The 144,179-nt window shown below is 46.2% G+C and overlaps 2 protein-coding genes and 1 long non-coding RNA gene across 3 annotated transcripts; 2 read left to right on the top strand and 1 right to left on the bottom strand.

The window, feature by feature from the left end:
* Positions 1–17,420: 17,420 nt before the first annotated feature.
* Positions 17,421–17,917, top strand: LOC132386056 (NADH dehydrogenase [ubiquinone] 1 alpha subcomplex subunit 5-like). The gene has a single exon (XM_059958345.1). It carries the CDS (start codon positions 17,421–17,423, stop codon positions 17,862–17,864), a length of 444 nt encoding a protein of 147 aa, XP_059814328.1. The 3' UTR covers positions 17,865–17,917.
* Positions 17,918–62,315: 44,398 nt separating this feature from the next.
* Positions 62,316–142,870, top strand: LOC132386059 (ras-related protein Rab-4B). The gene is made up of 8 exons (XM_059958348.1): positions 62,316–62,448; positions 111,510–111,590; positions 113,434–113,548; positions 118,380–118,442; positions 128,297–128,451; positions 129,381–129,476; positions 131,415–131,575; positions 135,505–142,870. Exons 1-7 carry the CDS (start codon positions 62,433–62,435, stop codon positions 131,528–131,530), a joined length of 642 nt encoding a protein of 213 aa, XP_059814331.1. The 5' UTR covers positions 62,316–62,432; the 3' UTR covers positions 131,531–131,575; positions 135,505–142,870.
* LOC132386060 (uncharacterized) lies at positions 80,148–99,797 on the bottom strand. Its single transcript, XR_009509399.1, has 3 exons — positions 99,573–99,797; positions 92,169–92,394; positions 80,148–87,572 (listed from the first exon to the last, which is right to left on the bottom strand). It is a non-coding gene; the product is annotated as an uncharacterized LOC132386060 (long non-coding RNA).
* Positions 142,871–144,179: the final 1,309 nt, after the last annotated feature.

Below are 144,179 nucleotides of genomic sequence, written 5' to 3'. Positions count from 1 at the left end.
CCCCACCCACGTGAAAAAAACACAAATTCACGCAAAGAGTAACAAGAAAACAGAATATGAAACATAAAATCAAAAAAGAGTCCAATCGAACTACAGTCCAAGCCATGGACCACAGACTGAGAACTTTGGTGTGTTACTGTGATCCCTTCTGTCCAGGTGGATCATAAAAACATTGAGCTGGAGGAAAGATAACAGACTGCAGAATATATTAGCACAAGCACAGGGGAGGTGCAGTGCAGGTAGACAAGAAGCTGTAAGGGCCGTGACAAGGTAGATGTTTGAGATCGAGGGTTCGTATTTATTGTGCAGGGGACCTGCTCGGGGGTCTCACTTCGGCCGGATGCAAGCCCTCCGCGAGTCTGGTAGCCTCGGCTCTCAAGCTTTGGTACCTGCTGCCTGATGGAAGGGGGAGAGGAGAGAATTCTTCATCCCTGTGATGCCTAGGCCTGACTGCGATGTAGGGGTCTTCGCACTGACTCTCGGAGTGTGATGATTCTGGAAGCAGAGGGAAGCTTTGGGCTCTATTGCTTGGCATCCATCAGCCGGACTGGCGGCAGGGAAAGACAATGGGGTTTTGGTAGTGGGCCGGGGAGCGGGACGTTACGGTGTCCCAGCTGCTAAGTTTGTCCTGAGGTATGTGGGCAGGTCGTCAGCTTAGCTGGATGTTCCTGACCTCTGACCTCTCCAGGAGGAAGGGGGCACACCGGGAGCTTCAGTTCTACTGGGATACGAGGGTACCTGGGGCCTCCAAGGACAAGTAAAGGACATTGGTTGCCATGGTCTTGCCTCCCAAGTCAGTGGTTGCCATGGGAACTGAGCAGTCCCTCATTTACTTTGGGGGAAGGAGAGGGGCATTCACGTGGCCAGTTGCAACTGGGACACCCTGTGGATGGCATCCAAAAGGAGCCAAAGTGGCTCCCACCAAGCCAGACGCCACAGTGCAGATCCCATCAAACCACTGGGGTGCTTTGGATAGCAGTTGCATTTGCCCATCGTCTGAACAGTGCTCTGGGTCTGTGACGTTGCTGCAACGTAGCGTCAGTCTTCGGGTTTGGCTTATTATTGTCACACACATTGAGAATACGTCTCTACCAAAGGAAGTGAGAAGCGCTCCTTCCCTCCGCTAGCCAGCAGGTCACCCTCGGGCAAGGGGTAGCACCTGCTTAGCCCCCGACCAGGGTCATGTAAAGCCATGGGAGCAGGTGGTGGATGGTCGTATGAGCAGCCGGTGCTGATCACAAGTCCTGGTTTTGTGACCACTGACACCAGGCAGACAATCTCTGAAGAGTATTGATAATGACTGGGGTCACCCGTCTTGTAAAGACACTGCCCAGAAGAAGGCGATGGCAAACCACTTCTGTAAAATAATTTGCCGAGATCGATCATGGTCATGGAAAGAGAAAAGAGTAAGAACTTCCAGTAATGGCAAACCCCACTCCCCACTCCACCATTCCCCATCCTCTTTTCCCTCTCTCACCTCATCTCCTGCCCTGCCCATCGCCTCCCTCTGGTGCTCCTCCCTCTTTTCTTTCTTCCATGGCCTTCTGTCCTCTCCTATCAGACTCCCCCTTCTCCAGCCCCGTATCTCTTTCACCAATCAACTGTCCAGCTCTTTATTTCATCCCTCCTTCCACCGGGTATCACCTCTCACCCCGTGTTTCTCCCTCCCCCCCCCCAACCTTCTAGCTCTGACTCCTCATTGTCTTTTCTACCGTCCTGAGGAAATGCCTCGGCCCCGAAACATCGGCTGTGCTCCTTCCCATAGAAGCTGCCTGGCCTGCCGAGCTCCTCCGGCGGTTTGTGTGCGTTGTTCGGATTTCCAGCACCTGCGGATTTTCCCTTGTCTGTGGTTGAAGAACAACAGCGTGCGGGGAGGGGTCTTCCCCGCAGCGAGGTGGAGGACCACGGTCAGCCACGTCGTATGACGCAGCACATAACGATGATGTCGTATGACGCGGCTCATAATGATGACATCATATGACGCGGCACGTAACGATGATGAAGGTGAGTGAGATACGGTGAAACGTTTTCCATACTGTTCATTCAGATCAACTCATTCCACCATGCATTGAGGCAAAACAATGACAGAATGCAGAATAAAGTGTAATATTTACTGACAATAAAGTGTAATATTTACTGACAATAAACGACAAAGTGGAAGATCCCAGTGCCATGTTCAAGGTGACGCCATTACAGCTCGGGGCGTCGCGGAGGTCAGAGTTCAAAACCAGGGCCTTCTAGAGGAGCCTCTGTACATCCTCGCTGTAGAGTATGTGGGCTTTGCCCGGGTCCTCCGGTTTCCTCCCACCTGCCAGCTAGATTAACGGGTCATTGCAAATCTCTACGTGATTAGGTTAGGATCAGTTGGGTTTGTCGGGGGTTGCTAAGCCACACGGCTCAACGGGTTGGAAGGGCCAACTCCTCGCGATATCGCTAAATAATTAATTGAATTGAATGATCTTTATTGTCATTATACAATGAAACTCTGTTTGGCTTCCTCTCAGGCAATCAAACAAAGCGGTAGATAAAAACAAGACAGTAATAGAAAAACAGTATTAAATAGATAAGTAGCAGAAAATAAGTTGCAGCAGCACCAGAATATCACAGTAATGCACAAAGTGACGTTAGTGCAAGTATTTGAGTCCTTGTGTGTGCTCACAGTTTCAGTCATTGTTCTGTGGGAGTGGTGCGATGGAGGCCACGGCTCTGGGGTAGAAGCTGTTCCTCAGTCTGTTTGTTCTGGCTTTTAGTGTCCGGAACCTATTGCTGGACGGCAGCGGGTCAAACAGGGAGCGGTCGGGGTGTGTGGTGTCTCTGGTTATGCTGATTGCTTTCCTCCTGAGTCTGCTGGAATAGATGGTGTCCAGTCCTGGGAGCTCCATCCTGACAATTAAATAAATATAACAAAGTAGATTTTGGGGCCAAACGTCCATCTCATCTCACAAGAAGTCCTTTCAAGAGTGGTATAGGGGCTGCCCTCTAGCCTGGTGGTATGTGCTTTCAGGCTTTTGAATATTCTACCGGATGGGGGAGAGGAGGAGGGAGAATGTCCGGGGTGAATGGAGTCTTTGATTATGCTGGCTGCTTGACTCAGGCATTGAGAACTATGGACAGGTTCCATGGAGAGAAGCTGGCTCCTGTGATATGCTGAGACATGTCCACAACCCTCTGAAGCTTCTCAGAGCAGCTGCCACAACAGGCCGTTGAGCAAAGGACAGTATCCTCCTCTTTGACCTTGACTTTGGGAATGTGTCATAACCTCAGACACCCTGCTTTCGATCGTGACCTCGGGTACTGGAGTCTGCACGCTCACTCCATCACCCCTGGTGCACTGCCTTGCCTCAACATCCAGACAAAGCCAAGTATGGGTTGGGCGTTCCATCGCCCACAGTCAATTATCCCCAGAGTGAGGGAGAGTGATGGAAACTGGGAGAGTCGGTGAGAAGATGGGGAGAATGAAATGGAAGGTTTAATGAGGGATTAGTGTCAATAAGGTGTTGATATTCTGCACAGAGTCAATGGGCTGAATGGCCTGTTTCCATGTCCTGAATGAATGGCTTCAAATGGACAATTAGTGCCTTTAAAAAGGAATTATTTACTTCCTTACTCACTGGCGTTTAGGGCAGCAGTGAAGGTCTTCCATCTCTGTCTGTCCTTCTCCATCATCTCTATTGTTCCTCAAGTGTAGTTCAGCGTCCTCGTTTCTGCCCCGACAGTATGGCGCCAAGTCGTCTTTGTTCTCTCGTGTTTCCTCCGCCCTTCAGGGGTCCGATGAAGTGCTGTCTTGACAATGGAGTTGGCCTCTATCCTCATCATGTGTCCAAACCATCTCCAACGTTTCCTCGCGATGATTGTGGCCGTGTCCCCTTGGCAACACTGAAGGGGCAGGGCATGCATGGAGATCTTTCCTGGCCAAAAGATACAGTGGATCTTCTGGAGGCTTGTGTGATGTGGAATGAAGATAAGGCGAGGTCACGTGCCGGCATTCCGCCCCGCAGGAGACCGTGGACTAGAAAGGAATGAAGAGGTGGAATAATGTAGCTCAGGGCCGTCAAAGGATTCCGTTTTGAAGGACTGAAGGGCATAATTGAGTGCAGTTTTGGTCACCCGATTACAGGAATGATATTAATAAGGTTGAAATAGTGCAGAGAAGGTTTACAAGGATGTTGCCGGGTCTTGAGAAACTGAGTTACCGAGAAAGGTTGAATAGGTTAGGACTTTATTCCCTGGAGCGTAGAAGAATGAGGGGTGATTTGATAGAGGTGTATAAAATGATGATGGGTATAGATAGAGTGAATGCAAGCAGGCTTTTTCCACTGAGGCTAGGGGAGAAAAAAACCAGAGGACATGGGTTAAGGGTGAAGGGGGAAAAGTTTAAAGGGAACATTAGGGGAGGCTTCTTCACACAGAGAGTGGTGAGAGTGTGGAATGAGCGGCCAGATGAAGTGGTGAATGCGGGCTCACTTTTAACATTTAAGAAAAACTTGGACAGGTACATGGATGAGAGGTGTATGGAGGGATATGGGCCGGGTGCAGGTCAGTGGGACTAGGCAGAAAAATGGTTTGGCACAGCCAAGAAAGGCCAAAAGGCCTGTTTCTGTGCTGTAACATTCTATGGTTCTATGGTTCTATGGCTCTGGCTTCCTGGGGCCTACATCCGTGGCTCAACCAGCAACAAATGGAGAGAACCTTACCCCTTTCTTAGCTATGGTTTACCTGTCCCGTTTCCACAGCGACCACTGTTCAGAGGGCACATTGAAGGCTGATAAGGCCCTGAGGAGGTCCTGTTGTGGAAAATATGGTGTAACTGCATTCCCTGGTTGTCATGGGAACTCGGACACCACACCATGCTACACACTCATTCCCCGCCCTCTGCTCCTGCAAGAAAATACACTGATAATTCTTACTAAACCTTCCAGCAAGAAAGTATCGTGCAAAAAGTAACTTAAAGGAGGTCGTTGTTAAGGAAGTGGTGGTTTGAGGGCCTGTGATTACTCTATTGCAGAGGTTTGTGGTTCCCAAACTTCCTCATGTCATGGACCACTAACCGAGGGGTACGTGGGCCCCAGCTTGGGAACCCCGCTCTGTTGGACTGAATTTAAGATCAGGGAGGTAACGCTGCAACTGTATTGGGCAGTGGTGAGGCCGCACCTGGAGTACCGCGTGCAGTTTTGGTCTCCCTACTTGAGGAGGTTCACCAGGCTGATTCCAAAGATGAGGATGAAAGCCCATGAGAAGAGATTGAGTTGCCTGGGGCTAGACTCCCTGGAATTCAGCAAAATGAGAGGGAACCTTACAGAAACAAATAACATTTTGAAAGGTGTGGATAAGACAGTGAACAGGAAAGGTGTTTCCACTACTAAGTGGGAGCAGGATGAGGGGAATCTCCTCACGATTCAGGGGAACAGATCTAGGATGGAGATGAGGGGAAACTGCTTGTCCAAAAGATTAGTGAATCCATGGAATTCTCTGCCCAGGGAAGCAGGAGAGGCCACCTCATTAAATATATTAAGGACATAGTAGAGTAATTAAGGATTTTGGGGGAAAGGCAGGTAGATGGAACCGAGCACAGTCAGATCAGACATGATCTTACAGAATGTTAGAGCAGGCTCGGCAGCCGAAATGGCCGACTTCTGCTCCTGTCTTTTGTGTTCTCATGTTCTGCCTGAGTTTGTAAGTTGGCCAATAAGTTAGTTTATGGGTCACACACAGATACACACACCTCACACACACACTCACAGTTCATACCCATAGGGACAGATCACACTGAACAGCTGCCATTTTGGACGTGGGTGCAGTGTTGAGGAAGGGAGGGAGAGCGAAGTTACTGTTCCAGCATCGGGGGCGGGGGGGCGGGGTATCGCTGGAATGCGTCTCGTTTGGAGAGGAAAGTGTGTGTGTGAGTGTGTGTGTGTGTGTGTGTGTGTGGTCTGTGTGTGTGTGTGTGTGTGTGTGTGTGAGTGTGGTGTGTGTGTGTGTGTGAGTGTGTGTGTGTGGTGTGTGTGTGTGTGTGTGTGTGTGTGTATGGGGTGTGTGTGTGTGAGTGTGTGTGTGTGTGTGTGTGTGAGTGTGTGTGTGTGGTGTGTGTGTGTGTGTGTGTGTGTGTGTGTGTGTTTATGGGGTGTGTGTGTGTGTGTGTGTGTGTGAGTCTGTGACTGTGTGTGTGTGTGTGTGTGTGTGTGAGTGTGTGTGTGGTGTGTGAGTGTGTGTGTGTGTGTGTGAGTGTGAGTGTGTGTGTGTGTGTGTGAGTGTGTGTGTGTGTGAGTGTGTGTGTGGTGTGTGAGTGTGTGTGTGTATGTGTGTGTGTGTGTGTGTGTGAGTGTGTGTGTGGTGTGTGAGTGTGTGTGTGTGTATGTGTGTGTGTGTGTGTGTGAGTGTGTGTGTGTGTGTGTGTGGTGTCTGTCTGTCGATGATTGTGTGTGTGTATATATCTATGACAGTGTGTTTATTTAAACGTGTACGTGTAGCCTCTCAGGACACCTGATTCCCCTGTCGCTCGCCTTTGAAGCTGCCCCGGGGCCTCAGCATCGGCAGCTGGAACTCTTCAGCCACTGACCCCCACGGCCAGCAGGGTCAGACTGCACACCACGATCTGGCAAGCAACAACGAGCCCCAGTGAACTCGGCTGTAGGGGTCCCCCTCGCAGGAGGGTCTTCACACCCCCCACCCCCCGCACTTACATCCTCCCATCGCCAATCCACTCGCCTCCGAGAGACAGCGACAACCCTCTTCAAGAAGAGACATTCTCTCACGTTTTCCCTTTTCCCTTCATTCTCACTTTCTTTATCAGTTTTTTAAAATTCCCCTCCACCTTCTAATTTCATTTTTAACTTCATTCTCCGTTTTTAATACTTCCCCTCTGTTGTGGACTTGAGATCCCAGACCCTGAGATTGTTTTCACAGCCACAGGCCTCACCTACCAAGCAGAGTGACCTCCCTTGTCAGGAAAGAGAGATCCTCCTCAGCAATTAAATCTTCGGGCCTGAATGGGACGATTTAAAATTTGCTGTGCTAAGGACAGTAATTGTATTAAATAGTAAATACTGTGTACATAGTTCATTCATTCGATATTGAGTAGGAGTTTATAGCTCGGCAGGGAGGAGTGTTGTCATAGAAAAGTTCGGCACAGAAACAGGCCCTTCGGCCCATCTACTCCATGCCAGAACCAGTTAAGCTGCCTATCCAAGCTTCTCTTAAACGTTGAAACGGAGCTTGCACGCACCAGTCGTTCTGGCAGCTCGTTGAAAGTGAAGAGCTTTCTCCTCATGTTCCCCTTAAACTTTTCTCCTTTCGCCCAACCACAGTGGGAAAAGCCTGTGGTGCATTTACCCGATCCATACCCCTCATAATTGTGTATGCCTCTATCAAATCTCCTCTTAGTTGTACTCAGTGATCAATTCAGTGTTGGGGTGAGTGAAGTTATCCACACTGGTTCAGGAGCCTGATGTGTGGAATCAGTTCAGAGTTGGGGTGAGTGAAGTTATCCACACTGGTTCAGGAGCCTGATGTGTGGAATCAGTTCAGAGTTGGGGTGAGTGAAGTTATCCACACTGGTTCAGGAGCCTGATGTGTGGAATCAGTTCAGTGTTGGGGTGAGTGAAGTTATCCACACTGGTTCAGGAGCCTGATGTGTGGAATCAGTTCAGTGTTGGGGTGAGTGAAGTTATCCACACTGGTTCAGGAGCCTGATGTGTTGTATCAGTTCAGAGTTGGGGTGAGTGAAGTTATCCACACTGGTTCAGGAGCCTGATGTGTGGAATCAGTTCAGTGTTGGGGTGAGTGAAGTTATCCACACTGGGTCAGTCTATCCCTTGTTTCCTTTCAAATCCCTGCCTCTTTCTGTCTATCCCTTCCTTATCACCCTTGCCTCCTTCTACCAATCTATTTCTGTCTTTTATATTCTTGCCTCTTCACTTTCATTCTTACCCACCAACATTTTTTTATCATTACTTTATTTGTTTATATATTCCTTCCTTTTTCCTTCCTCTCATAAATTATCAATCCAGTTCTCTTTTCTCTTGCTCTATCATTCCCTTTTTTCTCTTTTTCCCCAGGGATGACTTGTCCTACCTGTGTGTAAAACCCATCAATCCCGTCTCTTCTTTCCCTGCCCAAAACACAGATCTATTCATATAACACAAAATGCTGAGAAGCACTGTCGACGTTTTGGGCCGAGACCCTTCGTTAGGACTAACTGTGCTTCTTGACAGTGCTTCTTCCTATAGATGCTGCCTAGCCTGCTGTGCTCCACCAGCATTTTGTGTGTGTTGTTTGTATTTCCAGCATCTGCAGATTTCCTCGTGTTTGATCTAGTCATATAACCAACTTTTCCATAAGATGTGGGAGCCTTTTGACCCATCGAGTCTGCTCCACCATTTCATTATGGCTGATCCATTTTCCCTCTCAGCCCCAATCTCCTGCCGTCTTCGTGCCCAGACTAATCAAGTATCGATCAACACACAGAAAAAGCTGGGGGAACTCAGCAGGCACCTATGGAAAAAAGTACAGTCGACGTTTCGGGCCAAGACCCTTCAGCAGGATGTAGGATGTCCTCAGCCCGAAACGTCGGCTGTTCACTCTTTTCCACAGATGCTGCCCGAGCTGCTGAGTTCCTCCAGCATTTTGTGTGTGTCGCTTGGATTTCCAGCATCTGTAGGTTTTCTCTTCTTTGTGAAAGAATCTATCACCTTCTGCTTTAACTACACACAGTGACTTGGCCTCTCTTATCCACCTGTGGCAACGAGTTCCTCAGATTCACCACTCTGTGGCTGAAGAAATTCCTCCTCGTCTCCATTCTCAAAGGACACCCCTCCATTCTGAGGCTGTGCCCTCTGGTCGTCGACTCCCCCAGCATAGGAAACAGCCTCTCCATATCCTCTCAATGAAGGCCTTTCAACATCCGATAGGTTTCAATGAGGTTTGATTTCTTTTAACAGTGCCAGGCCACCGTGACTTCCAAAGGGGAGGCCCAGAGCCCTCCCACAGTGTCGGAATTCCCGCTGGTTTCACCGGGATTATCTTTCACACTCACTGGTCTTAGTGGTGTATTGAACTCTGCCCTGCCAGGTTCTTGTCACAATGAGTTTATCCTCTCAAGGGGGACTCTGGAAAGAGGAGGAACCGGGGGTGGGGGGGGGGGCGGTTGGTCAGTGTGGTCCTTAATAAAGGAGCCACAATTAGCAGTGACTCGGAGTCGGGGTTAACCCCTTCAGTGCTGGGTGGCGGGCATCCCCACCCCACCCCACGGCGAGAGGAAACTGAACAAAGCGGAGGAGTGACAGGAAAAAAAGACTTAATCTCCACTACCCACCCTGTCTTTAAAGATTCTGCATTATCAGACCACAAGCAGAGCAGCAAGCTTCTGTAAAGACTGAGACAGAGGCTGCATACACTCACTGGCCGCTTTATTAAGTACACCTGTACACCTGTCCGTTAGCGCAAGTATCTAATTGGCCAATCACGTGATACGGCAACTCAATACATAAAAGCAGGCAGACACGGTCAGGAGGTTCAGTTGTTGTTCAGACCAAACCTCAGAACGGTGGGGGAGGGGGGAAGAAATGTGACCTCAGTGGAATGCTCGTCGGTGCCAGACCAGGTGGTCTGTTTATCTCGGAAAATGCTGCCCTCCTGAGATTTTCCCGTGCAACAGTCTCTGGAGTTTGCAGAGAGCGGTGTGGAATTAAACATCCAGTGAGCCGCAGTTCTGTGGGTGGTTGTTAATGAGAGAGGTCCAAGGAGACTAATCCACGTTATAACAGTGGTGTGGGGAGTTGTTTCTCCGAGCGCACAAGACGTGGGACAGGCCGGTTCAGCCAGGTGAGGGTAGCCGGCAGCCTCGTACCCTGCTGGGGTGGGGACGTACACAAAGTCAGCTCTGGCGCACTGAGCGGATGAGATCCTAACGGCCAGGAGGGTGGCACTGCCAAGCTCGTGGACAGCGAAGGGCATGAGAAGCCACCAAAGTCGTCACAGTCATTCACTGCAACCAAGGGAGACCCCAGTCTGTGTCGCTCGCTCCCACCACTGGACCCGGAATTCTGAGACGGAGCGAGTGGAATGCCCTAGTGCAATGGCTTTTCCACTTTTAAACCCCTCCCGCACAGGTCCCCGTCACCAACGGACACGATGGTCCACCACCAATAAAGTCCTGGAATGTTGTATTACTGTGATTTTATAATCACGTGAATAAACTTTTGTTAAAAAAGAGGAAAATGCCAGCCAGTGGCGTATTGGCATCGGCTTCGGACTTCTTAGGTGAGGGTTCGAATCCAGCCCCCATTGCACGCTTTCCACACGGCCTGGGTTGAGCATCGAATTGGCAACTCGCCCTCTTAAAAGAAATGCAAAGAAAAAGGGAAAAGAAAAAGGAAGTTGCTTCAGTCAGTTCCCTCAGACTCTGGCATCATCGGGCAGCTTGGAAGAGGAAACTAGTTTTTATTATGGTTATTGGATTTATTGGGTATGCCCGCAAGAAAATGAAGCTGGGGGGGGCTTGAAATAGTGACATATATGTATTTTGATAATAAATTTACTTTGAACTTTAGTTTTCTAAAAACCATTTAAACAATTTTGCCATGATAAGTCTGTAATCACGGTTTCCTAGGTGATGTTTATATACCGATAACCATCACTAAAACAGAACCATACCCCTTTCACCAAGCCTCGGGTCACTTGCCCCTAACGAGCAAAGCTGGAAATCACAAACTCGAGAGATGCTGGAAATGCAGAGTAACGCACACAAAATGCCGGAGGAACTCAGCAGGACTGAAGAAAGGTCTCGGCACGAAATGTCAACTGTTTATTCATCTCCATAGACGCTGCCTGAACTGCTGAGTTCCTCCAGCATTTTGTGTGTGTGTGTGTGTCTGAGTGTGTATGTGTGTGTGTTTCTGTGTCTGTGTGTCTGTGTGTGTGTTTCTGTGTGTGTGTTTGTGTTTCTGTGTCTGAGTGTGTATTTGTCTGTGTGTGTGTTTCTGTGTCTGTGTGTCTGTCTGTGTGTGTGTGTCTGAGTATGTGTGTGTGTGTGTGTTTCTGTGTCTGTGTGTCTGTCTGTGTGTGTGTTTCTGTGTCTGTGTGTCTGTCTGTGTGTGTGTGTCTGAGTATGTGTGTGTGTGTGTGTTTCTGTGTCTGTGTGTCTGTCTGTGTGTGTGTTTCTGTGTGTGTGTTTGTGTTTCTGTGTCTGAGTGTGTATTTGTCTGTGTGTGTGTTTCTGTGTCTGTGTGTCTGAGTGTGTATTTGTGTGTGTGTGTTTCTGTGTCTGTGTGTCTGTCTGTCTGTGTGTGTGTTTGTGTTTCTGTGTCTGAGTGTGTATTTGTCTGTGTGTGTGTATCTGTGTCTGTGTGTCTGAGTGTGTATTTGTGTGTGTGTGTTTCTGTGTCTGTCTGTCTGTGTGTGTGTTTCTGTGTGTGTGTTTGTGTTTCTGTGTCTGAGTGTGTATTTGTGTGTGTGTTTCTGTGTCTGTGTGTCTGAGTGTGTATTTGTGTGTGTGTGTGTGTTTCTGTGTCTGAGTGTGTATTTGTGTGTGTGTGTGTGTGTGTGTGTGTGTGTTTCTGTGTCTGTGAGTGTGTGTGTGGCTCGTAAGGGTTGTAAATGCACCTCAGCCTTTCTCTCGCGTCTGTAACTCAAGTCGGTCCTCGTCTCCGGAGCACAGGAACATTCCCGAGGGGACAAGGGGTCAACAACCTGGATTTCAATCAACTTCCTCGCGCCGGTCAATTAGGAAGATTCGGAACCACTCATTCTGAAGAGGCTCTTTAGACTCCAGTCAGCCAGAACCCTTTTCTTTCCAGACCCGTCTCAGGTCCTCGCACACAGCAGCGACATTTCACACGGGGTGAGGGGAGCGCTTTCCTGGGAAAGTTTATCCACGACCATTCCCTGTCGGGGAGGTCGCAGCGGTGGGGGCGGACCGCTGGTTTCGGGAACAATACCGGCCGCTGCGAGTTAACCCCCTCACGTCCTCCGAATCTCACGGGAGGGGGCTGCTTAACCCAATCGTTGCCGGTGTGTATTTCCGTGTATGTGTGACAAATAAAATCATTATTTTAGCTCCTCCACAGAGCCCTGAAGTTCATTCCAAACCCCCTCCCCCCCCCCGCCTGTTCTCAGTACACTTACCTGGAGTCTGACCGCACGGTGGAAAGGCCATTCGGCCCCTCTGTTCCATGCCAACCAAGATGGCCAACTCAGTTAGTCTCATTTACCAGTCAATAACATAATCTCTCCCTGCCGTCTTTTAAAAGTTGTGATTGTACCTGCCTCAACCACTTCCTCTGGCAGCTCGTTCTCAACGCCCTTTGTGCGAGAAAAAGATTTCCCTCAATTCCATCAGGTCGTTAGGTCTGAGGAGGTTTGTTGTGTCACCACGCAAATGTCTACAGAGGTGCCCTGGAGAGCATCCTAACTGGCTGATGCACAGTTGCTGAACAAGCTGCAGAAAGTTGTAAACTCAGTCAGCTCCATCCCCAGCATCCAGGCCTCCAAAAGGCGGCACCCATCATTAAGGGCCCCCCCCCCCCCCCCCCCCCCCCCCCCGTCACCCAGGGCATGGAGGGGGTACAGGAGCCTGAAGACACACACTCAGCGATTCAGGAACAGCTTCTTCCCCTCTGCCATCCAATTTCTGAACGGACATTGAACTTTTTTTCACTGTTCATGCACTTCTTATTTAATTTAACATTTTTAATGCATTTATATTTACCACAGAGCACGGTCTTTATTATTTATTGCAAAGTTCTGCCACCACGAAATGGCAAATTTCACAACATACGCCAGTGATATTCAAAGGATTCAAAATACATTTATTATCAAAGAATGTATAAATTATACAACGGTTGAGATGTGTTTGCCTATGGGCAGCCACAAAGCAAGAAACCCGAAAGAACCCAATTTAAAAAAAATAAAAGACCAACACCCGATGCGCCAGAGGAAGAAAAAAAAACAACAAATCAGGCAAACGATTGAAGCGAACGACTTTCTGAGCCAAATTGTGTCCTCAGACCCCAACCCCAGGGCAGCCCCAGGTAGGCCCAAGGCCTTGCTGATCAAAGCTGATTCTAACTGCCCTTGGATCAGGCTTTGCTGAGTGGTGCCCGTCCACGACGTAAAGATCTGGCGAAACCCTGAGGCGCAGGATTGCCGAGAGGGCACCTTAACCCTGTGTCCTCCACTTCATGATTCTCCATCCCTGGGTTGAAAAAAACCTTGTGCACTCACCCTATCCGCGCCCCTCAGGATTTTGTACCCCCCCCCCCCCCCGTGAGACCACTCACTTTGACCCATTCCAGCACTTGTCAGAAGACATACGACCTTAAGACATAGGAGCTGAATTTTGCCCATGAGTCTGCTCTGCCATTCGATCATGGCTGACTTTTTACCCCTCCTCAGCCCCACTCCCTGGCCTTCTCCCCTAAACTCTGATGCCATGGCCAATCAAAAACCTATTAATTTTTGCCTTATATGCACCCAACAACCTACCTCCACAGTTGCCTGTGGTAACAGATTCCACGACCTCTCCGACTGAAGAAATTTCTCCGTATCTCTGTATTAAATGGACACCCCTCTATACTGTCCTCTTGTCCTAGACTCCCCTGCCATGGGAAACATCTCTTCCACATCTACTCTGCCTGGGCATTTCAACATTCGAAAGGTTTCAATAAGATTCCCCCTCATCCTTCTGAATTCCAGAGTCCTCAAACATTCCTCTTACATTAACCCTTTCATTCCTGGCATCACCCTTGTGAACCTCCTCTGGACCCTCTCCAACACCAGCACATCTTTTCTAAGATGAGGAGCCCAAAACTGTTCACAATACTGAAGGTGAGGCCTCACCAGTGCCTTATAAAGCCTCAGCATCACATCCCTGCTCCTGTATCCTAGACCTCTTGAAATGAATGCTAACATTGCATTTGCCTTCCTCACCACCGACTCAACCTGCAAGTTAATCTTCAGGGTGTTCTGCACAAGGACTCCCAAGTGCCTTTGCATCGCAGATTTTTGGATTTTCTCCCTGTTTAGAAAATAGCCTGTATATTTATTTCTTCTACCAAAGTGTATGACCATGCATTTTCCAACACAGCATTTCATTTGCCACTCTCTTGTCCATTCTCCGAGTCTGTCCAAGTCCTTCTGCATCCTACCTGTTTCCTCAACACTACCTGCCCCTCCACCAATCTTCATATCATCTGCAAACTTGGCAACAAGGCCATCTACTCCATCATTTGAATCATTGATATATAGCATAAAAAGAAGTGGTCCCAACACCGACCCCTGCAGAACACCGCTAGTCACTGGCAGAAAACCAGACAAGGATTCTTTGATTCCCACTTGCTGCCTCCTACCAACCAGCCAATGCTCTAACCATGTCAGTAACTTTCCTGTAATACCATGGGCTCTTAACTTGGTAAGCAACCTCATGTGTGGCACCTTGTCAAAGGCCTTCTGAAAGTCCAAATATACAACATCCACTTTATCCCCTTTATCTATCCTACCTGTAATCTCCTCAAAGGATTTATGTTCGGCAATCTAAGAGTTTCTTAAATGTCTCTAATGTATCTGCCTCTACCACTGATCCCCTGGTCCCCTCTTGCATTAGCATTTCCCTGGCTATCCACTCTATCTATGTCTCTGATCAGTTTCTACACCTCTATCAAGTCACCTCTCATCCTCTTTCACTCCACGGAGAAAAGCCATAGCTTTCTCAACCTATCTCAGCTCTGTGGTTAAGAAGGCATACAGACCATTGTCCTTCATCAACCATGGGATTGAGTTTAAGAGCCGAGAGGTAACTTTGCAGCTATATAGGACCCTGGTCAGACCCCACTTGGAGCACTGTGCTCAGTTCTGGTCGCCTCAGTACAGGAAGGATGTGGAAACCATAGAAAGGGCGCAGAGGAGATTTACAAGGGTGTTGCCTGGATTGGGGAGCATACCTTATGAGAATAGGTTGAGTGTACTCGGCCTTTTCTCCTTGGAGCGACAGAGGATGAGAGGTGACCTGATAGACGTGTATAAGATGATGAGAGGCATTGATTTTGTGGATAGTCGGAGTGTTTTTCCCAGGGCTGAAATGGCTAGCATGAGAGGGAATAGCTTTAAGGTTCTTGGAAGTAGGTACAGAGGAGATGTTAGGAGTAATTTTTTTACGCAGAGAGTGGTGAGTGTGTGGAGTGGGCTGCCAGTGGTGGTGGTGGATATGATAGGGTCTTTTAAGAGATTCCTGGATGGATACATGGAGCGTAGAGAAACAGAGGGCTCTGTAAGCCTAGGTCGTTCTAAGGTAAGGACATGTTTGTCACAGCTTTGTGGGCCGAAGGGCCTGTATTGTGCTGTAGGGTTTCCATGTTTCTAATTCCAACAGGTTCGTCAGGCAGGATTTTCCCTGAAGGAAACCACGCTGACTTTGTCCTATCTTGTCCTGTGTCACCAAGTACTCCATAACCTCATCCTTAACAATTGACTCCAACATCTTCCCAACCACTGAGGTCAGGATAACTGGTCTATAATTTCCTTTCTGCTTCCTCCTTCCCTTCTTAAAGAGTGGAGTGACATTTGCAATTTTCCAGTCCTCTGGAACCATGCCAGAGTCCAGTAATTCTTGAAAAGTCATTACTAATGCATCCACAAACTTTTGGAACCCTAGGGTGCAGTTCATCAGGCCCAGGTGACTTGTGTACCTTTAGGTCTTTCAGCTTTTTGAGCACCTCCTCTCTTGTTATAGTAACTGCACTCACTTCTCTTCCCTCACACACTGCAACATCTGGCACACTGCTGGTGTCTTCCACAGTGAAGACTGATGCAAAATACTCATTTAGTTCATCAGCCATCTCCTTATAACCATATAACCATATAACAATCACAGCACGGAAACAGGCCATCTCGGCCCTCCTAGTCCGTGCCGAACTCTTAATCTCACCTAGTCCCACCTACCTGCACTCAGCCCATAACCCTCCACTCCTTTCCTGTCCATATACCTATCCAATTTTACCTTGTCCGCCATTATTATTTCCCCAGCCTCATTTTCTAGCCACCCTATATCCACTGCTTCATATTTTATATACTTGAAAATGCTTCCACCTTGATATTCTTTGCTAGCTTGCTTTCATATTCCATCCTTTCCGTCCTAATGATCCTGTTAGTTGCACTGCACTCATATTGTCCTCTCCGTAGCGCCAAAGCTGCGAACTGATCTGGCTGCTGTGCGTTTCTGCCCCCTGGTGTGATGAACTGAGGACCGCGGCTTGGGCCTGGGGACCCTGTCTGGTTCGTGATGCTGTAGGGTTGCTTCTATGGTTTGCTTGATGTCTGTGTGTGTTTTTCTCTCTCTTTCCCAGCGCAGAGGTCTCAGGTCTTTTTGAAATCAGGTTATTTGGGTTTCCTGCTTCGTGGCTGCCCGTAAGCAGACAAACCTCAAAATATATATTTTACACACTCTTTGATAATTACTTTGAATCTTGTATCTTGTTGGTCCCACCTTGAAGGGTCCAGGGAGGGGTAGCACCTCAGGGGAAGGGGGCTTGTCGTGTCCATACTGGGGCAGATCACTCACCTCTGGTCCCCACCGGATACTCAGCTCCCACCTGTCTGCCTGCGACAGTGGGCACACCCCGGAACACTGCTTCCGGGAGGTCTGTGAACCCCAGCCACCTTGAGAAGGAGAGAAAGACAAGAGGGAAGTGAAATAAACTGCTTCGTGGATGAACTGGAGGAAGTCGCCAGGGTCTACAAACTCCGTTGCCACCACCTTTCCTCGCTCCTCCCATTTCGCCAGGTGAATTTGTGGAACTTGTTGCCACAGGAGGCTCAGTCATTGGGTATATTTAAGGCAGAGGTTGATAGATTCTTGATTGGTCAGGGCATGAAGTGACATGGGGAGAAGGCAGGAGATTGGAGCTGATGGGAAAATGGATCAGTCTTGATGAAATAACTTTGTTTTGAACTTTGAACTTTGAACCTTTCAGGAACTTCATCCAAACATCTCTGTCCTTCCCTCCCTCCCACTGAGTCTCTGGCATTTCTATGTTCAAAAGAAAGGAGTATATTCAATTATGTTTAATTATACCTTTGCTTGTCGTTCCCTTCCTGTTGTTTTGTGTCATAATTCACACTGAGCTGTTCCTCTTACAGCCCAGTCAAGACAAGCCTATTGATGTGTGCACAGGTACAAAGAGCAACAGGTACAATGAAACACCTTGATATTCCTTTCGCTTGCAGATGTGAAGGGTTGAACTCTTGTTTCTTAAGCCAGGGAGTCTGGCGAGGAATGATCACAGGAATGACTGTGAATGACTGACCGAAACTGAGCCACACGGAGTCTGAAACCAGGAAATATAAAGGTCCCTATTTGCACATGAATTGACTTTAGTTATTACGTCCTTCACATACATGAGTTAAATTCTTTACCTTACGTCTCTGTCTAAATGTGGAATATGCAATTTACAGAAATTTGTAATAAACAGGTTGTAGAACAGGACAGTCAGTATAACATAGAAATACAATCCACCGCTGCAGCAAAGGCCGGAGTCCTTAAGAAAACCACTGGACTGGTGGGTCTTGCTGTGGCCCAGAATCCTCTTGAGCAATTGAAAATTTTGTACACAAGAGTCCTCACAGTACTTGAGTCAATCCCTCCAGAAGCAGCTTATAGGAAATACACTGAGCAGATCATCAATGAAAGATTTAACATGATCAAAACAGAGAATAATATTCAAAAAATAGAAGACAAAATCAACTGTGGCCAGATAGAAGAAATTATTTCACAGGCTGAGAGTGAACTTTCTCTTGCAAAGAAAATGGCCAAGTGGAAACCTTGGGAGCCATTAATAGAAGAAGCCCCTCACAACCAATGGAAATGGCCAATTTAAACTCTATATATTTTTTTTGGCTCTGTAAACTATACTACTTGTTAATTTTGTGCTGTATAAATGTCATTAAAATGGTTCCCTGCAAACACTGAAAAAAAAAGAAATACAGTTGTATCAGCATGAATTAATCAGTCTAATGGCCTGGTGGAAGAAGCTGTCCCCAGAGCCTGTCGGTCCTGGCTTTTATGCTGCGGTACCGTTTCCCGGATGGTAGCAGCTGGAACAGTTTGTGGTTGGGGTGACTCGGGTCCCCAATGATCCTTCAGGCCCTTTTTTCACACCTGTCTTTGTAAATGTCCTGAATAGTGGGAAGTTCACATCTACAGATGCGCTGGGCTGTCCGCACCACTCTCTGCAGAGTCCTGCGATTGAGGGAGGTACAGTAATCTTTCAGAGGATACAGACCAGGATGATCCAAAGTCAAAGTAAATTTATTTTCAAATTACATCTATTTCATCGCATACTAATCTGAGGTACATTTTCTGGCAGGTCGTCTATTCATTACGGGCCATGTTGTATGACATAATCATTATGTGCCATGTCGTATGACATCATCATTATGTGTCATATGACATGGGCAATCATTGTCTTTCCACGACCATGATTGTCCCTGGCAAATTTTCCCACAGAAGTGGTTTGCCATTGCCTTCTTCTGGGCAGTGTCTTTACAAGACAGGTGACCCCAACCATTATCAATACTCCTCAGAGATTGTCTGCCTGGCGTCAGTGGTCACATAACCAGGACTTGTGATCTGCACTGGCTGCTCGTACGACCGTCCACCACCTGCTCCCATGGGTTCACATGACCCTGATCGGGGGCTGAGCAGGTGCTACACCTTGCCCAAGGGTGACCTGCAGGCTAGCGGAGGGAAGGAGCACCTTACACTTCCTTTGAGAGAAACATATCTCCACCACAGCACCCTAATGTGCAGTAGAACAGAGAAATACAATAGAATCAGTGGAAGACTACACACAAAGACTGACAAACAGCCAGTGTGCAAAAGAAGACTTCAAATACAAATTTAAAAAAATGCAAATAATAGCGATAATAAATAACACTGAGAACATGTATTGTGGGGCTCTTGAAAGTGGCTCTAGAGGTTGTGGAATGAGTTCAGTATTGAGATGAGTGAGTTGAGGAGCAACTCACTGGTTGAGGAGCAAGAGAATCTCACTCTTCCATAAAACCAGAAGACCACAAGAGAAGGGAGCAGAATTAGGCCATTTGGCCCATCAAGTCTGCTCCACCATTTCATCATGGCTGATCCATTTTCCCCTCTCAGCCCCCAACCTCCTGGCTTTGCCAAGGATCTATCAACCTCTGCCTGTCAGGAGAAGGAATGGGACCGTGAATCGACAGCTAGCACAGACCAGCCCTGTGGCCATTCCTCTCAATAATAAGTATACCGTTTTCAATACTGTTGTGGGGGGGGGGGCATGACCTCCCAGGGGAAGGCGATGAAGACCAGGTTACTGGCACTGAGCATGGGTCCGTGGTGCAGAGGGGAAAGAGGAGAGCAGTAGGGGACTCAATAGTTGGAGGAACGGACTGGAGATTATGTGGATGTGAATGGGACCCCCAGCTGGTATGTTCCCTCCCAGGTGCCAGCGTCAGGGACATCTCGGACCGCATCCACATCATTTTGGAGGGGGAGGGAGAGCAGCCAGATGTCTTGGTACATATTGGTTCCAATGACACAAGAAAGAAAAGCAAAGAGGTCCTGAAGAGAGAATTTAGAGAGCTAAGCAAAAAGCTAAGAAGCAGGACCTCCAGGGTAGTGATTTCTGGATAGCTACCCGTGTCACATGCCTGTGAGGGTAGAAGCAGGATGATTTAGCAGATAAATGCGTGGCCGAGAAGCTGGTGCAGGGGGCAGGGCAAAAGGGATGGGCTGCACCTGAACCCGAGGAGGTCCAGTATGCTCATGGGCAAGTTTTTTAGAGCTGTTGGGGAGAGTTTAAACCAATTTGACACGGGGATGGGAATTGGAGTGAAGGGACTCAGGATAGGGCAGATGGGAAAGAAGCAAAGACAGCGTGCAGTCAGACTGTCAGGAAGGGCAGGCAGATGATGGGACAAAATTGCAGCCAGCAGGGCGAGTATCAATGCATTAGGGATGCAGAATCAAAAAGGGTAGCAAATACAGAACTTGAAGTTTTATATCTCAATGCACAGAGTTTAAGAAATAAGGTGGATGATCTTGTCGCAATATTACAGATTGCCAGGTATGATGTTGTGGCCAACACTGAATCCTGGCTAAAGGACAGTTGTAGTTAAGAGCTGAATGTCCAAGCTTACAAGTTGTATCGAAGGGATAGGAAGGTAGGCAGAGGGGGTGGAGTGGCTCTGCTGGTAAATAATGGCATCAAATCAGTAGAAAGATGTGACATAGGATCGATCAGAAGATGTTGAATCCTTGTAGGTTGAGTTAAGAAACTGCAAGGGTAAGAGGACGTTGATGGTAGTTATACACAGGCTTTCCAACAGTAGCTGTGATGTGGACCACAAATTACAATGGGAAATAGAAAAGGGATGTCAAAAGGCCAATGGGATGATAGCCATGGGAGACTTTAACATGCAGGTAGGTCGGGAAGATCAGTTTCTGGGAAAAAATTAGGAAGGTGCAGGATAGATGTATTCCAAAAAGAAAGAGATATTCAATTGGCAAAATAGTGCAACTGTGGCTGACAAGGGAAAGGGGTAGTGGTAGAGATTGTGGAGGCATTAGTAATAATCTTTCAAGATCATTGGACTCTGGCATGGTGCCAGAGGACTGGAAAATTGCAGATGTCTCTCTACTCTTTAAGGGAGAAAGGCAGCAGAAATGAAATTATAGACCAGTTAGATTAACATCAGTGGTTGGCAAGATGTTGGAGTCAGTTATTAAGGATGACATTAAGGAGTACTTGCTGACACAGGACAAAATAGGACAAAGTCAGCATGGTTTCCTTAATGGAAAATCTTGCCTGATGAACCGGAATTGTTTGAGGAGATTACAAGTAGGTTGGGTAAAGGGGATGCAGTAGATGTTGTTTATTTGGATTTTCAGAAACCTTTCAGCAAGGTTCCATAATTACCAAGTTAAGAGTCCGTGGTTTTACAGGAAGTGGTCCCAACACTGAACCCATGGGGGTTAATATTGGGACCACTTCATTTTATGGTGTATAGATGATGGAATAGATGGCTTTGTTGCCAAGTTTGCAGGTGATATGAAGATTGGTAAAGGGGCAGATAGTGTTGAGGAGATAGGTAGGCTGCAGAACGAATTAGACAGATTAGGAGATTGGGCAAGAAAGTTACAAATGAAATACAATGTTGGAGAATGCATAGTCATGCACTTTGGCAGTAGAAATAAATATGCAGACTATTTTCTAAAAGGAGAGAAAATCCAAAAGATCTGAGATGCAAAGGGACTTGGGAGTCCTTGTGCAGAACACCCTACAGGTTAACTTGCAGATAGGGTTGGTGGTGAGGAAGGCATTCATTTCAAGAGGTCTAGAATACAAGAGCAGGGATGTGATGCTGAGGCTTTATGAGGCAGTGGTGAGGCCTCACCTTGAGTATTGTGAACAGTTTTGGGCTCCTCATCTTAGAAAAGATGTGCTGGCATTGGAGAGGGTCCAGAGGAGGTTCACAAGGATGATTCCGGGAATGAAAGGGTTATCAGATGAGGAACGTTTGAAGGCTCTAGACCTGCACTCGCTGGAATTTAGAAGGATGAGGAAGGATCTGATTGAAACCTTTTGAATGTTGAAAGGCCTAGATAGAGTAGAAGTGGAAAGGATGTTTTCCATGGTAGAGGAGTCTACGACAAGAGGGCACAGCCTCAGGATAGTGGGGCATCCATTTAAAACAGAGATGCAGAGAAATTTCTTTAGCCAGAGGGTGGTGAATTTGTGGAATTGATTACCACAGGCAGCTGTGGAGGCCAGGTCATTGGGTGTATTTAAGGCAGAGCTTGATAGGTTCTTGATTGGACATGGCATCAAAGGTTACGGGGAGAAGGTCGGGGAGTGGGGCTGAGGAGGGGGGAATAAAGGATCAGACATGATTGAATGGCGGAGCAGATTTGGTGGGCCAGATGGCCTAATTCTGCTCCTATGTCTTATGGTCTTAATACACCCATGACTTGGTCTCCACAGCCATCAGTGGCAATGAATTCCATAGATTGACCACTCTCTGGCTCAAGAAATTCCCACGTCTCCATTCTAAAAGGACCCCTTTACTCTGACATTGTGTCCTCTGGTCTTTGACTCCCCACCATAAGAAACATCCTCTCCACATCCACTCTACCGCGACCTTTCAACTTCCGCTAGTTTTCAATGAGGTCACCCCTCATTCTTCTGATTTCAGTCAGCAGAGGCCCAGAGACATCGAATACTCCTCATAAGACAAGCTTTTCAACCCAGAATAATTTTTGTGAACCTCCTTTGAACCCTCTCCAGTGCCAGCACATCCTTTCTAAGATAAGGGGCCCAAAACTGCTCACAATACTCCAAGTGAGGTCTCGCCAGCACTTTATAAAGCCTCAACAAATCCTTGCTTTTATATTCTAGCCCTCTGCAAATTAACCTTTAGGGAATCCTGCACCGGGACCCGCAAATCCCTTTCAAATTTTAAATTTTCTCTCCATCTGGAAAATAGGCTACACTTTAATCTCTTCCCCACACTGTATTCCATCTGCCCGATGCAATGTTCTCTGCTTCTTCGGTGCAAAGGTAACAATAAACGATGAACCACTTTTTCAATTGCTATAATCACCTACTTAATTTTAACATTTTGAAAGTAGTCTGGGTAAACGTGCATAATTACATATGTACATCCCAATTAGCCGAAGCTCTTTGAATATTCAGTACTGGCGTCTGCTCCAAAAGCCTCTGAGTATAAATTCAGACAGCCAAAATACACCCCTTTTGTTACTGTGTTGAAGGATGGCTCCACAAATCTGTAACTATCCAGAAGATATAAGACATAACACTTTATTTATGTATAGTTTTTTGTAAATTCCTGGGTATCACTATTTCAGAAGATCTGGCCTGGGCAATAGCAAAGAAAGCGCGGCAGCCTCTACTTCCTTAGGAGTCTGTAGAGATCTGGCATGACAGCTAAAACTTTGACAAGCTTCTATAGATGTGTAGTGGAGAGTGTATTAACTGACTGCTTCACAGAACATTATGGAAACGCCAATTCCTTTGAAGGGAAATCCTACAACAAGTAGCGGATTCGGCCCAGTCCATCACAGGTAAAGCCCTCCCAACCATTGAGCACATCTACATGAAACTCTGTGGTGAGAAAGCAGCATCCATCATCAGAGATCCCTACCAACTAGGCCATGCTGTTTCCTCACTGCTGCCATCAGGTAGAAGGTACAAGAGCCTCAGGACTCGCAATTCCAGGTTCAAGAACAATTACTACCCCCCTCAACCATCAGGTTCTTCAACCTAAAGGGGATAACTACACTCATTTGAGATGCTTCCACAACCAATGATCTCACTTTAAGGACTCTTTATCTCATGTTCTCATTATTTATTGCTATTTATTTATATTTGCATTTGCACAGTTTGTTGCCTTCTACACTCTGGTTGATCTTTCATTGATACTGTTATAGTTACTATTCCATAGATTTGCAGAGTATGCCCACAGGAAAATGAATCTCAGGGTTGTATATGGTGACATATATATACTCTGATAATGAAGTTTGTTTTCAACTTTAAATTCTATTGCATTTCTCTATTTTCCTGTAAACCCTTCAAAAAAATGCATCTCAATGTAATGCATGGTGACATACACATACAGGTTTTTGATAACAGCCTACGTGGAGAGAACAATTGTAATATACCAAATTCAATGTGGAGACTGCCCCAAACACGAAGCAGGACAGACGGGAGAAGACTATCGATGAAACTACACAAACATCAACTAACTGTAGGAAGAAATGATCCTCTGCCACTGATCTCAGTTCGTGAAGACCAAGAACAGAAATTTGACTGGGAAACTACAAAAATCCTGGCACAAGCACAAAACAAGAAATCGAGAGAATTCTTGAACAAGAGAAAATCTGCAGATGCTGGAAATCCGAGCAACACTCACAAAATGCTGGAGGAGCTCAGCAGGACAGGCAGCATCTATGGAAAAAACTACAGTCGATGTTTTGGGCTGAAACCCTTCTGCAGGTCTTTACGGCAGCATTGAGTCCTGCCAAAAGGATTCGGCCTGAAACATCGACTGTAATTTTTTTCCGTAGACGCTGTCTGGCCTGTTGAGTTCCTCCAGCATTTTGTGTGAGTTACTCAAGAGCATGCTTAGAAGCTTGGTTCTCAGCGGAAGACGATTAACAAGCATATGAAACTAGATGCAGTTTATGGAACTTTGCCTCTGCAGAACCAGGGCTGAAGGCTGACCCGTGGACACTCAAGAAAGCAAGTCTCCAACATCTGCGGTGGGATGCGTCTGCACACAAGTGCTTTTAATACTGAGAATCCGTTACCCATCATCTATCGCATGGAGAGCTTCACTGCCCGTAAAGTCAATGGGACATCAAACAGTCACCACGGAGATGAAAGTCTTCCTTTAATTCCCAAAGGAATTAAGGACCCCTATCCTTAATTAAGGGCCCCTATCTCTCAGGACATGGAGGAGGTACAGGAGCCTGAAGGCACAAACTCAACGATTCAGGAACAGCTCCTTCGCCTCTGCCATCCGATTTCTGAATGGACATTGAACCCATGAACACTACCTCACTCCTTTTCTATTAGTTATTTTTCCACTGCTTGTTTTAACTTCACTATTTCAAAGACATAGATATACTAAATGTGACTCAGCTTTTTTTCTCTATATGTATTTATCATGTATTGCATTGTACTGCTGTTGTAAAGTCAACGAATCTCACGACATATGCCGGTGATATTAAACCTGACTGTGATGTGGACGGATTTTTCATGGCTGTTTCCGTAACAACTTTGTTTTTGACCAGTCAGGGTTGTTAGCCCTGAGCTGAACCCCCGAACCTGGATGACTGGTGGACCCCTCTTAGTCTGACCTCTACCCTTTGACCTGTTTGGCATGGGTGACACTACCAAGCATAAAGCCCTGACTCCAGCAATCATAGCTCTCTGGGACATAGAAGCATGCGACCCTTGGACCCATCAACACTACCTCACTACTTTTTTTTATTTTTTGCACTATTTATTTAATTCAACTATTTTAAATATATATATATATTGCTACTGCAATTCATAGGTTTTTAAAATATTATTATGTATTGCATTGTACCATTGCCGCAAAGACAACAAATTTCACGCCAGTGATATTAAATCTGATTCTGGGCACACTATTAGGACTGCTGGCACAGCGTGATGGGCTGAAGGGTCTCCCTGAGAGCTCTTCTGTTCTTTGATAGACCCTGACATCCTGACAGATGAGGAGGAGGCGAAGAACAGTTTCTGGCGTTTAAGGGTCTCCGCTCGGCAGGGATTCCTGGAAAATGCAGAGCTGAATGAAATTGCTCTCAATGCTTCCCATCAAGTGAAGCGTGAACAGGTTGGGAAAGGTTGTGAGGGGTGGGGGAGGGAGTGCAGATCATTGAAATCCACAATGAGAGATGGCTGAGGACACCACGTCCTGTAATTAGGGACTTAAATCCAACAGATTGTTTCCTCCCCAGTAATCAACCCTGGAACGGTGATCTTTCCTCCCTCTCTTTGCAAGAACACTTCATTCAGTGACTCTACAATGACTTCAGAGGAACCCCCTCCCCTCTGATCTCGCCGTGATCTCCTGCTTTAATTACCCCGGCCTGTAATCTTAGCTGCTTTGCGAATCTGCCGTAAACACTCGGGACTGGGGGGCGTGTTTACGTTCAGGCAGAGATAATAAGCCGCTTTCAATCACTGGGTACGCCTTAAAAGAGGTTTCAGGAAGGTCCTCTCCTTGCCTGAGGGCCCAGGCGACAATCTCCATCAACATCGGTGGGAGACTTTGTTCAAACAAGTTACCTGCAGAATGAGAAAGCCTCAGTCAACGTGCCAAACCCAGTCACCCCAGGCCAGGAAGTTGACATTCTTTTCTGCACGTAATGCTTTAATTCCGAATATTGCCTGCTTTTCAGATCCCCTGTTCTCATTTCGCGCCGTCTGTCACTTATCCCTACACTCCCCTGATTTCTGAGAGCAAAGGAGGCTGAAGGGTTATCTGACAAGAGGTGCACGAGATTGGGACAGGTAGGCAATCAAAATCCACCCTCCCCTAATCAAAAACAAGGGAGCAGAGGCTTAAGGAGAGAGGAATGAGACCTGAAGAGCAAATCTGTTTGGATTCAATTATTTAATTCTTAAATTAGGTGGTTTACTGTTTACTTTAGTACGTTTCAAAGGTACATTTAATGTCAGAGAAATGTATACATTATACACCTTGAAGCAACACACACAAAATGCTGGTGGAACGCAGCAGGCCAGGCGGCATCTATAGGAACGCACAAACAAGCTGGAGGAACTCAGCAGGTCGGGCAGCATCCGTGGAAACGAGCATTCAACGTTTCGGGCCGAGGCCCTTCATCAGGACTGAAGAGGGAGGGGGCAGGGGCCCCATAAAGAAGGTGGGGGGGGGAGGGTGGAAGGTGCAAGTGGAAAACCAATCAGAAGAAAGATCAAGGGGTGGGGAGGTGGAAGAAGGGAGAGGATAGGCCGGAGAGGTGAAGAAGGAAGGTAAGGGGAAAGCACTAGAGGTAGTAGTAGGAGGCAGAACCATGAGGGAGGTGATAGGCAGCTGGAGGCAGAGTGAAACTGGGATGGGGGAAGGGAGAGGGAGGGAATTACCAGAAGTTGGAGAACTCAAAGTTCATGCCAAAGGGCTGGAGGCTACCCAGACGGTATATGAGGTGTTGCTCCTCCAACCTGAGTTTGGCCTCATCATGGCAGTAGAGGAGGCCATGTATGGACATATCCGAATGGGAATGTGAAGCAGTGTTGAAGTGGGTGGCAACCGGGAAGTCCTGTCTGTTGTGACGGACGGAGCGGAGGTGCTCGACGAAGCGGTCCCCCAGTCTGCGCCGGGTCTCGGCGATGTAGAGGAGGCCGCACCAGGAGCACCAGATGCAATAGATTACCCCAACAGCCTCACAAGTGAAGCGTTGCCTCACCTGGAAGGACTGTCTGGGGCCCTGAGTGGTGGTAAGAGATGAGGTGTAGGGACAGGTGTAGCACTTACGCTTGCAGGGGTAAGTACCTGGTGGGAGATCTGTGGGGAGGGACGTGTGGACCAGGGAGTCGCAGAGAGAACGATCCCAATGAAAAACAGAGAGTAACACCTTTTATTCCTTCCAGGTAGCCTCCAACCTGATGGTATGTATATCGATTTCTCAAACTTCCGCTAATTGCCCCCACCCCCCCCATTCACCATTCCCCATTCCTGTTTCCCTCTCACACCTTCCCTTCTTACCTTCCTATCATCTCCCTGTCATCTCCTCCCCCTTCCCTTCCTTCCATGGTCTTCTGTCCTCTCTTGTCAGACACCCCCTTCTCCAGACCTTTATCTCTTTCACCGATCAACTTCCCGGCTCTTTACTTCACCCTCTCCCTCCATCTGGGTTTCACCCATCACCAGCACACACAAAATGCTGGAGGAACATGGGCTCCTCTTCTACTCAATGAGGCCACACTCAGGTCGGAGGAGCAACACCTTATATTCCATCTGGGTAGCCACCAACCTGATGGCATGAACATCAGTTTACAAAACTTCCAGTAATAGACTGTCCTCCCCCCACTTCCCCACTTCCTCCACTCCCATTTCCCTCTCTCTCCATCTCCTTTCTTGCCCATCATCTCCCTCTGGACCTCCTCCTCTTCCTTCCCTCTCCCATGGTCTTCTGTCCTCTTCTATCTCCCCCCCCCTTCATCCCTTTATCTCTTTCACCAATCGACTTCCCAGCTCTTCACTTCACCCTTCCTCCTCCTCTCCCGGTTTCCCCTGTCACCTGCCACCTGCCCGATCCCCAGCTTCTTAGTCTGACTTGTCTCCTTCGTTTCCAACTTTGACGAAGCATCAACTGTTCAGTCATTTCCACAGATGCTGCCTGACCTGCTGAGTTCCTCCAGTGTGTGTGTTGCTCTGGATTTCCAGCATCTGCAGATTTTCACATGATTATCAATTCAATTTGGGGATGCTCAGTCAGGAAATAATAAAGAATTTAACCACCCCTCCCCCATCCCCTCCCTCAATAGTTCCTGTGTCTTTAGCAGCCTGAACCCTGGGGTCTGAATTCCCCCTCTAAAGCCCCTCACCTCTCAAACACCCCCTGAAACGGAACAGTGGTCACTGCGTTAAGGCACAGAGACGGTAATGGAGTCACTCACAAAGGCAGGTGGTCATCCACTGTGGACTGTTTGCTTTCCAGGTTGGTCCTGGTGGAGAAACAGTGGTCCTTCTCTGATTGAAGGAGACCCACTCTCTCAGGGGTTAGAAACAGAATACACCTTTGAAGTCTATTGGCTCACGTTTCTCTACCCCTGAAAGCCGAAGAAACGCTAGCCAATCGAATTCAAAGGTCGACTGAAGAGGTAGCCAATCAGGACTGAGCAAGCAGGGTGGGCGGGGGGGGGGAACGGCATTGTATAGACACGAGCGCTCCCAGAGAGAAACACCAACAACTCCACACTGAGGTCACCTCGACTGAACACCGCCACGTCAAATGTTGGCTGTGCGTCCTCGCGCTTTTATTGATTTATTGAGATACAGCACAGACCCAGCCCTTCTGGTCCTTCAAGATGCAGCAATCCCCCAATTTCATCCTAGCCTGATGACGGCACGATTCACAATGACCAATCACCCGGGCTGAAACGGTCCGGGTGTCGTGGTGGGAGCTCTGAGATGGGGGCCGGTCGGGCTCGGAGTTTGCTCGGACTGAGGCTGTGCCCTGCAGCTCGTGGGCTCCTAGATCGGCTGCTGTGACGTCTGGTGTCGTGAATGCTGTTCGCTCACCTTCAGAGTTTGCACAATTTGGTTTTTTTTCTCTCTGTCTCTCTACACACTGGATGTTTGTTTTTGTTTTCTGGATTCTATTGGGTTTCTTCGCTTTGTGGCTACCCGTAACGAGACAAAGCTCAAGGCTGTATAAAATATACATACTTTGATAATCAAATGTAGTTTGAACTTTGAAGCTACCAACCTTTGCACTTTGCACTTTGTGGGAGGAAACCAGAGCACCCGGAGGAAACCTTGTGGTCACGGGGAGAAAACATACAAACTCCTCACAGGCAGCAGTGAGAATTGAACCACGTCACTGGTACTGTAAAGGGTTGTGCTAACTGTTAGGCTGTTTTCTGGAATTATGGTATAGAGTAAATACTAATTTTAACAGCAGCCTACCTTCAGACCTGAACATGGATTGTAGACTGAATTTAAAATGCAGATCTGAACAATATTATTCCTGGTGCTGGGGGTTTGGTTGCAAACCAGACTAAGCTAATTAATGCAACACACACAAAATGCCGGTGGAACGCAGCAGGCCAGGCAGCATCTATAGGGAGAAGCGCTGTCGACATTTCGGGCCGAGACCCTTTGTCAGGACTAACTGAAAGGAAAGATAGTAAGAAATTTGAAAGTAGGAGGGGGAGGAGAAAATGCAAAATGATGAGAGAAGACCGGAGGGGGTGGGATGAAGCTAAGAGCTGGAAAGGTGATTGGCAAAAGGGATACAGAGCTGGAGGAGGGAGAGGATCATGGGACGGGAGACCTAGGGAGAAAGAAAGGGGGAGGGGAGCGCGAGAGGGAGAAAAAAGGGGGGGAGGGGGGAAAGTATAAAAATAAATCAGGGATGGGGTAAGAAGGGGAGGAGGGGCATTAACGGAAGTTAGAGAAGTCAATGTTCATGCCATCAGGTTAGAGGCTACCCAGATAAGGTGTTCCTCCAACCTGAGTGTGGCTTCATCTTGATTAACATTCACTTTGGGTGTCTGGAGTGTGGGCGTGAAGAAGGAAGTGTATGAAAACTGTATGTAATTCAAAGGAAGCGTTTTAACTATGCTATTGACCTTCCACTGCCTTTGATCTTTAGCAAATAAAAATGTCATGTGACAGTGGGTTGGGCAGGCCTTTTCCTCCAAAGAGTGTCTCAAATTATTTTTGTGCTTTGTTTTTGTTGAATAAAAACTTCTGTGACCACTAGCCTCAGTGTCTCTCTGATGATCTTGTTCACCATTACAACACTAAGTACTATGCTACCACAGCCACTTCTATAAGAAACCTGAAACCTTCCCTAAAGCTTTGAGTGTGCATCCTCATGCTCTTAAAATTCTCCTCCCTTGGTTATTCTGTTATCGTTACAAGCCTTTCTTTTCTCGCACTGCTTGAGACTACCCTGCAAGCTCTTTCTGGGCTCATTCCCATGTTGACTGCTCGTTTCCACGGATGCTGCCCGACCTGCTGCGTTCCTCCAGCTTGTTGTACGTGTTGCTTTGACCCCAGCATCTGCAGTGTATTTTGTGTTTATCGGTCCCATATTTACACTGTCCGCTCTGCGAACTTCACATGGGCAAGGAATTTCATTGCGAATGGGGCCTCCTTTGTTCAGGGTTGACCATGGGTCCTCGCTGTCTAGAAACGGAAAGCCAGGGCAGGACGATACGGAGAGCAAGCTGTTGCCCGTGTAGCAGGCTCCCCCTCTCCGCGCAGCTGATGAACCCAAAGGAGCGGCCAAGACCGGTACAGTTCGGCACCAGCGGCATTGCAGGAGTTGCCAGTCAGCATCGAGCTCAACGTGGGACTGCCTTAGGGACTCCAGCTCTGATTTGTCCCTTGGGGTTTACCCCCGAAGCCTTCCCCATGAGTCGGTGCAGCCGCAAGGCAAGGGAGATGTGAGATCAGAGTTTTCCTTCTCCTCGATGAGCTGCCAACCACGGCTGACAAGCCCCAACTGCCTAAAGCCACTGGTTTTAAGGGTCCAGTAACCCACCTTTGCCCCTTCTCCTGTCAGTAGAAACGGTTCCACCAGGCCTAGTAGCTAGGCCACACATGAAGGCCGGGAACTGGGCTTGGTTGCCAGAGGCTATTTGAAATACACACCATTGGGAGCATTTAATAGGTAGTGGGAGCTTGTCCCCATTACCACCCCCCAGCTATAACAACCTGAAGTGTATAGAACTTTAAATGAATCTGACCTCTGCACTGTCTCGCCGAACACTCTCAGGGACAGCTCGGTTTGGACAGAGCAGAGGGTCATCTACACTGTCCTGCTGCGTACGCCCAAGGCAGGGTCCACATCGGTTAAACGCTGACAGTTGCCCTCACTTGAGCACAGCAAATCCCCGAGCAATGGGAGCACAGAGTTCCAATCAGGTTTAATATCACCGGAATATGGTGTGGAATCTGTTAACTTTCCAGCAGCGGTATAACACAATACATAACAGAGAGGAAAACTGTTAATTACAGTAAGTATATATCTAAAATAGTTAAATAAATAGTGAAAAATAGAAATAAAAAGCAGTGAGGTGGTGTTCATGGGTTCAGTGTCCATTCAGAAATTGGATGGGAGAGGGGAAGAAGCTGTTCCTGAATCGTTGAGTGTGTGTCTTCAGGCTCCTGAACCTCCTCCCTGATGGTAACAATGCGAACAGGGCATGTCCTGGGTTGTGGGGGCCCTTAATGATGGAGGCCACTTTTCTGAGGCGTCGCTCCTTGAAGATGTCCTGGATACGACAACGGCTAGTGCCATGGTGGAGCTGACTAATTTTACAATTTTCCGCAGCTCATTTCGATCCTGTGCAGAAGGCCCCCCCCCCCCACCCTTCTGTACCAGACAGTGACGCTACCAGATAGAATACTCCCCACGGTACGTCTGTAGAAATTTGGTGACATCTAGTTGAGGGAAGTGGGGTGGAAGAATTGTTGAGTATTTTTTTTACTGAACCTTAAGATAAACGACCTTCCCCTGTGTGGCCTGAAGTGAACTACTAATCAGTCTATGGAGCCGGAGAGGCTGGCAACCCGGACCTGCAAAGGGTTAACTATAAATAGTTCTCCTCCTTTCTTCATGTTCCCTGTCTTCTACAAACCACCCCATCCCCGCCACCACCCTTAATTCCGGCCCCTTCCCTCACAGCCAGAGCTGACAGGAAGATTTCAGAACCTGCCTCCCCGCTGCTACGCTCAATTAGGCCCAAACTCCCACAGCTCAGCGCTCTCCTCCCCAGCACACAATGCTATGAATCGCCTGCAGTTAACACTATTCCGTAACCATGCCAGCAAGGTGCCAGGGAAACAATGGAAAACCACGAGAGGTCATTAGTGTTTTTGCCTGGCTAGGCTTTTCCCACATTTTCCCTGCTCATTTTGTCAGGGGGTGTCGGGAGGGGAGGGAGATTGAAACTGATTTTCAGCCATTTAATTAAAAGTGAAAATGCCTTTTAATCAGTGCCTTGAGGCCTGCGGCAAAATGAAGGGCAGCACAATGCTCCCCACCAGGGTGGGCAGGCCCTGGACGTTTGTTTTGAACACTCTTCCTTCTTCCCAAAGGCGTCTGAGTCTTCAAGGTTTTAAGGAGAATTGATGTAGCAGAAGGAAAGAGAAAGCTCGGGTCTCATAGATTAATACCCCACAGACAGGCTTTTCGGCCTAACTCATCCAGGCCAACCACAACGTCCGCAAGACTACTTCCATTTGCCCGTGATTGGCACACATTCTAAACCACAAGACCTAAAAGATAGGATCAGAATTAGGCCACTCAGCCCATCGAGTCCACTCCGCCATTTCATCATGGCCCAATCAATTTTCCGTCTCAGCCCCAATCTCCTGCCTTCTCCCCCATATCCCTTCATGCCCTGACCAGTCAAGAACTAATCAACCTCTGCCTTAAATACACCCAGTGACCCAGGCCTCCACAGCCGCTTTGGGCAACGAATTCCACAGAATCACCAATCTCAGGCTAAAGGAATACCTCCTCAGCTCCGTTCTGAATGGGTGTCCCTCTATTCTAAGGCCATGCCCTCTGCTTCTGGACTCTTCTATCATAGCAAACATCCTCTGCACATCCACACTATCGAGGCTTTCAATATTCAACAGGCTTCGAAAAGTTCACCCGCCCCATTCTTCGGAACTCTGACAACCACAGGCCCAGCAACATCAGTCGTTCCTCGTACGGTAACCCTTTCAATCTAGGTATCGTTCTCATGAACCTCCTCAGCACCATCTCCAATGTGAGCACACCCTTCCTGAGATAAGTCGCCCCAAACCTTCCTTATCCATGAATTTACCCAAAGCACACACAAGATGCTGGAGCAACTCAGCAGGTCAGGCAGCATCGATGAAGAGGAATAAACACTCGATGTTTCGGGCTGTGACCCTTCATCAGGGACTGTTCCCATGTGGTGTCCACGTGTACCCTTAAATCTAGAGATGCCATAGGGCACTACAACGCAGACAGAGGCTCTTCAGCCCATCTAGTCCCTGTTGAACTGTCAGTCTGCCTCATCCCATCGACCCACAGCTGGACTGTTGTCCTCCATACCCCTCCCATCCAAGCAAGAAATATTGAAAACGTGTGATGAAGAGTCCTTGAAAGTGAGTCCATAGGTTGTGGGAAGATTTCAATGATGGGGCAAGTGAAGTTGAGTGAGGTTGTCCTCTCTGGCTCAAGTGCCTGAAATCTGAGGGGTAGTAACTGCTCCTGAAGCTGGTGGTTGTGAGTCCTAAGGCTCCCGTACCTTCTTCCTGATGGCAGCAGTGAGAAGAGAGCGTGGCCTAGTTGGTGACGTTCCCTGATGGTGGGTGCGACGGCATTTCATGGAGATGTGCAGGGTGGTGGGGAGGGCCTCACTGGGCCATATCCACTACTTTTTGTAGGGTTTTCCGTTCAAAGGCATTGGTGTTTACATACCAGGCTGTGATGCAACCAGTCAATATACTCTCCACTAGACATCTTTAGAAGTTTATCAAAGTTTTAGATATCATGCCAAATCTCTGCAAACTCCTGAGGAAGGAGAGGTGCTGTCGTGTTTTCTTCATCATTGCATTTATGTGCTGGGCTCTTCGGCCTATCTATAGTCCGTGCCAAACCAGTCAAGCTGTCTAGTCCCAATGACCTGCACTGGGACCAAATCCCCCTCCCATCCACGCACCCATCCAAACTTCTCTTAAACATTGAAATCGAGCTGGCATGCACCACTTGTGCTGGCAGCTCGTTCCACACCCTCACCGCCCTCAGAGTTTCCCTTAGTGTTCCCCTTAAACCTTCCTCCTTTCACCCTTAACCCATGACCTCTGGTTGTAGTCCCGCCCAACCTCAGTGGGAAAAGCCTGCTTGCATTCACCCTCTCAGAGTTTTGCGTCCGTCTACCAACTCTCCCCTTGGTCTGTGCTTCGAAGCTTTCGGAGATGTCTGGGGTGGGAGAGGTCCTTGATTATCTGTTGATACCAATGTTGGAAGTGCAGGATCCATGGGGGGGGGTTAGTGGGAGTGGGGCTGCTTTTCATGACATGCTGAGCTGTGTCCAGGACTCGTTGCAGGTACTCGTGGGCTCGGGCAGAGCAGTTGCCGTACCAAACTCTGACGCAGGGCTTTATGCTTCGGCTGTTGGTAGAGTCACCCAAAGGGCAGAGGTCAGACTAAGAGTGGCCCACTGGTCCTCCAGGTTCAGGGGTTCATCTCAGGGCTAACAACCCTGACTGGTAAAACCATATAACAATTACAGCACGGAAACAGGCCATCTCGGCACTTCTAGTCCGTGCCGAACACTTACTCTCACCTAGTCCCACCTATCCGCACTCAGCCCATAACCCTCCATTCCTTTCCTGTCCATATACCTATCCAATTTTACTTTAAATGACAATATCGAACCTGCCTCTACCACTTCTACTGGAAGCTTGTTCCACACAGCTACCACTCTCTGAGTAAAGAAGTTCCCCCTCGTGTTACCCCTAAACTTTTGCCCCTTAACTCTCAACTCATGTCCTCTTGTTTGAATCTCCCCTACTCTCAATGGAAAAAGCCTATCCACGTCAACTCTATCTATCCCCCTCATAATTTTAAATACCTCTATCAAGTCCCCCCTCAACCTTCTACGCTCCAAAGAATAAAGACCTAACTTGTTCAACCTTTCTCTGTAACTTAGGTGCTGAAACCCAGGTAACATTCTAGTAAATCTCCTCTGTACTCTCTCTATTTGTCTAACAACAAAATTGTTACAGAAACAGCAATGAGGAATCCTTCTACATCCGAGTGTGACGGTATTCCTGAGCCTCCACCCGGGACTTACGTGACTGACAGGAGTGAAAACCGAGAGGAAGCTACTGACAGGATGAAGGAAGCCCTGATCACCGCCAGAGATGGAGGACTTTCATTGCTGCTCTAAACGTAGCCGGAAGTAAGCAAGGCTGGAGCATTTAAAAGCTTTATGAAGCAAAATAGTATTGTCATCTTTGAGTAAAACCACATGGAAACAGGCCATTCAGCCCATCTTGTCTGTGCTGACCAAGATGCAAATCTAAGCTGTGCCCTCTAAACCAGGGGCTCCCAGCCTTTCTGATGCCCTGGACCAATACCATCAAGCAAGAGGTCCATGGACCCCAGGGTGGGAACCCCCACTCTAAGGAGCCTGTCTGAGATGTCGAAGTTGGGATGCACAGTAGTTTCTAATGGACTCCAGATCATGGTTTCTGGGGCTTTGCTTGTGTGGTTGTTGGTGGGGTGGGGGATGATTTTGCTGGAGCAAGTGGGAGGAGGGCAGAGGAGGGAGGGTTGATGCTGTTTGTACGTGGGGGGGGGATCTTTAAGATTCTAGTGTTTCTCTGTCATTATTCTTTGCCGTTTTTCTTCTGTTTCATGGATGTCTGTGAAGAGTAAGAATTTCAGGTTGTGTACTGTATATATTCTCTGATAAGAAACTGAACCTTTGAAACCATTGGATTTTCCTATCTACTGTATGCACCCTTCCAAATGCTATTTAAACAGAATTATAACCATATAACAATCACAGCACGGAAACAGGCCATCTCGGCCCTTCTAGTCCGTGCCGAACGCTTACTCTCACCTAATCCCACTGACCCGCACTCAGCCCATAACCCTTCATTCCTTTCCTGTCCATATACCTATCCAATTTTACATTAAATGACAAAATCGAACCTGCCTCTACCACTTCTACTGGAAGCTACTGGAAGAGTTATGTTGTTAAATTATTCAGTATAAGATTGAGTCGCGGTGGAAAGCAAAAGAGGCAGGCTGAAGGAACAGGGAATGCTTTGACTGATTATTCCAGGCACTCTGGTCAGCTGACGTTCCACCGTACAGATCGACACCACTGAAAAGGTTCAAAGGTTAATTCATTATCAAATCACGTATCCATAATACAACTCTGAAATCCGTCTTCTCCAGATAGCCACGAAACAAAGAAAGAAGATGAGAGTCTCTCAGAGAGAAACATCAAACCCCCACCCCCACACAAAAAAGAACAGTATCCCGATCATCAATCCCCACCCCCCCCGCACAAAAACAGAACAAGAATAGCGACCCCTCCCCCACACAAAAAGCTAACAGAACATCAAACCCCAACCCACCCCCCAACTCGCGCAACAGAACGGAAGAGGAACAGTCAATAAAAAAGATGGAAAATGAAAACTGAAAGTCTGGAAAAAGTCCACAATGCCATCCTGTCACAACGGGTTGGCTCCTAATGAGTATGGTGGTTCTGGGAGTTGAGGGGCGTGGAGGACGGTGGGTGAGAGAGCTGCCGTATGGTACCAGCAGCTCAAGGCAGGGAGGGTGACAAGGTCAGAGCTTGTGTGCTAACACTGCCACACTAATCTGACATTTGAGATGTCCGAGCAGCAGGCGAATTAAAAGCGGCTCTTGTCAAATCGGACATGACTTCAGAAGTAATTGTCTACATCGCTGAAGATCGGAGAGTCATAGAGGAGTACAGAAACAAGCCCCTTGGCTCATGTAGTCCATGTCAAAACCATTTAAACTGCCTACTCCCATTGACCAGGACCATACCCCTACTACCCATATAACAACTACAGCACGGAAGCAGGCCATCTTGGCCCTTCTAGTCCGTGCCAAACTCTTACTCTCACCTAGTCTCACTGACCCACACTCAGCCCATAACCCTCCATTCCTTTCCTGTCCATATACCTATCCAATTTTTCTTTAAATTACAATATTGAACCTGCCTCTACCACTTCCACTGGAAACTCATTCCCCACAGCTACCACTCTCTGAGTAAAGAAGTTCCCCTCATGTTACCCCTAAACTTTTGCCCCTTAACTCTCAACTCATGTCCTCTTGTTTGAATCTCCCCTACTCTCAATGGAAAAAGCCTATCCACGTCAACTCTGTCTATCCCCCTCATAATTTTAAATACCTCTATCAAGTCCCCCCTCAACCTTCTACGCTCCAAAGAATAAAGACCTAACTTGTTCAACCTTTCTCTGTAACTTAGGTGCTGAAACCCAGGTAACGTTCTAGTAAATCTTCTCTGTATCCTCTCTCTATTTTGTTGACATCTTTCCTAAAATTCGGTGACCAGAACTGTACACAATACTCCAAATTCAGCCTCACCGATGCCTTGTACAATTTCAACCTTACATCCCAACTCCTATACTCAATGCTCTGATTTATAAAGGCCAGCATACAAAAAGCTTTCTTCACCACCGTATCCACAAGAGATTCCACCTTCAGGGCATTTTCACATGTTCACCTTGTGTTCACCTTAAACTTCTCACCTTTCACCCTTAACCCATGACCTCTGGTTACAGTCCCACCCAGCCTCAGTGGAAAAAACCTGCATTTACTCTACCCTATCCATCATAAGACAATAGGGCGGTGGGGGGGGGGGGGGCAAAACCAGGCCATTCAGCCCATCATCTCTGCTTAGCCATTCGATCATGGCAGAAATACTATCCCTCTCAACCCCATTCTCCTGCCTTCTCCCCATAACCTTTGACACACTAACTAATGAAGTACCACTCAAGCTCCGTTTTAAAACATACCAAGTCAGAATCAGGTTTAATATCACCAGCTCATGCGGTGAAATTTGTTGTTTTCTGGCAGCAATACAGAGCAATAAAAACGGTAAATTATGGCAAGAAGCAGAAGTCACTGCCCAGAAGGCGATGACAAACCACTTCAGTGGAAAAATTTGCCAGGAACAATCATGGTCGTGCAAAGACCATCATAACGACACGGCGCATAATGATGATGTCCTATGACACGGCACGCAATGATGACATCGTACAACATGGCACATAATGAACATACAAACAGCAGAGAACAGACCCTTCCTAATCACGGGACAACTTGCGATGACCAATTGACCTACTAACCTCATTGGACGGCAGGAGGAAACCTGAGCACACGGAGGAAACCTAAGCGGCTCACAGGGAGAACGTATAAACTCCTTACAGACAGCAGCAGGATCGAACTCCGAACTCTGGAACCCACCCCCACCTCCCCCCCCACGACCTGTAAGTCTGGATCTCCCCACCCTGGTGCTCTCCCCATTACTTCCTGCTCTATCCCGGCATCTTCCTCTCCCCACGCACTTCCTTCCCTCTTTGGTCCCCACCCTGCTCCCCTACAACTCCACTGCGTTTCTCCTCTCGCGTGTCTCACGCTCACGAGGATGATTCTGGGAATGAAGGGGTTAACATGTGAATCGACTTCATCTCTTACACACTTCACATGCACAAGGAGTAAAAATCCTTTCCTTACGGCTCAGTCTGTTTGTGCGATTTATAGTAATTTGAAATAAATAGTACGTACAACAGGACAGTCAATGTAACAGTTTTCTATACAGTTGTATCAGTGTGAATTAATCAGCCCGATATCCTGGTGGAAGAAGCTGTCCCAGAGCCTGTTGGTCCTGGTTTTTATGCTGCGGTACCGTTTCCCGGATGCTAGCAGCTGGAACAGTTTGTGGTTGGGGTGACTCGAGTCCCCGAGGAGTGTTTGGCAGCTTTGGGCCTGTACTCACCGGAATTTAGAAGAGTATGTGGGGATCTCATTGAAACCTACCGAGCGTTGAAAGGACTAGATAGGGTGGATGTGGAGAGGGTTTTTCCTCTGGCGGGGGTATCCAGAACTAGAGGGCACAGCCTCAAAATTGAGGGGCCTCCTTTTAGAACAGAAGTAAGGCGGAATGTGTGGTGAATCTGTGGAATGGTCTGTCACAGACTGCGCTGGAGGCCAAGCCCGCAGGAAGTTGATCGATTCCCAATCGGCCAGGGCAGGTGGAAGGACAGGTGTAGGGGGTTGAGTGGGATCCAGGATCAGCCAGGATGGAATGGCAGACCAGACTCGATGGGCTGAATGGCCTAATTCTGCTCCTATGTCTTATTGTGTTGTGGTCTTACGATCTCTGCAAGCTGCTCTTGTTGTTCCCTGCACCACCCCATCTCTCTCCAGGGTCAAGGTCTGAGCTGGAATAACTGAGCAATCAAAGCAGGAATGGGAACGAACAGACCTTAAACCCTCAGTGACAGATAGGAGGAATAAGGTGAGATGAGTTCCCGATCCGGGGTTCATGGACCCCTTGCTTAATGGTTTTGGTACGTGGCATAAAAAAAGGTTGGGCTATGAGTTAACCCTCCTCCTAGAACCACAGCTACAGTCATGATAACATCTTGTCCGTGAAGTTCGTAGACAGAGGGGAGGGGGAACTGGTGTTGCAGGACCCTAGCCTCACTGTGGTCTGGAGGCTCACGTGCCTCAGTGACCCGGGGTGCGATGTTGGCTGGAGTCGGGGCTTTTATGCTTTGGCTCTTGGTAGGGTCACCCACGCCAAACAGGTCAAAGGGCAGAGGTCAGACTAAGAGTGGTCCACCGGTCCTCCAGGTTCAGGGGTTCAGCTAATGCCCCAGACTGGTGAAAACAAAACTGTTCCGAAAACAGCCATCCTTCTACTGTATTTGCTGGAATTCAGAAGGATGAGGGGGAATCTCATTGACACATTTTGAATGTTGAAAGGCTTGGACAGAGTAGATGTGGAAAGGATGTTTCCCATGGTGGGGGAGTCTAGGACAAGAGGGCACAGCTTCAGGATAAAGGAGAAAAGAAGAGATGCGGAGTAATTTCTTTCGCCGAAGGGTGGTGAATTTGTGGAATTTGTTACCACAGGCAGTTGTGGAGGCCGGGTCTTTGGGTGTATTTAGGGCAGAGCTTGGTAGGTTCTTGATTGGACATGGCATCAAAGATTATGGGGAGAAGGCCGGGGAGTGGGGTTGAGGAGGAGAAAAAAAAGGATCAGCCATGATTGAATGGTGGAGCAGACTCGATGGGCTGAATGGCCCAATTCTACTCCCACGTCTTGTGGTCTTACATCTGAGTGGACAAGGTCAGACTGAGATGGAGGACCAATGGTGTAACAGCCAAAAAGTACCTGAGGGAGGGTGAGGAGAAGGAGGTTTGCAGGGAAGAGGGAGGTGTATTGGGAAGAGGAGGGTAGGAATGTAGGGGAAGGGACTGAGGGGTTGAGGGGAAGGGGAGAGGGGTAAAAGGAGACTGTGCCAAAATGGAAGCCAGGACCAGATGAGCCAAAGCAACACAGACAAAAGTGCTGGAGGAACTCAGCTGTTCAGGCAGCATCTGCGGAAACGAATAAACAGTTGACATTTCGGCCTCAGCCTAGATCACCGGCTCTTTACTCCTCCCCATAGATGCCGCCTGACTTGCTGAGCATTTCGTGCTCTGGATTTCCAGCACCTGCAGAATCTCCTGTGTCAGTATGAAGGCTTGCCGGATCAGATCCCGAGGATCCAAACAAATCCTCTCCCCCTTCTCCTCATCCCACCGGCCAAGATCTCCATTCTCCAACTATGTACCGACCGTGCCCTGAGCTGTCGGCCCCCAGACCTCCGTCTTTCACTAGAAAATCCTACCGAAGGTAGTGGATTCAGCCCAGTACATCACGGGTTAAGCCCTCCCAACCATTGAGCACATGAAACATTGCTGTGGAAAAGCAGCATTCACCATCAAAGATCCTCACCACCCAGGCCGTGCTCTCTTCTCACTGCCTCCATCAGGTAGAAGGTACAGGAGCCTCAGGACTCGCACCACCAGGTTCAGGAACAGTTACCACCCCTCAACCATCAGGCTCTTGAACAAAAGGGGATAACTTCACTCACTTGCCCCTCCATTGAGATGTTCCCACAACCAATGACCTCACTTTAAGGACTCGTTATCTCATGTTCTCGTTATTTACTGCTATTTATTTATATTTGCATTGGCACAGTTTGTTGTCTTCTGCACTCTGGTTGATCTTTCATTGATCCTGTTACAGTCACTGTTCCATAGATTTGCTGAGTATGCCTGACGGAAAATGAATCTCAGGGTTGGATATGCTGACGTATATGAATACTCTGAAAATAAATTTTTACTTTGGCTTTGACTTTGTGAGGGGGAGCGCTCTGTGTCTGCGAGCCGGTCGGAGTAACTTCGCCTCAGAAGGTCAAGGGAGGCCGCGGATATGTTGCTGGTGTGGGTCTGACTCTGGCACGTCCATTGTAAACACGTTTTTATCTGTGTCCGCTCTCACTCTCGTGACCTTGCGAAGCTGATTGAGGGCAGCAAGCTGAAAGCATTCGGCACTCGGGCGAGGACCACACAGACAGGACTGGGAGTTGGAAGTTTACAAGCGGGCTGTCTGTTTAATTTATAGCTCCTCTCGCACAAATGTGTTTGACTGTGATTAGGGAGCTGACTGAGTGGTGGTGGTGGGGGTGGTGAGAGAGTCTTCAGGAGGTTGTGTCCTCGTCTCGGAGAACAGAGCAGCCTCTCTCCACTCCACGCGAAGAGAGCAGAGCGAGAGGGGACTTGAGGGTGTGAAAGCTGCCGAGGGGCGGAGACAAGGAGAAGGCTTCTTCCTCAAAGTAAATTTTATTACCCAACCCGGAGATTCATTTTCCTGCGGGCATACTCAGCCAATCTACAGAATAGTAACTGTAACAGGATCAATGAAAGATCAACCAGAGTGCAGAAGACAACAAACGGTGCAAACGCAAATATAAATAAATAACGAGATCATGAGATAAGGAGTCCTGAAAGAGAGATCATTGGTTGTGGGAACATCTCAATGGAGGGGCAAGTGAGTTTAGTCATCTCTTTTGTTCAGGAGCCTGATGGTTGAGGGGTAGTAACTGTTCCTGAATCTGTTGGTGCGATTTCTGAGGTTCCTGTACCTTCTTCCTGATGGCAGCAGCGAGAAAGGAGCACGGCCTGGGTGGTGAGGGTCTCTGGTGATGGATGCTGCTTTCCTACGACAGCGTTTCATGTGGATGTGATCAGTGATTGTGGGGGAGGGCTTTACCCATGACGTACTGGGGCCAAATCCAGCACCTTTTGTCGGATCTTCTGCTCAAACGAACTGATGTTTCCATACCGGGACGCGACAAAGCCAGTCAGTCATACTGTCCCTCCCCGCACTCACATTGTTTTGCCAGAAGTTTTAGTTGCCATGCCGAATCTCCGCAGACTCCTGAGGAAGAGAGGTGCTGCCGTGCTTCCTTCACAAACGCATTTAGATATGCTGTCACAGTCATGCAGTGCAGATGCAGACCCTTCGGCCCAACTCATTCATGCCGGCCCAAGCTTGTCCCATTTCCTGCACTCGTCCCACATCCTGCTAAACCAGGGGTTCCCAACCATTTTAATGCCGTGGACCAACACCATTAAGCAAGGGATCTGTGGATTCTAGGTTGGGAACCCCGGGTCTAAACCTTTCCTATCCACAGACCTGTCCAAACACCTGTTATGTGGAAGTGTGGATTGGACTCTGCAGTTCACGTGATGGTACGTTTCCAGTTACTCCTTTTGTTATCGCTATTCTGTGCAACTTCGATTGGGGCGGACTGGCTCTGCGGCCGGCAGTCATCAAACGACGCCATGCTAAATTGAACTGAACTGTTTCAATCACTTTGTGGTCTGATGTTTTATATTCCGTGTTTTCTCGCTCTGAAAGAACAGAAAAAAAAACTGGAAAAAACAGCCATTTTTTTTCACACCGGGCATTTAATGCTTTTCTTTGAAAGGGTCCCATGGTCATGGATGTCTGTGGGAAGACAAATCTCAGGGCTGTATCCTGCATACGTACTTTGATAATAAACATACTTCGGATATGAGAATCTTTTGTTGTTGAAGCCGCCTCAACTACCCACATTGCGGGTACACTTCTCCTCATGGTCAGTAGTACCTACAGGAGGGACGGTCTCCAGAAAGTATCACCGGTTCACAGAGGTCCCCACCACACACACCACTTCTTCTCAATGCTACCATTGGGCGGGAGGTGCTGATGCTTGAAGTCCCACACCACCGGGTTCAGGAACAGCCACCAGGTGCTTGAACCAGCCTCGTTGTCGTCGGTAGGCCACATCTGAAATTTCCAGCTGGCGGACGATTTCCCCATTTGTCGATTGTGTACAGCAGCGGTGTGCTGGGTGAGAGTTTTTTTTTGAGAGATCACCAGCTCTTAACCCAGCGTGCGAGGGAGTCGGCCGGATTCGAACTCAGGACCTCTCTCCCCGAAGTCCAGCGCTAATGCCACTACCCCACCAGCCTACACAACCCTAATTCAAGATTCAAGATTGTTTGATGTTGATGCACCATCAATAACTCTCGGAGACGTGGGTTAAGGTAGGCTTTTATTGGCTGGAAGAAAGAACAAACAGCAATTGACCATCATACTGCATCCTGGAGACTGAGGCCGGGGCTGTGTCTCCAATCGCCTTTATACCGGGGTCCATGGCAGGAGCCACAGGAGCAGTCAGCAGGGGGGGGGGGGGGCATATCCAGACACCATATGTAGTTCACCACAAGGACCGACACAGAGCCTCCAGATGGCGGAGGACCAAGAGGTGTGACCTGGGCACCCGAGCCAGGTCACATCTCTAATTTGTAGTGACCAGTGCGCGCAGAAATCTTGAGCGGTGCAATTTTCCATCCGGTGACAACAACGCATGCGCACTGAATTTTTAAGTGGAAGGAAACGTGAAGCTGTTATAAGGATAAGGATAATGATGCTTTAAAAAGTCACATTTCCAAATATCACTCCACTTCCTCACACTTGCAAATTCTCCAGCAACTTTTGCATCGTGACAATACACGCAGGTGAAACCAGTTCCTGTATTGTACATAAATATTTCTCATAGCTGCACGTTCCCGACCTCATGAGCTCTCGGTGTAGCAGTTTCAACTGTTTCATTTAAACATTCTGCTCTAAATTAACTCACAGTTCTTCTGCACTTCGCGCCCTTTGCTTCTTTGGAATTCGACTTAGTGAATCGATAATTTCTTCAATAAAAACAGTATAAATAAGTCAAAAATCTGCAAGCACATCATTGCAAACTCTACATTGTCAACGCTGTTCTCATCAGAAACCGGAAAAGGAAATGCAATTGGGCATGATTGTGAAATATACCTACAGTAACATGCCGACAGGGTAGAGGGTGGCAAACTTTTATGTGCAATTTAAATTCCTTTTTGGGCTAGTGTACACCTTAGGGGAAACATTGGTGACGAATAATGGAATCCCACCACCAGACGCATCCTTTCCCCCTCCCCACTTTCTGCTTTCAGCAGGGGTCGTTCCGATGACACTCCCTTGTCCATTCATCCCTCCCCACTGATCTCCCTCCGGGCACCTATCCTTGCAAGCAGGACAAGTGCTGCACCTCCTCCCTCACTAACATTCAGCGATGCACCATCAATAACTCTCGGAGACGTGAGGCGAGATATAGGCTTTTATTAGCTGTAAGAAAGAACAAGCAGCAATTGACCACCATACTACATCCTGGAGACTGAGGGCAGGGCTCAGGCCCCAATCGCCTTTATACCGGGGTCTGTGGGAGGAGCCACAGGAGCAGTCAGTGGGGGGGGGGGGGGCATGTCCAGACAGGTATATGTAGTTCACCTCAGATGTCATTTCTGTAAAGGAGAACAAAGTAACTGTTACTCCGTATCCGATACAGTATAAAAAACACAATAAGATAAAGACCACAACAATAAAAAACACAATAAATATAAATACATAAGATAGCTTATTGACACAGATTGATTGTGTGTCCATAAAGTGACGCTAGGAGAGTCTGTACATAAGGTGACTGAGAGGAAATGATAAAGTAGTGGTGGTTGGGGGTGTGCAGGGGTGGGTTAGTGGGTGGAGGTGTTGATCAGCCTCACTGCTGGGGGAAAGTAACTGGTTTTGAGTCTGGTAGTCCTGGGCTAGATGCTACGTAGCCTCCTTTCTGAGGGGAGTGGGACACACAGGCCACGAGCAGGGTGGGCGGGAACCTTGGTAATGTTACTGGCCTCTTTCGGTATATATGTCCGTGATGGCGGGTAGGCCGGTGCCAGCGCTGTGTTGGGGAGTTTCCACGACCTTCCTCTCTGCCGCGGTGCAGTTTCCGTACCGAGCCGTGACGCAGCGGGTTAGGACGCTCCCCACTGTCCGTGTGTAGAGTGACGTGAGTAGGGAGGTGCGAAGCTGCAAGATCCACAAACCTGCCTGTCCAGGTAGACGCATTGACTCGGCCCGAAACGTCGACAGTGCTTCTCCCTATAGATGCTGCCTGGCCTGCTGTGTCCCACCAGCATTTTGTGTGTGTTGTTGCCTCATATTCCATCTGGGTCAGCTCCAACCTGATGGTTTCTCCCTCCAGTAGAAATAATCCCACCCCTCTTCTTCTATTCCCCACTCTGGCCTCTCACCTCTGATCATCTGCCTATCACTCCCCTTGGATCTCCTTCCCTTCCCTTGCTCCGAGGGTCCACTCTCTTCTCCAATCAGATTCCTTCCTCCCCAGCCTTCCAGCTCTCCTCATTTCCCTTCCCCCCTCCTACCTTTTTATCCTGGCACCTACCCCCCCCCCTTCTTCCTCATTCCTGAAGAACGGTCTTGCCCCGAAACGTCGACTGTTTATTCCTTTCCGCAGATGCTGCCTGAACTGCTGAGCTCCTCGTCACTTTTGTTTGTGTTGCTTTGGACTTCCAGCGTCTGCAGACTTGTCGGGTGTTTACGGTTTGTAATTTACTTTTGATTATGGGATTTGGGCCAGCTGAGTGACCCAGTGCTTTAGCTCTCTCCAGGGGAATTCAGCATGGTCGAGAGCAGAGTCTGCAGTCTATTGGCCGAGCGCAAACCCCCCGATCGACTCCGGTTCCCGACCAACTCGCCGTTTGGAGTCGGGCAAGACTGAAGTCAAACAAGGCCGAGCATGTGTTCGGCGCCGTTCACCTGCGTGTGACTGTCCTCCCGTTCCCTCCCGCTCCCTCCCGCTCCCTCTCCCTCCCTCCCGCTCCCTCTCCCTCCCTCCCGCTCCCTCCCATTCCCTCCCGCTCCCTCCCATTCCCTCCCATTCCCTCCCGCTCCCTCCCATTCCCTCCCGCTCCCTCCCATTCCCTCCCGCTCCCTCCCGCTCCCTCCCATTCCCTCCCACTCCGTCCCGCTCCCTCCCGCCGCTGCTCGAGGCAGGGTTCGATCGGTGCTGTCTGCGGACAGGACTCCGCGGCTCACGCTACGTGTTTCAGGCTTCTGGCCACTCTTCCTTCCATCGCTGTTTTGTGCGATTTTGATCGCGACCGGCAGTCAACAAAGAACACAGCGCTAAATTAAACTGAGCTGACCTAAAGTGAACACTTCTCGATGTCTTCGTGGATTCTGCGGCATCACGTTTAACATTCCGTGTGATTTTCACTCGTTTTTTCTTCCATTTACGCAACTTGTTCTCTTTTTTTGTGAATATGACGTTTTCTCTTCAGTCCTGCCTGGTGCAGACATCGTCCGAACATTGGGCTCAGTCGCTCTGATACCCTGCATTCTAACCCTCACCTGGGGCAATTCACAGTGGCGCACGTCTTGGGGACGTGGGAGGGCACCGGAGCACCCAGGTTAAATCTAGACGATCACAGGAAGAACGTGCAAACTCCACACAGACAGCAGCCCAAGATCAGGATTGAACCAGCGGCATGGGCACTCCGAGTAACATCGCTACCTGCTGCCTTGATGCATCCGAAGGGAAAGATCTGGAAGGGCTGTGGAAAGATACTTGGAGAGTAGGGATAGCGGAGTTGTTCCTAGAAGGGATTCAGTGGGCTGAATGGCCTCCATTCCTAGTGAGACTGCACACCGAGGGTCCAAAGCCCCACTGGAACTGCCCTATCCAATGTTTGTGGGATCTTGCAGTGCACGGGGGGGGGTGGGGAGACACTTGCCTGACATCACGTGTGGCAGCGTGCATTCAGGGTTGCAAAAAAACAGCAACGCAGTGTAAAATTCCAGCTTCTTCCCCCGATTCACAGGTCAAAGTGCGTTTTGAGTCACCATCAGGAAGAGGTGCAGGAGCCTGAAGACACACACTCAGCAATTGAGAGGCAGCAGCTTCCCCTCCGCCATCCGATTTCTGAAGAGTCAAATTCATCATTAAAGTATGCATGCCTATAAACAAACTTTTACGCTGCTACCACGCGGGAAACGGTACCGCAGCATAAAAGCCAGGACACCATGCTGACACCACTGTATTTCTATGTTATATCGACTGTCCTGTTGTACGTACTATTTATTATAAATTACTGTAATTTGCACAGAGACGTAACTAAAGATTTTCACTCCTCATGTAGGTGAAGGAAGTGAGTAATAAAGTCAATTCAATTCAAATCTGAGATTCATCTTCATGCCACAAAACAAAGAAGCACTATAGATTTCACCTCAAATCACGCACAAGGCCGCCAGATATACAATCTGCAAAAGAGGACAAATCGCGCCAAGCGTGATCACTGAACACACGGAACGTGAAGCGCAGGGTCCCCGGATGGGACAACTGCGGAGCCCGTTCAGCCAAACTGGTCCAGGGTCCCAATAGATGCAGGGCTGCATCTGCTCCCGAACCTGGCAGGCAGGGACCCAACACTCCTCCCCCTCCCGCCCGACGGTAATGGTGACTGCACCCGTCCTGCCAGTCACCAAACTGCCATCAGGGAGACGCTACAAGTCCATCACCACCAGGCCTACACGTCATCAGGCAGATGGAGTTCAATCCGGACAAGAGCAAGGTGCTGCATTTTGGAAGGACAAACCAGAAGACTGAGTACAGGGTTAATAGTCGGTTACTGAAGAGTGTGAATGAACAGAGGGACCTTGGGGTTCAAATCCATACATCCCTCAAGGTCACTGCACAGGTTGATAGGGTAGTTAAGAAGGCCTATGGGATGCTAGGCTTCATTAACAGGGAGACTGAGTTCAAGAGTAGAGAGGTCATGTTGCAACTCTACACATCTCTGGTGAGACCGCACTTAGAGTATTGTGTCTAGTTCTGGTCACCTCATTATAGGAAGGATGTGGAAGCCATGGAGGGGGTGCAGAGGAGATTTACCAGGATGTTCAAACAACAACACACACAAAATGCTGGCGGAACACAGCAGGCCAGGCAGCATCTATAGGGAGAAGTGCTGTCGTCGTTTCGGGCGAGACCTGAAACAACGACAGTGCTTCTCCCTATAGATGCTGCCTGGCCTGCTGTGTTCCACCAGCATTTTGTGTGTGTTGTTTGAATTTCCAGCATCTGTAGATTTCCTCGTGTTTACCAGGATGTTGCCTGGTTTGGAGAACAAGTCATATGAAGCAAGACTAGCAGAGCTGGGACTTTTCTATTTGGAGCGTAGAAGAATGAGAGGGGACTTGATAGAGGTCTACAAGATTATGAGAGGCATAGATGGGGTGGATAGTCAGTACCTGTTTCCCAGGGCACCAATAGCAAACACCAGAGGGCATATGTACAAAGTTAAGGGAGGGAAGTTTAGGGGAGACATCAGGGGTAAGTTTTTACACAGAGGGTTGTGAGTGCCTGGAATGACTTGCCAGGGATGGTGTTGGAGGCTAAAACATTAGGGGTATTTAAGAGCCTCTTGGACAGGCACATGGATGAAAGAAAAATAGAGAGTTATGGGGTAGTGTGGGTTTAGTACTTTTCTTTAGGGAATATATGGGTCGGCACAACATGGAGGGCTGAAGGGCCTGTACTGTGCTGTAGTGTTCTATGGTTCTATCTCCGAAGCTTCTTTCCTATAGAGTCTGTTCTTATGTTCACATTTATTTCAGTTTGATCATTGAATGTTTGCACATGTGACTGTTCTGCTAATTGTTGCTTACTCAGGGCTGTTTGCACTATAGTCCTTGCACACTGTTGGTTGTTGTTGGGCTGTCTGGTGTGGCATTGCCCTGTGTTTTGCGCTTGGCACCAAACCACAATCAGTTCTGGGATCTTTCACAGGCTGGCAGTAAAGTGACTCTGATTCTGAGAAGAGAGGAGATGAGCCAGCGCAGGCAGACATCGCTGAACAGCAATCCCTGACCCCGTGAACACAATTTCAGAATCAGGTTTAACATCACAGCATATGTTGTGAAATTTAACTGGCAGCAGTGCGTTGTAAATAAATAAAAAAAAAACTGAATTACAGTAAGTTTATATATGATTATTTAATAGTTAAATTAAAATCACTAGTGAAATAACAGAATTTTTTTTTAAATAGTGAGGTAGTGTTCATGGGTTCAATGTCCATTCAGAAATCTGATGGCAGAGGGGAAGAAGTTGTCCCTGAATCATTGAGTGTGTGTCTTCAGGCTCCTGTACCTCCTCCCTGATGGTAGCAATGAGAATAGGGCATGTCCTGGGTGGTGGGGGTCCTTAATGATGGACACCGCCTTCTTGAGGCATCACTCCTTGAAGGTGTCCTGGATACTACCGAGGCTAGTGCCTCTGTTGGAGCTGACTAATTTTACAAGTTTCTTCAACTTGCTTCAATCTTGTGCATTACCCCACCCCCATAACAGACGGTGATGCAGCCTGTCATAAAGTTATCCACAGCAGATCTGTAGAGGTTTTCGAGTGTTTTAAGTGACAAACCCAATCTCCTCGAGCTCCAAATGAAATATAGCTGCTGTATTGCCTCACAAGGAAATCTGCAGATGCTGGAAATTCAAACAACACACACAAAATGCTGGTGGAACACAGCAGGCCAGGCAGCATCTATAGGGAGAAGCACTGTCGACATTCCGGGCCCAGACCCTTGCCTTCTTTGTAGCTGCATCAATATGTTGGGTCCAGGTCAGATCCTGAAAGATGTTGACATCCAGGAACTTGAAATTTCCCACTCTCTCCACTTCTGATCCCTCTTATGAGGATACTTCACCAGTTTGCTCTATTTACTTATTTTTATAAATTTCTTGTTGTAACATAGTAATATTTTGTCTTGCCCAGCAAGCGACATCTGTCAGAGATAATAAACCGGATCGTGATTGATCCTTGACTGACATCTGCAGGATGGGGAAGGAACTGCACAGAGAGACGCTGGCTCTGTCTGCCCTCTGCTGGTCGGATTAAGGTAGTACTCCGACACCCTGAGTCTGATTTTCTGTTCGCATACCAGGCTGTGATGCAGCCAGTCAGGGCGAATCTTCGCAGATTATTTACATATATACTGGATAGCAGAGGTCCAACACCGACCCCAGAGGCACCCCACCAGTCCCAGAAGCAAGTATTTCAGTAACATAGATGTTACAGCCTGCAAAAATCAAAGACCCCAAGTGAAACTGTCTCTATCACTTGTTATTCCTCGATTAACTCTGCTTCCCACAGCTCAGGAAGGATGTGAAGGTCCCAAAGAATACAAATCAAGTTTAATATCACTGGCATATGTCATGAGATTTGTTGTCTTTGCAACAGCAATACAATGCAATACATAATAATAAATAAAAACTGTGAATTACAGGTATATCATATATCATATCTGTGTGTGTATGTATGTCTGTATATATACACACTGTACTGTGTATATACTGTTTTTGTTCTGTGTCATGTAACACCAGTGTGTGTGTGTGTATATATATATATATATATATATATATATATATGCACACACACACACCCATACACACACACACACACACACACACACACATAAGATAGTTAAATCTGTTAAAATAGTTAAAATACTTGGATCTGGGATAGAGAGGGTTAACATACACATCACTGACGATCTCACCTGGTCTGTATGGTGAAAAAGGCACAACAGCGCCTCTTTCACCTCAGACGGTTGAGGAAGTTTGTTGTGGGCCCCCAAATCCTAAGAAATTTCTATAGCAGTACTATTGAGAGCATCCTGACTGGCTGCATCACTGCCTGGTATGGGAAATGTACCTCCCTCAATCGCAGGACTCTGCAGAGAGTGGTGCGGACAGCCCAGCGCATCTGCAGATGTGAACTACCCACCAGTGACAGGTGTGTAAAAGGGGCCCGAAGGATCATTGGGGACCCGAGTCACCCCAACCACAAACTGCTTCTTCCAGGCTATCAGACTGTTTAATTCACGCTGACACAATTGTATTTCTATGTTATATTGACTGTCCTGTTGTATATATATATATATATATATAAAATTAAAACTCAATCGCTCACTCTCACTATATATAAATAAATTGAATAATTCAAATAGAAAGTACAGGAGCTTCAGGATTCGCACCGTTAGGTTCAAGAACAGTCATGACCCCTCAACCATCAGACTCTTGAACCAAAGGGGATAACCACACTCTTACTATTTCTGGTGTTCCCACAACCAATGGTCTCACTTTAACATAGAACGTAGAACAGTACAGCACATTACAGGCCCTTCGGCCCACAATGTTGTGCCGACCCTTAATCCCTGCCTCACATATAACCCCCCCCACCTTAAATTCCTCCATATACCTTAAGAACTCTCTATCTTGTTATCTCTTGCCCTCGTTATTTATTGTTATTTATTTATATTTGCAGTTACTGTTCTATAGATATGCTAAGTATGCCCGCAGGAAAAAGAATCTCTGTGTTGTATGTGGTGACGTATGTACTCTGATAATAAATTTTACTTTGAACTTCTGAACTTTAGTTAAATTAAATAAGTAGTGCAGAAAAAGTAGAAGTACAGGAAGTACTGAGGTGCTGGGTGTAGAGTGCCTCTGTTCCCTCTCATGACCACACGGGTTTCCTCCGGCTGTTTCGCATTGCTCCCACATTCCAAAAAAGTATGGATTAGGGTTCATGACTTGTGGGAATGCTGTGTCGGTGTGGTGACACTGCGGGCTGCCCCCCTCTCCCCCTCTATCCTCGGCCTGCAGTGGTAATTGACACAAATGATGCATTTCACTGTGTGATTTGACGTGTTGGGTGTCTTTTTGAATGGATCCGCGGCGTTTCTTTGCTCTCCGGCTGCCTGCAAGATCTCAGGGTTGTACTCTGCATTCATTCGTTGAACTTTGAACACGTGACAAGTAAAACAAACTTTTTCCCTTTTAAGACGGGGGGGTGCGGGGGGTTCGCCACGGGGACAAGAGATTTCAGTTCCAGGGTTAGGCTGGAGAAGCTGATGGAAGTTCTCAAGGGAACAGAAGAAGGGTGAGAGGTGGACTGGACTGTGAGGGGTTTGGAGTTGGGGGATGGTTCAGGAAGGGTGGCGTTCTGGTTCAAAGGTCACAGGCTAAATTAAGGTCAATGTCTGGCTTCAGATTCAGAAATAAAGATTTATTTTTACCGACATGCACATCATGAAATTTGTTACTTATGACAGTATTACTAAAGTAAATATGTGGTGTAAAGAAGATTAAAAAGTCGAGTTCATGGGTTCATGGATTATTCCACTCCCATATCCCAATCCCACACCAACATGTCCATTCACGGCCTCCTCCGGTGCAAAACTGAGGTTCAACACAACGGTACGACACCTGAAGTTCAGCTTTGGTAATTCAGAACATTCGGATATGGCCCAAGTGCGGAGAGAGAGGGGGGTGGGGTGGGGGCTGAAGTGGATCGACAGTTCGCTGACTTTAATGAGAACTAAAACTCTTCAAACTGGAAGTTAAACACCAACACTGCGGCTGGAAACAGTAACTAAATACTACACGAACAGCGCCTGTCGGAATGGCGGTCCTCTCCCCGGACAAGGACGAGGGGGAGTAAGTGTTGCTCTGCTTGCGGTCAAGTCTCGACGAGACTAGAACGAGAAGAAGGGAGTTAGATGTCGCCATAACGAGACAGCAACATGAATACCAACGAGCACAACTGCGGAGCCTGTTACAGGGGGCGCGTAGAGCCCACAGCAGAGTCTGTGGTTGTGATATGGTTCCTCTCCAACCTGACAGCATGAACGTTAATTTTTCTCACTTCTAGTAACCATTCCTCCCGGCCCCCATATTTTCCCTTATCTCACTGGCCCCCTGTTACCTCTTTCTTGTTCCCTGCCCCACCCTCTTCATCTGCCCATCACCCCTCTGGTCACCTTCCTCACCTCTTTCCCTTTTACACCACGTTCTACTGTTCTCCACCATTAGGTCCCATCTTCTTCAGCCCTCTTGCACCCGTCCTCCCCTCCGCCTACCTGTCCAAATGCCTCTTAAATGTTGCAGTTGTACCCAACTCGAACGTTCCTCCTGGCAGCTCGTTCCCTGGCACTGCCCTCTACGCAAAGAGGTTTCCTTAAACCTCCGGAAAGGAAATCTCTCCTGAAATCTCACCTCTCTTGTCTGGTACTTGTGCCCTCTAGGTTTGAACTCACCAACCCTGGAGAAAAGTCTGCCCTCATGATTTTATAAACTTCTATGAGGTCACCCCCTCATTCTCCTGCACGCCAGGGAATAAGGATCCTGAGGCAGCAACCTCTCCCTGTGGCTCAGGCCCTCTAGTCCCAGGCAATATTCTCGTAAATCCTTCTGCCCCCTCTCCAGCTTGACAAAGCCTTTCCTAAAATTATCGTCTTTATCATAATGTACCATAGAGCATGGCGTCATAATTATGCACTGTGGTGTATGACATCATCATTACATGCCATGTCATATGACGTGGGCGATCGTGGTCTTTCCACTACCATGATGGTTCTTGGCAAATTTTTCTACAGAAGTGGTTTGCCATTGCTTTCTTCTGGGCAGTGTCTTTACAAGACGGGTGATCCCAGCCATTATCAATACTCTTCAGAGATTGTCTGCCTGGCATCAGTGGTCGCATAACCAGGACTTGTGATCTGCACCAGCTGCTCGTAGACCCATCCACCACCTGCTCCCATGGCTTCACATGACCCTGATCGGGGGGCTAAACAGGTGCTACACCTTGCCCAGGGGTGACCTGCAGGCTAGCGGAGGAAAGGAGTGTCTTACACCTCCTTTGGAAGAGACATATCTCCACCCTATCACTCTTTTCCAAAACTGCACACGATTCTCACCAACGCCTTACATGTCTCTTTTTGCGATATGGTGCAGAATAGGCCCCCTTCCCCTCTAGCACTGCCCAGCAACTCACAGATTTAATCCTAGCCTAATCACGGGACATTTACAACGACCAATTATCCTACCAACCTGTGTGTCTTTGGACTGTGGGAGGAAACCGGAGCACCCGGAGGAAATCCACGCGGTCACGGGGAGAACGTACAAACTCCTTACAGACACCCAGAGGAAACCCACGTGGTCATGGGGAGAACGTACAAACTCCTTACAGACAGTGGCAGGAATTGAACCCGGGTTGCCAGTACTGTAGAGTTTTGTGATGCCCATAACTGCAACATGATGTCCTTACTGCTGAAGTGGCTGACGGCTAGCCGCCTACTTTGCCACCCTGTCCTCTTGTCCAGCCGGTTCCCGTGAACCGTACTCTTTAGCTCCCAGGTCGCGCCGTTCCACAACTCTTGTCAGTGTTGAATTCCCACCCCGATTTGACCGTCCTCCCACTTATCTCAGTCGAAATCCCCTTGCCACTCCTCAGCCCATCTCCCTAACTGATCAAGATCCCTTCACAATTCATTTTAACCTGATTCACTGTCGACAAGGCCCCTAATCGAGAATCATCCGCTAACCTCCTCATCGTGCCCTGTACAGTCATGGCCAAAGTTCAGTGTTAGTTTACTATCAGAGTACATTGATGTCACCACGAACAACCCTGAGGTTCATTTTCCTGTGGCCACGGGCAATAGATCCTCAGAATAGTACCCATAACAGATTCAATGAAAGACCACACCAACTCGGGCGCTCAACCAGGGTGCAGAAGCCGACAAACCGTGCAGATACAAAAAGAAAGAACGAATAATAAATAATAAACATCGAGGAGGATGAGATGGGTTGAAAGTGAGTCCATTGCTTGTGGAGACATTTCAAGGATGGGGCAAGACCCTGATGGTTGAGGGGTAACCTGATTGTGTGAATCCTAAGGCTCTTGCATCTTCCTCCTGATGGCAGCAGTGAGAGGAGAGCCTGTTCTGGGTGGTGGGGATCCCTGATGGGTGCTGCTTTCCTGCGACAGTGTTTCATGTAGACGTGATCAGTGGTGGGAATGGCTTTACCCGCGATGGACTGGGCCGTATCCACTACCTAATGGAGGGATTTCCATTCAAGGGCATTGGAACGATGCAGTTAGTCAATACACTCTCCACTACCTGCCTATAAAGGTTTGTCAAAGTGTTAGATGTCATGCCAAATCTCACATAGGCACTCACACCTCTCTAGCCTCCTTTCATGAGATATCATAATGATATTAGTGTATGGGATATATTAATTATGAAAACTTGATTATTATATTATACAATCAGACTCAAAATGATTATCACTGACAAATGTCATGAAATTTGCAAGACCCTGCAGCGGATAGTGAGGTCAGCTGAGAAGATCATCGGGGTCTCTCTTCCCGCCAACCCGGACATTTACACTACCCACTATTATGAAGGACTCCATGCACCCCTCATACGATCTCTTCTCTCTCCTGCTGTCTGGGAAAAGGCTCCGAAGCATTCGGGCTCTCACAACCAGACTATGTAACAGTTTCTTCTCCCAAGCTATCAGACTCCTCAATACCCGAAGCCTGGACTGACACCTTACTGCCCTATTGTCCTGTTTATTATGTATTGCAATGCCTGCACTGTTTTGTGCACTTTATGCAGTCCAGTGTAGGTCTGTAGTCTAGTGTAGCTTTCTCTGTGTTGTTTTTTTATTACATAGTTCGGTCTAGTTTTTTGTACTGTGTCATGTAAACAATGGTCCTAAAAAACGTTGTCTCATTTTTACTGTGCACTGTACCAGCAGTTATGGTCGAAATGACAATAAAAGTTGACTTGACTTGACTTGAAATTTTTTGTTTTTGCATATTTGTTATCTGTTGTCGATCCACAATCTCTCTGAAGTGGATGGACAGTTCACTGACTTTAATGAGAACTTGTGGAATTTAAAGGAGAAGAGAAACAATAAACACAAGGCCAACAGGGCTGATAACTAAAACTCTCAAACTGAAGGTTAATGCCAACACTGCAGCTGGAAGCAATAACTATATACTGAACAAATGCTGCCCCCTTACGGCGTCAGTCGAAACAGTAGTCTTCTTTCCTGGACAAGGGTGAGGGTATGCAGGGAGTACAAATGTTGCTGTGCTTTTGGTCAACTGTCAACAAGACTAGAAATAAAAAGAAGAGAGTTAATTACCACCAAAATGAAACAGTCATTAGAACGTGTTTACTCATGAGCACAATTACAGAACCTGCATAGACCCTGCGGCAGTGTTGTGGCAGTTACAATAAGAATATCTAAAAACTAAATAATTAGTGCAAAAACGAGAGCAAAGTAGTGAGGGAGTGTTCATGGGTTCAATGTCCATTCAGAAATCAGATGGCTGAAGGGAAGAAGCTGTTCCTGAATCATTGAGTGTGTGTCTTCAGACATCCTGTACTTCCTTCCTGATGGTAGCAATGAGAAGAGGGCATGCCTTGTAGGGCAAGTGTTGTGTATTTGATATTTCAGTAACATTTGAGTAACATAGCTTGTTTGTTTGGGTGTTGAGGTGGAGATACGTCTCTACCAAAAGAGGTGTGAGGTGCTCCTTCCCTCCGCTAGGCTTGGGCAAGGTGTAGCACCTGCTTAGCCCCCCCCCCCGATTAGGGTCATGTGAACCCATGGGGGCAGGTGGTGGATGGTCGTATGAGCAGCCGGTGCAGATCACAAGCCCTGGTGATGTGACCACTGACTCCAGGCAGACAATCTCTGAAGAGTATTGATAATGGCTGGGCTCACCCGTCTGGTAAAGACACTGCCCAGAAGAAGGCAATGGCAAACCACTTTTGTAGAAAAATTTGCCAAGAACAATCGTTGTCATGGAAAGACCATGATCACCTACATTACATGATATGGTACGTAATGATGATGTCATACAGCACGGCACATTGGGATGGCGATGATCATTTTAGGAAAGACATTGTCTTTAGAGAGGAATAAGGAGTCAACGTTTAGGACTGCTTTAAGGACTCCAGCTCCAGATTCTTCCTCGAAGTTTACTCCCGAATCTTCCCCATGAGCGGGTATAGCTGCAGGGCAGCGGAGGTTTGAGATCAGAGTTTTCCTTCTCCTAGATGAGCTGACAAGCCCCATCTGCCTGAAGAGATTGGTGTCAGGGCGCCAGTTACTTATCTTTGCCCCCTTGTCCCATCTGTTGGAAGGCTTCCTTCGGGCTTAGTAGGTGGACTTAGGACCTGGACTTGGTCATCTGAGGCTGTTTGAGAGACATGCCATTGGGACCACTTAACAAGCAGCAGGAGCTCCCGGCTATGACAACCTTAAGGAATCTAATTCTGTTATTTCCTGTAAAAACTGCACATTTTATGCTTTTCCTGAGAATGCTGCTTTTGCATACTATGTGCCAGTTGTTGCTGCCCTGTGGCGGTTGTTAATTTGATCTGTGCGTACATGCAGGCATTCAGAGTTGGCTCGATGGTAGGATGCGGAACGTGAGGGTGAGAGGTCGATTGTCCGACTGGTGAGTAGGTCTGTGGTGCCTCTATTATTCATTATTTATGAAAATGATTTGCAAAACCTTGGCCCAGTCCATTGTGGGTAAAGCCCTCCCCGCCATTAACCAGAAGACCATAAGCTATAGGAGCAGAATTAGACCGTTTGGCCCATTGAGCCTGCTCTACCATTTCATCATGGCTGATCCATCATCCCTCGCAGCCCCAATCCCCTGCCTTCTCCCCGTATCCCTTCATGCCCTGACTAATCAAGAATCCATCAACCTCTGCCTTAAATATACGTAAAGACTTGGCCTCCACAGCTGCCTGTGGCAAAGAATTCCACAGATTCACCACCCTCTGGCTGAAGAAATTCTTCCTCATCTCTGTTCCAAAAGAACACCCCTCTATTCTGAGGCCGTGTCCTCTGGTCCTAGACTCTTCCACCATAGGAAACACCCTCTCCACATCCACTCCGTCAAGGCCTTTCACCATCCGGTAGGTTTCAATGTCACCCTTCATTCTTCTGAATTCTAGTGAGTACAGGCCCAGAGCCATCAAACACTCCTCAGGTGACAAGTGTGGCATAACTTTATTTACCCCATCACTGATCTGTTCCCACAACCTATGGACTCATTTTCAAGGACTCTTCATTTCATGTTCTCAATATTTATTGCTGATTTATTTCTTCTTATTATTTATTTTTTCTCAGCTTAAGCTGGTAAAACCTGAGGTACAGGCATAGCCAAGCACACTCATTCCTCCATCGCGAGGAACTTTCGGACTATTCAGGATTTTTAAGAAAGTCATTAATATGTATTAATAGGTACAGTTGAAGGCAAGTCGTTTTTTTTATTCTAATAATTATGAATATTATCCCTGCTGGTACTTTTCCAGTTGTGGGTATTTTTGTAACCTCTTTTAACACGTCCATTGTAACTTCAGGCATTTGTGTGAGAGCATCCTTTTTCCTTCCGAACTCAGCTTGCTTCTTGGTTGCGCGTTGACCCTGTTTGACCAGATACTAGACCAGAAGTTCGTTATCTCTGCACTTGCCGGTGATTTAGATGCCGGCCCAGGTAGACTGGAAAGGGAGGGCGTCGGGACCGGAGGCGAGGGTTGGCTCGATTTTGCTCGCTCTCCCGCCGTGGTCATTCCTCTCTCTGTGGCGCTGAGACGGTGAGACTGCTCCCGCTGCCGCGCTTTGTGTCTGCGAGCTTCGCGGTGACTCGCCCCGCCAATATGATGAAATGAGACCGAGACTTCGGGCCTAGTCCAGGCTGCCCCAGGGAGTTGGATCTCAGCACTCAATGTGACTCGCAATGCTGATGCTGGCTTCTACCATTCGCGTGATTAGTTGTTTTTTTTTCTCTCTTTCTCTGCCCTTCAGGTGTTGGTCTTTTTTTAAAATTGGATTCTTTCGTGTTTCTCGCTCTGTGGTTGCCTGTGAGCAGACAAATCTCAAGGATGTATAATTTATTTGATAATAAACCTACTTTGAATCTTCAAATCTTTGACTAATTTGTGCTAGTGTTGGTGATATTTTGGTGCCTAAGATTTAGTTTCAATGTCCTGTATAAACCTTTTTCATTGTCCTTGACCTGATAATTCTGTTTTCTTCATCTGACACCTTTCACGTATCTATTTAGCCTGGCTCTGTACGCACCAAAGTTTTGTTTTAGTCTATCTCTAAATTCTAGAGTGCTTTTGTTGGATAGACCTCATATTTCCCTAGAATTTCCTTAGCTTTTCTCTGAATTTTCTTGCTCAGGTTATCAATATTATACTCCGTTAGGCGGGCTATTTCTCCTCTTAAGGTTTCAACTTTCTTTCTTAATCTCTTCTGCCATTTTGGTGTTTTCCATTTCATTGCTCAGCTCTGGGTTTCTAGGAACGAGTGCCTCTCTTCTGGAGCTACTGCGCTGCACTGCTATCAAAGCCACGTAGTATGTTACCGTGTGTAGTTCTTCAAATGTTTCAAGTTTTCCTAAATGCTGTGGCAGTATAATGTTGCTGTGGGTATTAGCAGTTTTTGCGGATTTTGCTGACGTCTTTTGTTTTGGCGTGTAGGGTCTTTTGGTCGGGTCAGTGCCCATGCGGTCTGTCGGTGTGGTGTTAAATATCCGGATAATCTTGACTGCAATCTTGGCTTCATCATCAGGATTCTTCATCTGTGTTGTTGATGCTACTGTGAGCTTGTGGCACCGTTGCTGAGGCAGTTCTGTTTTCGTCAGTGCCTCAGTGTGTTGCATCTTCATTATTTTATTGCGTAGTGTTGCCGTGATCTTTAAGTTGGTTTCTTTCTAGCCCTTGTGCATCTTCGTGTTTTATTTGGTTTATTCTGGACTACATTGTTTTTTTACCGTTCTCTGTTGATCTGTTGTTGCTTGTGTGGTTTCTTTCGAACTTATAGTCTTTTAACATCTTTGGACTATTTTTACTGTGCCCATGGTCTGTTTTTTCTAATCAAATATGGTATAGTTTGCGCTATTGTAACTATATGTTGTAACTATGTGGTTTTGTGTAGGTCTTGTAGCTTTAGTTTTTGGTTTGTTGGGTGGTAGAGTTGGTCTCCTGACTTGGTGTGTCTGGGTAGTCTTGTTTTGTCTTGTGGCGTTGGAGCTCCTTTCCGGGGAACGCGCTAAGATGGTAGCATGATATTAATACGCAGCAGCCTCTCCGGACTCTGGACTTGGGGATTGCCAAACATTACATGGATTTTCTGGTGTAGTCCGTTTTGTCGTGTGCTTTTGTGATATCATTCTGGAGGAACGTTGTTTCATTTTTTAACTGCATTGCAGTTGTGATTTCTAAATGATAATGAACCGAAATTCAATTCATACACGCTTGGAGGGATATCGCGCTACAAACTGTTGGTGAAGTTTGCCCCTGTACGCTTTCATGTCGGTCTCAAGTTCTATTACTCGCATTGTGAGCGAGTTTACTTTTAAGGACCGTTCCCTGCATGCCTTTGTTCTCTTAACTGCTCAGTCGTAAATGGGAAACACCTGAAATAGGCGCAGTCTGGGGTGCCAATTGGCTACTTTTTGAATGCGGGCAGTAACAGTTTTGGATTTCTCGGTGCTGGCTTGCCTATTCAGCAGTGCACCACTAGCAGTTCGTTTACTGTCATGCCCAGCACGAGCTCCAGGCGTGCCCTGGAGCCCCCAGGATGCAGCCGGGTTACTCTACTCAGTAAACATACAGTGCCTATAAAGCGTATTTACCCCCCCCCCCATTGGAAGCTTTCACGTTTTATTGTTTTACAACATTGAATCACAGTGGATCTAATTTGGCTTTTTTGATACTTACCAACAGTAAAGACCCTTTCATGTCACAGTGAAAACAGATCTTGACAAAGTAATCTAAATTAATTACAAATATAAGACACAAAATAATTGATTGCATAAATATTCACCCCATTCAAGTCAGTATCTAGTAGGGGCACCTTTGACAGCAATTGAGTTTGTGTGGATAGGTCTCTATCAGCTTTGCACATCTGGACACTACAATTTTTCCCCATTCTTCTTTACAAAACTGCTCAAGCTCGGTCAGATTGCGTGGGGATCCTGAGTGAACAGCCCTTTACAACCCAGCCACAAATTCTCAGTTGGATTGAGGTCTGACTTGGCCACTCCAGGACATTAACTTTGTTGTTTTTACGCCATTCCTGTGTAGCTTCGGCTTTAAGTTCGGGATCATTGTCTTGTACTGTGGAAGAATATAGGTTTTTACATCTACAGTCTGATTTTGTTTTCAGCCGCTTGGAACATGGAAGACCTGAGACACCGCCCAATCTAGGTACAGACACGCCCAGATTTGCTTCTGTTTTGGTCCACAAAGGGTATTTTATTTCCCACCTGCCTTGCAAATGGTCTAAGAACAGAGTGCAGAGCTTGAGAATAGAGGGACGTAGATCTAGAACGAAGATGAGGAAGGATTTCTTTAGCCAGAGGGTGCTGAATCTGTGGAATTAGTTGTCACAGGCAGCTGTGGAGGCCAAATCATTGGGTGTATTTAAGGCAGAGGTTGATAGATTCTTGATTAGTCAGAGCATGAGGGGATACAGAGAGAAGGCAGGAGACTGGTGTTGAGAGGGAAAATTGGATCAGCCACGACAAAATGGCAGAGCAGACTCGATGGGCTAAGTGGCTTAATCGGCTCCTATATCTTACAGTCTTATATCCGCAGAGCAATAAAAACACAAGAAAATCAGGCACCAACTATGGAAATGAATAAACAGTCGCCATTTTGGGCCGAGACTCTCCTCCAGAGCATTGTTACTGTTATTTTGTTTTACCTTTGTATTTGCAAGGATTTTTCCCCATCTGGTGGTGTGTGGTGTTTTATTGATTCTGTTGTATTTCTTGTGTTTACTGAGAATGCCCACAAGAAAACGAATCTCAGGGTTGTATATGGTGACACAGATGGACTTTGATGATGAATCTGCTTTGAACTTTGCATGACCACGACCCAACTCCCTGGAGGGAAGAGTTTGGACAGAGTGCGCATGCGCGGTTATGTTCCGCCCGGAGTTGCCAAGGCGGGTCGGACGTTCCGCCTGTGACGTCACGACGCAGGCCACTCGCGAGTGCCCCTCGTGGTGGAAGGACTAACGTCGCGTCGATCGCCTCAGGGAGGGTGTCTGCGTGTTGCGTCATGACGCCGGACGCCGGCCGGCGGGAGGGGAGGGGAGGGGAGGGGAGGGGAGGGGGGCAGGGAGAGGCAGGACGCGGCTTCCGCCATATTGTATGAGCGGCCCTGAGGCAGGCCGGCACCGAGCCCGGGACAGCAGCGCAGCGGCACTCCGGCCCTCGGCATCATGTCAGAGACCTACGGTGAGTGACGCCGCTGCCTGTCAGCCCGCTCAGGGCCGGGGGCAATAGCCTGGTGCGGGGTGGGTGTGGAAAGATCCCGCCCCCTAGTACCCAGCCGAACCTCCCCTTTCCCCCCATCAAACCCTCCCGTCACTCCTCAACCTCTCAACTAACCTATCAGACCCACCCCCTTCCTTAAACCTCCATCACCTACCCCCTCCTCAAACCTCCCGTAGGCCCCAGTCAACTCTCCCCTTTCCCCCATCAAACCCTCCCCTCTTTCTCATCAAACCCCCTCCAACCCTCCCCCCTCCACATTAAACCCTCCCCTCTCCCCATCAAACCCTCCCCCATCAAAACCCCTCCACATCAAACCCTCCCCCATCAAACCCCCCTCCCCATCAAACCTTCCCTCTCCCCATCCAACCCTCCCACCACTCCTCAACCTCTCAACTCCCTAAAAGACCCATCCCTCCTTTCTCAAACCTCTCCTTGTCCCCAGTTAAGGCATCCCTACCCCCATCAAACCCACCCAACCCCTCAACTCCCTATCAGTCCTCCTTCCTCAACACCCCTCCTCCTTCAAACCTCCATCAAATCCACCACCTCCTCAAACCTAGTTCCCACTCAAGCCTCCCCTTTCCATCCATCAAATCCACCCCTTCCTTAGTCCCCACTCAAATCTTCACTCTCCTCCCAACCTCTCAACACCTCCTGGTCATACTGCCCACCCCCTTCTCCCATCAAATGCACTCTCCCTCCTCAAACCTTCCCTAGACCCCTATCAGACACACCTTTCCACCATCAAACCCACCCTGCCCTTCCTCAAACCTCCCCTAGTTCCCAATCAAACCTTCCCTCCTTACTCAAACCTCCCCTAGTCCCCAGTCATACCTCCCCCTTCCCCATCAACCTCACTCCTCCTTCCTCAAATCCACCCCTCATCCCCACTCAACTCTCCCGATGAAATCCACCCCTCCAAAAATCCTCCTTAAAATCCCCCGCCATCCCTCCCTATCATTTCCTACTCCTCATTTCCCCTTTAATCACCTGCTACCCGCTAAACTGCCTTGTACCCTCTACTTTCCCTCACCTCCCAGTGGACATCCTCTGCCCATCAACCTCTCCCCAACTACCCCAGGTTCCCTACTCTCTCCCCTCTGAATCCCTCTCCCCTCCCCAATCCTCATTCCCCTCTCCCTAATCCTCCACTGCCCGGCCACACCAGTGACTTCTTCCTTCCTCTGCCATCCTAACTGGAGCCTAACTGCTCCAGTTCCATTCCCTCCTCTCCCTTTTAGTCATAGATGGCTTTATTACTTAATTATTTTGCTTCTGCGTCTTTGCACTATATTATAGAAGTACCTCATCCTTAGAGGTTATACCTCAGCCCTCTATCTGAACAGTGGGATCTGTTTTATCTGGTTATAACTGTCTTCCTGCACCAACATGATAGAACCAGTTTTTGCATGACTGGGGTTCCATCCTTTGCAGAAGACGGCTACTTAGAGAGTAGCCTTGAGGTAGCTTTGGTCATACAAATTAGTGAAAATTCACCTTTTAGAAATCTTGAAATGCTGCAGCATCAAGCCAGCAGCTTGCATCTCTAACCACTTCCTTCACGAGGCTTGCCTGCATTTGGAAGGGAGAAAACATTTGTTTTTGGACTGCTGAGATCAGCATCGAATTTCGTCGGGTCTGTTGCCGGTGACACGAGCCTTTCCCTTCTGTCTAACCACCACAGTATCCAAGACAAGCTTAGGCTCAGGAAGGGGTATCTGGGCCTTGTGACAGAATTGCTGTTCAACTTCAGGACAGTGACCAGAGGCTACATAACGCATAGTAAGTGTGAATGTCGAGCACCGAATAGAACAAAAGGCCATTCAGCCCACAATGTTGTGCTGAACCTGCTAAAAGGAAAATCGAAAACACCCAAACACTAATCCCTCCGACCTACACCATGTCCGTATCCCTCCATCTTCCTCACATCCATGTGTCTATCCAAATATCTCTTAAAATCCTCTGATATATTTGCCTCTAGCACATTCCAGGCATCCAACACTCTCTGAGTAAAAAAACTTACCCCTCACATCCCCTTTTGAACCTACCTCTCTCACCTTCAATGCGTGCCTTTGGGTAATAGACATTTCTACCCTGGGAAACAGATACTGTCTGTCTACTCTTTCTAAGCCTCTAACAATCTTGTAAACTTCTATCAGATCTCCCCTCATCCTCCACCGCTCCAGAGAAAACAACCCAAGTTTGTCCAGCCTCTTGTGGTAGCACGTGCCCTCTAGACCAGGCAGCATCCTGGTAAACCTCTTCTGCACCCTCTCCAAAGCCTCAACGTCCTCAGCACGCGTTGATCAGCGCCCACAAGCTTTGTTTTGAGACCAGCAGCACAGAGATGCAGAGATAGTGTAATCGCTCGAGCATGACATTCTCCGAAGGGGTTCTCTATTAGTGGGTCCTCAGGGGTTCCGTCCTTGGAGTCTTGCCCTGCATTGACGGGTCCTAGGACCCCAAATTGGGAACCCCTGCTGAGGAGGCTGACCTGGGAACTACATATTCAGGATGTTAGGACGGGTTCCCTTAGTGCTTATGCGTGACTTTGTTTAAGGTGGGGTGGTGGATGCGTGGGCAGCCACTGCATGGTCCTTGCCAGATCGGTATCGGGGTCCAGAGTTATGAAGTGCAAGGCAGATGACATTGTCATCTGACACCATCTGTCTGCACCACTGTCGAGGTCTTGATTGGATTGCCCTTTGTCTGGAACATCCTACTTTAACTTGACCCATTGGGTGACCTTGCAGGAGCTAAGCGATAAGCGGCCAAGCTGCAGGCAGCATCGCTGTTGGGTTTCAAAGTTGTCAGTTCAGCCGGCTCCATCATGGGCACTAGCTTCCCCAGCACTGAGGACGCTTTCAAAAGGCGCTGCGTCAACAGGGCAGCATCCATCACTTAGGACCCTCATCACCCAGGACTGGCCCTCTTTTCATTGCTACCGTCAGGGAGGAAGTACAGGAGCCTGAAGGCACACACTCAGCGATTCAGGAACAACTTCTTCCCCTCTGCCTGAATGGATATCGGAACCCATGAGCACTACCTCACTACTTTTTTTTTGCTCTGTTTACACTACATCATTTTATTTTTTATTGTAATTTATAGTTTTTCAAAATTATGTATTGCAATGTACTGTTGCCGCAAAGCAACAAAGTTCACAGCATCAATATTAAACCTGACTCTGAGATGGGCACACGGTGAAGGAAAAGTGGGGGGCTCTCTGGAAGCGAAAGATAAAATTTGTAATGGAGTAGGTCGGCACAACATTGTGGGCTGAAGGGTATGTACTGTGCTGTGATGTTCTATGTTCCAGATTAGCAGTCATTGTTACTTAGCTTGATACTGTTTTTGCCCAGCAATTGTGGATGCGGAGCAAGATTTAATTTTTCTTTTAGTTTATTGATGTAAAGGCTTTTCTGGCCTTGAGAGCTACGCTGCTCAGCAACTCACTGATTTAACTCTAGCCTAATCACAGGACGATTTACAGTGAACAATTAACCTACCAAACGGAAGGTCTTTGGACCGTGGACCTGCAGGAAACCCACACGGTCGCATGGAGAATGTGCAGACTTCATACAGGCTGTGGTGGGAACTGAACCAGGGTGGCTGGTACTGTAAAACTTTGTGCCAACCACTACGCTACCATGCCATCCCACTCTCCCATTTCACATCGATGCAGAAGAGTGAGTAAAATGTTTGCTGTCAAACCATGGCTCCAAGTTGTGACCATGATATTACATTTGTGATTGCCTCAGCACAAACCAAGAGAAGAGGCTACCAAGCAAAACCTGTTATAATTGCCTCGGAGCCGGGAAGCACTTACTTCCTGATGTGCAGTGATTATTCAGTGATTTAAGATATAGCAGTCTGATTTACCGCTAAGAGTTGTCATCCATCATCTTCCCTGTTAATTGTAAAGTCTTGTACAATAATACGGATGGTGAGGTGGAGATACGTCTCTACCAGAGGAGGTGTAAGACGCTCCTTCCCTCCGCTAGCCTGCGGGTCACCCTTGGACAAGGTGTGGCACCTGCTTAGCACCCCCCCACCCCCCCCCCCCCCCCCGCCGATCTGGGTCATGTGAAGCCATGGGGGCAGGTGGTGGATGGTCGTACGAGCAGCCTGTGCAGATCACAAGTCTTGGTTATGCGACCACTGACGCCAGACAGACAATCTCTGAAGAGTATTGATAATGGCTGGGGGAAGGGGGGGGTCATCCCTCTTGTAAAGACACTGCCCAGAAGAAGGCAACGGCAAACCACTTCTGTAAAAAAACAAAGTTGCCAAAGGACCGTCATGGGTCAACGTGACTGCTGATGTCATGCGACACAACACGTAATGATGATAAGCCGTAATGGCCAAACTGTTGATCAGTTTTTGGTGTTCTGAGATGCCACTGGAGAAATGAGGTGCCTATTACAGATCTTACTGTCACCAACATGAGGAGGAGGTTCTCGCGTTGCCTGTGTGGTCTTTGTGAGGGCTCCCCACCCCTTCGAGAGAGGTTGAGGTGGCTTCTTCTGCGGTTAGCATTTAATGAACTAAATGAGAACATGGCGGGTACGATTAGTTTGCAGATTCCGCATAAATCGTGGTTTTGAAGATTGTTTAAAGGTAGAGTTGGGACACAGATCAACTGAAAAGCTGGGAGGAGCAGTGGCAGGTGGAGTTTAATCTGTCCAAGTGAGAGGTTACGCATTTCAGGAGGTCATATTGTTACGATATCGAGGTTGGGTGCCCCATATCCAAAAACCTTTGAAACCTGAATTGTTTTTTGAGTGCTGACGTGACGTCACAGATGGAAAATTCCACAAGGGGATGCTTTTTTTGCCTACCACAGATTGTTCTGAGAAGTGACCTTACATAAGTAACAAACAGAAATTAAGAAAAAATAGGAAAATGTTGTATACAGATCTCGATCTTGTATTGGAAGAGTGGATTCAGCGCCATTAGAGTAATCTTATGCCGTTTAATGGTATACTGATCATGAAATAAGCAAAGATCGATCACGACAAACTGAAAATTGAAGGCGTTCGTGAATGGTCAGCAGGTAGTCTGCAGAAATTTAAGAAAAGGCATGTCATTATGTTTTTAAAGATTTGTGATAAAACGTCTGCTGATTCCAGAGAAATTCATTGACGAGTTTGCTGCAATTGTCACTGATGAAAATCTGAACGGATGTGTCAGTACACAGGTGGGACGAGCGCCTGTAAGACTGACTGCTTACCCTACCGGTAGCACATCAGTTCAGAGCTGGAAATGATGGCGATCCCAAGATATCTCATTATATATTCCGAAATCTGAAACACTTCCAGCCCCAAGCATTTTGGATAAGAGGTACATAGACTAAGTGCAGGGAGCTTAGCTTTAGTGTACAGGAGACCTTGGGTGTAAGTCCCTGGCTGCCTGAAACTGGTGATACAAGCAGATAGGGTTAGTGGGGAAAACAAAGACATTTAAAGGCCTAGACATGAAGTATCAGAGTTGGGACATTATGTTGCATTTATACAAAATATATTTGTTAGTACTATGTACATTTCTCATTGGTTCGCTACAGAAAAAGAATGGTAGCAACAGAAATAAGATGTAGGAGCAGAATTAACCCATTTGGCTGATCAAGTCTGCACTGCCATTCCATCATTGCTGATTTATATTCCCTGTCAACCCCATTCTTCTGTCTTCTCTGTGTGATGCCGTTCTTAACCGCGAATCTTATCAACCCCTGCATTAAATACACCCAGCGACTTGGTCTCCACAGCCATTTGTGGCAATGAATTTACCACCCTCCGGCAACAGAAATTCCTTCTCCTATCTTTTTATGCCAAGGGACGTGAGAGCCTCGTCCAGGATTCCCTAAAGGTTAATTTGCAGGTTGAGATGGTGGTGAGGAAGGCAAATGCAATATTAGCATTTATTTCAAGAGGACTAGAATATGAAAGCAAGGATGTAATGCTGGGGCTTTATAAGGCATTGGTCAGATTAGAGTATTGTGAGCAGTATTTACGAAGGGAAGTGCTGAAATTGGAGAGGGTTTAGGGGAGGTTCACGGGAATGAAAGGTGGGATGGGATGCAGAGGGTGAGAAACATTGACTAGAACAGCACAGAAGCAGGCCCTTTGGCCCATCTAGTCTATGCCAAACTATTATTCTGCCTACACCCATTGACCTGCTCCTGGAACATAGCCCTCCATACCCCTCCCATCCGTGTACTTATCCAGGCTTCTCTTAAATGTTGAAATTGAAACTAGATCCAGCACTTGTGCTGGCAGCTCATTCGCAGTTTCCTTTCAAATCCATTACAGGAACTGGGAACAAAGAGTAAAATGATCATGATATTGATTGAAGAACAAGAGAGACAATACTAGCTCCTCTTTACTCTTAGGCAGTACAGTGACCCCACAGTTGTAACTGCTGCTGCACGACTCCTGTGAAGGGGTTTAATCCTGACCTTGTAATGAGCTTGTTTGTTCTCCCTGTGACCTCCCACATCCCAATGGCATGCTGAGGGGTTAACTGGCCACAACTGCCCCCGGGGGGGGGGGGGGTAGATGTGTACCCAGAGAGCTGGGAGTTGATTAGTATGTTGAAAGGAATTGGTTACAGGAAAATGTTGGGGGGGGAAGAGACTGTTAGTACAGCTCTGAGAGCCCATTAGAAAGCTGTCTTTTTGCCCATCAAGACATCTCCCCAGGAAATGAAAAATTCTAGTATCATGGATTCCAGTTAACACACACAAAAGGCTTATCATTTGAGGAGCGATTCATGGCTCTTGACCTGTCCTGACTAGAATTTAGTAGAATTGGGGGTAGGGGAAGCGTCTCAATTAAATCTTATAGAGTGGATGAGGAGAGGATGCTTTTTACGGTGGGGAAGTCTAGGACCAGAGAGCTCGGCCTCAGAATAAAGGGACATCCATTTAGAATGGAGATGAAGAGGAATTTCTTCAGCCAGAGAGTGGTGAAGCTGTGTGAATCGTTACTACAGGCGGCTTTGAAGACCAGGTCATTGGGTGTAATTAAAGCAGAGGCTAATGGGTATGAGAGGTTATTGGGAGAAGACAAGGGAATGAAGTTCAGAAGGAAGTGGATCCGCCATGATGAAATGGTGCAGACCTGATGGGCTGAATGGCCACATTCTGCTCCTTTGTCTAATAGTCTGTTCTAGTAGAGAAGAGATTCACCAGGATGTTAGCATGAATGGAGGGTTGCAGTTAAAAGGAGAGATTGGATAGGGTGAGTTTATTCTTACTGGAATATAGGCTGGGGGTGTGATGGAAAGAGGTGACCTAGATAGTGCAGAGCTGGGGTTCCATACCTTGGTTCCACAGACCACGGTTCATGGTAGGGGACCCCACAAAGATTCAGTCTTTTCCCCAAGGCAGAGAAGTCCAAAACTACAGACCACAAATTAAAGATGGGATGGAAAAAGTTTCAAGATCTGAGGGTCAAGACTTTCAAGAGCTTTGTGTTAATATTTTCATTGTGCTGGCAGCTGAGATAATGGAGGCTGACGTAATGACAGCATTTAAAACGGCATTTAATTTTGACACTAACCAACAGAAAAAGACTTTTTCATGTCAAAGCAAAAACAGATTGATCTAAATTAATTACAAATATAAAACACAAAATAATTGATTACATGAGTATTCACCCCTCCCCTTTAATATGGCATACCAAATCATCACTGATGCAGGCAATTGGTTTTAGAAGTCACATAATTAGTTAAATGGAAATCTGTTTTTGGAGACCTGTGTGCTTTCAAAAAAGGGTCACTCTCCTTCACATTCCCATTCGGATATGTCCATACACAGCCTCCTCTACTACCATGATGAGGACAAACTTCGGTTGGAGGAACAACACCTCATATTCCGTCTGGGTAGTCTCCAGCCCCTTGGTATGAACATCGAATTCTCCAACTTCCGGTAATTCCCTCCCTCTCCCTTCCCCCATCCCACTTTCACTCTGCCTCCTCTTCTAGCTGCCTATCACCTCTCATGACTCTGCCTTCTACTACCCATAGTGTTTTCCCCTTAGATTCCTTCTTCACCTCTCCTGTCCATCCCCTCCCTGCTTCCCTTCCCCACCCCTTGATCTTTCCTCTGATTGATTTTTCACCCTTCCCCTACCTTCTTTATAGGGCCCCTGCCCCCTCATCCTTTAGTCCTGACGAAGGGTCTCGACCCGAAACGTTGACTGCTTCTTTCAGCGGATGCTGCCCGACCTGCTGAGTTCATCCAGCTTTTTTTTTATATGTCTTGATTTGACCACAGCATCTGCAGTGCACTTTATGTGTGCTTTCAAGGTGTTTCAATTGATTGCAGTGAAAGTACAAGATCCAACTCCTGGTGAGTCAGTATCCTGGCAAAAACTACACCATGAAGACACAAGAACACTCCAAGCAACTCCTCGAAAAGGTTATTGAAAAGCACAAGTCAGGAGATGACTACAATAAAATTTCCAAGTCACTGACTATCCCTTGGAGTCCAGTTAAGTCAATCATCAAGAAATAGAAAGAATATGGCGCAGTTGTAAATCTGCCTAGAGCAGGCTGTCCTCAAAAACTGAGTGACCGTGCAAGAAGGGGACTAGTGAGGGAGGCCACCAAGAAACCTGTAATGACTCTGGAGGGGTTACAAGCTTCAGTGATGGAGTTGGGAGAGACTGCACATACAACTGCAGTTGCCCGGGTCTATCAGCAATTGCAGCATTATGGGAGAGTGGCAAAGAGAAAGCCAAGGTTGAAAAAAACGTGCATGAAAGTGCTAGAAAGTGCATGGGAGACTGGAGCCATGTGATCTGATGAAAGCAAAATTGAGCTTTTTGGCAGTCAGACAAAATGGTATGTTTGGCACAAGCTGAACACCTCACATCATCAAAGCTCACTTACCCTACCGCGAAGCACGGTGGTGGCTGTATCATGCAGTGGGGATGCTTCACTGCATCAGGCCCTGGAAGGATTGTGAAGATAGAGGGTAAAATGAATGTAGCAAAATACAGTGAAATCCTGGAGGAAAAGCTGATACAGTCTGCAAGAGAACTACGGCTTGGGAGAAGATTTGTTTTCCAGCAAGACAATGACCCCAAACATAAAGCCAAAGCTACACAGGAATGGCTTAAAAACAACAAGGTTAATGTCTTGGAGTGGCCAAGTCAGAGTTCAGACCTCAATCCAATTGAGAATTTGTGGCTGGGTTGAAAAGAGCTGTTCACTCACGATCCCCATGCTATCTGACAGCTTGAGCAGTTTTGTAAAGAAGAATGGGGGAAAATTGCAGTGTCCAGGTATGCAAAGCTGATAGAGACCTATCCACACAGAGTCAATTGCTGCCAAAGGTGCACCTACTAAATACTAACTTGAATGCGGTGAATATTTCTGCGATCAGTTATTTTGTGTTTCATGTTTGTAATTTAGATCAATTTGTAGAGATCTGTTTTTGCTTTGACATGGAAAGAGTCTTTTTCTATTGGTCAGTGTCAAAAAAGCCAGATTAAATCGACTGTGATTCAGTGTTGTAAAACAATAAAACATGAAACTGTCCACAGTAATTGCTTGTGGGCTGACACATTCCAGTGTCCGAGACTACTTACCAAGGAGGTCACTGAAGTTTGGTATGGCCACTGCAGAGACTTGATGAGGAAAAGCCACATTTTAGGGCTTCCCATTATTGCACTCTGAGCTAATGGAGGCAATGTAAAAACCTCTCATCTTTATCTATCATGTAATGTATGCAGGAGATAGCAAATAAACCTTGTAAGTGAGTGGAATGGTCTACCACTGTGGCCGTGCTGTTATCCAATCCTCATAGAGGGATCAGAAGCAGAGAGAGTGAGCAATTTCAAGTTCTAGGTGTCAATATCTCTGAGGACCTAACCTGCAATTATTGTGGACAGTTCCTCTTAGAACGTAGAGCAATACAACACAAGAACAGTCCCTTTAGCTCTTAATGTTGAGCCGAACCAGCTAAAAAGCATAGCAAAAACACCCAAACTCTAATCCTTCCTACCTACATCATGTCCATATCCCTCCATCTTCCTCACATCCCATGTCACTATCGAAACGTCTCTTAAAAGCCCCTGTTGTATTTGCCTGTACCACCATACCAGGCATCCACCACTCTGAGTAAAAAAACTTAACCCACACATCTGCCTTGAACCTACCTCCTCTCACCTTCAATGCACGCCCTCTGGTATTAGACATTTCAACCCCGGGAAACAGATACTCTCTGTCTAATCTACCTATGCCTTTCATAATCTTATCAACCTCTATCAGATCTCCCCTCAGCCTCTGCCACTCCAGAGAAAACAACCCAAGTTTATCTAGCCTCTCATGATATATGTATGTGGTTGATTGGCCAATCTCTGCTGTACCACAGTCATTGAAGCTCCACAGAGCGTCAGTGGACACTGTGTACAGAGATTCCCTAGCCCAATCACGGGACAATTTACAATGATCACTTAGCCTACCAACCGATAATGTATCTACACTATGGGAGGACACCCAAGAGGAAGTGCACACAGTCGCAAGGAGAACGTACAAACTCCTTCCAGACAGTGACGGGAATTGAACCCTGGTCTGTGATACTGTAAAGCCTTGTGCTAACCACTACACTACCGTGCCGTCGAACTGGTGGTCAGGAACCAACTCACATCCTCCCCTCCCCACCTACGTGCCCACAGGTCAGGAGATTAGGGCTGAGATGCAACCAAACTCAACGAGCAGCCAGTTTGTCTACTCCAGTGGGGTCTGCAACCTCTTGGAATCCATATAATCAGGATCAGGTTTAATGTCATTGGCATATGTCGTGAAATTTGTTGCCTTTGTGGTAGCAGTAAGATTCAGTGCATGGTAACAGAGAAAATGTGAATTACAGTAACTGTGTAATATTTACACAGTAACTTTAAATATTGTGTGTGTGTATATACACACACAATATTTAAAGTTAAATGAGCAGTGCAAAAATGGAAATAAAAATAGTAGTGAGAGTGAGGTAGTGTTCATTGGTTCAATGTCCATTCAGAAATCAGATGGCAGAGGGAAAGAAGCTGTTCCTGAATCGTTGAGTGTGTCTTCAGGCTTCTGTACCTCCTCCCTGATGGTAGCAGTGAGAAGGGGGCATGACCTGGGTGATGGGTGTAGCCTTTCTGAGGCAACACTCCTTGACGATGTCCTGGAGGCTAGTGACCATGATGGAATTCACTAAGTTTGCAATTCTGCAGTTTATTTCGATTCTGTGCAGTAGACACCCCCCTCCATACCATACCCTCCATTTCCTCCCACTTTCCAAAGACACACGAATTAGTAAGAGTTGGTAAGTTGTGGGCATGATGACATTTGTGGGCTGCCCCCAGCACATAGCAACTGGCATATTTCTCTGTATGTTTCGATGTGAATGTGACAGATAAATCATCTACTTCCTTCAGAGTTTGCGTAGTTTTGGCACGACACCTAAAACTTTGACAAACTTCTAGACGTATGGTTGAAAGTATACTCACCGGCTGTATCACAGGCTGGTACGGAAACACCTTGATTGAAAAATCCTACAAAATGTCGTGGATACGGCCCAGTCCATCATCGGTAAAACCCTCCCCACTATCGAGCACATATATACGAAATGTAGTTGCAGAAAATCAGCGTCCATCATCAAGAATCCCACCACCCAGGTCATGCTCTCTTCTCACTGCTGCCACCAGGAGGGCGGTACAGATGCCTCAGTTTCACACCACCAGGTTCAGGAATAGTTATTACTCTTCAATCATCAGGCTCGTAAACCAAAGGGAATAACTTCCCTCAGCGTTACTCTCCCTATCATTGAATTGTTCCCACAACCTGTGGACTTACTTTCAAGGACTCTTCATCACATGTCCTCCATGTTTATAGCTTAACTGTTTATTATTATTATCTCTTTTATATTTTAAGTTTGTTGCAGGTTGAGTGCCCATGTTGGTGCAGTCTTTCATTGATTATATTATGGATAATAATAAATCCATAACAGAATGAGCGTCATCATTATGTGCCATGCTGCATGACATCATCATTATGTGCCGTGTCATAGGACGTGGGCGATTATGGTCCCATGACCATGACTGTTCTTGGCAAGTCCTTCTACAGAAGTGGTGTGCCATTGCCTTCTTCTGGGCAGTGTCTTTACGAGACGATGACTCCAGCTATTATCAGAGATTGTCTGCCTGGTGTCGGTGGTTACATAACCAGGACTTGTGATCTGCACCGGCTGCTTGTATGACCATCCACCACCTGCTCCCATGACTTCACGTGACCCTAATCAGGGGGCTAAGCAGGTGCTACACCTTGCCCAAGGGTGACCTGCAGGCCAGCGGAGGGAAAGAGCACTTTACACGTCCTTTAGAAGAGACACGTCTCCACCTAGCCTACCATTATTGAGTATGTCCACAAGAAGGTGAATCTCAGGGTTGTATATGGTGACATGTACCTTGATAATAAATTTACTTCGAATATTAATCTTTATACATCAACTTTAAGCAATCATATTGGACAGTGAAGATTGGTCTTGTTACAATATACTTTGTTTTATTCTTGATGGGAAGAATCTGGTTGCAGTTGCTGAGCAAGCTGGAACCTGTTTGTCTCCACATCACCTTTCTGAGTTCAAGGACATGGGTATAAATGTGCTAGCATACATGGAATTTGAGAGCTGTCTGAAGGACAGAGTTGAAAGTCAGCCTTCCCTGCCAGCCTTTGATAGCAGTGTCTGTTTTCTTTGAACAACTTTCAGCTTTGAATTTATTTCAACAGATTTCGATAGTTGAGTATTGCTGGCAGTTCTGATAAAAGCTGTTTGGATGTACCACAACCCAGTCAGATGCATCTGAAGCATTAGAATTTAGGCAACATCCCAAGGCATGTTTATGTTATTTATTGAGATACAATGTGAAACAGGCCCTTTGAACTGCCGCGCTGAGCAACCCCCAACAACCCATGATTTAGCCCTGACCTAATCATAGGATGATTTATGTTGACCATTTATTTATTGGCATATAACACAGACTAGGCCCTTCCCGGCCCTTTGAGCTGCACCGTCAGTAATCCCCGATTTAATCCTAGCCTAATCACGGGACAATTTACAATCACCAATTAACCTTCAAACCGGTACATCTGTGAGAGGGAATTGGAGCACCGAGAGGAGACCCACGCATTCTACAGGGAGGGCGTGCCGACTCCTTACAGAGGACAACAGGAACTGAGCTCCATACTCCGATACCCTGAGCTATAATAGTGTCACACTAACCATGATGACCACCAATTATCCAATTCTAATTTTCACAAGGCTCTGTGGTTACTTTGCTGTGAGAGGGGTGACTGGTTTATTTTCTATTATAAAAAACTGTGCTCGACACATTTCCTCAGCTTTTGTACCGGCTGTGTCAGCATGTTCATCTGGAATGGAATTTGAAGTGGGGAAGAGTTGTACCATGAGCTTTTCCAGCTTTCTTGGTTCTCTATTATCATCAGAGAATCATCTTCTGGCCAGATGGCACCAGTGACCAGTGGCGACATCTTACAGACAGCTTATATTCCTCTGCTAAATGTACTTCTGACTTGTGATCAATTGCAGCCTGTAATTTCCCTTTTAAGAATGTACTCTTGGGCTGACTAAAACAGATGAAGGTGAATTTCTTTATCCTGAAGTGGTGTATCTGTGGAATTCATTGCCACAGAGGGCTGTGGTGACCAAAGCGGAGGTTGATAGTTTCTTAATTAGCAGGGATCCCAAAGGTAACAGGAAGAAGGCAGGAGAAGAAAGTTGAGAGGGGTAATAAACCATCTATAATGGAATGCGGAGCAGACGATGGGCAGAATGGCTTAATTCTGCTCCTATGTCTTATGATCTTATATCCTGTTAGAACGATGGTGACTATTCACATCTGTACTGTATGGCTTTACAGTCGGCCCTCCTTATCCGCAGATTCCGCATGCACGGATTCAACCAACCGCGGATCGGGAAAATCCGCAAGTTCTCTCTCCAGCATTCATTGTGTAAAGGGGGTTTCTTCTTTTTTCTTTGTTACTGTTGGGAAAGGGTTTCTTTTTGTTAACTAGCAGGAATGCTAATTTACTGATAATGAGAATGGTATTCCTTTGTAAACCAAATGGGGATTAATGTTCTTTCTTCTGATTCTGTAAGCTTTTGTTGACGGGCTTTTGGGCAGATCGGCGCGAGGGGGTCGAGAGAGAGGACGCAATGCTCTAAGCTGGGCGAGGATCGGACCCCAAAGGGGGGTCCGAGGCCGGAAGATTCTCCGAGGAGGGGGGGGGGGATGAAGCTAGATGTGCTTGGTTGACCACTCGGAGGGTCCTGAGCTGTTTGGAGAGTCGAGGAGTTCGGAGGGTCCTGAGCTGCGAGTCGAGGAGTTCGGAGGGGATCGAATGGTGGCCAGAAGACTTCAGTAATTGAGCTCCAACGGTTGTGCACGAAGTGGTTTGGACTTTGATAAGTTTGGCGCCTTTTCTTTAATTTTCTCTTCATATATACTGTATCGTTATTAATCACTTAGTTATAGTAACCTTTATAAATTGTACTGATTTAATCGCATATGGTGTACTGTCTGGTTTTTGGGCGAGGCGGGGTCATCACACAGCATCCACACCAGCTGATTACCCAGTTTGGTGGGGCCGAAGGCTGCTCCCCCTAGACGGAACGAGCTGAGCAAGCCTGAGGCGACCCAGGGGGTTACATTGTGGGGTGCTCGTCTGGGATTGATTTCTGTGGAAGCTATGTGATCACCCTCTTTAAATTGTGTCTGCGGCGAAGAGCTGGTGTGCCTTTGTGGGTGTGCAATTGCTGGTTATCGCTGCGTGTGTGTTGGGTGGGGTGGTTGCTGTTGGCTGACGAAATGGTGGTGGGACCATGGGTTGTCCGTACTGTTTGGAGAGTGAGGAGTGACAGGTTGGGATGTTTCAGCAGTGGTGAGCTCCGCCCGGTTATTGGAATAATGTCCAGCCCTAAAGGGGCGGAGGCATGGGCGGAGTGGACCCCTCAGTTGTTGAGTGAGTGGCAGTGCTTGGCTGAGGAAAAGCGACAGGGACGGGTTGAAAGTTTGAGTAGGCGGGCTGGTGACTTTGTTAGAACTGTCAGGCGCAATTACCTCGAAGTGACCGCTGCCAGTTCTGGGAAAGTGTGGGAAAATGCGTGTGGTTCGACTGGAAGTCAAATGCCACAGCTGGGGGGCTTATTATATCTGTGGCAGGAGATTGGTGGGAAGTTTTTAGGGTATCCCTTTTTGCCTAGGGGGGCAGATAAATTGCTTGTGGTGCCAAGGGGATCTGTCAAGGGGATCAGTTGTTCCGTTGATTCAAGAGGTGTCGGGAAACTTAGAGGAGGCCCAGTGGGGGAACGGCTTGGGGTCTCTGGGGGAGCACGTTCCCAGCAATGTACCAAGGAACTCCCGAAAGGAACAGACCCTATTCCTGAAAGCTTAGAGGGGCCAATGCGCACAGGTGTTGTTACGGATGGATGGAAGTCAAGTTAAAGCCATCCTCGGCACCGGGGCGCCGGTGAAGTTGCTGTACAGTTTGTTTCATAACCGTTATTGGAATCATTTACCCTTGACAACATTGAGGACACTGGAGATTCGGGGTACCAGTGCCGGTGATTATCCAGACAACGGTTGTTGGTCAGTGAAAATGGAGTTCTTAGAGGCAAATGTGGAGGAGACTGAGGTTCATGAATCGTTAATGCTGATGTGTCCGGACCCTGTTGAGACGGGCAGAGTTTCTGTTCTAGAGAGAACCAAAATCCTGCTGGTGCGCTTGGGAGCCTGCCCGGAGAAGGCGGGTGAGCGCTGTTTGGAGGCATTGTCTATGCACCCAGAGTTTCGAGCTGCTTGTGTGGACGTGTGTAGCAGCATTGGGCTGATACCGAATTCAAACAAGAGCCAGTGGTGGTATGGCCTGGGGGAAGTATCTGAGGGTGAGACCCTCTTAGTGGACGCTGCGAAATACCACGAGGGAGCGGAGTTGACTGCTGAAGACACCTCGGAGAGAGAGAGAGGTTGCGGCAACTGGCCCCTGAAGCTGTGGAAGACGTAGGCAGCGTGTGTGTGGATTGTATTGCGTTGAAGAGGCGCACTGTCAGTGACCAGAATATGGCCCTGAGGGCCGGAGAGGCGATGGCCTGTCTGAATGGTGCGATGTGGTTTAATGTGCTGGATCTGAGGAGTGGATGTTTCCAGATCCCGATGAGTGGGGCCGACAAGGACAAGATGGCCGTTATAAATTCCCTAGGAGTCTTCGGGTCCGAAAAGATGCCACAGGGCATATCTGGAGCCCTTGCAATCTTCCTGCAGGGCAGGTGGAAGACCATAGGGGATATGGAGGCGTTTGGAGTTTTGGTGTATGTGGATGATCTCTTGGTACTTGGATTTGCCTCAGGAGAATATGAAGTGAGGTCGTTGCAGGAGCAGCTGAGAACTACCGAGTTAAAGTGTTTTCTGGACACGTGCCAGGGCTGGCGAAGGTAGCAGCTCGTGAGTGACTGTCTCTACGGAATCAAGTTTGAAATGAAGACGGAGAGACTGGAGAAAGCGATATGGAACCAGTCGGAAGACTTACAAGTTGGAGAGAATGAAGAAAGTTGTCTGACTGAGGGTAATAGCAAACTAAGAACCCGGAGAGGGGAGTTTGCAGAGGTGAAGAAATTACAGACGAATCTCAGAAGAGAGAAGCGGAAGCTTGAAGGGAACCTGAAGATGACCATCGACAGTTCAAATGAAGTGCAAAACCTGAAAGTTGATCTGGAAGAAGTCATGAGGAAGAAAAACCTGGAGAGAAGTGCAGTGAATACTGAACAGGAGGCTGAAGAGACTGCGGGAGCAGTGCAGGCCACGTGTTTCCGTTTGGAGAAGATCAAACAGCAGCTACCGATCACAGGAATGAGGAAGAATACAGATTCGATGGATGATGTGCTGGATGTGTGGTACATGCTGCTTTTGCTGACTTTCCCTCGATTGAGGAAGAGACCTTTGGCCCTTCTCCCATTGAGTCAGGTGTAGCGGGGAGGGTTAGCTGTGTGCAGTGTGGGGCATGAGTGAGAGGTTGAGAGAGGAGTTGGTAGTGGGCCCAAGGTATCCCCAGTTGTGTCCAAGCCTGAAGGGTTTAGGTGAGGGGGTACGGAGGCCTCAGAAGAGTTAGGGAACTCCCAGATAGTTGGCCTAAGTAGTGCCTGAGGAACAGGGTGTGAGGGTTACTGTGTGGGGAGGAGATGTCACTGTTTGTGCTTGGGTTACGGTGTGTTAGCAGGAAAGGTGGCGAGTTATTTAGTAGTCATGAGGACATGACTTTTATTTGGTGGAGGGAGAGTGTAAAGGGGGTTTCTTCTTTTTTCTTTGTTACTGTTGGGAAAGGGTTTCTTTTTGTTAACTAGCAGGAATGCTAATTTACTGATAACGAGAATGGTATTCCTTTGTAAACCAAATGGGGATTAATGTTCTTTCTTCTGAGTCTGTAAGCTTTTGTTGACGGGCTTTTGGGCAGATCGGTGCGAGGGGGTCGAGAGAGAGGACGCAATGCTCTAAGCTGGGCGAGGATCGGACCCCAAAGGGGGGTCCAAGGCCGGAAGATTCTCCGAGGAGGGGGAGGGGGGTCCGAGGCCGGAAGATTCTCCGAGGAGGGGGGGGGGGGGGATGAAGCTAGATGTGCTTGGTTGACCACTCGGAGGGTCCTGAGCTGTTTGGAGAGTTGAGGAGTTCGGAGGGTCCTGAGCTGCGAGTCGAGGAGTTCGGAGGGGATCGAATGGTGGCCAGAAGACTTCAGTAATTGAGCTCCAACGGTTGTGCACGAAGTGGTTTGGACTTTGATAAGTTTGGCGCCTTTTCTTTAATTTTCTCTTCATATATACTGTATCGTTATTAATCACTTAGTTATAGTAACCTTTATAAATTGTACTGATTTAATTGCATATGGTGTACTGTCTGGTTTTGGGCGAGGCGGGGACATCACACAGCATCCACACCAGCTGATTACCCAGTTTGGTGGGGCCGAAGGCTGCTCCCCCTAGACGGAACGAGCTGAGCGAGCCTGAGGCGACCCAGGGGGTTACAATTGCTTGAGCAGAGCATGTACAGACTATTTTTTCTTATTCCCTAAACAATACAGTATGACAACTATTTACATAGCGTTTACTTTGTATTACATATTATAAGTAATCTAGAAATGACTTAAAAGTACAAGCAGTCCCCAGGTTATGAATGAGTTCCATTCCTGAGTCGGATTTGAAGTCAGAACAGGTACATCCGGTATTATTTAGCGTCAGTTAGTCAAACATTTTTCTTAGTATATAGAACATATTTTACCTTTCTATGCATATAAAACACTTAAGAAATATACGTATTTCAATAATTTAACCACTGCGTTGCTTAGTAATAATTGTAGCTTTCATCAGGGCAGGGCCTTTCACATGCTCCATTAAAATTGTTCCAATCGTTGACCGACTGTAGCCTAACGCTTTTCCAATGACCAATGGCATTTCATCTCTTTCTGATCGCTTTATTACTTCCACCTTATTTTCAATCGCGATCGTGATTATTTTCGTGAACAGGAACACTGCATTTTTAGAGCTGTGCCGCCAGGACCTAATGTCCACCGCACAGAGACATGTTAGGTAAAGTCCGGGGTTCCGCTGGGTCCTGAAGACCACCACACCGGTACTTGTTAAATAAGGGACGAGCATCTGTGAATTTTGGTATCCGCGTGGGATCCCGGAATCAGTCCCCCATGGATAAGGAGGGCCGACTGTATAATCTATATAGTCACCCGGGGATGGGGAGGGAGGGAGGCACGACCATTTTACAGTTTGGCAGCAGAGTGTCCTTTGCTGTAATCCACTAAACAATACCGCTTCCACAGACATTGTCCCTTTAGTACTGGTTGTGGGCATTGAGGCTGGTACGGGGTTGTACTTGCTCAACTGGAGCAGCTGAGAGTGATGGGGGATGGGTGGCAAGTACACACACAGTGAGCCTGCTTTATCCTTGACTTGCAGAGCAGTGTATTTGGATTACAGGATCATATTGCTCATAATCATAAATATTATAATACCAGGAGACAAACGAGCAAAATTAGACCTTAAGGCCCATCGAGTCTGCACACCATTTCTTCTGATTGATCTGTCTCGCCCCCATTCCCTTGCCTTCTCCCTGTAACCTTTGATACCCTTGCTAATCAAGAACCAGTGTGACTCTGCTCTAAATGTACACGGATCTTGAAATAAGACTATTTTAACCATGATATCTGTATAAGTATTGGTCCCATTCACTTGCTTAAATGCTTCATCCTTTACTCGTTTTAAATATTCTCAGCCACTGGAACCTGACCGTTCATCACTGCATTGTAGGTAGCATTGCAGCTATTCGACAGTAATTCCTTCCATCCCAGAGAAGCTGCTCGACCTGCTGTGTTCCTTCAGCAGATTGCTTGTTGTGAAGTGAAGTTGTTTATTTTTACTTTAAGACTGGGGTTTCCAACCTGTGGTCCGTGGACCCCTTGGTTAATGGTAAGGCTCCATGGCTTAAAAAAGGTTTGGAACCCTTGCTTAAATACAGTGTATTCTAGTTAATTGCGACACTTAGGGACCAAACAGTTTTGGCCCACTAATGTCGCTGCCCAAATTAGCCAAAGTTCCATGGAAATAGTTAAAAGGGGATAAAAAGACAAGCTACCGTTTAACTGAGTAACGGATTATCTATTTAAATGAAATATAGAACAAATTAGAACATTACCAATGCTACTCATTGTCATTATTATGTGCTGTAAGAGCAGAATTAGGCCCATTCAGCCCATCGAGTCTGCTCCTCCATTCCATCATAGCTGATCCCGGATCCCACTCAACCCCATACACTTGCCTTCTCGCCATATCCTTTGCCCTCACCGATCGTGAAACTATCAACTTCTGCCCATGGACGACCTCCAACACAGTCTGTGACAGAGCATGCCACAGATTCACTATTCTTTGGCTAAAAAAATTCCTCCTTCCTCTGATCTAAAAGGTTACCCCTCAATTTTGAGGCTGTGCCCTCTAATTCTGGATACCTCACCATAGGAAACATCCTCTCCACATCCATACTATTTAGACCTTTCAACATTTGGTAGGTTTCAATGAGATCCCCCTGCGTTCTTCCAAGTTCCAGTGAGTACAGGCCCAAAGCTGCCAAATGCTTAACGTATATTAACCCCTTCATTCGCAGAATCATCCTTGTGAACCTCCTATGGACTCTTTCCAATGACAACACATCCTTTCTGAGATATGGGTCAAAACTGTTGACAATTCTTCAAATGCAGCCTGATTAGTATATTATAAAAGCTCAGCATTATCTCCTTGCTTTTATATTGTATTCTCCTTGAAATAAATGCCTTCTCTACCACAGACTCAACCTGTAAATTAACCTTCTGGGAGTCTTGCAAGAGGACTCTCTGTACCTCTGATGTTTGAACCTTCTCCCCATTTAGATAATAGTCCACACTATTGTTCCTTTTATCAAAATGCATTCCATCTGCCACTTTTTTGCCCATTCTTCCAAACAAGTTCTGTTGCAATCACATTGCTTCCTCGCACTGCCTAACCCTCCACCTATCTTCATATCACCTACAAACTTTGCCACAAACCCATCAATTCCATTATCCAAATCAGTGACAAAAGTGAAAAGTAGTGGTCCCAATACTGACAGACATCCAGAAAAGGCCCCTTTATTCCCACTCACTGCCTCCTGCCTGTCAGCCATTGCTCTATCTATGCCAGTATCTTACCTGTAACGCTATAGGATTTTATCTTGTTAAGCATCCTCATGTGTGGCACCTTATCGAATGCCTTCTGAAAATCCAAGTAAATGACATCCACTGCCTCTCCTTTGTCCACCCTGCTTGTTACTTCCTTGACAAACTTTAACAGATTTGTTAGGCAAGATTTCCCTTCACAGAAACCATGCTGATTTATCATTTGTCTCCAAGTGCCCCAAAACCACAACATTTTCCCAACCACTAAGGTAAGGGTAACTGGCCAATAATTTCTTTTGCCTTGACTCCTGATGAAGGGCTTCAGCCCAAAATGTCGTCTTTACCTCCTCCCATAGATGCTGTCTGGCCTGCTGAGTTCGGCCAGCATTTTGTGTTTTTATTTATTTCCAACTTCTGCAGATACACTCGTGTTGCCTTTGAATTTCTTTCGCCTGCCTGGTGTCAGTGGTCGCGTAACCAGGACTTGTGATCTGCACCAACTGCTCATAAGACTATCCACCATCTGCTCCCATGACCCTGATCAGGTGGGGGGGGGGGGGCGCTAAGCTGGTGTTAACTTTGCCCAAGTGTGACCTGCAGGCTAGCAGAGGGAAGGAGCACCTTACCCCCCCTTTGGTAGAGACGTATCTCCACAGTAACCCAAACCCAAACAATGCTACTACAATACAACTAAAACTTATGTTCCTAGTAGTTACCAACAGAGGATTGATTTACTTATTTACTTACTTTTATATCTTATCTTCTTCTATATCATGTGTTGCATTGAACTGCTGCTAAGTTAACAAGTTTCACGACTCATGTGGGTGATGATAAACCTGATTCATCAAATGCTTTTGACAATTGCGTCGTCCAATCTTCATTTTCATTGTAACATTCAAGATGATTGTTAATTCCTTTAAATTCTTCGTAGTGCCTGACTTGTTGAAGTCTCCAAGCTCCAAGCCACAATGCTTGAATCCGCAGTGAGCAAAACAGTTCAGAAGTTGTCTTACTGCTTATTTATCACCAGCTATCAGTGACCAAAATCACTGTTCTTTGAACACAAACACTCACAATTGATGCCATTTAGAAACCGTTCATGTTGTAGTGTCACAAGTGCACGCAACTGCCAACTTTTAGAAACTGTTGAACAACAGTCCCAGTGTCCCAGTAATGGAGGGAACCCCAGTTATTTTCTCAATTAGTTTTTGACCTTCAAGAGTCTTCCCAAGAAAGCAGCTGCCCCGATCATCTAGAATCCACTGCACTTGTAAAAAGTTGTTGTGGAAGGTGGGGTCTATTACATTCTGTCAGAGATCAGGCTTGGTATTAATGATGCTGAAAGGCCTGGATGGAGTGGATGTGGAGAGGATGTTTCCCTTAGCGGGAGAGTCTGGGATCCGAAGGCAAAACCTCAGAATGAAGGGTTGAGAGCTGAATGTAGAACTGTGGTAGGAGGAATTTCTTCAGCCAGAGGGTGGTGAATCTGTGAAATCATCGCCAGAAGGTTGCGGATGCCAAGTCATTAGGTGTATTTAAGTCCAAGATTAATAGGTAAGGGGATTAACAGTAAATTGGCAAATTGATTTTATTAATTTTGTATGTATAAAGCAGTGAAACCTATAGGAACCCACACACAATGCTGGAGGAACTCTGCAGGTCAGGCAGCATCCATACAGAGGAATAAACAGTCAGCATTTCGAGCGGAGACCCTCTTCAGGACTGAGAAGGAAGGGTGCAGATGCCAGGATAAAATGGTGGGGGGAGGAGAAGGTGATGGGTGAAGCCAGGTGGGTGGGAAAGGTAAAGAGCTAGAGAAGAAGGAATCTGATAGGAAAGGAGACTGGGCCATAGAAGAAAGGAGGAGGGGACTCAGGGGAAGTAATAGTCAGGTGAGAAGAAGTGAATGGTCAGAGTGAGGAATTGGTGGAGGGGCTGAATTTGTTTATCAGAAGGAGAAATTATATCAATACCATCAGAATATAAGGACAGAATAGAATAAAGACAGAATGTAAGATGTTTCTCCTCCACCCTGAGGATGGCCTCATCTTGGCTCAAGCAGAGATTATGGACCGATATGTTGGAACAGGAGCCGCCATCATCACATCAGTGTGTTGCAGTAGTACCCAGGAAAATAAAGACAGAGCACCGAATAGCGAGAATGACATTGGGGAAAGTAGATCAGATGTGGGCTGAATGGCCTAATTCTGTTCTTGCAGTGTTTCCTGGCTCCTTTCCTGAGTGAGTGATCTTCTGCTTGGATTGATGCTGAATGGATCCTCACCCATGTGCTTTGTCTATGAACTGGGATTTCAAAGTACATTTATTATAGAAGTATGTGTATACAACCTTGAGTTGGCTTAGTGGGCAAGGCATCAGACTAGTAACCTGAAGGTCACTGGTTCGAGCCTCAGCTGAGGCAGCGTGTTTGTGTCCAACACATTGCTCTGCAATGACACTGCTTGGGTCCCAGTGCCCTTCCCTTGGACAACATCGGTGGCATGGAGAGGGGAAGGCCTGCAGCTTGGGCAACTGCTGGTCTCCCATACAACCCTGCCCAGGCCTGCGCCCTGGAAACTCCAGGTGCAGATCCATGGTCTCTCGAGACCGACGGATGGCACCACCACCACAACCTTGAGATTCGTCTCCAAGCAGGCAGCCACAAAACAAAGAAATCCAAAAGAACCCTTTAAAAATATAAGTCCGTGAACGGAAGTCCGCAAAGAATCCATCCCCAGACCCTTAATTCAGTGAAGAGTGGAGCAGGGTGCTGAACCGGGCTGTCCCTTACCTTGAACCCCGACACCCTGACCTTTTCAATCTGGCCCGCTGTCTAAATGAATGTCCAAACTTCGGGTTCAGCCGCTTCAATCTACTCTAGGGCCTGGACCCCACCCCCTCAATTCTGCCTGTGCCCAACTTTCCAATCCGACCCCCGTGTTTAAGTCATCGTCCAGACTTCAGGTTCAGTCACTTTGACACGCTCTTGGGGCTTGGATCCCACCACCTCGTTTCGGCCTGTACCTGACCTCTGGATGTTAGGCATTTTAGCAAGAGGATTTTTTTTTAATTGTATCTAAAGGTACAGTGTGATAACAGGCCCATGCAGCCAACATTATACCCATGTGACCGATTAACACCTTCCATCTTCAGAACGTGGGAGGAAACCGGAGCGCCCAGAGAAAGGGAGAAAGTCCGAACTCCGTAAATGGCAGCGGCGGGAATTGAACCCGGAAAACTGGCACTGATACAGCGGTCCATTAACCAATGCACCACTGTGCTGCCCTACTGGGAGAAGTGTTATGAACATTTGTTACTCGAGGCAATGAGTTCAAAAGTTGAAGTGTTTGTGTTGCAACTTTATAAAACACTGGTTAGGCCATGTCTGTGGTATTGCATACAGTTCTGATCGCCCCACTATAGGAAGGATGTTGAGGCTTTGGAGAGAGTACAGAAGAGGTTTACCACTGTCTGGTTTGGAGGGCATGTGCTGTCACGAGAGGCTGGATAAACTTGGGTTCTTTTCTCTGGAGCAGTGGAGAAAGAGAGGAAATCTGATAGAGGTTTATAAGATTATGAGAGGCATAGAGTAGACAGGGAGAATCTGTTTCCCAGGGATGAAATGTTTAATAACAGAGGGCATGCATTGAAGGTGAGGGGTTCAAGGGGGGTGTGTAATTTTTATTTTTATTACTCAGTCCTGGGTGATTGCCTGGAGTGTGCTACCTGGTATGGTGGTAGAGGCAAATATATTAGAGGCTTTTAAGAGAAGTTTGGATCAGCACATGGGTGTAATGGAGGGATAAGGACATGGTGTCGGTAGGAGGGATTAGTGTTTGGGTGTTTTTTTAATTTGCTTTCTATTTAGTTCAGCACAACATTATGGGCTAAATGGCCAGTTCCTGTGCTGTACAGTTCTATTTTCTAACATCTGTGATCTTGTACTCAATGGCCTTGTACTGTACATTCTCTCCAGAATCACTCAATAATGACCGGAATCAGATCTGCTGGCCCCGAGTGCACAGACAAATAACAAAGACTGTCTCACCCGACTCATTAATGGTTTAACTATTCTGAGGCCCAATATAGGGTTATGTGTACCTGCAATTTTATTTTTGCCTTTGTTGGGACAGAGAGTCCCTTTGAGTTTGTTGAATGGCTTCTGGTGGGAGTGCACAATTCCAGGCTACAAGAAATGTTGAACTGTTCTTTCTCCAGGCTACAAGAAATGGAAACTCTCCAATTCACTGTTGGTCGGTTTGGATGTCTCCTTATCTTGTGGAACCATTGGCAGGGTTTCTTTTAATCTCCATTGCTTGAAGTGACCAAGCACAGTAAACCTGGAAAAATGGGCGAGTCAGTGGCAGTTTCATAGAACTGATGCAATAAGTTCACTGGGTCTTGCTCTTGTGTCAAAATGAGGCTACCCTCAGGGTGGAGGAGCCACACCTCATATTCCATCTGGGTAGACTCCAACCTGATGGCTAAATATAGATTTCTCCTTCTGGTAAATAAGTTCTCTCCACCACCACCCCCACTTTATTCTCCACACTGACCTTGTACTTTTTCCTCACCTGCCTATTACTTCCCCCTGGGTCCCCTCCTCCTTCCCTTTCTCCTATAGTCCACTCTCCTCTCCTTTTAGATGCCTTTACCTTTCCCACCCACCTTTTTATTCTGCAAACAGGAGGAAATCTGCAGATGCTGGAGATTCAAACAACACACACAAACTGCTGGTGGGACACAGCAGGCCAGGCAGCATCTATAGGGAGAAGCACTGTCGTCGTTTCAGAGCTGACGAAGGGTCTTCCACCAGCATTTTGTGTGTGTTGTTTCACCTTTTTATTCTAGCATCTTCCCCCTTCGCAGTCCTGAAGAAGGGTCTCGACCTGAAACGATGACTGTTTATTTCCATAGATGCTGCCTGACCTGCTGAGTTTCTCCAGCATTCTGCGTTGGTTATTTGTTACTAGTTATTGTTAGTTCATTCTGCTTTGCACATTGGTTGCTTGTCCATCTTTGTGTGTAGTTCTTCATTGATTCCATTTTATTTCTTTGTTTTACTGTGAAGGAAAATGAATCACAAGGTAGAGTAGAGTGAAATATACACACTTTGATAATAAATTAACTTTGAACTTTAAATGTGGAGAATAGTGTTAACATTGGTCAGTTCATTGCATGTTTGCAGTTGGACATCAAAAGTTCAAAGTAAATTTTATTATCAGAGAACATATATGTCACCATATACATCCCTGAGATTCATTTTCCTGCGGGCATACTCAGCAAATCTATAGAACAGTAACTGTGAACAGGATCCCAGTGATACAGGGATATGCCAGCATGCGAAGCCAGTTCCGGCAGACTGGGTGGATGAGATCAACCAGAAGATCCGATAGTCAAGAAGGTGATGCTGCAGTGCTCCATGGAGAGCAAAGGGCATGACAAGGCACAGAAGGCATCTTGGCTATCCACTGCAGCCAGGAAGTCTCCTGACATGACAATTTTTCATACCGTTGCACCAGGTCTTTTGAGGTCGAGAGAGTGGAACAGCTTTCTCACTATAAAGCTCCTCCCGCACAGGTTTTTCCTCCGTGCAGTTCTATGATCCCTCCTGTACTTTGTGAAGTGGCGGATATGGGAGCTGCACAGACAAACGTAATCGTCGGAAGCAACGGACAACCAACACAAAGTGAGATCATTTGTTGTGGGACCATCTCAATGAAAGGCCAAGTGAGTGTAGTTATCCCCTTTTGTTTAAGAACCTGATGATTGGGGGGTAATAACTGTTCTTGAACCTGGAGGTGTGTGTCCTGAGGCTCTTGTATCTTCTACCTGATGGCAGCAGTGAGGAGAGGGCACAGCCTGGGTGGTGAGGATCTTTGATGATGTATGCTGCTTTCCTACAACAGCATTTCATGTAGATAAGCTCAGTGTTTGGGAGGACTGCAGTGAGGACTGCTGTGGATCAAGGAGGCAGCTCACCACCACCAGCTCAAGGGCAACTAGGGATGGGCGACTAAATGCAGATTCAGCCTGTGGAGCCACATCCGTTGAATACTTCATCATGGGCACTAGCCTCTGTAGTATCCAGGATGTCTTTTGGGCGGGGGGGGGGGCGATGCCTCAAAAAGGCAGCATCCATCATTAATGACCCCCATCGCCCAGGTCATGCCTGTTTTCATTGCTACCATCAGGGAGGAGGCACAGGAGCCTGAAAGCCCACACTCAGTTATTCAGGAACAGCTTCTTCCCCTCTGCCATCTGATTTCTGAATGGATATTGAACCCATGAATATTACCTCACTACTTTTCCCTAATATTGCACTACTTATTTAATTTAACTCTTTATACATATACTTGTTGTAAATCAGTTGTTTTCTGTATTATTGTGTGTTGCATTGTACTGTACAAATTTCACAACGTTTGCGAGTGATACTAAACTTGATTCTGGTTCTGAATGTAAAAACTCGAACTTTGTACTGGTGGGTGTATTTGCGATTTTATTTCACACGTTCAAGATGCTGGCAGAAATGTATTTGTTGCTTAATCCTAGATACTTGCATAACTGGTTGCTAGCCCACTTGAAATAAAGTATCAGTGTAGTATAAGCAACACACACAAAATGCGGGAGGATCTCAGCAGGTCAAGCAGTATCTATACAAATGAATAAACAGTTGCGGTTTCGGGCTGAGGCCCTTCATCAGGACTGGAAAGGAAAGGGGAAAGAAAGAAGGTGGGGGAGGAGGGGGTTGTATTAGCTGTAAAGACTTCCATTTATCTCAAAAAAAGGTCATTTGTCCCAATAGTTCCTGCAGGTGCCTGTGCTTCCTCCTGGCAGATTTACTTCCCCAAAGGTCAGTGGCAAATATGTTTTGAGTTTTTTTATTATGACTTAGAAGTGCCACGTTCAGAATGTTTAATACTACCGGCATGTATCATGAAATTTGTCTTTGCAGCAACAGTAGAATGCAATATATGTTGATAGAAAAAAAACTGAGTTACAGTAAATATATACATATATTAAATAGTTGAATTAAATAGGTAGTTCAAAAATAAATATTTAAAACAAAGTAATGAGGTAGTGTTTATTGGTTCAATGTCCATCCAGAAATTGGATGGCAGAGGGGAAGAAGCTGCTCCTGAATCGTTGAGAGTGTACCTTCAGGCTCCTGTACCTCCTCCCTGATGGTAGCAATGAGAACAGGGCATGTCCTGAGTGATGGGGGCCCTTAATCATAGATGTCACCTTTTTGAGGCATCGCTCCTTGAAGATATCCTGGATACTACGGAGGCTGGTGTGCCTGATGAAGCTTATTTTGATCCCGTACAGTAGTGCCCACCCCATACCAGGCGGTGATGGAGCTAGTTAAAATGCTTTCCACGGTATGCCCAGACGGTAAAGCCTCTGTCATGCCGTCTTTCTAGCTGTGTCAATATGTTGGGCCCCCATCTTGCTTCAATTTCTTGGCCCATCACCAAGTGGGAATCAGCTGATTTCCACTCAGCTGAGCCAGGGTTGAGTTGGGACTGGTTCCTGATCTGTTCTTTGTTGCCTGACCTAGAAAGTTCTGCAAATTGATGGCTGGCAGCTCACTATTGCTGCCACCCACAACTGTCAACAATCCCCAGTGCTCACCAGCCACCTACTGACTCCTTTGCTGGTCTGCTGCTACTGTGCAGGATGAGGGAGCATGGAGCTGACCAGGGTTCACAGGTAGTACTTGCATTACTAAGTACAAGGGTGCAGGCAGCATGTGTCGTGGTTTCTCATGCCCTACAAATGATTAGGAGACGCAGAAGATTCTTCAAGAAGGGTTAAACTTTAATTTGCAAATCAAAGCTGAGACAGTCATTGAGCTAGTCGCTGATTGCCCACCGATCCGTGGACACAGCATGTTTTATAGCAATCTCCTAGTTTAGTTGCATTAGCGTATGCAATTGGTCGATAGTTGCGTACCACACGTACATCTGCCACTATTGTTTCTATCCATTGACTTAATCATGTTCTAATCTACATCTCTTAGCTACCTCTTATTAACACAACATTGTCTTCTACATTCTTAGGATTTCATTCTCCTACTAAATTGGGTACATGCATAGCAAATAGCAAACTCAGATTTTCTAATCTACATCTCTTAGCTACCTTTCATTAACACACCATTGTCTTCTACATTCTTAATATTTCATTCTCCTGCTAAATTGGGTACATGCATAGCAAATAGCAAACTCAGGTTTTCTAATCTACATCTCTTAGCTTCCTCTTATTAACACAACATTGTCTTCTGCATTCTTAGGATTTCATTCTCTAACAAATAGCAAGTTGCAACTTTTATACTCCAATACACGGAGATTTGGGTTTGATACAGTTCATTATTAAATCAACCTAGCCAACAATACACTATACACTAAGGACAGTGTAGAGGACTGGTGAGACTTTACAGATGTACCGTGGAGAGCATTCTAACTATTTGCATTGTTGCCTGATATGGGGGATGGGGGCACTGCACAGCTTTGAAGTAAGCAGCAGAGAGTTGTAAACTCAGTCAGCTCCATCGTGGGCACTAGTCCTGGATACTACAGAGGCATCACAGAGAGAGGGGTTTGTGCTTAGACTGCACTGCCAGCAACAGTGGTAGAGGTGGTTAAAATTTGGACTTTTAAGAGACTCTAAGTAGGTACAAACAAGCTGGATGAACTCAGCAGGTCGGGCAGCATTTTGAAAGGAACAGTCACCGTTTTGGGCCGAGACCCTTCGTGAGGACTGTTCCTTTCAATGGATGCTGCCCGGCTTGCTGAGTTCATCCAGCTTGTTTGTACGTGTTGATTTGACCACAGCATCTGCAATATACTTTGTGTTTACTAAGTAGGTACATGGAGCTCAGAAAAATAAAGGGCTATGCAGCAGGGAAATTCTAGGCAGTTTCTAGAGTAGGTTACCTGGTCAGCCCAAAGTTGTGGGTTGAAGGGCCTGTAACATACTGTAGATTGTTACGTTTCTGTCTTCAAAAGGTGATGTCTCGAAATGGCAGCATCCATCATTAAGGACTCCCATCATCCAGGACATGCCTTCTTCTCATTGCTACCATTAAGGAGGAGGTAGAGCAGCCTGAAGACATACACTCAAAGTTTTAGGAATAGCTTCATCTCCATCGCTGTCAGGTTTCTGAAAGCACAATGAACCAACCCGTGAACACTACTTTTTGCTCTCTCTTGCACTAATTATTTAATTCTGTAGATACATATTTTTCACTGTAATTTATTGTGTTTTTATCTTTGGCACTGCCGCTGCTGCAGAACAACACATTTCACAACATTTGTCAGTGATATTAATTCTGATCCTGAAGGAAAAACAATGTAAGAGCATTCTCCGCTGTGATCACGGATTGTGTCCCCCCCTGCTCAGGCTGGATGTGGCCTCAATAAGGTACCAGAGCTCTTCTCTGCGGAGAAGGTTAAGCAATTTGACTATTATAGGCGTAATCATTTCTGGACACGGACATCAGGTTTTATGGTAGTCCAGTGGTGGTTTTATTTGTGACCAGAAATGAGTTAGTTAATCACTCCCTTCCCCTCAGGCTGGTTCTGTGCATTTTCCCTCTAGTTCCTACCTTACCCACCAATGGGAACCTTGCCTTCGGACTGTAAACTTTGGAGTTCCCCTCCTCCCTCCCCAACTCCTCCTGAGTTACCTTCGCCTATCCTGTTCTCTCTCCCTGAAGCACCTTAATGTTTTCAGAGACATGAGAGACTGAGTATGATTTTTGTGTTTTGTTTGATATGTGAGAGACTCGATATAATTTCAAATTACACTATAAGATATAGAGGCCAGAGTTATGCCATCTGGCTCATCAGGTCTCCTCCACCATTTCATCATGGCTGATCCATTTTCCCTCTCTCCCGATCTTGTCTTCTCTCCGTATATCATCATGCCCTCGCTAATCAAGAACCTATCAATCTCTCCCTTAAAAATACCCAATGACCTGTCTTCCACTGTTGCCTGTGGCAACGAATTCCACAGTTTCACCACTAACTGGCTGAAGAAATTCCTCTTGATCTCCATTCTACATGGACATCTCTTTATTCTGAAGCTGTATCCTCTGGACTTACCCCACCAGAGGAATCCTCTTCTCCACATCCACTCAAGTCCTTTCAAAATTGGATAGGTTTAAATGAGATTCGCCCTCATTCCTCAGAATTCCAGTGAGTTCAGTATATAATAAACCTTTCAATCCTGGAATCATTTTTGTGAACCTCCTTTGAACCCTCTCCAATGTCACCATGTTCTATCTTAGAAAAGGGGCCTAAAACTGCTCACAATTCTTGAGGATTTGCCTGATTATGGATCAGGAAGATGATAGAATTGATCTCAAGGCTATGAGAGTGACGATATTCTTTGAACATCACAGCACAGAGACAGGCCCTTCAGCCCATCAAGCCCATGCCAATCTGGGCTTCTGCCTTGTCACATCCACCTACACCCAGACCATAACTCCTCTGATCCATGTACTTGTCCAATTCACTGAAAAACCCTTTGAAGTCTCTGAAGATGATGCACAGTGCTACACAAATGCAGTATTAATGAAGGCCAGGACATCAGAGGATGAACTCAGAAGCTTCAGATATGATTAGGACAGAATACTGGAATTCTAATGCATCTTGTTAGTCAATACTTTTGTTTACGGTTCGAATGTTATCTGGCATCCATGTCGTATGGGATAGGCAATCATGGTCTTTCCATGCCATGACCATGATTGTTCTTGGCAAATTTTTCTACAGGAGTGGTCTGCTGTTGCCGCCTTCTGGGCAGTGTCTTTACAAGACGGGTGACCCCCAGCCATTATCAATACTCTTCAGAGATTGTCTGCCTGGTGTCAGTGGTCGCAAAACCAGGATTTGTGATCAGCACCGGCTGCTCATACAACCATCCACCACCTGCTTCCATGGCTTCATATGACCCTGATTGGAGGGGGCAGGTGAGGGGGGAATGCTAAACAGGTGCTACACCTTGCCCAAGGGTGACCTGCAGGCTAGCAGAGGGAAGGAGCGCCTTACACCTTTGGTAGAGATGTATCTCCACCCTGCCAACCTTTGTTCAGAGTGACAGGCAGAAAAGTTGAGTTGGAAGAGGAATCTGAAAGCAGAGCAGTGTAAGGCGACAATCAAGAATGGTTATATCAATCATTGGGTCAAAGTGAGTGCGAATCTGAATCAAAGTGTTGATCGGTGGGAGTGGGGGAGTAGAAGTCCAAAATACACATGGGTTAGGACATTATTTCTTGGAACATAGAAATTTGAGGGATATTTGATAGAGGTGCACAAAATTATGAGGGGTATAGACAGGGTAAGTGCAAGCAGACTTTTTCCACTGAGGTTGGGTAGGACTACAACCATGGGTTGAGGGTGAAAGATGAAAAGTGTGAGGGGAAGGTTGTGAAAGTGTGGAACGAGCTCCCAGCTCAATGGTGCATGCAAGCTCAATTTCAACCTTTAAGAAAAGTTTGGATAGGTATGTGGATTGTAGGGATATGGAGGGCTATGGTCCTGGTACCAGTCGTTGGGAGTAGGCAGTTTAAAAGGCTCAGCCTGGACTAGATGGGCCAAAGGGCCTGTTTCTGTGCTTTACGTTTCTTTGACATGCAAAAAGGCAGACCTAACTTAGACCTAAGTTACACTGATAGAGCCTGGTAACATGTTAGTCAATTTGAATTTATTGTCAACTGTACAGGTACAAGTCGGTACAAAGAGAAACTGATAGCAGCATCTCAGAAAACACACAGAAAATAAATTATACGTGACAGTGAAAGGGGGGGAAATGTCCGCAAAATCAAGATGTTCACGCAGAGAAAATGAATGATCAGTGAGAAGTCCACTGTAGTGCTTATGCAGGTCAGTTCAAGAGCCTGATGGTTGTAAGAAAGTATTCCCGAACCTGTTGATGTGGGACTTCAAGCTTCTATACCTCCAACCTAGGGTGGCAGGATGGTGATGTGTCTCTGTCAAAGGAGGTGTAAGGTGCTCCTTCCCTCCTCTAGCCTGCAGGCAAGATATAACACCTGCTTAGCCCCTTGATCAGGGTCACGTGAAGCCATGGAGAAGCAGGTGATGGATGTCGTATGAGCAACTGGTGCATATCACAAGTCTTGGTTATGCAACCACAGATGCCAGGCAGACAATCTCTGAAGAGTATTGATAATGGCCGGGCTGGGGGTGGAAAAATTCGCCAAGAACAGTCATGGTCATTCAAAAACCATGATGGCCCATGTCACGCTAACGAATGAACCTCCTACCTACTGGTAGCAGTGGGAAGAGGGCATGACCCAGATGGCAGGTATCCTTGACAGATTATATTTTCTGCTGATGATGCAAGTGGTGGAGATGGCTTTGCCGGTGATGGACTGGGCTGTGTTCCCTACTCTCTGCAGCCTCTTGCATTGCTGTAACTAATCAGCTTGTTAAACTTGTTCAAAGTATGCTGTCATGCTGTGGTGTATGGCGTCCTTAAGCTTGTAAGACAATCCAAGGAGTGGCACTCCCACAGGATCGTATCTATGTGTTGAACCCAAGGCTGGTCACCTGTGATGGACATGGAGACAACAGTCAAAGTCAAAAGTTTCAGTTTAAAAAAAACTTCTGTGTTCCTTGTGGTTAAATGGTATTTAATATGGTCTCTTCATGCAAACTAGAGGTCAGCACTCTGGCTAATATTTATCAAACATCTGCACGTCGTCAGTTTACACTACAACAGCAAACATTTGGTGTTAGTCACATGCCCATTTGAATTCTCTTATCTTCTGCAAATTAAAGTGTCTACATTTGTTCAGTTGCAGAGGGAAACCAGTTTTGTAGAACAAAATTCATTGTGAGAAAATGCTGAGGGAATTTGAAAACTAGGAAATAAGAGAAAGAAAATTAATTACTTTTTGGCTTTGCATTCCTTATGACATTTTTTTGTTGCTTGTTACAAATTCTGGTCCAAATCAGCAATTGGTTAATTAACAACTTTAAAAATAAAGATTAAAGATTAACTTTAATTGTCACGTGTACTTCACTCTGGAAGACGCAAGCAGTATGGTGGAAATTCCAGGATTCAGGGGTTATGAACTTACTATACTAGAGATAAGGTTCTTGGGAAACTGAAAGGTCTGAAGATAGGTAGGTCACTTAGAGCAGATGGTGTACATCCCAGGGTTCTGAAATTGGTGGCTGAAGAGATCACGGAGGCTTTAGTAATAATCTTTCAAGAATCACTAGATGCTGGAATGGTTCCGGAAGACCGGAAAATTGCAAATGTCACTCCATTTTTTAAGAAGGGAGAAAGGCTGAAGAAAGGAAACTATAGGCCAGTTAGTCTGACCTCAGTGGTTGGGAAGATGTTGGAGTTAATTATTAAGGATGAGGTCTCAAGGTACATGGAGGCACTTGATAAAATAGGCCATAGTCAGCATAGTTTCCTCGAGAAAATCTTGCCTGATGAATCTGTTGGAATTCATTGAAGAAATAACAAGCAGAAGAATCGGTTGAAGTTGTGTACTTGGATTTTCAGAAGGCTTTTGACAAGTGGCCACACATGAGGCTACTTAACAAGCTACGAGCCCATGGTATTACAGGGAAGTTTCTAGCATGGATAAAGCAGTGGCTGACTGGCAGAAGGCAGAGAGAGGGCATAAAGGGCACTTTTTGTGGCTGGTTGGGTGCCGGAGACTAGAGGTGTTCCACGGGAGTCTGTGATGGGACCAATTCTTGTTACATTATATGTTAGTGTTTTGGATAATGGAATTGAAGGCTTTGTGGCAAAGTTTGCAGAAGATATGAAGACAGGTGGAGCAGTAAGTAGTTTTGAGGAAATGGAAAGGCTACAGAAGGACGGGTTAGGAGAATGGGCAAAGAAATGGCAGATGGAATAGTGTTGGGAACTGTATGGTCTTGCACTTTGGTAGAAGAAATGAAAGGGTTGACTATTTGTGAAATGGAGAGAAAATATAAAAAAGCAGAGGCACAAAGGGGCTTGGGAGTCCTTGTGCAGAATTCCCTATAGGTTAATTTGAGGGTTGAGTCTGTGGTGAGGAAGGCAAATACATTTCAAGAGGACTACAATATAAAAACAAGGATATAATGTTGAAATTTTATAAAGCGCTAGAGAGGCCTTGCTTGGAGCATTGTGAGTAGTTTTGGGCTCTTTAGAAGGGGTGTGCTGAAACTAGAGAGAGAGTTCAAAGGAGGTTTCCAAAAATTGTTACATGATTGAATGTCCTGTCACGTGAAGAGTGTTTGATAGCTCTGGGCCTGTATTCAGAAGAATAAGGGGTGATCTAATTGAAACCTATTGAATGGTGAAAGGCCTTGATATAGTGGGTGTGGAGAGAATGTTTCCTATGGTGGGAGAGTCTAAAACCAGAGGACACAGCCTCAGAATAAAGAGGCGTCCGTTTAGAAAAGAGATGAGGAATTTCTTTAGCCAGAGAGTGGTGAATTTGTGGAATTCGTTGCCACGGGCAGCTGTGGATTCCAGGTCTTTGTGTATGTTTAAGGCAGAGGTTGATAGATTCTTGATTGGTCAGGGCTTTAAGGGATACAGAGAGAAGGCAGGAAATCGGGGCTGAGAGGAAAATTGGATCAGCCATGATGAAATGTCAGAGCAGACTCGATGGGCCAAATAGCCTAATTCTGCTCCTTTATCTTATGGTCTTGCGGTATATCAAAACACAGTGTCCATGGTAACTATCAGGTGCCACGGTGTGATGCTGTTAAAGCTCGGGGCGATTTCAGAGTTCAGTTACAGTGTCGTCTGCAAGAAGTCTATATGTCCTTACTGTGAGTGAGTGCTCCAGTTTCCTCCCATATAGAAAGACATCGTAGTTAGTAGGTTAATTGGTCATTTTAAGTTGTCCTGTGATTAGGCTAATGTTAAGTAGGTGGGTTGCTGAGCAATGTGGCTCGTAGGGCCAGAAGAAACTGTTTGGCAGTGTATCTCTCAATAAACATAGTAAGCCCATCTTTCTGCATTAACAACTACAATAAGTCTTGGGAAGTGACGGGGCAGCCTGCACTTGGCACCTTGTCATGCCCGTCATTCAGTGGAATGTGGGAGGAAACTGGAGAATCCAGAGGGAACTCGCACAGTCACAGAGAAGCAGGGAAATTGATCCCCAATCAGTAATTGTAGTTGTAGAGTCATAGAAAAGTACAGCACAGAAACAGGCATTTCAGTCCATGCCGAAACATTTAGACTGCCATCAACCTACACCGGGACCACAGCCCTCTGTACCCCTGCATCCATGTACCTATCCAAACTTCTCTTAAATGTTGAAATCAAGCTCATGTGCACCACTTGAGCTGGCGGCTTGTTCCACACTCACTCCCCTCGTGGTCCCTTTATACTTTTCACCTTTCACCCTTAACCCATGACCTCTGGTTATGGTCCCACTCAACCTCAGTGGGGAAAACCCTGCTTGTGTTTACCCTATTTATACCCCTCATGATTCTGTGTACCTCTATCAAATCTCCCCTCAATTCTAAGGAACAAGGTCCTAACCTATTCAATCGTTCCTTATAACTCAGGTCCTCCAGACCCGGCAACATCCTTGTATTGTACAGCTGGTGTTGTAAGGCGTTACACTAATCACCATGCTACCGTGGAGGCCTGAAAACTTCATTAAAACGCCTGAAAAATCCCCAACTCAAAATGGAGTATAAGTCAGATGCTCATGAGTTAGTCTGTAAATAGTATTGCCATGTGCATTGCTCGTGGCTAAATTAGAAATTACTTGTGTTTAGAATGCTGTTGAGCATGCTGCCTCAGCAGAGGCATAACTTCCCATTGGCTCCAAACATTGGACGAGGAAGACTTCCTGATGAAGAGTAATTGAGTTGGATTTATGAGAAGGGGTTCTTAGTCACCTGGTCCCCTAGGTGAGGTTTTGACATCCCATTGGGGTTGTGCCATGGAGAGCATTCTAATGGGCTGCATCATCGTCTTGTATGGGGGGGGGGGGGTGAGGGCTATTGCACAAGATCAAAGTAAGTTGCAGAAAGTTGTAAACTTAGTTCCATCATGGGCACTATACTATACTTCACAGTATCCAGGACACCTTCAAGGAGCAGTGCCTCAGAAAGGTAGCATCCATCATTAAGGACCCCCATTACCCAGAACATGCCTTTTTCTCATTGTTACTGTCAGGAAGGAGGTACAGGAGCCAGAACTCAATGATTCAGGAACAGCTTCTTCTCCTCTGCCATCTGGTTTATGAATGGACATTGAATCCATGAACACTATGCCACTACTTTTTAATTTCAATTTTTCACTACTTATTTAATTCAACTATTTAGTTAATATATACTTACTGTAATTCACAGCTTTTCTCTATTGCATGCTGCCACAAAGACAACAAATTTCACGACCTGTACCAGTGATATTAAAACCCAATTCTAATTCTCCACCACATAGATCTCAGCAATGTTAATCCATGGAGTCTCAAATCACTAGTCAAAAGTTGTTGAAGAATCCAGGTTAATTATTATTTGTCCCAGTTCCTTGTGAATTAATTCTCAGCGTGTGGGAGTTGCTGACATTTATTGACTTTTTCATGAGCCGTTTTGTTGGTGAGGTTAATAGGCCATCATAGAAAGGGAAAGTAGAAATTTGCTCAAAGTTCAAATTATATATAGCTAGAGTGCCTAAGACTTTTGCACAGCTCTGTAATGATTTTATGTATTGCGCTGTACTGCTGTCGCAAATAAAAGCAAATTTCATGAAGTGAATGATGATAACCCTGATTTTCTGATATGGGTCTCTGTTCATCTACATCAGTGGTATGCAGGTGGAACAGATCAAGAACTTTTAAGTTCCTCGGGGTCAATATCACAAATGACCTGACTTGGTCTAACAAAGCAGAGTCCACTGCCAAGGAGGCCCACCAGCGCCTTTACTTCCTGAGAAAGCTGAAGAAATTTGGCCTGTCCCCTAAAACCCTCACTAATTTTTATAGATGCACTGTAGAAAGCATTCTTCTAGGGTGCATCACAACCTGGTATGGAAGTTGTCCTGTCCAAGACCGGAAGGAGCTGCAGAAGATCGTGAACACAGCCCAGCACATCACACAAACCAATCTTCCGTCCTTGGACTCACTTTACACCGCACGCTGTCGGAGCAGTGCTGCCAGGATAATCAAGGATACGACCCACCCACCCAACACACTTTTTGTCCCTCTTCCCTCCGGGAGAAGGTTCAGGAGCTTGAAGACTCATACGGCCAGATTTGGGAACAGCTTTTTTCCAACTTTGATAAGACTGCTGAATGGATCCTGACGAATGGATCCTGACCCGGATCTGGGCCGTACCTTCTAAATATCCGGACCTGACTTGCACTACCTTACTTTCCCTTTTCTATTTTTCTATTTATGATTTATAATTTAAATTTTTATTATATTTACTTTTTATTTGTACTCCAGGGAGTGCAAAGCGCAGAAACAAATATCGCTGTGATGATTGTATGCTCTAGTATCAATTGTTTGGTGATAGTAAATTAATAAAGTATTGTGGACTGAGAGTGAGTGGGAAGGGGAAAGGGGAGGGAGCGGGAAGTACCAGTGAGACATCCAGTAATGATCAATAAACCAACTGTTTGGAATCATGTGACCATGCCTTGTATCTAAGGTCTAAGCGTATTTGCACCCCCTCCACCCAGTGCTGCCCCGGTACTCCTACCACCTGTCCCACACCCCTCCCGTGGCACTCCACTCTCACTATTCCTAACAGCCACATTGAGAAATACAGCATTGTGTAAATGAAGAGTTTTGGCCCAAAACGTCGACTGTACTCTTCACCATAGATGCTGCTTGACCTGCTGAGTTCCTCCAGCCTTCTGTGTGTGTTCTGCAACAAGGTTGTGGTCCTCTTGGAGGAGTGTTTTCTGATGGACAATGTCCAGATGTGCAGTTGGTGGTAGTGTTTTGCGAGGCGACCAGAGCAAACCCACTTGTCACTTGAGGATTCACCTGGAGTTTGATACTCCTCGTCTCTGTCCCACCAACAAAAATCACCTGGACTGAGAGTGATATGTGCTGCTTCCTCTACCTTTTCACACCGGGAATAAGCTGTATGTCTCTGTTTGAATGAGGCTTGTGTTTCAAGTCTGGCCTAGCCTCTCTGCGGCATGCTGTTTCATGTTACTAATGTTAGTAGTTCTCTTTCTTGTTCCCGCACTGTTGTAACTCTCATCCGTTCGAGCTTTCGCAATCACCCAGCTCAGCGATCCTTAATGAAGGTAGTGAGATATTTTTTAAAAAATCAGGCTCCTGAACCAGAGTGGATAACTTCAGGCAACTCAACACTAAACTGAATCCACATCCTATTGACTCACATTCAAGGACTCTACCATCATTTTCTCAATATAATTCCTTTTTCTGAAATTTGTTATTGGCACAATTTGGCCTCTCTTGCACGCTGCATGTTTGCCGGTCTTTGCTGTGTGTGGTGGTTGTCTGACGATGACAGGAAGCCTGTGCAGGAGAGTTTTTAAAGTGGAAAAGCCGTTGCACTGGAGCAGTTCCACTCTCTCAATCTCAGGAGTCTGGGTCCAGTGGTTTGAACAAGCGTCTCAAACTCGGGTCTTCCTTCGTTGCATTGGGTGGCCACAACCTTAGCCTCCCATTTTGCTCTCCACTGTGCATTGCAGTACCGCTTTCCTAGCCTTTGGATCTCACTGTAGATCTCGGCTGCCCGATCCACTAGGGCAGGCATGTCACTATCTCACCTGGGTACAAGGCCAAAGACTACCCTCACCTGGTTTAGCCCTCTGATTGAAGCTGGCTTCTGAGGTGAGGTCACTGCCACAGGTGAGGGCTGAGTGTCTGGTGGGAACCAAAGGCAAGTGAGCCCCAGAATGGACACGACAAACCCCTTCCCAGAGGTGCTGCCCCTCCCTGAACACCCTACACACCCCAAAATGTATGGATGTTCATAACTTCTACTATATTTCTTTATTTACCTATAAATGCCTGCAAGAAAATGAACCTCAAGATAGTATATGGTTATATGTATGTATTTTGATAATAAATTTACATTGAATGTTGAAATCTACTTGAATTTCTTTGAAGACTGTGATGTCCCAGAGCACCCTTCACAGCCAGTGAAGAGGGTTTGATTGGTAGTAGTTGGGTTATTGAACGCATCTTGCTGTTGTTGACTTCTTTGTTTGAATGTGAGAGGATGTGCAGAAGAGGAAATACAATGATTCCAGTAAGTGCTTGTGTGAGAGAGGGAGAGGGGATATTCAACACAATGCACGAGCAGTTCAGCTCCCCTGACCTCTCTCCCCTCAGCCGTGGAAGTGTTTTGCTTCCAAATATTTATCTCTTTAGATTGCTCTGGGTAAATATGCCCACATAGCATCCAGGGGTGGTTCATTCTAGATTCTAACCATTAGCGTTTTTTTTAAAGTTAATCTTTCACATGACCTGGTGTGATGCAAGGGAAAACTTTCACGTGTAGGTGACAGACAAAAATGTTTATCGCACTGACCTTCATTAGTCATGGCACTGAGAATTATGTTGCAGTTGTATTCAACATTGGTGAGGCTTCATTTGGAGTACTGCGGACCGTTTCCATCACCCACTAATATGAAAGACTTATATCACTAATATGGAAGACTTGCTGCCTGTTACACTGCTGGCATTTAGGGCAGCAATGAAGATCTTCTGTCTCTGTCTGTTCATACAGTCACACAGTTATAGAAAGATTCTTCATTGCTATTTTTTGAGCAATCAGTGTTGTTAGTCCTGAGCTGAACCCTTGAACCTGGTGGACCGTTCTGCCCTTTGACCTGTTTAGTATAGGTGACCCTACCAAGAGGCTCTGACTCCAGCCAACATAGTTCTTCAGGCAATTGAGGCATGCAAGCCTCCAAACCCAGTGACAAGGTTGTGGTCCTCTTGGAAGAATAGGAAAGACTTTGATCAACTGGAAAGGGTGCACAATATATTGACGGTAGTGACTATAACTAGGAGAGCACTAGATATAGGGAGAAGTCGGAAAGATGTGGCCTTTTTTCCTTGGAACATATGAGTGAGAGGGGAAAAATTTAAAAGGGATCTGAGGGGCAACTTACTCATGGAGTGGGTGGTGAGTGTATGGAATGAGCTGCCGGAGGAAGTGGTTGAGGCAGGGACAATAGTATAATTTAATAAGCACTTGAATATGTATTGTACATGGAAGGGCGTAACTTAGAGGGATATGGGCTGAATGCAGGAAATTGGGACTAACTGGATGGGCACAATTATTGGCGTGGACTCAATGGGTTGAAGTGCCCAAATCTGTGCTCTATTGTTTTATGATTCTTAGTATGTAGCATATTGTTGTGATACAGACTCATTATCATCATGTGCTGAATCTTATGACATGGGCAATCATGGTCTTCCAATGACCATGATTCTTCTTGGCAAATTTTTCCACAGAAGTGGTTTGCCATTGCCTTCTTCTGGACAGTATCTTTACAAGACGGGTGACCCCAGCCATTATCAATGCTCTTCAGAGATTGTCTGCCTGGCGTCAGTGGTCACATAACCAGGACTTGTGATCTGCACCGGCTGCTCATATGACCATCCACCACCTGCTCCACTCTGTTGCTGAGTATATTCTAGACCAACAGATTTTGGGTATTAAAGCAATAATCAAAAGACCTCGGGTTCATGAAGCAAAGTGAGGCGCAGGTCAGAGATGAACCGTGATCAAGAAGGCGCTGATCACGGTGCCTTCAGCACAGGTGCTGTGTCCTAATGAGATGATGGTGTCACTATGGTTAAGATTTCAACAATGGAGCTGACGAAAGGTGTTGACTTATCACAACAGCAGTGATGGCAGAGGAAGGTGCAACTGTGGAGGATCCCCAGTCATCTTGTATTCCATACCATTGATTCCTGACCCTGATCTGTCAAGGTAGCTGCCCATGCTTCAGCCACACGCAAGCATTTTCCATAGGGAGAATCGACCCCAACATCCCGGGTAGGTGGATCCCAGATTAGCCAGTAGAGCCCCCTGAGGACCCAGCAATAGACCACCCTCATACTCGATCCGAGTGATCACACTAATACCGCTATTTTGTATGCCTTGAACCAAGAACTCCTAGTGAGAGAAGACTCAAGTTCTGATTCAGGATTCTCTATCTTCACCTGGCAGCATTGAGTAGTTTCTGCTTTCATGGTTTGGGTCAGTGAACCACACATCAGTCATAAATGGTATTAGATTTTATTATCAAAGTACTTAATGCCACCATACACAATGCTGAGAATCTTTTTCCTGCATGCATACTCAGCAGATCCATAGATTAGCAGCTAAAATAGGCTCAATGAAAGATCAACCAGAGCGCAGAAAATGACAAACTCTGCAAATGCAAATGTAAATAAATAGCAATAAATAATGAGAACATGAGATAGAGTCCTCAAAGTGAGGTCATTGGTTGTAGGAAAGTTATTGGGCAAGTTATTCAAGAGCCTGATGGTAGAGATGTAGTTGTTGTTCTTGAACCTGGTGGCAGCAGCGAGAAAAGAGCACAGCCTGGGTGGTGAGGATCTCTGATGATGGATGCTGCTTTCCTACACCAGCATTTCATGGGAAGGCTTTGCCTTTGTGTTGTACTGGGTGGAATCCACTATCATTTGTGGGGCTTTCTGTTTAAAGGCATTGGTGTTTCCATACCAGGCTGTGATGCAGCCAGTCAATACACTCACTATTGCACATCTATATAAGTTTGTCAAAGTTTTAGGTGTCATGCTAAACCTCCACAGACTCAGTAGTGCAACATCAGGCCCTTTTTTTTTTCAGCACTCCCTTTAAAATCGCCCAAACCCGATTCCTTCACTTAGTCACTTTATGTTCACCTTATTTCATTTCATTTCATTTTTCAATCTTTTCATTAGTTCACCTTACACTCCTGTCAGAGTCACCTTATGTTCAGATACTCCTGTGTTTAATGTCACTCTACGTACAAACATCAATCTATGCATTTAAGCTAAACTTGTGTACATATGGCCACTCAGTTACTTGTATATTATGTTTGATAGGATTGCTTTTATATTTATTGTGGTTTTATTTTTTTCCTTATTGTGTTTTTTTATGCTGCATTAAATCTGAAGTGATGATCATTTTGTTCTCTTTTACACTCATATACTGAAGATTGACAATAAATAGTCTTGAATCTTCCCCCTTTTAAACTCACCAGGTCATTGTTTGCCACACTCCTTTTAAACTCGCTGTGTCCCTGTTCAAAGTTCAAAGTAAAAATTTATTATCAAAGTATGTGTACTTTATGCAACTTTGAGATTCGCCTCCTTACAGGCAGCCACGAAACAAAGAAGCCCAATAAAAAAAGAAAACAGTCAAACGCCCAAAGTGTAGGGGAAAAAAAACAAATTGTGCAAACAATGAAAGTAAGCGAATAGCATTCAGAACTGAAGTTCACAAAAGTGAGTCCACAACCATGAAGCCGGTCCAGGAGCCTGTTAGTTGCAAGCCACAGCCTCAGTTCAGCCCAAACAAGCGTGCTTCCCGATCAGTGAGCTGAACACAGGCTCGTCCCTCTCCACCAGCCCAGGCACGCTGACCTTTTCCAATCTGGTCTGACACTTAAACCGACCAAACAGTGTGCCGTTCCTCCCTCACGGACCCAGACGCCGCTGTCTTGACCCTGCCTCGCCTCGCCTTGGCCCTGCCACTTTGAATCGGCTCCAAGCCTGCTCCAGCAATAACCAAACATTGGCTCATTCCCCACTCTCGGGCCTGAGCCCTGGCACCTCAGTTAGGCCCGTGCACGCCATGCCCAGCTGTCCTACACCTTTGAGACTATCGTTCACACCGCAAAAATGCCATGTCATAAAAAAGCTCCTCTCTGAGGGGCAGTTACAGTCTATTGATTGCAGAGATCGTTTGAGAAAAAGTGTGATTAATAAAGTAGTTAGCAGTTTTGTTTGCTGCCGGTAGGTCATTACTGTGTTTCACCAGCGCCTTATTAAACTGGAAAATAAAACATACACCTCCAAGTATGCTGAATTCACTAGAAAATATATTGAACCTTCATATAACATCTTACAAGTGAGTTAAGTTGCTTAGGGTATTAACTGAAATTTGGCCAGTCTAACACCACCCAAATTTTGATGGTGCTGGATTACTCAACAACTGGGAGATGGTTTCAGCCATGGATCATTTAAACAGAACAACAGGCTGTGTGATGCACCTTGTATTAGTTCACATCCCTCTCCAGGGAGAAGGGGGAAGCTCCATAAACAACCAGCAGCACTCAGAGCTTCGGAGGGCTGACTCAGCCAACGCCGTGGCCTCTAACAGCTGCACGGAGCCACGTCTGCCAGAGCAGACCCACCCTGCTGGGGCATTTGGTAGGGAGTGACTGAGCTTTTGCTGCAGGAAGGAGCTGTACAACAAGTGCCTCTCTCGGGCAGTGAAGAAACCAGCTCATATCAGATTTATTATTACTGATGTATCATGAAGATTGCTACCCCAGTGTCACACACCCTATTAATTAATTTATTTATTGAGATCGAATAGCCCTTCAAGCTGCACTGCTCAGCAAACCCTGATTTAGCCCGAGACTAATCAAAGCACAAAGTAAGTTTTATTATCGGAATACATGTATGTCACCACATACAACCCTGAGATTCTTTTTCCTGCGGGCATACTCAGCAAATCTATAGAATGGTAACTATGGTTACCATTGGTAAAAATGGTAACTTGGGTGGCCAAACGTACTTAATGTAAGAGCCACTTATGGTTAACTTCAGATGTTTGAGAGCCGTAAGACATGAACAAAATCTACACACACATTTTTATTGTTACATACACATTTTGTGACAAAAATTTTATATAAATATTAAGAAATACATGTATACAATAATACTTAATCATGCGTGTAGTTTTTTAAACTGTTAATTTGTATTAGTTTTAGTAATAATGTACATATATACCAAATGTTTTGAAAATCTTGACTGATGATTGTTTTAACTGTATTCAACATAACAAATGAATACCGCCACTTGTGGGTTGTCTTGTATGTCACATCATTTTGCCTGCACTGATCTGGGAGATAAGCCTCTCTGTAGTGTGGCGTGAAGCTGGTGTTTGTGCTATTAGTTGCTGAACATTCCATGACACAATGAAACTAGCTTCAGTCGTATCGGCTTCCTTACTGAACATCGTCAACAGTGTCTGCTGGCTATTTAGAGACGATTTTAACACAGTTAATTTGTTTTTCCGTGATTTGGATTTACGTGGATAATCAGCCGAAAAGTTTTTGTGAGTTGTTTCATCGTGGCGTTTCAAATCACTGGCTTTGTAATGACTGAGTGACACATTGCAGATAAGACACAAAGGTTTACCTCCTTTAACGGTGAATGTAAAATCTTCTTCCCACTGTGGCTTTAAATGTCTGTTTTCATCTTCGTATTTTCATTTCTTACAATTTGATGACGCCATCTTCCTTCACAAAATTTTCACAGACACTTGTAAACAAAACTTGTATCGGCAGTGTACCAACTCGGTCTGCACAATTCAGCATCCTGTGTTAACGTACATGACGTGAGTGAGGTCAGGCCTAGACTCACTAACACTGAGCGCCAAATGACGTAGATCTGTGTCGGTGCTACTTTTGCCTTCAGTGCTCAACGGCGTAGATCTATGTCGTGTATTTTGAAACTCGCGCCTCTGTCTTCAAGCTGTCTTCAGCACCATGTAGCGATTCTCACCAATTCTTGAGCAATGGAATTAAGTCTCAAGGGATTTCCCGCGGTTCTACTTACTGCCAAAATACTTTGCCATTCACTTCTACGCAACGGCAGCACATGATAAAAAGGAGATCAACCAACGAATTTCCATGAGCCACACATTGAATGCCAAAGAGCGGCATGTGGCTCACAAGCCGTGGTTTGGCCACCCCTGAAATAGAGCATAGAAGGCAAACTCTGCAAATGCAAAATAAATAGCACGAGGGCATGAAATAACAAGATAAAGAGTCCTTAAAACGAGATTGTTGGTTGTGGGAACATCTCAATAGATAAGTGCAGTTATCCCCTTTGTTCAAGAACCTGATGGTTATGGGGTAGTAACTGTTCTTGAACCTAGTGGTGCAAGTCCTGAGGTTCCTGTACCTTCTACCTGATGGCAGCAGTGAAAAAAGAGCACGGCCTGGGTGGTGAGGGTCTCTGATGATGGATGCTGCTTTCCTACACCAGCATTTTAAATAGATGAGCTCACTGGTACTCATTGGACAATTTACAAGCACCAGTTAACCTACCAACCAGTACGTCTTTGGACTGTGGGAGGAAACTGGAGCACCCAGAAGAAACCCATGTGGTCATGGGGAGAACATATGAACTCCTACCGTGCCGCTTCCTTTCTCTCAGTTGACATTGAAACATGTGATGCAATTATAATCACAAGTTTTAATGGGATCTTGCTATGCAAAAATGGCTTGTGTGTTTTCCCACATCACAATTATAGTTCTGCTTCAAAAATATTTAATGTGAGCCACTTTGGGATGGCCAGAGGATGAGCAAGGTGCTATAGAAACGTACGCTTTTCATGACAGCGATGCTGATGCTACCTCTGAATCACCTCTGGCTCTGCCAAAACGTGGAGCCACACACAAGGTGGTGGAGGGTCAGGTGGTGTCAGTAGAGAGGCTTCACTTGGAGTATTGTGAGCAGTTTGGGGCTCTTTATCTAATACGCTAACATTGGGGAGGGTGCAAATGAGGTTCTTGATAATGATTCCGAGCTTGAAAGGCTTATCAAGCGTTTGGTGGCTTTGGGCCTGTACTCACTGGAATACAGAATGAGAGGGGATCTCATTGAAAGGCCTCAGTAGAATGGGTGTGGAGAAGATGTTTCCTATGGTGGGGGAAGTCTAGGATCAGAGGACACAGCCTCAGAACAGAGGGGCGTCCTTTCAGAACGGAGCTGAGGAGAAATTTCTTCAGCCAGTCATTCAGTGTATTTATAGCAGAGGTGGATCGATTCTTAATTAGTCAGGGCATGAAGGATATGGGGAGAAAGCAGGAGATGGGCTGAGAGGAAATGGATCAGCCATGATGGAGCAGACTCGATGGGCCAAATGGCATAATTCTGCTCCTATATGTTATGGTATCTATGGAGAGAAATGGGCATTTGACACTGTGGGGCTGAGACCCTGCATTTGTTTTGGAAGATAGAGGAGATGGCCAGTATAGAAAAACACGTAGTATAGGGGAAGGGAGCAGCACAAGCTAGCAGGTGATAGGTGAATCCAGGTGAAGAGGTGTGATAGGCATATGGATGAGGAGAAAGTGGAAATAGTGAGAGGCTGGAAGCAGAGGCAACAAGGAGCCGAAGATGGAATTTGATAGAAGAGGAAGTACGGAGGGGCCACTGCACAGAATCAGAAAAGCTGCAGAAAGTTGTAAACTCAGTCATTTCCATTATGGGCACCAGCCTCCCCAGCATCTAGGACATCTTCAAAAGGCAACGCCTCAAAAAGGCTGCATCCATCATTAAGGATCCCATCACCCAGGATGTGCCCTCTTCTCATTGCTACCATCAGGAAGAGGTACAGGAGCCTGAAGGCACACACTCAACAATTCTGGAACAACTTCTTCCCCTCTGCCATCAGATTTCTGAACGGAAATTTAACCCATGAACATTACCTCAATACTTTTCTCTCTCTCTTTTAGCACTTATTTAATTTTTTTATAGATATATACAAAGATATATACACACACACACAACACACACACACACACACACACACACACACACACCACACACCCACGCACGCACACACACACCACACACGCACACACACACCACACGCACGCACACACACCACACGCACGCACACACACCACACACACACACACCACACGCACGCACACACACCACACACACACACACACACACACACACACACCACACACGCACGCACACACACACCACACACACACACACCACACACGCACGCACACACACACCACACACACACACCACACACGCACGCACACACACACCACACACGCACACACACCACACGCACGCACGCACACACACCACACACACACACACACACACACCACACACGCACGCACACACCACACGCACGCACACACACACACCACACACACACACACACCACACACACACACACACACACCACACACGCACGCACACACACACCACACACGCACACACACACCACACGCACGCACACACACCACACACACACACCACACACGCACGCACACACCACACACACGCACACACACACCACACACGCACGCACACACCACACGCACGCACACACACACCACACACACACACACACACACACACACACCACACACGCACGCACGCACACACACACCACACACGCACACACACACCACACACACACACACACACACACACACACACACACACACACAATAGGTCGCAGAGAAGGAGTGCCGGGCCGGAGGGTGGCGCAGGTGCAGACACATTCAGTATTGAGACACCAGGCAAGGTAATTTGATTCCATACAATTGGTTTATTGATCAGTACAGAATGTCTCTCTGGTGCTTCCCACTCCCTCCCCTCTCCCTTCCCCTTTTCCCAACCATGATTCCCCTGTCCCTGCCCCCTTCCAACTCTCAGTCCACAACAGAGACCCAGATCAGAATCAGGTCTGTCATCACTCACATACGTCATGAAACTTTTTTTGTGGCAGCAGTACAGTGCAATACATAAAATTACTACAGTACTGTGTAGAGGTCTTAGGCTCCGTAGCTATATATTATGTATTTATATGTATAAGTCTAAGAGCTTTGCACAGCGCTGTTCTTGAGATTTATCATTTTTCTTGTTATACTGTATTGCGATGTACTACAAATTTCATGACATATGCCAATGATATTAGACCTGATTCTATCTGATTTGGAGCATGTAACCAAGTAAGGCAGTTCTGGAGGGCAGGGCAACCATCGGGAGAAGTGTGTGACGATGGGCAGGTAGAGTGTGGGTGGAGGAGGGTAACCGTGAGCCTGATGTGAAAGTACTGCTCAGCAGTGTAGAAGCAGGAAAATGGAGCACATTGAATGGTTTGTACAAAGTGTCGACCCCTGAAAGTGCACAACAGTGATGTCATATGGCAGATGTCAGAACTGACCTAAGGCTCGAGTTATTATAAAGTGACTCACCCACTTCCCAAGGGTGCAACTTCAGTGCAGACCCGCTCTCGCTGTATTGATTTCTGTTTCTCTTCCTCCCATAGATTTCCTGTTTAAGTTCCTGGTTATCGGCAGTGCGGGAACAGGGAAATCATGTCTTCTTCATCAGTTTATTGAAAACAAATGTAAGTCTGTCATTTCAGTGGAGTTTGCTTCTTACAGCTACAGCTGTGCTCGGAGTCTCGAGCTGCATTCCAGCAAAGACTTTCATATAGATATACACTCAGTGGCTACTTCATTAGGTACAGGAATGGAGCCCAGTGCGGTCTGCTGTTACTGTAGCCCATCTACTTCAAGATTCAACATGCTCTTCTGCACACCACTGTTGTAACACATGGTTATTTGAGTTACTGCTGCCTTGAACCTACTCTGGCCATTCTCCTCTGAACTCTCATTAACCAGGCATTTTTGCCCTCATAACTGCTGCTCACTAGATGATTCCTTTTTAAATTTTTCACACCATTCTCTATAAACTTTAGAAATTGTTGTGCATGAAAATCCCAGGAGATTAGCAGCTTCTGAAATGCTTAAAACGCCCCATCTAGCACCAGCAATTATTGCACGGTCAAAGTCAGATTACAGTTTCTTCCCCATTCTGATGTTTGGTCTGAACAACAATTGAGCCTCTTGACCGTGTTTGCATGCTTTTATGCATGGGGTTGCTGCTACATGATCGGCTAATTAGATATCTGCATTAGCAAGCAAGTATACAGCTGTACCTAATAAAGTGGCCACTGAGTGTATGTTGGGCAGAGGCCTGTGCTTTTTCCTTGTCCTTGTGTGGTGGAGTGCCCCTGTTTGCGGTAATAATGTCAGATTTCTTCCTATATAAATTTGTCCTGCATTTTCTCTTGGCTTCCTTCTCTTTGCTCAGAAACTCTTGGCGAGTTCCCTGGCAGCCTAGGTCTAATTCACATGCTGTAACCCAGGGCCAGATTGCCTCTCCTCTTGTGTGAACTGTTGTTTGCAGGATGGGATGCAGTTTTGCATTCGCCTTCCCTCTCCCTGCAATAATTCACGATTCACATCTGCCTTGAGGCAATTCTGTTGAGAAACAATTATGACTGAGACTGAAGCTCCAGTAGGTATACTTTCCACTACGGATCATTGAGCAGAGTGCAGGAGAAGCAGAAAACTGATTAGGTTTTTTTCCTCCGCTCCTTGTGGTTTACTGGTACTGTGCCTCTTCCAACCCCTGCCCAATGCCACATCACCTGCGGTTACTCTGTGTTCTTCCTATCACCCCCTGCAAAGCCCCCTCCCTGCCATGTTCCTATATGAATCCCTCATAAATCTGTTACTCAGGAGATCTTGTTAAGATCTAATGGATGATCAGTTTTTATTTACTGACAGAGAGCACAGAATAGGCCCTCCTGGCCCTCCAAAGCCACACCGCCCAGCCTGATCTGCCGTATGCCTAATCATGAGAAAATTTATTACAGTCGCCACTTAACCTACCAACCAGTGTCTTCAGACTGTGGGAGGAACCCAGAGCACTGGGAGGAAACCCACCTGGTCATGGAGAGACCGTGCAAACTCCTTCCGGGCAGTGACAGGAGTTGTACCCTAGTTGCCCCTAGTGTTAAACATTGTGCTAACCACTAATTTACCATAGTGGTTTGCACAAAAGGTGGGGGAAGAGGGCAAGTTTCTAGCTATCCTCATTCCCCTTCCCCCACCTTTTTATTCTGGCATTTTCCCTCTCTTCCTTTCCAGTCCTGAAGAAAGGTCTCGGCCCAAGACTGTTTATTCGTTTCCACAGATGCTTCCTGACCCGCTGAGTTCCTCCAGCACATTGTGTCTGTGGCTCTAGATTTCCAACATCTACAGACTTTCTCATGTAGATAAGCGGGTTATTTTCTAAAACTTCTTCAATGTGGAGGTGCTCAGTGGTGTGAATAATAACTTTCTGTCTATCTCCTTCACTATTAAATGCTTTACTTAATCCTCTCAATGTGCTATCTCCAGTCAAACAGGATTCCAACCACACGATTGGAGTGGAGTTTGGATCGAAAGTAGTTAATGTTGGTGGCAAGACAGTTAAACTACAGATCTGGGACACAGCAGGGCAAGAGCGTTTCAGGTGAGCCCAAAGCTATACATCTGTTTCAAAGTTCGGCATAAACTTATTATATCAGTGTAATTTTATGTATTGCACTGTACTGCTGCTGCAAAAAGAAACACATGTCATGACACATGTGAATGATGTGTTCTGTGCTTCCAGATATAAATCTCATTTGTTCGCTCATTATGTGTCATGTCATATAATGTGGGAGATCATGGTCTTTCCATGACCATGATGGTTCTTAGCACATTTTTCTACAAAAGTGGAGCGTAGGAGAATGAGGGGAGATTTGATAGAGGTATATAAAATTAAGATGGGTATAAATAAGTGACTGCAAGCAGGCTTTTTCCACTGAGGCTAGGGGAGAGGACATGGGTTAAGGGTGAAGGGGGAAAAGTTTAAAGGGAACGTTGGTGGGGGGGGGGGCTTCTTCACACAGAGAGTGGTGGGAGTGTGGAATGAGCTGCCAGATGAAGTTGTAAATGCTGGCAGGTACATGGATGAGAGGTGTATTGAGGGATATGGTCCAGGTGCAGGTCAGTGGGACTAGGCAGGAAAATGGTTCGGCCCAGCCAAGAAGGGCCAAAAGGCCTGTTTCTGTGCTGTAATGTTCTGTGGTTCTAAGTGGTTTGCTATTGCCTTCATCTGGGCAGTGTCTTTACAAGATGGGTGACCCCAGCCATTATCAATACTCTTCAGAGATTGTCTGCCTGGTGTCAGTGGTCACATAACCAGGACTTGTGATCTGCTCGTGCGACCATCCACCACCTGCTCCCATGGCTTCACTTGTCCCTGATCGGGGTCTAAGCAGGTGCTACACCTTGCCCAAGGGTGACCTGCAGGCTAATGGAGGGAAGGAGCACCTTATACCTCCTTTGGTTAGAGACTTATCTCCACCCTGTCATCTACCTTTTTCATTTGCTCTTTATTATGGCTTTGTTCATATGTTTCCTTCTGCGTATTATTTTTAGGTTCTCTACTTTTCCTGAATCCACAGTCTTTTACTTAGTATTTTTTACCCTTTTTAACCAGCAGTTGCCCATCTTAGTGCATTAAGTGTCAGTCTTCTTGTGTCCCCATTTTAGCATAAATAATTTTTCATGTTATTTTCTGATCACCTTAATGACCAGTTGAGCAACTGGCCACAGAAATGTGATTTTTCTGGTCACTGTGACTGTCTCAGTGCCTTTAGCAGCCAGACAGATGGGGTTGAAGCCTGTTTACCATTCTGTGCGCGGTGAAGTGAACTGAACACACAGTAGTTCCCTGTTCCTCAGAGAGTCGCTGATTGATGGAGATTCGCCAAACTCATTGAATCATAGAGTCATCCACCTCGATCTAACTCCTCTGTGCTGACCCATATTTTATATCTGAGCTAATCCCAATTGCTTGTATTTGGCTGAAATCTCTCTAAACTAGGGGTTCCCAACCGTTTTTAAGTCATCAACCCCTACCATTAGCGACCCCTCCAGTTTGGGAACCCCTACAGTCTACACCTATTCATATAGCTTGAACAAAACCTTTTAAACCTAATTATACCCTCTTCCACCACTTCCTCTGGCAGCTCGTTCCACGTACTCACCACCCTCTCTGGAACATGTTGCCCCCTCAAATCCCCTTTAAATCTACCCCCTCTGCACTCAAGTCGTAGGCTCCCCTACCCTGTCAAAAAGGCAGTTCCCTTTATCAAGATGTTATAAACATCTGTAAGGTTATCCATCAACCTTTTTTACTCCAGGTAAAACTGTCCCAGCCTATCCAGTCAACTCAAGCGATGGGAAGCTGTGGGATCAGGATAGCCATTCCAGTGTCTCTCAAGTCTCTGGTCACTCTCTCAAATCTGTGCATTTGTGATGTTTATTGTGGACAAGGTTCCAAGTAAGTTCTATCGAAGTACATATATGTCGCCATATACGACACTGAGAAAGAAATCTCTGGTAATGGCTAAATTGGATTGCATAGACAGGAAAACTTCCGCTGAAGGTGTAAAGATTAACTTGCAGCACAGAGTGGTGGAGAGGGAGAGGGGTACATTGGAGCATTTAAGGAATTCTTGCATAGGCACTAGGACGATAGAAAGATGGAGGGCAGTGTAGGAGGGAAGGGTTAGAGAAGGTTAAAAGGTCAGCACAATGTCAAGGGCCAAAAGGCCTGACTTGTGTGGTAATGTTCTATATTCACAGTAGGTACAAAGAAACACAATAGGATCAATGAAAAACTACACACAAAGACAGACAAACAACCAATGTGCAAAAGGTGACAAATTGAGCAAATACAAAAGAAAACAAAATAATTATAAATAAGCATTAAATAATATTGAAAACATGAGTTGTAGGGTCCTTGGAAGTGAGTTCATAGGTTGTGAAGTCAGTTCAGTGTTGAGGTGAGAGTGAAGTTATCCACGCTGGTTCAGGAGGCTTGATGGTTGAGGGATAATAACTGCTCCTGAACCTGGTGGTTAAGGTCCAAAGGCTCCAAAGGTTGGGTTTGGATGTGATATTTCCAAAGGTTCTCTGGTCACTTGCAAGAACTCCACCCTCTGAAGTTCCCCCTCAGGTTTCCCTTAAATATTTAACCTTTCACCCTTAACCTATGACCTCTAACTCTAGTCTCTGTATTTTCAACTGGTCGATATCCCACTGAAGCTTTTGACAACCTTCCTCACCACTTCCAACTCCCTCAATGTTTGTGTTTGCCTACAAACTTACTACTCAGCCCATCTACATTTTCAGCCAAATTTTTTTTGTAATTTATTTTTTTATCGAAGTTTATCAAACAAACATTTCCATAAGATGTATTTCAGACATTGTACATATATATCATATAATAGTATATATCACAAAATCTCCACAAAGTATTTATCTGGGGTAATCATACTTTTTTAATGAATATACTGTTGGTGGCTGGTAAAAAGACTCGTACTAGGAAATGGTTATCACAGGAGAGCCCAACTTTAAATACATGGATGGAAATTACAATGGACATTTACAAAATGGAGAAGATAACAGCATCTGTTAATCAGAAAGAAAAAACAAGCAAAAGGAAAGAACTATGTACAATTAGGGAGTGATCTTTTTTTTTACAACAGATTCATTGATTTGTGAGAATAAAATCAGGTCTATGAGGCATTATGTAGTTAAACCATTTTTCCCAGTATGAATCAAATTGTTCCAGGTTATGATTAACAGCTGCTGTTATCTTCTCCATGATAGTAATTGATCAGCCATGATCTCAAAATGGCGGTGCAGGCTCGAAGGGCCGAATGGTCTACTTCTGCACCTATTGTCTATTACTCTCCAAGGGTATTGGTAGTGGTATGGGATGCAGACACAGCCATTCCTGAGACACCAGGCAAGGTCATTTGATTCCAAACAAATGGTCTATTATCATTACAGGATGTCTATCAGATACTTTTCATTCCCTGCCCTCTCCCTCCCCTTCTCCTATCCATGATTTCCCCTCTCCCTGCCCCCTCCCCACTCTCAGTCCACAACAGAGACCCATATCAGAATCAGGTTTATCATCACTCACTTATGTCAATTTTTTTTCTGTGTGCGGCGGTTGAAAAGTGCAATACATAAGATTACAGAAGTTTTAGGCACCCTAGCTATTAATGTGCCTAAGACTTTTGCACAGTGCTGTGTATCACAAAGAACAGAGGTCCCATCACTGGTCACAAACCTCCAACCAGATCAACACCCATCCACCACTATTCTGTTTTCTCTGCCAAGCCAATTTTCAATACAAACTACCAAATCTACACAGACCACATAGTCGTAATCTTCTGGATCAGCCTACAGTGAAAGAACTTGTCAAAAGCTTCACTAAAGTCTATGCAAACAATGTCCCTGCCCTACCCTCTTCAGTCAAATATTGATTTACTCTTCCTGACTGAATCATTAAGATGTAGAAGCACTGGCTAAGTTGCTGGATCAATTATCCAGAGGCTCATGCTACTGATCTACAAGCATCTGGCTTTGGTGAATATTAGTTCAATGGTTCCATTTAGTACCAGAGAATGTGTTTAGTATACAACATGAAATTCTTACTCTTCACAGACTGAAAGAAACCCAAAGAATGAACGATAGAAAAACATTAGAACCCCCAAAGCCCCTCCTCCCACCCACACACAAGCAACAGCAAAGCATTAATCCTCCTCCTTGTTCCAGCAAAAGGCTTCTGTTTCCACCCCCCCCCCCTCCCATGATCCACCATGCCACCATGAAAGCCCCAAAGAGAACATTGGTCTCGATTCCATCAAAAACCACTACTCATCCTAGCAGTTCGCCGTCCCACAGGCTCTCTCTCACTGACGAGGGAAAGAGGTATCACTCCTGCCACAGTGAGCAAGGAAGCAACAATTAAGTTCAATTAAATGTTTTCTCAGTTTGGAAAAATTAGTGCTGATGACTAAATTATCATATTTTTGTAAAAACTTATCTGATTCTATAATGTCCCACTGATGCTTTAGAGGCCAAGGCATTGGGTATATTTAAAAGGGAGGTTGATGAGCTGTTGATTAGTAAGGGTGTCAAAGGTTAGGGGAGAAGGCAAGAGAAAGGGGTTTTGAGAGGGAGGATAAATCAGCCATGATCAAATGGTATCACAGACTCGATGGGCTGAATGGCCTGTTTCCGTTCTTATGTTTTATCAACTGTCAACTGTCTTTACCCACACAGAATATTTGACCATACACCCATGTTAATATGGTTTACTAATGCCAGAATTTCAGATTGGCCCAGCAAGACACAGTTCAACAGGAGTCATGCTGGAGCTGGCAGACAATGCCATGTTCTGCGAATTAATCTTAAGCTCATATTTTCTTTGCCCTTTCCTGTTTTTTTTCCAGGTCGGTAACGAGGAGTTACTACAGAGGAGCAGCAGGTGCACTTTTGGTATACGACATCACAAGGTACGTTCCACATGTTCTGCTCTCCTTTGTACAAAGTAACACGCAGTGTTTTATCCATTAGATAAGAACTGTTTGTTCACTCGTTATGTGCTGTGCCATATGACGTGGGTGATCACGGTCTATCCATGGCCATGCTTGTTCTTGGCAAATTTTTCTACAAAAGTGGTTTTCCATTGCTTTCTTCTGGGCAGTGTCTTTACAAGGCCCTCCCCAACCGTTATCAATACTCTTCAGAGATTGTCTGCCTGTAGTCAGTGGTCACATAACCAGATAACCAGGACTTGTGATATGCACTAGGTGCTACACTTTGCCCAAGGGTAACCTGCAGGCGAGCAGAGGGAAGAAGTACCTTACACCTCTTTTGGTAAAGCCAAATCTGCACCCCACCACCGGACACAAACAGTACTTGTTGGATGAACTTGTATTTGCCAGCATTTTCTGCCTTGCGATTCCATTTCAGGCATCTTTTTTTAATGCAAGGTTGTATAAGGAAGGAAGAAGATGGTAGAGAGTTTGAGAGAGGAAGTTCAAGAACAAGGGGTTGGCTAATGGAAGCCACGACCATCAGTGGCAGTATTTAAGTCCAGAGGTGGAGAAATGCAGAGGTTTTGGAGAATGGTGGGGCTGACCACTGAACGTAATACTGCAGGAGCAAACAAAGATCAGAATCGGGTTTAATATCACCATCACATGTCATGAAGTGTTTTGTCTTTGTGACGCAGTACATAGTAATAGAGAAAATGTGAATAACACACTGAACATTTGGCAGATTTAATGTACTTCGTGTGTGTTTGTGTGTGTATAAATATATATAAAAGTTAAATTAAATAAGTAGTGCAAAAATAGAAATAAAAAGTAGGGTAGTGTTCATGGGTTCAATGTCCATTCAGAAATTGGATGGCAGAGGGGAAGAAGTTGTTCCTGAATTGTTGCGTGTGTGTCTTCTGGCTTCTGTACCTTCTTCCTGCTGACAGCAATAAGAACAAGACCTGGTTGACGGGGGCTCTTAATGACAGACGCTGCCCTTTCGAGACATCGCTCTTTGAAGATGCCCTGGATAGTACAGAGGCTAGTGCCCATAATAATGGAGTTGACTGGGTTTACAGCTTATTTCGATTCTGTGCAGTAGTACCCCCACCACCCTACACCCACCACCCTACACCCATACCAGGCAGTGATGCAGCCAGTTGGAATGCTCTCCGCAGTACAGCTCTAGAAATTTGAGAGTGTTTTTGGTGACATACCAAATCTCCTCAAACGCCTAGCTCTGTCATGTCTTCTTTGTAACTGCATTGATGTGTTGGCTCAAGGTTAGATCCTCAAAGATATTGACACCCAGGGACTTTTGAAATTGCTCACGGTCTCCACTTCTGATCCTTCCACGGAGTTGGTGTTTGAAATGGTGGGCAATTTGTTGAAAACCCATCAATATTGATTTATCTGAGCATGAATTTGGTAGAGCCTTAACATTCTCAGTTGATGAAACTACCAGTAAATCTACATTTTAACAGAATATTGGCTACCAGAAGATGTAATTTAGTTACAGACTCGGTCCAGATTACAGGATAAAATGATTATCCACAGGTCTAGCAGTAAATCTAATTTTCTATTACAATAGTTGATGCATGCTATAACATAATTATAACATGGGTGGAAATGCGTCTCTGCCAAAGGAGGTGTAAGGCGATCCTTCCCTCCGCTAGTCTGCAAGTCATCCTTAGCCCCCGATCAGGGTCACATGAAGCAGGTGGTGGATGGTCGTACGAGCAGCCGATGCAGATCACAAGACCTGGTTATGCGACCACTGACGCCAGGCAGACAATCTCTGAAGAGAGTTGATAATGGCCGGGGTCACCCATCTTGTAAAGACACTGGCCAGAACAATCATGGTCATGGAAAGTTCATGATCACCTATGTCATACAACCCAGCACATAACGAGCAATATATTGGTTATTAGTCCTTATGATTCTTTCTCCGATAACATATACCAACAATGTACTACAATTATCAAGCTAAGAGGGCATTATTAATAAAGGAGTTTGCATTTGTACTGGACCTTACAATATTTAATTTATGCACTTTATTTATGTGTAATTCATTTGTAGATTTCTTACTTTCCTATGTTATGTGTACTACAATGCTTTAAACCCTGTTTCAGGTTCATTTGACAGTATACATGTATATAGTAAAAAGGCAGTAAACTTGACTTGATTTGGTTAGCTGGCCTCACAAATTTGGTACACCCTGAAGCCGCTAACAATATTTTTGAAATACAGCCTCTGTTCAAATGCTGAAAATGCAGGGCATGCTGTCATGAGCCAGGAGAGGTAATGGCAGTTGTTGAACCATTTATCAGATTATGAGGTCAAGAGCCGGTCTTATTGTATAAGGGGACCGTTCAGTAGTCTTATAACAACAGGATAGACGTTGTCCTTGAGCCTGGCCGCACTTTCAGGCTTTCGTATCTTCTGCCCAGTGGGAAGGAGGAGAAGAAGGGAGGGTGTCCAGGATGTCTGGTGTTTTGATTAGGTTAGTTGCTTTGCGAGGTAGTGAGAAACATAGGGCCCATTGAGAGGAGGCTCGTTTTCTTGATGTACTAGGCTGTTCAGGATGGTGCTGAATACTGATAGCTCGGGCTGAGGAGTCTAATATTACGGCTTACTAATGGGCTTGCAGACATTTGATAACCGGTGAAGATTACATCCTCAGTGCACAGTTGTTGGTGTTTCTCTCTCGGAGTGCTCGTGTTAATATAGACTACCCCTGCTCCCACCCCGTTCTCTTACCTCAAAATAGATACCATCTACAAACCCCTAGAGCCAAAGAAACATGAGCCAATCAAATTCAAAGATCCCCCTCCACCCTTCCACCCCTCCACAAGCTAGAAAGTGATAGGTGAGGGGGGAAAGGTAGGTGGGCAGGGGAGGGAAGATGAAGTGGGAAGCTGGGAGGTGATAGGTGATAGGCTTTCTAGTACAATCATATATTAATGTTATTTAAACCCAATGACAGCAGTCAGCGTAACCACAGATAATTAGAAAGTTAAGAAGCATACAGGATGCACAAACCAAAGCAAACACCACAGCAAATAACTCTCTAAAAAGTCTTGGAAAAGGGCAAAGCTTCAGGCAGCAAGCCAATGCGGCTGAAAGCTTGGGAGTGCACACAAAATGCTGAAGGAACTCGCCAGATCAGGCACCATCTGTGGAAATGAGCAAACAGTCAACTTTTTGGGCTGAGACCCTTCTTCAGGACCGAGAACAGCAGCCTGAAATGTCAACTATTTATTCATTTCCATAGATGCTGCCTGGTTTGCTGAGTTCGTCCAGCATGAAGTGTGTGTTGCTTTGGGTTTCCAGCATCTACAGAATCACAACTGGGTTTAATATCTCCAGCGTATGTAGTGAAATCTGTTGTTTTTGTGGCAGAAGGACACTATAATATAAAAATGTGAATTACAGTAAATATGTATATATGTGCCAACGATGTAGTGCTATCTGCACCCAGACTTTGGAGTAAGAGGTCCTAGGTTCGAATTTGGCTGGCTCCTTGCACGAGTTCCACCTGTGCTAGGTTGAGCGTTGAGCTAGCAACTCAGCCTTGTAAAACAGAGAAATGCTAAAGAAATTGCAAGGTTGCTGCCCGATGCACCAAATAAGGCATGGGGAAGCACTCGACCCTGATATATGTGTGTGCCATTGGAAATTGTCCTGTGATTAGACTGGTGTTAAATCATAGTTGTTGGGGTGGTGTGGCCAGAAGAGCCTACTCTGTGCTGTATTTCTCGATAAATAAATATTCAAAGTTCAAAGTACATTTATTATTGAAGTATGTATTTATTACCAACTTTGAGATTGGTGTCCTTACAGGCAGCCACAAAATAAAGAAACCTAATAGAACCCATTTTAAAAAAAGACTGTCAGGCACCCAATGTGCAGGAAAGAAAACTGATTGTAGAAACAACAAAAGTAAGCAAATAACATTCAAAACAGATGTTCATGAAGGTGAGACCACAGCCACAAAATCACTGTAGCCGATCCACAGTCCTGTTAGTTGCAGTCTCAGTTCAGTGTAGGGACATGTAAATCTTGCTAAGCAGTGATCTGTACTGATCTCATCCCTCACCTCTGGCCCACACTTAAATTGTCCAAATCCCGGGTCGGTCCTCACTCTTGGAAACTCCCAGGCCATGCTGCTTCAATATGCTGTCGGGCCAGAGCCCCACTGCCTCAATTCAGCCTGTACCTGATCTTTCCAATTTGGCCCAGCAATTAAATCGATCAAATCTCAGGTCTTCTCTCGCTCTCGGGCCCTGCCTCATTGAATTGCCTCCAAATCCGCTCCAGCAATGTCATTCCCCGATCAGGATTCAGGTTAAACTAGCTGTCAGGTGTATTTAGGATGAATACGTCCAGTGAGGTGTTAAGAGTAAAATATTTTTGTATAAGCTAAATAAAAAGGCCCCTTGATGTCTTTTTCCGAAATAAATAGTGAACAGCTTGCAGCAAAGCTTGGCAGGGTCACTACTGGTGCTTCATTGTGTGGAACAGGCAGAGATCACCTGTCAACAAGCTAATGGGCAAAACGCGGGTGGTGGTGTGTCAGACTGTTGCCAGTTCTGGGGATTGGTTTATTATCATCCTGTAGATCGAGCTTCAGTGGAAAAACTTGAAACACAAGAAAGTCCGCAGCTGCTGGAAATCAAAAGCAACACACACAAGATGCTGGAGGAACTCAGCAGGCCAGGCAGCGTCTCTGGAAATGAACAAACAGTCGATGTTTCATGCCAAGACCCTTCTTTGGGAAAGGGCAAAATAAAAAGTTGGGGGGTGGGAGGGGAAGGCAGCTAGCCTGTAGGTGAAGCCAGGTGGTGGGAAAGGTAAAGGGGTGGAGAAGAAAGAATCTTATAGAAGTGGGGAGTGGACCATAGAAAGGGAAGGAAAGGACACAGGGAATAATAGGCAAGTGAGAAGAGGTGAAAGGCCTGAGTGGGGAATTGAAGGGGATGGGGGAGAGGATTTGTGTACTGGAAGGAGAGGTGGACGTTCATGCCATCAGGTTGGAGGGTACCCAGATGGAATTTAAGGTGTTGCTCCTCCACCCTGAGGGTGGCCTCATCTCGGCACAAGAGCCGGTCACAGACTGATAAGTCCGAATGGGAATCGGAATTAAGATGCTTGGCCACTGGGAAGTCCCGATTGTGATAGTGCAGAGGAGCTTGACGAAGCATCTGCCACAAGTGGGAATTTCCAGTGGCCAAAAACTTGACAATTTATGATGGGTCTCACCTTTACATTATCCCAGTTCAAGTTCAACTTGTTTGAGTGCTGTCCGGGCAGATCATGCTATGCAGACAAGCCAAATGTGAGATGTGGCACTTTGGGATATGAAGTGTAAAGGCCTGTTATCCTGTTAATTCATTGGTAAAGTAGTTTATTATTGTCACATACTGAGCTACAGTGAAGAATTTGCATACTGTCCGTCCAGAATGCATTGCAGTAATGCATTCAGGAGGTACAAGGTAAAACCTTCTATTCCAAACATGAGGAAATCTGCAGATGCTGGAAATTCAAACAACACACACAAAATGCTGGTGGAAAACAGCAGGCCAGGCAGCATCTATAGGGAGAAGCACTGTCGATGTTTCGGGCGGAGACCCTGACGAAGTCAGTCCTGTATCTCGTCAGTCCTGACGAAGGTCTCGGCCCGAAACCTTATGTTCCATCTTGGCAGCCTCCAACCCAATGGCATGAATATCAATTTCTCCTTCCGGTTTAAAAAAAATTCCTCCCTTCCCCTCTTCTATTCCCCACTCTGGCCTTTTACCTCTTCTCACCTGCCTATCTCGTTCACCTGGGTACCCTCTTCCTTCCCTTTCTATGGTCTACTCCCCTCTCCTGTCAGACTCCTTCTTCTCCAGCCCTTTACCTTTCCTACCAACCTGGCTTCGCCTATCTATCACCTTCTAACTAGCCTCCTCCCTCTCATCCCACCATGTTATTCCGAAGTCTTCTCCCCTTCCTTTTCAGTCACGAAAAAGGGTCTCAGCTGAAAACGTCAGCTGTTTATTCATTTCCATCGATACTGCCCGACCTGCTGAGTTCATCCAGCATTCTGTGGGTTTCCAGCATTTGCATACTCTATCTCCCAGTGGCCACCCATTTTAATTCCACTTCCCATTGCTATTCCGCAATATCTATCCATGGCCTCCCCCACTGTTGGAGGAGCAACGCCCTATGTTCCATCTGGGTGGCCTCCATCCTGATGGCATGAACGTCAATTTCTCTAACTTCCAGTAATTCTCCCCGCTCCCTTTCTTTCCTTTCTGTCCTTTCCTATCAGACACCTCCTTCTCCAGCCCTGTATCTCTTTCACCATCAACTTTCCAGCCCTTTACTTCACTTCTCCACCTCCTGGTTTCACCTGTCACCTTGTGTTTCTCCCTCCCCTCCCCCCTTTTAATTCTACCCCTCATCTTTTTTTTCTCCAGTCCTGCTGAAGGGTCTTGGCCTGAAACAGCAGCTGTACTCTTTTCCAGAGGTGCTGCCTGGCCTGCTGAGTTCCTCCGGCATTTTGTGTGTGTTATTTGCATACCTTATCATGTTTAAATGTAGTTTAAAATGTTACATGTACTGACTGCAGGTAAACAATAAGGTGCGAAGCCATAATGAGGTCATCTTATCGTACTAGCTTCAATAGTTTTATCAGAGTGGGATAGAAGCTGTCCTTGAGCTTGAAAATGAGTCCATAGGTTGTGGGAACAGTTCAGTGATGGGGCAAGTGGTTATCCCCTCTGATTCAAGAGCCTGATGGTTGAGAGGTAATAACTGTTCCTGAACCTGGTGGTATTGGCCCTGAGGTTCCTGTACCTCCTTCCTGATGGCAGCAGTGAGCAGGGAGCACGACCTGGATGATGGGGGTCCTTCATGGTGGATGTTGCTTTCCTGCGACAACACTTTGAATAGCTGTGCTCAGTGGTAGGGAGGGCTTTACCCTCGATGGATTGGGCAGATTCCACTCCTTTTTTGTAGGCTTTTACATTGATGTTTGCACACCAAGTCACGATGCAATCAATAGTTCAATTTAACGTCGAGAAATCTATACAATATTCATCCTGAAATTCCTTCAATATATTCTCCACCACACATCAATAGAAGTTTGTCTAAGTTTTAGATGATGTGCTGATTCTTTGCAAACTTCTAAAGAAGTAGAGGTGCAGTCATAATGGCAAAACGTGCAGGACCCATGTCAGATTCTATGAAATGACAGGGAAATACTGAGAAATTTAAAGTTGCTGACCCTCTCCTCCTGACGTCGATAATCAGCTCCTTGGTCTCGCAGACATTGGGGGAGAGGTTGTTGTCGTGGCACCACTCAGCCAGATTTTCAATCTCCCTCCTCTATGCTGATTCAGCCAACGACAGTGATGTTGTAAGCAAATGGAGAATGGCATTGAGGGTGTTCTTGCCCTCACAGTCATAAGTGTAAAGCGAGTAGAACAGGGGGTAAGCACACAGCCTTATGGGATTCTTCTGTGAGGCTCCGGGATTCTCTCAGACTTTCCTGAAGGTTTCCAGTGTGAAATAAGGAAATATTTTGCAAATACAACTCTGTTTGTGACTTAATTTTAGTCAGTCACAATAAATGGTCCAGTTCTGTTTTACAAGTCAGTCAGTTACCAGTGCCTGCTTTGCACAAACTATATCCTGGATGACACTGATCAAACATGTCACTCTTGGAATCTAAAGAGTCTCTGAGTAATATTTTGCCACAAGGGACCTGTTACTGACATAGTTAGCAGATGCCTATTTTTAGACTACAGTAATCTATCTGAAGTTTTTTTTAAAATACCTGTTGTTCCTGTTTGATCGCCTATGTCATACAACATGGTACATAATGATGTTGATTATATTGCTGCTGTAAGGCAACAAATTTCACGGCCAAGATCTGTGGTAATAAGTTCTGAGCTTGTAAACCCTGCCTGTTGAGCCCAGTCAATGAGATTTACTTCTATTCTTCTGAACTGTTGACTGTACTTGATTAATCTAACCTCTGTCATGTGATCAACCTTTCCAGTGCACCTTTCATTACACTCATGTGATAGTAAATATACAGTAAGACCTTAAGAGATAGGAGCTGAATTAGGCCATTTGGCCGTAGAGTCTGCTCCATCATTTCACTCTCGGCCTCCATTTCCTACCTTCTCCCTGTATCCCCTCATGCCCAAATTGATTCTTCTGAATTCTAGTGAGTACCAGGCCCAGAGCTCCTCATATAATAAACCTTTCAATCCTGGAATTGGTTTTGTTAAACTGCTCCAAGCCCTCTGCACTGTTAGCGCATCCTTTCTTAGATAAGGGGCCCAGAACTGCTCACAATACTCCAAGTGAGGCCTCACCAGTGCCTTATAAAGCCTCAATGTTACATCCTTGCTTTTATATTCTAGTCCTCTCAAAATGAAAACTAACATGGCATTTTCCTTCCTCACCACCGACTCAACCTGCAAGTTAACCTTCAGGGAATCTTGAACGTGGACTCCCAAATCCCTTTGCAACTCAGAATTTTTGAATTCTTCTCTCCATGTAGAAAATAGTCTTCTACTGAAGTGCATGAGCATACATTTCCTGACACTGTATTGTGTCTGCCTTGAGGAGAAATCTAAAGCTGTGCACATCACTCCACATGTTGTCTCACCAAGATTCTTGTTCCTGTACTCCACCATTTGTAACCGCTGGGTGCAACCGCATGCTTGCGTTCAGTGGTTTGCCCATCAACATTTTCTAATCCGTCACCATCTACAGTCCTGTGCAAAGGTCTTGGCGCACATTATATCGCTAGGGTGCCTAAGACTTTTGCACTGTACTGGATTTGTCAACATGGAGCAGAGAGCGAGTTTGTAAATCTGTAGGGAGTGAAGGATTTTGGGAATGGCGAGGGTGGAGAGCCACGGGAGAGGTGAGGGACAGGTGGCAGAGAAGGAGTGCCAGGGTCTATGGGGTGGCAGAGTGTAGACTGAGTTACCGGGCAAGGTCATCTGATTCCAAACTATTGGTTTATTGTTTATTGATCATTACAGAATATCTTTCTGCTACCTCCTGCTCCCTCCCCTCTCCCTTTCCATTTTCCCAACCATATATATATATAGAGCTGACTTTTGGACAGTACTACAGTAATTTTATGAATTGTACCGTATTGCTGTCACAGATAAACCAAATTTCATAACATATGTGACATTGATAAACTTGGTTCTGATCTGGGTCTCTATATATGCATGCGTACACACACCTAAGACTTTTTCACAGAACTGTGACCAGTATTTTGTTTAGTTTTCCCATTCACTTTCTCTGCGTCTGTCATGGATTTGCCCACTCACTTGACATCCGAATTACTTTGAAATCTGTTTTGTGCTTTCTCCACAATTTGCCCACTCAGCCCATGTTACCGGCAAGCTCAGAAATGCTGGTGAGACTCGGGAGATTGCAGCTGCTGAAATGCTGAGCCACCTCCGTGGGGAGAAACGGACAGTCAGTGAGCTGAGAGATTAAAAAGGTGGAGGAGGAAGAGCTGGCTGGTGATAGACGGTGGATCCAGATGGGGAGGGTAGAGAGTAGGAATGATGTAAGAAACTGATACTGCTGGAGGAATTCCAGTGGGTCAACCCTGTTCTGTTTAGGGGTTCTCAACCTGAGGTCCATGGACCCCTTGCTTAATAATGTTGGTCCTGATACTAAAAAAAAACGGTTGGGAACCCCTCCATTAGCTTATGGATCATTTGTACCTCGTCACTTTGATTCCCTAAAGCTTACCCACCAAAACTTGAAATGTAATTGTCCTGTCTTCTTTCTTCATAAAGCCGTGAGACCTACAATGCACTCACAAACTGGTTGACAGATGCCCGGACCCTTGCCAGTCCTAATATCGTCATAATTCTCTGTGGGAACAAGAAGGACTTGGATGCTGATCGGGAGGTCACGTTCCTGGAGGCTTCGCGCTTTGCACAAGAAAACGGTAACTCTTGGCTGTCTAGTCATTTTTTTCCAGCTTAACCTGAGCTAATCAGTATCGGGAAGTCACTGGCACTGTGCAACCAACACTCTAGAGCAAGGATTCCAAACCTTTTTAATGCCTTGAACCTATACCATTAACCGAGGGGTTTGTGGACTAGAGCGACATGTACCTTGTCAGGAGCCTATAAGGGACGTGCTTCCATTTGAACTGGGGTTTCCAGTGAATATTTGGAAGTCTGGGCTTTTCTTTATCATCCTGGAATCATATCTCACTTATTGTGTCAGAAGTGGGGTTCACTAACAGTCTTGATTCAATGTGAAGTTGAATTTGCTGCTGCCATTGGACCTCCATAGGGCCTGCATTTGCTCAGAGCTCCCTTTTCTTGTTGGGCTTTCAAAGGTTTGACTTTCTCTCTTAAAATCCCAGAAGCCTGGGAAAAGCAGTTCCAAGTTTAGAGGGTAGAGGAGGTAGTTTCCATCAGAGGGAATTGTATAGAATTATAAAACAGCCCAGCTTGGAAGGAGACCTCAAGGACAATCCACTCCGATTGACCTATATCCCTCTATGCCAGGGGTCACCAACCCTTTTTATACCGTGAACCAATACTATTAAGCAAGTGGTCTGTGGAGCCCCTGCTCTGCACCTTTCCTATCCACGTACCTGTCCAACTGTCTTTAAATGTCGTACTTGTATCCACTTCTGGCACCAGTCACCAGGAGTTACTGTAGCCTCGTGACGAATCACTAAGCTTCCCCTGTCCCATCTGTCATGCAGCTGAGGTCAACAGGACAGCAAGCATCCCCTCCTTGCGCGTTGCCCCTGTTTCAGACAGCAATGGTACCATCGTACCTGGGACGTTAAGGTGGCAGCACGTAACTGCGTGTTTCTGAATGGCTCACCTGAGGTTCTTTCTGGTATTCCCGCTGTAGAGCTGATGTTCCTGGAGACCAGTGCACTGACTGGGGAAAATGTGGAAGAAGCATTTCTGAAATGTGCAAGGACCATCTTAAATAAAATTGAATCAGGTAAGAATAGAATGTGCTCATGGAACAGTGATCTTATGTCCCCTGCCACCAGCGCAACTCTCCGGCCATGTCTTCACAAGCACTTCTGTTTTCCTTCTGAAGCTCTGTTAACACCCTCATGTTCTCGCTCGAGATGAACGTCGGCTGTCATCAGAGGGAGGGCCTGTTCTTGCAGTCACTCAACATCTTGGGAAATCATGAACTCAGAGCATAGATGAGAGGGGAGAGAATTAATTAGAACCTGAAGGGGCACTTTTTCATAGAACATAGCACAGGAACAGGCCGTTCACCCTCAGTGTTGTGCTGAGCCAGCTAAAAAGCAAATCAAAAACCCCCAAACACTAATTCCTCATGCCTACACCATGTCCCTATCCCTCCATCTTCCTCATATCCATGTGCCTACCCAAACGTCTCTTAAAAGCCTTTAATGTATTTGCCTGTACCACAACGCCAGGCAGCACATTCCAGGCATCCACAGCTCTCTGAGTGAAAAGCTTACTCCACACAAAAACGCTTGAACCTATCCCCTCCCACCTTCAATGTATTGGTCATTTCTACCCTGGGAAACAAATACTCTCTGCCCGTTCTATCTATGCCTCTCATAACCTTGTAAAACTCTATCAGATCTCCCATGAGCCTCCGGCGCTCCGGTGAAAATAACCCAAGTTTATCCAGTCTCTCATGGTGGCACATGCCCGCTAAACCAGACAGTATCCTGGTGAACCTCTCCAGCACTTTCTCCAAAACCTCAACATCCTTCCTATAGTGAGGCGACCAGAACTGTACAACATACTCCAGATGTGGCCTAACCAGAGTTTTATAAAGTTGCAACATAACCTCTTGACTTTTGAACTCAAAGCCTCAACTAATAAGAGCAAGCATTCAATAAGCCTTCTTAACCACCTTATCGATCTCTGTAGCCACTTCCAAGGAGCCATGAACCTGGATTCCAAGATCTCTCTGCTCAGCAACACTGTTAAGGATCTTGCCTAGAAGGTAGTCCATTTATGGTATGATCTGCCAGAGGAAGTGGTTGAGGCAGGTGCAGAAGTCTTAGGCACCCTAGATTTTTTATATTAATTTTATTTTAGATGCTTATTTTTGTCTTCTGCATTAGTGGGTCAGTAGAAAGAACAAGTTTTAGGTGTCCCAAACATTCATTTTCCAAAAACTTGTACATTGTACAAAGCTTTGTACAAAAAAATTGTACAAGGCGTTGGTGAGGCCGAATTTGGAGTATTGTGTGCAGTTCTGGTCACCAAATTATAGGAAAGATGTCAACAAAATAGAGAAAGTAGAGAGGAGATTTACTAGAATGTTACCTGGGTTTCAGCACCTAAGTTACAGAGGAAGGTTGAACAAATTAGGTCTTTATTCTTTGGAGCGTAGAAGGTTGAGGTATTTAAAATTATGAGGAGTATAGGTAGGGTTGACGTGGATAGGCTTTTTCCATTGAGAGTAGGGGAGATTCAAACAAGAGGACATGAGTAGAGAGTTAGGGGGCAAAAGTTTAGAGGTAACACGAGGGGAATTTCTTTACTCAGAGAGTGGTGGCTGTGTGGAACGAGCTTCCAGTAGAAGTGGTAGAGGCAGGATCAATTTTGTCATTTTTTTAAAATAAGGTATATAGACAGGGAAGGAGTGGAGGGTTATGGGCTGAGTGCAGGTCAGTGGGACTAGGTGAGAGTAAGCGTTCAACATGGACTAGAAGGGCCGAGATGGCCTGTTTCCGTGCTGTAATTGTTATATGGTTAACTTAAATGTTAAAGAGAAATGTTTGTATTTCATTAAAGAAATTAACATATTAAGTAATAGACCACTTTCAAATCATGCCGAATCTCTGCGAACTCCTAAGGAAGTAGAGGGGCAGCCGTAATGCTGGGCGCAGGCTGTGTGACTCCCACAAAATGCAGCTGCCTTCTTGTTGTGAATCTACAGGTGAGCTTGACCCCGAGCGCATGGGCTCAGGCATCCAGTACGGCGACGCCTCGCTACGCCAACTCCGGCAGCCCAGAAGCATGCAGACACAAAACAAGCAGCAGTGTAACTGCTAGGCACGGTGGCCGTGACTCGATGCTGTGGAGCTCATGTAAAAGCAGGTAGGATTCACGGTGTGGTGTCAACACAGAAGGTTTCTGGGGATCTAGTTGTGTTTCTAAGGTGGTGAAAGGTTAAATTAAGGAACCTGGGAGCAAATCAAGAAAAAATGGTGGGGGGGGGGGGCATCACCTTAAAATCAGAGCCATATCGAACCGGGTTGGTGTCAGGAAGCTTTCTTTTCTAATGGTCTTATCGAGGATGTCAATGAATACGGGGAGAAGACAGGAAAATGGGGTTGCGAGGGGTAATAAATCAGCCAGGATGCAATGGCAGAGTAGACTTGATGGGCCCAATGGCTTAATTCTACTCCTGTGTTTTATGGGTAATGGTCCATGGTGTGCTGGAACTCTCTCCCTAGAATAGGGGTTCCCAATGTGCAGTTCGTGGACCCCTCAGTTAGTAGGGGACCCTGGCATTAAAGGAAAGGTTGGGTATCCCACTTTGCTTAGGGGTGAGTTATATCTTCAGTATTGAGATTAATAAGTTTTAAGTGAGACAAAGATACCAAGGTAAATGAATGAAGTCACATAAGGTTTAGCCAAATGAATGGGCACCAAGGGTACTTTACTCAAGGTCTTCTGCAGAGAGAAAGAAGATGAATGCTCTCGAGTCAGTATTGACCGGATTTTCGTCCAGGTCTCAGAGAAAGACATAACAGGAGCTTTCAGTTTCATCTCCGATTTGCATCAACATGTACTGTCCCAACCCTGTAGAGACCTTTACTCTGTATATAACCTGTTCTGGTTCTATCCTGCAAGTGTGTGATGGGCCAGTATGGAGGGCGGAATAAACTATTTTTGGGCTTCCAGCTGCGTACAGGTATTGATTTCAATTGACGTTTCAATGACAAACCTGCCATCTTCATCAGGGATGATGCCTAGGCATATCTAGTCCAGTGGTATTTATACCCCCATAGTCTGTTCCTCCGAATCCAATCAGGTTTCCGCTGTTCCGCTCAGAGCGAGACCATTGTCTTTGTTAAAATTCTTTTCCTCTAGTTTTGTTTCAGTGGTTTCCTTTACCAGGCAGTCACAGAAGCCATTGGTGCAGCACATTAGTTTTGTGCCGTGGAAGCCATTCTGAAAGCAATGTTCTGCTACTGCCAATTTCTCCAGGTAACCCAGATGGATTCACCTCCTGTGCTCCTTGATGGAGGTTTCCACCATGCATCCCTCCGTGTCCAGACAGGACACACGGTGAAAATCCATCTAAAGGAACACAGGAGATGTACCCGTTTGAGTTACCTGGAGAAATGTGTGGTACAGGAAACCATTGAAATAAAACTAAGGAAAAGAATTTTAACAACGAGGAAGGTCTCACTCTAAGTAAGAGCTGGAATTTGATTGTCAACAAGGTGGGACAGCAGAAACCAGATTGGTTAGTCCTCATCCAATCAGTAGAGATTTACAATGGGGGTATAAACACCACCAGACTAGACACGCCCAGGCATCATCCCTGATGAAGATGGCAGAGTTTGTCATCGAAAAAATGGTTACAATCAATATTTGTACCTGGCTGGAAGCCTGAGAAGAGTTTATTTGTTATATACACCAGAAAAGCGCTAGATCTTTTTTCAGTATAGAGTGAGCTTTACCTAATCAGTGATTCTGTCCTGGGAGTGTGTAATGGGACAGTGTAGAGAGAGCTTCACTCTGTATCTAACCCGTGCTGTCCCTGTCCTGGGAGTGTGTGATGGGACAGTGTAGAGGGAGTTTCACTCTGTATCTAACCCGTGCTGTCCCTGACCTGGGAGTGTGTGATGGGACATTGTAGAGGGAGCTTCACTCTGTATCTAACCCGTGCTGTCCCTGTCCTGGGAGTGTGTGATGGGACAGTGTAGAGGGAGCTTCACTCTGTATCTAACCCGTGCTGTCCCTGTCCTGGGAGTGTGTGATGGGACAGTGTAGAGGGAGCTTCACTCTATATCTAACCCGTGCTGTCCCTGTCCTGGGAGTGTGTGATGGGACAGTATAGAGGGAGATTCACTCTGTATCTAACCCGTGCTGTCCCTGTCCTGGGAGTGTGTGATGGGACAGTGTAGAGGGAGCTTCACTCTGTATCTAACCCGTGCTGTCCCTGTCCTGGGAGTGTGTGATGGGACGGTGTAGAGGGAGCTTCACTCTGTATCTAACCCGTGCTGTCCCTGTCCTGGGAGTGTGTGATGGGACAGTGTAGAGGGAGATTCACTCTGTATCTAACCCGTGCTGTCCCTATCCTGGGAGTGTGTGATGTGACAGTGTAGAGAGAGCTTTACTGTTTCTAACTTACGTGCAACTTGATTAGAATGCCATGATTTTGAAATTAGATTTTCCTTCCTCTTTGGGCCTTGATGTAATTTTATTTTATCTTCAGCTTTCTGGCCCCACATTTTTGCTTTAATCTCATTGTTGGATGAATATCTAGAGGAAAATTGTGTTAGTTACGTTTGACTTTTTCTGGAGATGCTTTAGATGCCATTTGTAGCCAGGATGAGTTAATCCCACATAAAATGAAGATGAAATAGGCTTGTCCTGTGGACAGAGATTGAGGAAGATTGGCCTATTCTGGATTCTGGGAGGGGTTGACACTGAGAAATAGTTTCATTTAACTAGCCAGCATATATCTGAGGCATAAAGCACGAAGGATAAAGCACAAAGTGATGGAAATAATCTTCCTGAAAGCTCTTGAACCTTTGAAGTTCTGGGTGCTGAGTTATTGAATATAAAGTAGTTACGAGAAGGTAAACTGTTGAATATCGTTATGATGAGGTAAACGAGTCGATAAGGCCGGGGCAGGTAGATGTTGTGCTTAGGACACTGCCCTCCCACCTGGGAATTAGTCATTGTGTGCTTGGACGATTGAGACAGTAACACGCGAGTTCCCAACCTGCGTTCCACGGACCCCTTACTTAATGGTATCGGTCCGCAGCATAAAAAAGGTTGGGAACTCTTGAAGTGACGCATACCTTTAATGCAGTAAACTACTGGCACTGTGTGGTAAATGGCTCACCCTTGACCTCAGATGAAATTAATGCAGAATATTAAAATAGAACACTCTCACTTGTCACAGCCCTTTGAGGTTTATGGATGTGTACAGGGATATATTTTAATTTAAAGCAAGTATCCCAAGGCGGAAATGGCTATACCTGGTGATTGGAGTAAAGTGTTGGGGAGGGGGCTGTCAGAGGTACCTTTTTACACAGAGTACGCTCTGCCAGGGAAGGTGGTAGAGGCAGTTACCTTAGTGACGCTTATGAAACTCTTAGGTAGGCACATGAATGATAGAAAAGCGGAGGGTTGTGTAGTTGGGAGGGGTGGGATTGATTTTAAAGTAGGTTACAAACCCAGCTTGACATTATTGTCTGAGGTGCCTGTAATGTGTTGTGTCCTATGTTCGTCCAACAGTTGCAAGATCAGTGTAAGGTCATTTAGAACTGATAGTTTGGTAACAACTTCTCGTAGAAGGTAGTGAATCTCTGTAAAGGATTGTGCAGACTATGTCATTTAAAGTGGATGTAGATGAAAGCTGTAGATAAATTTTAAAAAGATAAGGGGATTGATTTATTTATTTATTTATTTATTGCCGCGCAAAATGGGCCCTTCCGGTCGTTCGAGCCATCCAGCCCAGCAGTCTTCTGATTTAACCCTAGCCTGATCACAGGACATTTTACAATGACCAATTAACCTACCAACTGGTACGTCTGTGAACGTACAGACTCCTCGCAGATTATGTCGCAATTGAACTCTGTACTCTGATCTGCAATAGCGTCGCGCTAACCACTACCCTTCCATGCCGCCCCACAGTTGAGGCACTGCAGTGCAATTTTACAAAGCACTGTTCAGCACAAAGTCCTGGGCCAAAGGGCCTGTACTGTACTCTGTTCTGTATTCAAGTTGCTTAATCATGTTTGGGAATAACGCCTGGCCTCTCTTTCTCTTCTCTCCGACAGTGCTGCAAGTTGATCGGTTCGATGGAAACCTTACGACCAGGGGGTGAAGCACTGGCCTTGGTTGGTTTATCTGGGGGGTTGGTGCCTTGCCTTGAGGTCTAATGACTCCTTGTACAGTATACCGTGTGTCATCTGCCTGTTCAGTGAGCTATCCTCCCAGTTCTAATGTTTTATATAACTGTATCCCCATTGGTTAGCTTTCCTAGCCACATGACTCCATAGGGTGTAAAGATGAAAAATAATATCCTCTTTTTTTTTCAAAAAGAGACCACACAAAATGTGTTTATGTGTGTGGAATGGTTTAGAGTCTCCCATTTAATTTTTATTTCAGTGAAGGGTAATGCTACTTAAACCCAAGACTATACTGGCAAGCTCTGTGCAATAGGCTTTACCCACCACCCACCATTCTGAGTGTAATTACTAGTCAAATTGGTCAATGTAGATAGACTTACTCCATTCTCACCTAATCGCAACCTGTTGTGCTTCAGCACGAGCAGCACAATAACATTTAATTTAACTTTGTTTGACTATTGCCAGCATAATCAATCCCAAATCTGCGAGGGTAGCACTACTTTTTTTTTTGCACTGGGTGAATTGGTTTCTCGTTCTCTGGTTTTAATCATCAGGGGTGGTGTGCAGCCTGCTGACCCAAAATGCTGTCGCTTGTCCTGACTTTCAAGCCTGCTTCCTCCTTCCCTGATAACCCTGCGTATCTGACAGAGCAAGGGTGTACCCTACCCCCTTCACTCTGTCCTGCATTGCAAGGGTTGGACTTTGAACGGAAGAGATGGCAAGGGCTGTGCAGCCTGCTTCACAGTTCAGGCCGATCGTGACCAAGTGCACTGCCAGTCCTTTGGTTTCCTTGTCACACTTGCCAGTCGTGTGATAAGCTCCCAGTCGTGGTCCTGATGCAGCTATTTGAGGACGGGGGTCCCAGCTTCCCAAGAAATATGAAGGAATTCCTCTAATTTGTGGGCAAGTGTTTAGTGCTCATTGGGTGGGGGGGTGGGGAATGCTGATTCTCTGACAGTTATCTTGAGGATGACCTATCCCTCCCACAGAGTTCACAGCAGGTTATGACTTCAATTTGTGGCTGAATGTGGCAGGGGTTGGGTAGGGTTGTCCAGGTCCTGTTGTGTTCCAATATGAAGGTATATACCACCTACATTCCTGTACTGTCCAGAGTATTGAGGCTGAGCCTCCAAGCCCTCTTCTCCACCACTGGGAACAGTTCCTGGTATGATGATGGACGGCATTCTCAACAAGCAGCCGCCATCCCCTGCAGCTGCCTTTAAAATTGGCAGGCTCTTCACTACCCCACTCACGTACCCCAACGACGACGCTGATGAATAAATCTGAACCCTTCGGTCGTTCAGAGTTGCTGTTCAAGTGGCTTCATCCACCTTGAACATTTCATCTGTGATCCAATATCTGGTTTTATTCTCAGTCTCAGCTGTACATCCCTATCACCCCTCTCCCCACCAAACTCGGAGCAACTGAAGAGCAAGAAGTTTACTGTACTAAGTATTCCTTTCAGGGGTTCCCAATCCACCGACCCCTTGCTTAATGGTAATGCTAAGGCTTAGATTGTGGGAAGAAAACCAAGTTGTTCCTCAGCCAATCCTGCTTCCTACGAATCTCCTGTCCCGTTGCCTTGTTGCATTAGTTGCTGCAGCATTCCCAACCGAATTAGTTTCTGCTGGCACACTCCAAAGATGGGTCTAACCTGCCTATACTTATCAGACGAGTGGAGGGACGTTCCTTGCCACACAACCATTGTCACGAAGACAGATAGATGAGGGCTGCAGGGAGGCTGAAGCAGTTGCTAACAGCAGGCAGTGCCATTTAACATACTAACTCTTCCAGGAGGCAAATTCCTTGAGCCTTAGAGTTGAGTAAACCCTACATGATTGGGTGTTGGCCGTTGCAGCACCCACGATCTGGTATGTGGGCAGAGAGCAAAGCTGAACTTGCACCTTGTGTCCCAAGTTTAAGTAGCCCTGTAGCATTCAATGTCTCTGTTCAGACAGGGTGAATGACCACGGCTAGAGTAGCAGAGTAGTCTTTGACCTTAGAACAGTATCCAGTAAGAAATACCAATGATGGCTAGGGAGAGGGGTTCAGACGATGTATAGACAGCAACCTTTTGTTTATTTCTGTGCTGGTCTGTGAAATGTCCTCACCAGTTCTTGTTCCAGTTGGGCCTTTTGACCACTCCAACCCTGCAACTGCGAAGTAGTCGTTAACTATCTGTGGACACTTCTGAGGGGCTTCTAAAGGGCGGTCGTCTTGTTTTCTCCACTACGCTTTCCCAGGGTTGCTGCACCTCAAATGCAGGAGTTCTGTTCCATCTTAATTTCAACCTAATGTCATCAGAGCATAGGCCTCCATTCACTGTTGGACGGTACAGTATATCCATATGCTACACCTCTGGGAATTGAGTTGTGTTATTTTCATCCTTAGAATTCTTCAGCCTAGTCCAATCCTCACCCTGTCTCCACATGAACCAAAGATCATAGCTGGTCTCAGTTAAGCAACCAAGCCCAAATTAAGAGAATCCCACTTGAGTGAACTGTCCTTGGGGCAAGAAATTTTGCCACACGTGTGTTGGCCAAATCCAGATACAAAGTGTCTTTTCCAAAAGTGGGAAGAATAAGGATTCAGAATGAGCACGGCTGACATAATCTACCTGCACTGTACCTCCCCAGCTCTATCTCACTCCACCTCTCTTGGCCTCTCCCTCCTGCTTCCACCCATCCCCCTCTCATGTTGCTCCCCTCCCTTGTCCGCTCTCTCACACAAGCATCATTTATAATTATCACCAAATGAGATCTTCCCTCAGCAGGCTGACCATCGATCCGCTGCTCCCCTCTGGGACGAGAGAGCAGCTTTTGGAATTTATATCAAACTGAGCTAGCACCTTTATAAGTGATGGCTGGAAGTAAGCAAGCAGGAGGTACATATCAGACAGTTGTATATGGACGTCTCCGTATGGTCTATATACCACATCAGTCATAAATGGTATAAATCATATATGCATTCTATCATCCAGTCATGGACTAATACCATTAAGCGAGGAATCCGTGGACCCCAGCTTGGGAACCTCGATCTACTGTATACGAACGCGTTCCATTTCAGTGCCGACACACACCGGGGTTGCGATAATGATTAAAATGTGCAGTTTGGTACTGGCAGTTTATGATGTCGCCTGACGTCGAGTGTGTTAGAGAATGGGTTGACGCGTTTCCTGGGTGGACGCTGTGCCCTCTGCTTCCCGCTGCTAGTTTCCTCACCCGCTGCCTCCCACGCCAACCCTCTCATTAGTGTGAGCAGAGCGCGCTCGGTTTCTGCATTCGTTCACCGAGGAAGCGGCCAGCCCCTGTGGCGACGTTTGAAAGTAGACACTGTCCCTTGAGGAATGGCTGGCGACAGAGCCTCCGGTGCAAGCTCCCCAAGTCGGTCAGTGGCTGCCAGCCGGACCTTGGCCATTGGTGAAACCAGCTGCAGCCTCTGCTTTCGGGACCTAGGCTGATGGGTGGTGGAGCGGCTGCTCTCTCTGACTGAGGGGGAGACTTTCTGACTGCCCCTCATGCTTTTTAACATTACCAACATCACTGATTATGTGCTACATGAAGTTAGTATATTCAAGACCCACCTCCCTCTCCCCAGACCTGGGAGAACTGCTTTTAGCTTCTGATGGTTGATGAGTCACCACGAGGCCCTTTAAAATATCCAGCTGCCTGAAACCCTCCCCTGTGAGGTCATCACATAGAATTGCTAACCTTGTACTCTCAGACAGATGCTAATTGCAGTTGCAATTCATGCCTGAGGAAGCCATGTCATATTTAACACTGTCACCATAGCTGGACACTCCCCTCCCTTCCCCCAAACAACTCTGTAGATAATACATTCCATGCAACCCAGAAAATGTTGTGTTTTCTGTCACACTTTTTTCTCTTGCTTTCTGTATGTCACCTTCTTCCCCGTCCTTGGTCCCAAATAAAAATGCACGCAAAGTCTTACATTTAGTGAACATCCTCCTATTGGACAATAAAGCAGCCTTGTCCGATCCCAAGAAGCGTTTGCAGAGATAAACTGGAACTGTAGTTTCCCTCAACTGATGACACAGTGTTTCATTAACCGATGGAATTTCATCTTAATCTGAAATTACAAATTTAAGTCATTTTAACCTATGTTTTTAAAAAATAACTTTTAAGAGCATCTTATCAATTAATAACTCCCAATATCTCTTAAGAGCATCTTACCAGCAGGTTTCTATTCAGATTTTACTGACTGCATAATTAGTAAATAACCCAGCGTTATTTACTAATTAGCCAGTTAGTCCGGCATAGTTCGGGAAGGAAGTGAAAGGAGTAACTAGTTCAGGGTCTCCAAGGCCAGCTGATTATTTGTGTTGTGTCATGCATTGGGCCATTTACAGACCCAGCGCACTGAATCAAGTGCAGTGCGTCTGTAGCGCACCACTGGGTGACCATCCTGCCACAGTGCAGGTCAGACAGAGCCTCCGGAATTCTCCCACACCATTGCATGAAGACCAGTCAACAACTGCAGTACAATCCTCAGCGGGCCATTGGTATGGTGCAAGGAGTAATTGATGGAGCTGACGGGAGGGTGGGAGACCAGGTTTCGTCACCAAAGTTTACGGGCTGTCTTTGTTTAAATTTGCTCTTGCCCTCATCCCACAAAAGAGAGTTAGCACTCACGTGCTTAGCCAGTTACTGAAGGCTTTGAAATTCAATGATGTAATATCGCTTCTTCTGGAAACTTTTCCTTTTGAATTTCCTTCTGACTTTTTCCCCTCCTGAGGTCTGGTGCACACAGATTCCTCTCACTGCTCTCCCGCATGTGGTGACGTTCAGGTGGTTACCTCAAGATGAGAGAATTACACAAGCCCCCCCCCCCCCCCCCGGACAAATGGACTGAATCTAAGTCCGTACTTGTGTCGCCATCATAAGGCTTGAGCTAAAGAACGAAAGCCCATCCATTGCCAGTACCCTTTTCCTCCTGATGTACGGTTGCATTGTTTTAAATAACTTTGTCCGGATGCATCCACAAGGCAGGAATCTCTGATCTGCGCTGTCGGTGGAGCAGAGAGTAGGGACTCCAGAACTTGCGAGGAGGTTTGGATGGAAGGAATATCACAAGAAGGTTGGTGTGATGCCCCCTGTAGTTGGACATCTTGCTGGCTCTCCATATTAACAGCAAGAGTGACTACTTTAGAAGTCTGTGGGTGGGGCCCCTTCCCTCTGACACAGGAGAAGGATGAATGCTTGGATGAGGGAGGAAACACCACAAAACCTTTTTCCATAAAATACAGGAATCTTACCCTGTTACACCATAAACCAGTTGTTCTCCAATCAGCCAGCCCACTCCAACCCCCCCCCCCACCACCTTGATTCCATGGATTTTCCAATAATTTGTCGTACATTCTCAGAAACAGGATCCGAAGGCTTTCTTGTGGTCTTCCCTGGAGCTGCTGTTTCTTCTTGCTGGAATTCCAGCAGATTCCCTGACTGCCAGGCTTCAAGACAACCAGTACTATTGTGAGGTAGCTGTTGGCATACTGCTTGATGGGTTCTGTACATTTGGAGCATATCTGTAAATAGGTTTACCTTTTCCTTCCCATTGGTGTTTGCCAGGGTTATTTATTCTTACCTACGTTGTTGTGTTTATTTGCTGCACATCAAAGTGTTTGCACAAAGGAAGTTGGTGAGACCCAGGTTGGTAGCTGGACCTAACTGAGTTCTGTCGTGTTTTAAGGCGGTTGTTTCGCTGGTGTTTTAGCGCCCGTCCATAGTGTTGTTTAAAAAAGGGACTGGTATTCTGTGCTTTGCAGTTCCAGGTGCCTGTGTGCCACACTGCCCTTCAGGGCTGGATGTGCTCCCTAGTGCCTGCACACGTCATGTTGGCCACTGTCCACCCCCCTCTCTCTCTGGTGGATTTAGATGGTGTGTGGGGATAAGAGAGCTAAGAGCAAGCAAGCCCACCTCCCTGGCAAAAACAGCTTGGAGAGAGAGGAGGGGCTCACCATTCCCAAGTGCCTCTTTCCATCTGGCCCTCTGTGTCCATTGGCTGTGGCATGAGTACCACATGACTTGAAGCTTCACTCTGATTGGAAGGATCATCGAGCTGAAGTGCTGTAAGACCAGTGACCCTGGTTCGAAGTTTCAGAGTGCACAACAAGGTCATCTCCAGCCAACTGCATCTCCTCCATGAGTGTCCCTCATTCTTCCCTCACTCCCACCCCTTCAACAGCATCTGCTGTTAGCATTCAGGCTTTCTGATTCCACCTCCCCATCCATGCCAGCTAGAGCTACATATACCTCCATTTCTTTTTTCGTAAACCACATTCACCAAGCAGGGACTCCTGTGTAAAGCGGAGACCATCCTTGCTGACAGGCTCTGGGAATGACTTCCCTGTTTGGCAATCCAATGCCAGGGATGTGCTGAGGGACAGTCTTGTCAAGGCCCTCAATACATCCCTGGGATTGGCTAACAGCGACCTTGAAATTCGACAGAGGGAAGAGGGAGGTTGTTTTCCCAAACTGATCTCGTCCCTCCAAAAAAAGTACAATTCATGAAAGGCGGCATTGAAAGAAAATGAACCACTTTCTTTTGTCCCAGGAGGGCTCAGGGTCCTGAGGCTTAGCCTCCCTGTCCTGGTAAGCGTAGGGTCCACTTGGATCTCCCTAGCATGAATGTCAGAGAGTGAAACTGGGGAAGGTGTGTGGGGCCAAATACAATGACATCCATGTTGAAACATCCTGACACAAGTCTCAAATAAACATCACCCGTTCCTCTTCCTCCCACCTTGGCAAGAACACACCTTTCTGTTCTCAGCTGAAGGTACGAAACCAAAAATCAAACTATTCCCTCCCCCCTGTATTCCTTTCCATCCCGTTCAAGTAAGATTGCAATTGGAATTATTCAGTGAAATGGTGGCTATCTCGACCTATTCTGTGTGTTAATGCCTGACTGTTAAGGGAGTGTCAGTGGAATTAAACGGAGACAGGTTGCTGTGGCCTTGTTAAGGTACGTGATCTACAGAATAATAACCCATTGTGTCTTGTGCCTCTCAGTAAGTGTGTGGAGAGCATACGCACAGAGACTGCACTATAAATCTTTTTTTGAAAAGCACTCGTACTGTGATTTGGGGAAAGATTAAATCTCCACTGATTCCTTGTGTTAAATTGTTTTTTGTTATGATTTTGTGTTTTGTTTTTGCTTATACGTGCATTCATACATGTCTTGCAACTTGTTGCTAACAGCACGTTGCCTCAGATGTACCAGATTCCTGTAACAAAAGTCTTTGATTTCATTAAAACACATTAAAGTTGCATTGGCACTCTGTTGCTGCTTCCTGTTGTTTGGGGCTGGGGCTGTCTTTGGTGTGGGCACGGTTTGTGTACGTGGAGCAACGACTGAGGGGGTGGGGGTATACAGAATCACACCATCTGTAGTTGGTTGTAGGCTAATTGGTCATTGGTCAGTGGCACAGGCCGGAAAAGCTTATTGCACGCTCTATTCCAATAATAACAATAGTAATAACTTGTCACAGTCCTTCCTCATTCCTGGTCCAATTTCTGGAGTTTCCTCCCCAACAGCACAGAGGGAGCACCTAAAATCCTCAATGCCCACAAGACAGGAGCAGAATTAGGCCACTCGGCCCATCAAGTCTGCTCCCATTCATTATCCCTCTCAACCCAATTGTCCTGCCTTCTCCCAGAAACCTTTGATGCCCCGGTTAATCAATAACTCATCAACCTCTGCTTTAAATATACCCAATGACCTGGCCTCCACAACCATCTCTGGCAATGAATTCCACAGGTTCACCAGCCTCTGGCTAAAGAAATTCCTCCTCATCTCTGTTCTGAATGGATGTCCCACTATTCTGAGGCTGAGCCCTCTGGTCCTAGACTCGCCCATTATAGAAAACATCATCCCCACACCCACTCTATACAGACCTTCCAGTATTTGATAGGATCTGCCCTCATGTTAAACTCCAGTATGTACAGGCAGTGAGGCATCATCTCCTTGTGTGTTAACCCTGTCATTCCCATGAACGACACATCCCCACCTGCTCGATGGGGGAGAGGCCTTGCCTGTAATACCCACAAAAGAATAGCAAAATTAAAAACTCAGCAGCTCTGAGCTTGTTCTGGATTTCTAGGGAAGTAGCTGGTAGGACCTCAACCTTACAGCGCCAGAGAGACCTTTTTGATTCCTGACCTCTGGCAATGTCTGTGTGGAGTTTGCACGTTCTGCCTTTTGACTGTGTAGGTTTCCTCCCAGGTGTTCTGGTTTCCTCCCATATCTCTCAGATGTACAGGTCGGTGGGTTAGTTGGCTGTTATAATCTGTCCCTAGTGTGTAGGTGGGTGGAAGAATCTGAGCATGGATGTTGATGGGAATAACATGATTAATGTAGGAATTAATGGCACAGAATCAGTGGGCTGAATGGCCTGTTTCTCTGCTCTGTGATTCCAATCTGATTGTTACCTCTATGTATTTATCTGAAGTGGATTCCAGTTGATTGGACATATTAGCCAAAGCTTCATGTTTGTTTTGTGCCAGATTGCATTACGTGGGTGATCGTGGTCTTTCCATGACCATGACTGTTCTTGGCAAATTTTTCTACAGAAGTGCTTTACTATT

Source organism: Hypanus sabinus, unplaced genomic scaffold (assembly GCF_030144855.1).
Source record: "Hypanus sabinus isolate sHypSab1 unplaced genomic scaffold, sHypSab1.hap1 H_10, whole genome shotgun sequence".
Lineage (NCBI taxonomy): Eukaryota > Metazoa > Chordata > Chondrichthyes > Myliobatiformes > Dasyatidae > Hypanus > Hypanus sabinus.
This window is presented reverse-complemented; position numbering and strand designations above follow the sequence as displayed.

Coding starts and splice junctions, on each gene's coding strand:
- LOC132386056 (XM_059958345.1), top strand. CDS start 17,421: ATGTGGAATATGCAATTTACAGAAATTTGTAATAAACAGGTTGTAGAA.
- LOC132386059 (XM_059958348.1), top strand. Junction 118,443..128,296: donor TTGGTATACGACATCACAAG/GTACGTTCCACA, acceptor TTCTTCATAAAG/CCGTGAGACCTACAATGCAC. Junction 128,452..129,380: donor GCGCTTTGCACAAGAAAACG/GTAACTCTTGGC, acceptor TTCCCGCTGTAG/AGCTGATGTTCCTGGAGACC.